We start from the raw sequence: 144,179 nt of genomic DNA, 5'->3' as shown, positions 1-144,179 counted from the left end.
TCTCTCCTATAGTTACTTGGCAGCTTAGCAGGACCCTGGTGGAGAATGGACTCTAAGCCTGTTTTCATGACATGCTCTCTGAGCTGCCAATAAATCCCAAAGCTCTCCGGTTCAACACAGTACAGGATCTTGCTTGTTTATATGGCTGCCTTCTAATTTAGGAAGCCATAAAGACACTGAAACCAAGGGATGCAGGACAAAATCCCCTTTAATTGAGAACACAGAAAGAACAAAGGGGAGTACTGCTTTTCAGTTATCTGACAACTTCTTTTGGAAAACATTCATCTTGGCAATCAGTACAGTGTTATTAACTACCATTTTCATTATTGTGAGATTAGTGGGTTTAGTAATTTAGGTCAGTGCCATGTGTAATAAAAGGAGTTCACCTATCTTAAAACTGCCTCCTCCTCAGCAGTTTCATTTTCAATTCTGGAAAAAGCTTTCATTTACTTCTCCCTCAACTCCCAGCAATTTTAAGCTCTCCTATTGTTTCTCCACACAGAAGCCCGTTGTGTTAAAATAGTACCAGAAACTTACCCTCCAAGTAGGATGCTAATTTCCCTGATTTGTACCTGTGTCCATCTCTGGCCTTTTAGTTTACAAATTTCCTGTAAAAAATGTGGAATTTTTGCTCCTGCTTGTTTAGCAAAGTGACCTACTTTCCCTTCAGAATAGTATTTCATGTGGGATGAGGTTCTTGTGGGCAAGATGTCCCCTGCCCCCAATTTCCAGTGTTTCAGGATCCCATTTCCACCTTTTATTGGTGTAACAAATGAGCTTTTTCATTATGGGCCTTTTTCTAAACTCTTGACAATTATGTTGGATTAAGTGGACTGTGTCATGTTGCTATATATAAAACCTTGGACTCAAATGGCTTCTTTCTAGACTTTGGGAATACCAGCACAACACAACTCCTGAGTCAAAGATACTTAAAATTAGATTAAAAACTCTTTTCAAACCACTGTCAAGTTATGTTTCTTGGCCATTTTTATTTTGCATTCAACAATAAGAAAACTGTCGTAAGAAATAAAGGATTATTAAGTAAAAATGCTTACACCGGATAATTAAATCAAAGGGCAGTTTATTAAAAAAGAATCAAAACAGAAACTCTAAATACCAGTGTGTACATTGTACACATTTAAATGACTCACAAGAATGAAGTTTTTTTCATAGACATTATCATACCACCTTGTTGTTTATCAAAAGATGTTCGAGAGAAACCTGACTCCAATTGGCATACAAGACTGTCATCGTAAAGAGACCTTATTTCAAACATGCAACAACGCCACTGGTAATAAAGCTTTGGAATAGGTGCTCATTCTATTATTCCACTACGAATAGGATAGAAAGCAAGATAAGTTGAGAATTTGTTCTAAAATAGAATGGAAGCTGTCATTGTCAATCTACACCAGCACTCCTCATTCCTCTGCTGCCATTTTTAGCAAGTACTCCTTGTCGATCTTGAAGAGTCTCCATCCCTCTTCGCTGGACAGATCAGAAGCACCTCTTCTTTTGTAGAAGTTGATAGATGGTTCATTCCACTCAGCTACCAAGAAGTGCATGCTGCTGCAGCGACATTTCATTGCAACCTGTTACAGAGAGAATAAAGCACAAACTCAGTGACATTCCACCTGCTTTCTACCCAATTGTGATTCGGTCATTAAAATAATCCAGGAATCCTTGCAAATTTGGAAACCAAATACCAAGACGTACAACGTACCTGGCTTAGATTCTTCAGGATTTCTGATCCTATGCCAAAGCCTAAGAGAAAGAAGTACCATTTAAAAAGGCACTGTAAGGACTTCAAACCCTGATTTCTCCTTAGAGCAGCCCTCCCGCCTGAACTCAATCATACCTCTATAATCACTCATCACGAAGAAGTCCTCAAGATACAACAGTTTGCCAATCCATGGGTCATAAGTAAAATAGTACATGGCAAAACCAACAATGCTGTGTCCTGTAATAAGAGTATCACATGAGTTATGGATGAAAAACAATCCATAAAAGTTGTAGCTGAAAAATCAGAAGCCTATCATAAGTTTTTAAAAAATATACATGCATGTATTATAGAAATAAGTAGCCAGTGGACCGGACTGTCTCCTGATTTTTATGCTAGTGCAATCCAGGCCATTGTTGGATGATCTCACTGTTCTGAGAACACGTATTCGCAAAAAGCACACATTAGAGCTAGCTGAAGCCAGGCTAAAACCGTGGACTGGCCACTCTGCAATCTGCTGGATCTCACACTCAGGAAGTGAGAATGCTTTCATTACGTGCCAGAGCGAAAGTGCCATGGTCTTAAACTAAAAACACACATTATTCACATCCTATTTATATACTGGTATGGTGACTTGGGAATAAGTCAGGTTTACACGGCAGTTCAGAATAGTATTTGTAGTTTAGAAACTCTGCTTCCTTAATGTCCGGACATCGGGCCAAAAGTGCAATGTTTAATTTCAGAACTTGCCTTCCAATTCACACATCTTCAATTTGCTCTCTCCAGTTGTTAAGCCGGAAGAAGCAGAGGTACCCAGGTATGATGTAACATCCACATACTTCTGGAAAGTACCTCATCCCTTTATGTTTTCTGCACGGTTTTTTTTCTAGCATGAGGAAATGGCCTCAGGGAAAAACTTAATCACCTCCCCCCAAAACAACTTCCCCCTTTAGCTCTGTCTTCTGACCAGTCAACCACGACCAGCAAGGAAAAAAAAAAAAAAGGCAAAAAAAAAAGCATCTGACTCCCTCTTAATGGGTGTCTGTAATTCCAATTGGAGACAAAGGTTTCAAATTAAACTTTCTAGCCATTCTATAGTCCTTTGCAAACAGGAAGCGAGTACAATGGAGCTTCTGATCTACCGTGTTTTAAGTGTGTGATAACAGGGCCTTACCTCATTTATCATGATCATCTACTTTATTGTGTAAAGGATCTTTTAGTTACCTCCCCGCCCATCCATGTACACGGAAGGGCCATGTACATGGCGAAGCTAGAGACTGTAACCTGAAGATTGGGACAAATTAAAGAAAAAAATGTAATTTAACACAAATACAAAAAAGGTTACGTTAGGGTCAAACAAGAACCATTTATGAAACTGAATTACAACAAATGACTTTATACCTAACTTTTCCGGGTTTCCACAGCACTCTGATACTTACTTAATCGGCTCAAACTCTTCGGGGCTCCACAGCACTGAACTTAAACAGCTCTTTTAACCCGCCCTATTATTAAGTGCAGCACACCTATTTTTTTTCCTCAGTAGTTTGAACACTGGCTGGCTATTATTTCTGGCCAACTTCTTAGTAGCTTAACTTCAGCCCGTGTTGTCAGTGCTTCTACAGAGCAGACACTACGTCTTACACAACACTCGGTCTCTCCGGCTTCTGGAAGGGGAGGGCGATTACCTTCCGGAGTTAGATGCTCCTTGGGCACTTCTGCAACCAGGCAGTGGTAGAAGGGGTGCTCTCCGAAACCATCTTCTAGCAGATCTGCAAGAAAGGGCAGCGGGGGACAATGTCGGCCGCCATCAAGGTGGCTGGCACCGGACGCTCATTCCCCGCCCTACCAACCACTGATGCGTTACCTTTTTCAGTTAATATTACTTGTTCTTCCATGTATTCGTATTTAGCCAATTCCTGGGAAAGAAACAGAAAATTAAGTGAGACCCCAGCAGGCCAGCTAGAGAGGAATGGGGTGGGCGGGGCGGCGATTTGTTCCCAAAGACTCGCCAGGAGCGACGCGGGCGGAGAAAGGGGAACCTGCCGGAGACAAAGACCCCACCCCCCGCCCCCCGCCCGGGAGGAGCCCGTGCTTCCCGCTACCTTGATCAGCCGCAGGATATCACTGCAGTCGGCAGCAGTGGCCGGGCGGATAACGAATTTAGCCATTTTCGTCTTTTGCTTTTCTTCCCTTTGCGGACCAGGCCCCTGTACTTGAACAGTAGTAGGAGGTGGTTCCTCATTCGTTTCCCGGGAGCGTCCTCTTCCCAGTCAGGATGGCACCATGACCCGGCGAACCTCAGCGAGCAACGTAACACAACCCGCTGACTGCGACGAAAGCCGCGCGCTCTCCAGCTGCGAGGCTCCGCTTTTTACCGAGAGGAGGCCCCGCCCCTGGCCGTGAGGCGGCGATGCATCGTCCAATGAGGCCGCGACCGCCCCCGCTTCCGGGCGCCTCCCTCTCTTCCGGGCGCCCTTGTGAACCCTACCCGCGAGGGCGGGGGCGCGGGTGGTAAGGCGCCCGGCGGGGCTCTGTAGCAGCGCCGTCTAGCGGTGGGTGGCGGAGCCTTCCCGAAAGCCCGACCTTGGAGGCTAAGCGTCCCCTTGGTAACCTTTGCAAAAGAAAGAGAGGGATTTCCTGTGGACCCTGGACCAGTGACTTGCTGTTTCTTCCTTGGAAAGACCTGGCCTTGGGCGATGGGGAAATAAGAGGATTAGAGTAGCGGTTCTCATAGGGTGGTCTGAGGGGGCCCCCGAGGGCCCCAGTATCCTTTCAAAACTAGTTTCCTGGTATTAGTAGTTGGTTGTTTGCCTTACTCTGACTGGAATTTTCCAGAGGGGACCCGACGTGTGATGACGTCATCACTCTCATGACTAAAGGAATGTGTGCTTGTCTGTTCTTGTGGTGTTTAGAATTTCCTCAGGTAAGCTATTTGGATTCCTCGATTTTTTTCCCCTCTACTTGTAATTTTTCTAATTAACAGAATGCTTTCTTCTTTTTTTTTGGAGATGCATATAGACGATAAGGCTGGTAATAGCTCCTGACCAAATATTTATTATTTTAAAAAATTTTTTTTCTAATGTACAGCATGGTGACCCAGTTACACATACATGTATACATTCTTTTTTCTCCCATTATCATGCTCCATCATAAGTTAACTAGACATAGTTCTTAGTGCTACACAGCAGGATCTTATTGTAAATCCATCCCAAGAGCAATAGTTTGCATCCAACCCCACCCTCCCAATCCCTCCCACTCCCTCCTTCTCCCCCTGGGGAAGCCACAGGTCTATTCTCCAAGTCCATGATTTTCTCTTCTGTGGAAAGGTTCATTTGTGCTGTGTATTAGATACCAGTTATAAGTGATATCATGTGGTATTTGTCTTTTTCTGACTTACTTCACTCAGTATGAGAGTCTCTAGTTCTGTCCATGTTGCTGCAAATGGCATTATTTTGTTCTTTTTATGACTGAGTAGTATTCCCTTGTGTGTACATACCACATCTTCCTAATCCAATCGTCTGTTGATAGGCATTTGCATTGTTTCCATGTCTTGGCTATTGTGAAAAGAGCTGCAATGAACATGGGGGTGCATGTGTCTTTTTCAAGGAAAGTTTTGTCCAGATATATGCCCAAGAGTGGGGTTGCTGGGTCATATGGTAGTTCTATGTATGGTTTTCTAAGGTACCTCCATACTGTTCTCCACAGTGGTTGTACCAGCCAGAATGTTTTCTTACTTTTTCCTTCTTAACCTTTCTTAAATCTCTGACCTTCCTTGTGGAAACACTTGCCTTCTGAGGTACACTCGTTCATACTTTCCTTTAAGTGAAGGTCTGCCTTTGTAACGTTTTCTGTTTTGCGTGTCTAAATATGTCTTTAATTCTTAAAATTCTGGAAGGATTTATTTTACTGTTTAGAGAATTTGAGGTTGGAAGTTCTTTTCTTTCAGCATATTGATGATATCTGACTGACTAGCTTCGGCTTCTATTGATGTTGGAAATTGTCTTAGTCCTTTCTTGCTCATTTCCTGTGCTTCTCTTCCCCACTTTAAAAACTTTTTAGATTGAACCAATTACAAGTACAGGATGTGTGATGACATCATTACTCTGGTGACTGAAGGAATGTGTGCTTATGTATTTTCTAGAATTTTCTAAGGCAGGCTTTTTGGATTCTTGTCATTTTTGTCCAGAGAGTAAACTGTTCAAGAGCAGTTGGGTTAGAGTATAGCTTTTCCTATACCCACTGGAGGATTATACCCCCTGGAACAAGTATTCAAACCTCTTGCAGATAAAGATTTTCTTTTCTTTTCTTTTTCTTTTTCTTTTTTTTTAGGTGGTGCCTATTGCATGTGGAAGTTCCCAGGCCAGGGGTGGATTGAACCTGTGCTACAGCAGTGACCCAGGCCACTGCACTGACAACACCAGATCCTTAACCCATTGCATCACAAGGGAACTCCATGTAGAAGTTTTCTTTCACAACCCACCTTTCCAGACAGACCCTCCCAGGGCCGTGCTGGGGCTGCCCTGCCTTGGATTCCTGAAGAGTCAAAGAGAAAACAAGGGGCCTTCAGCGTTTTCAGTCTGTAGGCTGGACTATCACCAAATGACACTCCCCCCTCACCTAACATTCGGCAAGTAATTCTCTGCCTTTGGTTGCAATATCCTGTATGTAGAAAAGAAAGCAAAAGTAGCTGCACTGTTAACCCTTCCCACCCTCTGGAGATGTCATACATAGCGAGTCACCGTGAGTGTTTATGAAATGTCTTTCTCGAAAATGTTTATAAATAGCACTGATTCTCATCTCTCTGAGCTAATAGTTCAGGTAATATCTTTCTTGACACCCTGACAAAAGGATGACCTTTCATAGGCCCTTACCTCTTCTGTGTTGGTCTAACTTGTGGGAAGACCTGGGAGAGCTACTAACATAACTTGGAACTCCATGACTAAGCACTAAAGATAGCTGCCTTCTTGAAGCAAATGCAAGGCCCTTTATCAGTGTGGGCTGCTTCACTTTTTAGCATAATGATTGTTTCATTAAAATGCATTAATTTTTTTCCTGTTTATTCTGTTTTTTCAGTTTAAGTTTATGTTCTTATGCTTCACTTTGCCTTTATGACAAGGAGAGCCTATTCTGAAAAACAGATGGCTAAAAAAAGCTCATTGTGATTGTGTTTATGTATGTGTGGAAGCTTAGAACCCTAAAAAAAGATGTGAATTTTCTTTATGGCAGTGAATCAAGTTAGGCTTTCCCTTTGTCAGGAATAGCTAGGTGCCAAGGATATTCGACATTACCCTCTCTTGATACTGAAATTTACATTTCAAAATTGCATAAAAAGAGTTTAACTGCCTAGCATTTGGAAAACTTTTATTAGGTTAATGAGTCAACAAATCAACAACTATTTATTGACTCTTGTACTGGTACTTGAGTGTTATAAAGGAGGACTAAGTGTTGAAACCATCCCTTAGGGCAAACAGTTTACTTTAGAGATTTGTTTGTAGTCTTTGCAGAAAGGAAATCGCTTTAACTCTAGAGGTCTGAGTAGGGGGTGAGTAGGAGGAAAGGAAATGGCCATGGCACATCTGTGGATGTTTTATGTTCATTATCTCTTAATATCAGTTGTCTTGTGAAAAAACTAATGTCAGCTCTGTCTTCGCAATTGAGAAAATTAGAGTCTCAGAAGGCTGCAAAATTGCCACAGCCAGGAAGCCTAGAGCTAGGAAAAAAGGAATTCTATTGATTTCTGTGCCAAAGTGGAGCTGCCCAATTTGCCTTATTAAACTGTTATGGAAGGTGTCAATTTTTCCCTGTTTATAAAAATAATATGTATTGATTATTGGAGAAGTGCAGAAATACAAAAAGTTAATAAAAATAATCTCTGTTAGTAGGTCGATTTCTTTCCAGTCTTTTTTTTTTATGTACATATACATGCAGGGCTGATAGTCAGTTGGCCTGTACAGTGTAGTGGATTAAAAATGGCCATAAATTGACTGCAACTCCTCCCATCAAGAGGTAGAGTCTCTTTCCCCCCTCCTTGAATTTGGACTGGCTTTGAGACTTGCCTTGACCAGTAGAATACAGTAAAAGTCATGGTGTACAACTTGTAAACAAGACCTCAAGAGACCTTAAAGCTTGTGCTCGTGCCCTCTTAGAACATTGCTGCTGCCATTTGAAGAAGCTTGAGCTTGCCTCCTTGAGGATGAAAGACCTCATGAAGAGAGGGGTCCAGGTGACAGCCAGCACCACCTGCCAGATGCATGAGGCCATCTTGGACCATTCATTCCAAATTGGGCTGTCAGATAATTGTAGCCATGCAAGTGACCTTAGGCAAGACCAGCAGAAGAACCCTCTTGCTGATCCCAGCCCGTGTTATCAACTCACAGAATCATGAGCCAATAGAATGGTTGTTTTAAGACCCTAAATTCTGGAGTTGTTTGTTACACAGCAAAGGCTAACTGAAACCAGATGGCCATTTGGGTTATTTACACCTGGCTTCCATTCTGCTTGGTTGTAGTGTCCATTCTGTCTGATCTGTGCTTTGCTGTACCTATTTAAAACTATTTTAAAAATCGCCTGTGTGGGGTGTGCATGTGTAATAACAAATTGGTATCTTATGTCTGTAATGTCCATTCTGCAGAAGAGTGTAATGGCTTCTCATCTATTTCGCCTTTGGACTTAGACACTCCCCATCTGTGTGATTGTATCATAAGTCACCATTTCTTCATCTGTAATAAGTAAATAATAGTATCCTTCATGTGATTAATTGTTGTGAGAATTAAACGATGTAATACATATAAAGTACCCAGCATAGCACCTGGCATAATTGTTAGCATTATTAATATTAATAGGGTAGAGTATTTTCCCATGTCACTTTTTTAAAAATATGTAACGGCTCTTTAGAGTTCCCTTGTGCGTAATTTATTTTACCATTCTGTTGTTGAAGATTCAGGGTTTTTTTTCAGTGATAAATAATGCTTTCTTTGATGAACATCTTTCTGGCCAAGTTTTGGCTCAGGTTTCTGATTGTTTCCTTAGGTAGATTTCTAGAAGTGAAATTACTAGATGATCAGAGATGTAGTTTTGTCATTCTGGAGCCAGATAAACACTAAAACTTCAGGTCCTCACTACATGAAAGTGAGATGACTCTCCAGATGTGCTCATTCTGGCTTGAATTGTCTAAATTTTGATGTCTGATAATATCTGAGTTTCACAGGTCATTATATTTGGGATGGACTAGAAGTTGAATCTTTTTCAGAGGATAGTTTTCTTTTCTTTTCTTTTCTTTTTTTTTTTTTTTTGTCTTTTGTCTTTTGTTGTTGTTGTTGTTGCTATTTCTTGGGCCACTCCCGCGGCATATGGAGGTTCCCAGGCTAGGGGTTGAATCGGAGCTGTAGCCACCGGCCTACGGCAGAGCCACAGCAACGCGGGATCCGAGCCGCGTCTGCAACCTACACCACAGCTCACGGCAACGCCGGATCGTTAACCCCCTGAGCAAGGGCAGGGACCGAACCCGCAACCTCATGGTTCCTAGTCGGATTCATTAACCACTGCGCCACGACGGGAACTCCCAGAGGGTAGTTTTCTTGTTACATATCACAGGTTGATAATAAACTGTGAGAACGATCAATAAATAAATACAGCCAGCCCCAAGAAGAGATGTTGTTTGGGGCCAATATTTTCTTTTCTTTTCCTTACCTTACCTTTCTTTTTGAGAAATTATAATTTAGGACATGGAAAGCTGTTTCATCTTTGGGGCAGACCATCAAAAATGTAAAGCTTGGAGTTCCTGTTGTGGCTCAGTGGTTAATGAACCTGACCAGTATTCATGAGGACATGGGTTCAGTCCCTGGCCTTGCTCAGTGGGTTAAGGATCCAGCCTTGCTGTGAGCTATGGTGTAGGTTGCAGACATGGCTCGGATCTGGCATTGCTGTGGCTGTGGTGTAGGCCAGGAGCTACAGCTCCAATTAGACCCCTAGCCTGGGAAACTCCATATGCCACAGGTACGGCCCTGGAAAAGACAAAAAGACCAAAAAAAAAAAAAAAGTGAGGTGTTCATCAGGCCTCTTGTTTGCAAGTGATGGTACCCCCTTTTAACTATCGTAGGCAGGAAGCACAGATTATGATACGAACCAAGACCTTGTGTTACCATCTGAAATATATATTGCATGAGAGAGAAGCTTGTACTGGACAGCTATTTATCTTCCAGAACAGTATTTTCTTATTTTGAAAATGATTTCCCCCCTACACCCAACTAGATGGTTTTCCTTGGTCAGGGGGCAGAGCATGCCACTGCCTTGGTTAATATTGTGACCTAAGTGATGCCAATCAGAGTCTTTTCTCATAGACATCAAGAAGGTCCTTTCTGCTGCCACATCTGGGAAGACGTGGTGATCTGAGACAATGACTTCGACTTGCCAGAAAAGACGATGACCTTTGGGTTTCTTGCTCTGCATTGCTACAGGTGGGATGGCCTGTATCCTCCCAACCATCATTGCTGCCTACTTTTGGCCATCTCACCTCCCCCTCTCCCCCAAACTACCACCACTACTACACACACTTGTAAGGAAAAAAGGAGCCAAATGGTCAGAAAGTCCCCATTCCACTCACCACAGAAAGAAGTGGGGATAAGATGTTCCTTGGCCAGAGATGGAGGTTGGAGGTGGTAAATGCTGTTTAGGAACAAGCAGAAATAGGGGTGTTCATATTTTAATTCCCAGGTCCATACCCAGCTGTGCTCGTTTCTGACCCTCACCTACCAGAAACCAAAGAATGAAAAGCTGTCTCAGTATACTGGAGCAGAGGCATTCTCCTGTTGTAAGGAGTCATTCCAAGGCAGCCCTATCTATCTGTAAGATGAAATCTATTTGCTAGCCTAGCCTGAATCTATCCCAGGCTGTTACTATTGCAACCCATGGGACTCTTACTGAGGATCATAAACATTGTGATGGAGAGAGACCATTGAGACCCTTTGGTTGAAGTTTAAGAGATATGATCATGCCTCCTTTCTTCTGGTCTAATGCTCCTTGTGAGGAGGCCAGAACATTCCCAGTTATAGTGAATCTGCCAAGATTGCCCCTGGAAACTAGACATAAATGCTGAGTGACTTTTGGGCAAAGATATGGACATATTCCAAGGCTAAGAGTGGTCTTGTTGGCCCAAGGGCCCTTCCTCTCTACCACAAACACTTTTTATTTCAAAGTTCTACAACAGAAAGGTAGTTATTTGAAAGCAAGTTGTATTATACCCTCCCTTTTGTATTAATTATCTCTTGCCACATAATAAATTACCAGAAACTTAGTGGCTTAAATTCCAAGCATTTATTATCACAGTTTCTGTGGTTTGGGATTTCAGGTATGGCTTAGCTGGGTCCTTTGCTCAAGGTGTCAGCCAGGCTGCATTCTTATGTGGAAGCTTGGCCAAGGCGGAATCCTTTTGCAAGCTCAAGTTGTTAGCCTTGGTAGAATTCACTTATTTGACTGAGGGCCTTTGCTTATTAATGGCTGTTGGTTGAGGTTGCCCATGATCTCTAGAAGCTGCCTGCAGTTCCTTTTCATGTGAACTTACTCAATATGGCTGTTTACTTCATCAAGCCAGCAAGGAGAGTGGCTAGAGTAGTCTGCTAGTAACAAAGATAGTCATCTCTTTATTGTGAAAAAAAAAAAAAATCCCGCACAATGTAAAATTTACTACCTTAGCCATTTTTAAGTGTATAGTACAGTAATGTTAACTATATGCATATCATTATGTAACAGATCTCTAGAACTTTTTCATCTTGCAAAACTGAAACTCTCTACACATTAAACAACTCCCTTTCCCCTTCCTCCCCTGCTGCCGCCAGTAACCACCATTCTACTTTCTGTCTCTATGAGTTTGATTACTTTAGATACCCCATATAAGTGGAATCCTACTGTATCACTTTGTGACTGACTTATTTCACTTAGATAATGTTCTCAAGGTTTATCCATGTGTGGCCTATGACAAAATTTCCTTCTTTTTCAAGGCCTAATAATATTCCATTTTATGTGTATACCACATTTCTGTATCTATCAATCTGTCCATTGTTGGACATTTATGTTTCTTCCACCTTTTGACAATTATGAATAATGTTGCAGTGAACATAGGTGTACAAATATCTCTTCAAGATTCTATTGTCAATTCTTTTGGTTATATACCCAGAAGTAGGATTGTTGGGTCAGATGGTATTTCTATATTTAATTTTTTGAGGGACTTCCATACTGCTTTCCATAGTGGCTACACCAATTTACATTCCTGTCAACAGTGCACAAAGATTCCCTTTTTTCCACATCTTTACCAGCACTTATTCTTTTATTCTTTTTTTTATAGTGATCATTGTAACAGGTGTGAGGTGATATCTTATTTTGATTTGGACTTGCAGTTCTCTAATGATTTGTGATATTGAGTATCTTTTCATATGCATGTTGGCCATTCATATATCTTCTTTGGCAAATTGTCTATTCAAGTCCTTTGCCCATTTTAAAATCAGGTTATTTGTCATTTTGTTGTTGCTGTTGTTGAGCTGTAGTTCTTTCTGTGTTCTGGATGTTAACCTCTTATCAGATATATGGTTTTCAAGTATTTTCTCCCATTCAGTAGGTTGCCCTTTTCATTCTGTTGATTGTTTACTTTGATGTGCATACATTTTTAAGTTTGATGTAGTCCCATTGTTTGTATTGCCTGGCAAGAGAGAGTTGGGAGTGACCCCTTATTACCCTTAACCATATTCTATCAGTTAAAAGCAAGTCACAGATCTGACCACAGTCAAGTAGAGAGGCTCACACAAAGGTGTAAACACCAGGAAGTTTTTCGTGGGTGCCACTTTGGAGTCTGTCTGCATTTAAAGGGCAGTAATAGCTGGCTTCTTGTCCAGCACTTGCCAAACATTTGTTAAAATCTGTTTCTTGCCAAGCATTGTCCTCGGGGAATGCTGAAATAAATATGGCATAGTCCCTGTCCTCCAGGGACTTACAGTTCAACATTATAGGCTCTTACGGTTCTAGTTATGGTTGGAAGGGATCCAGCCTTCTGGAGAAAAAGGATAGGAACAATCAGAAGTGAGGTGCAGGTACACATTTAGTCATCCATTCACTGTGAGCTACCTCCTGCAGGCAGCCCTCCTTCTCTCCCCTTGTGAAGTCATGTCCAAAAGGGAAGGCTGCTGTTCACCACTCAGCTTAGGGATCAAGGCTCTAACTCCTCATAAATGATTAGGAAATCTGAAAGGTGCAAGTAGCCATCTTTAGGCCTCCTAAAGTATCAGCTCTTTGAATCTGGGTGTGGCGGTTACTCTATAAGAAGATCATAGGAAATAATTGCTTGTTAGTGCACAAAGTATAAGACACCCCCTCTTTTCCCTATGCCCCCTGGGTACACACAGTGGATTTTGAAGTTCAGAATCCAGTTTACCAATCTTTGTACTATTCATAAACTGGCAATTAAGTGTTAATAGTGAATTCAGGAAAGTAGAGGGTACTTGAAAGAAGGAAACGCAAGGGAGTGAACTCCATCCAATCAGCCTCTGTTTGTCCTGAGGAATGAGGAACAGACCCATGTTCTGACACTGATGTGAGTGAATGTTGGGCATCTTTTGCTGGAGACAACAGAGGTTATTACTTGGAAACTCATCCAGGAGGTAGAGAATATGGGGAGGAGTCATTCCTTTTGGGGGGTATGATGGAGGTAGAAGAGTGCAAGAAGATCAAAAGGGGACCCAGGACAATGGAACTGGGAGAACTGCAATATTTTTAAAGTCTCTTTGAAAGATTAATTATAGGAGGGTGCTACAGGAGAGTAAAAAATGGGATAGATATGCAAGTAGCATTTCTTAGCACCTACTATGAGTGTATGCCTTGCTTGGCATTTTGCAGATGTGATTTCATTTAGTCTTTTTTTTTCTTTTTTGCTTTTTTAGGGCTACACCCGTGGCATATGGAGGTTCCCTGGCTAGGGGTTGAATCAGAGCTGTAGCCACCAGCCTACACCACAGCCACAGCAACGTGGGATCTGAGCCACCTCTGCGACCTACACCACACAGCTCATGGCAACGCCGGGTCCTTAACCCACTGAGCAAGGCCGGGGATCGAACCCGAAACCTCATGGTTACTAGTCAGATTTGTTTCTGCTGCACCACAATGGGAACTCCTCATTTAGTCTTAATTACCTTGTATTGTTACTTATTTTTTTACATATGTCTTGCTTTGCCATCTAAATCCTATTTAATTAAAAAAGATATTTGTTGGTATACTTTAAAAAAGGTTAGGAAGGTCCCATTGTGGCTCACTGACTATTATCCACGAGGATGTCTGTTCAATCCCTGGCCTTGCTCAGTGGGTTAAGGATCCCATGTTGCCGTGAGCTGTGCTGTAGGTCGCAGATGCAGCTTGGCTCCTGCGTTGCTGTGGCTGTGACATAGGCCAGCAGCTGCAGCTCCAATTCAACCCCTAGTCTGGGAACTTCCATATGCTGCAGGTGCAGCCCTAAAAATAAAAAAATAAATAAATAAATTTAAAAAATTAAAAAGGTTAATTATGCATTTCCACTCCAGAGTTTCAGGGAAAACTGGGACTGAAACCAGCAATTTAAATAAAGCTGGCCTGGATATATGTAATCTGTAAAAATAAGAGTTTGTTTTTTTTTTCTTCAGAGCCTTCCAATCTCTATTGTCTAAAATTCTGTCATCATAGAAGCATAGAATGTTAGTGATTCTCTTGTCCAAATTCCTTATCTAATAGCTAAGAAAACTGAAGCCCAGAGAGAGTAGAGTACTAGTCCAAGATCACACAGTTAGAAAGTGGCAGATTCTGAAATATAACTGGATTCTCCTGACCCCTAGTCAAGGGACCATTTACTATTCCACTGTGTAATTATAGCCATCGTAGATCTGGCAAAAATGGAAAATCAAAAAACAGACATTGGAGTTCCTGCTATGGCACAACAGGATCAATGGCACCTCTGCAATGCCAGGACACAGGGTTGATCCCCGACTTGGCACAGTGAATTAAAGGATCCTGAGTTGCCACAGCTGCAGCATAGATTGAAACTGTGGCTTGGATCTGATCCCTGGCCTGGAATGCCATATGCTGTGGGATGGCCAAAAAGTAAAATAGAATAGAATAAAATATTGTACAAAGGTGGAACTTGGGCAAAAAAAAAAAACCGTCAAAATTCAATACATTCGGTCCACTTTTCACAAATTAAATTTCACTAGCACATGACTTATTTTAATTACAAAAAAAAAAGAATGCTTGCTCTTGACAATTCCGGTCTCCCCAGTTTCTTCTTCTTCCTAAGCCTTCTTTGTCTGTCTCGCACCCCTGCCCCATCCTAAGAATGGGATTGATAAATAAGCCTCTGCAGTATGGATCAGGAAGGCCCACTGAGACAACTACAAACAATTAACTTGCTAGGAGGGCCCTGCTACCCTAAGAGCCTGCAGGAAGCTGCCTCTATCTAGACTCCTTCACAGAAGGAGAATTCCAGAAGCCATAGGACTTTCTGTTCATGGAAGATTCCTCTCTGAATATCTAGTTAGTGAATCTGAGACATCACAATATTATCATTCATTCTGAGATGGACACTGTCCCAGTACTTTGCAAGTGGTCTACATTTATGTTTTTCCCTCATAGGCAAAACACACACTCACCGTCTGACAGGAAGAGTGGGTTTTCCCATCCAAGCAAGTGATTTAGAGAATGCCAGCCTATTGACTTGCAGCCAAATGGTAGCTGACTCTGTAAGAGCTTTTTGGAAGGTAGAGGTGAGTGCACTTGTGTAGCAGAAATTTTTGAGGCCAGGGAGACTTAGATGCAAATCCCAGCACTGCCATTTACCAACTGTATGATTTTGGACAAGGTTCTTGTATCTCAGTGTGCTTATCTGTCAAATGGAGTTAACAATAATAGTTTCCTCTTCCTAGGGTTGTGAATATTTAATGCTACTGTAAAGCCCTTTGTAGAGTCCTTAGAATATACTAACATAAGAATAAAAGTATATTATGGGATTTAAAGCATTTGTAGAAGTAGAAATTATGACCACTACAGCACAAAGAATGGGTGGGGGAGATGGGATGGAAGTATATTGTTATAAGATTCTTTTTTTTTTTTTTGTCTTTTCTAGGCCTGCATCTGTGGCACATGCAGGTTCCCAGGCTAGGGGTCAAATCAGAACTGTAGCCACTAGCCTTTGCCAGAGCCACAGCAATGTGGGATCAGAGCCGTGCCTGTGACCTACACCACAGCTCATGGCAATGCCGGATCCTTAACCCACTGAGCGAGGCTAGGGATCAAACCCGCAACCTCATGGCTCCAAGTTGGATTCCTTAACCACTGAGCCACGACGGGAACTCTAGATTCTTACATTGTATTTTAAATGCTGTAACATTTAACGGTGGGCTCTGATAAGTTAAAGATGTAAAGCTTACATTCGGAGTTTCCGTCGTGGTGCAGTGGTTAATGAATCCGACCAGGAACCATGAGGTTGTGGGTTCGGTCCCTGCCCTTGCTCAGTGGGTTAGGGATCTGGCGTTGCCGTGAGCTGTGGTGTAGGTCGCAGACGCGGCTCGGATCCCACATTGCTGTGGCCCTGGTGTAGGCTGGTGGCTACGGCTCCGAAAAGACCCCTAGCCTGGGAAACTCCATATGCTGCGGGAGCGGCCCAAGAAATGGCAAAAAGACCAAAAAAAAAAAAAAAAAGATGTAAAGCTTACAACAACCACTAAAATTTTTTAAAGGTATAGCTAATAAGTCAATACAGGAGATAAAATAGATTCGTAAAATATAATCCAAGGGAAGACAGGAAAAAAGGAATAAAGAACAAACTAGACAAAGAGCAGTATAGAACTACTATTGTTTCTGATATTTTGTACCTATCAGGTAAGAAATCACCAAAGGAAACACCTAATCCATATTTACCTCTCACAATTGGAATAAGATAAAGAACAAGTAAGTGAACAATATATCCAGACTTCCACAAATGGATTAAATAGCTTTTGTTGATGATGACATCAACTACATTCTGATTCATTCAGCATTGAAATCAGATTTATCATGATAGAAGAGATTATTTTGCTTCAGAAATGCTGGCAACCTGGCATGACACGAAAAGATTTGAGAGAAGTCAAAAATCAGGCCAAGGAGTATTGGATAAGGAGACCTAAGAAGTGCTGTCCCAGTTGGGGTAGTCACATGTTTTGGGTAATGGCATTAGAAATGAGTGAAGTTAGGAGTTCTCACTGTGGCGCAGCAGAAACAAATCTGACTAGGAACCATGAGGTTGCGGGTTTGATCCCTGGCCTCGCTCAGTGGGTTAGGGACACGGCATTGCCGTGAGCTGTGGTGTAGGTCGCAGACACAGCTTGGATCTGGCATTGCTGTGACTGTGGTGTAGGCCAGCAGCTGCAGCTCCAATTCGACCCCTAGCCTGGGAACCTCCATATGCTGAGAGTGCAGCCCTAAAAAAGCCAAAAAAAAAAAAAAAAAAAAAGAAATGAATGAAATTAGGATAGCTTCCAAAATTGAAACTTAAAATCGAGCAGATATATTCACAGTATATCCCAGGTCAGTTAATATCTGACTCTAAACTGACTGTACTAAATGTATTAACATACCTGAACAGAAAAGGTCTCTTTTAACAAACTTCATCATTGTATCAGTTAGGAATGCTTTTGACTACAGCTAACAGACTAAGCTACTGTAAGTAGCTTAAGCCATAAAAATGTAAACAAACAAACAAACAAACAAAAAAAAAAACCCCAAACCTCAATTAGAAGCCTGGTATAGCCAGTTACAAGGTTAGTTCAGCAATTAATCATATTATAAAAGATCTGTGCTTTTAAAACTCTTCTACTCTGCCAATTATTCTCATCTCATGAACATCAAAAGGCTGCAATAGCTGCAAGCATCCTATTTTCACATCAGCATCCCAAGCAGTGAGGAAAGGTTAGGAGCAAAAACCTTTCTCCTACTGAGGTTCTGCCTTTTTCCTGGGAAACAACATCTTTCCCAGAATACTCCAGACATTTCCCCTTTATGTCTTTTTTGTTTTCTTGTTTTTGTCTTTTGTCTTTTTAGGGCCACACCTTTGGCATATGGAGGTTCCCAGGCTAGGGGTTGAATCGGAGCTGCAGCTGCTGGCTTACACCACAGCTCACAGCAACGCCAGATCCTTAACCCACTGAGCGAGGCCAGGGATCGAACCTTCAACCTAGTCGGATTCATTTCTGCTTCGCCACAGCAGGAACTCCTCCTTTTATGTCTTATTGACAATACTGGGCAATATAGCTATCCCTACCTGCAAGGGAGGCTGAGACAGTGAGTATTTGGCAAAGGGGAACTGAGATGCTATGTTTGGCCAGGATGAACTGTGATTTTTTTCATGGAGGTTGGGTGCATTGCTGCCCAGAACAAAATTGGGATTCTGTTAGCAAGAAATTAAAAGGGAATGGCTGTAGGGTAGGCTGCTAAAGGTGTCTGCTAGGACCAGTCCTGGAACTATAGGTAAAGAATCTCAGAGGTCCAAATTGGCACCACCCACTCTGGCACTGTACTGAAATAAGAATACCCTAATGCAATAACTCTAGTAGTTGCATCTTGAGATAGGTCTTTGCATATTGTGGGGATGGATACTATAATTTCTGCTTGTACATCCATTTATTTAACAGATTTTTATTGAATCAGGTGTTGTTATAGTTTCTGGAATTTTAGCAGGGGAAAAAGCAGACAAAAATTTTTGCCCTCATGGTGCTTACATTCTAGTGAATGTATTTTAGCTGAATGCAACTAATTCCATGCTCACCAGTAAGTTTTCTGATTATAACTAGATTTCTCATGGTCCCCAAGTAGTCACACACCTCATTATGAATTAAGAATTTTATAGGGAGTTCCCATTGTGGCACAGTGGAAACAAATCCAACTAGTATCCATGAGGATTCAGGTTTAATCCCTGGCCTTGCTCAGTGGGTTAAGGATCCAGCATTGCCGTGAGCTGTGGTGTAGATTGCAGATGTGACTCAGATCCTGCATTGCTGTGGCTGAGGTGTAGGCTGGTAGCTGTAGCTCCGATTCAGCCCTTAGCTTGGGAACTTCCATATGCTGCACATGTGGCCGTAAAAAGCAGAGCAAAAGAAAACAAAGAGCATTTTATATTCTTATTTCATGCATCAGTCTCTTGGGTGATATGAGTCCTCCTAGGGATATAGATTCACCTTTAGTAAAATGACATCAAGTTTCTGACCATATCTGAGAACCAGTACCTGAACCATAGTAAATTCGACAAGGCTTTCTTTCTTTTTTGTGTGTGTGTGTTGCAATTTCTTGGGCCGCTCCCACGGCATATGGAGGTTCCCAGGCTAGGGGTCCAATCGGAGCTGCAGCCACTGGCCTACACCAGAGCCACAGCAACGCGGGATCTGAGCCGAGTCTGCAACCTACACCACGGCTCACGGCAACACTGGATCCTTAACTCACTGAGCAAGGGCAGGGATCAAATCTGCAACCTCATGGTTCCTAGTCGGATTTGTTAACCACTGAGCCATGACGGCAACTCCTCAACAAGGCATTTCAACCCTGTGAACCATCATGGCAGTCAAGGACCCACAAAGCTCTCTCTGGTTAATACCCCGATAGTGTATGTTTCCCCTATTTAGAATGTTTAGAATTATTCATATCTGTATAGGGGTTGTATGAAGAAATATTAAATTATAAACATTTAAATCTATCATAAAAAGAATACTGGAATTTCCCTTGTGGTGCAGTGGGTTAAGGATCTGGCAGTCACTACAGCAGGTTGGGTCATTACTGTGGCGCTAGATCAATCCCTGGTCCAGGAACTTCCACAGGCCATGTATGCAGCCAAAAAAAAGTACTGATCTTGAAACTGTGATTTGTACAATGTATTATGAACTAATTGGATTCCGATTCATCTTCAGAGGATTCAAGGTTAAAAAAAATTTCCTATTGGTGGACTTTTAGATTATTTCTCCCCCTTCCCCATTTCAAACAATGCTATTATGGATATTCTTGTTTATGTCCTTGAATCCAGGAGCAGTAATTTATAAGGTATTTGCCTAGGACTGGAATGCTGGATGAAAGGATATATACAGGTTCAACTTAATGAAAAAGAGCCAAATTGTTCTCCAAAGTGATTCTGTCAATTCACAACTTCTACCAGGAGTGAATGAGAATTCTCAGCAGTCTCCTCCTTACCAACAGTTGGTAATTTCACTTCTTGATTTTTGCTTGTCTAATGGATATGAAATGGTGTCTTATTGTGGTTTGAATTTGATTACTGTGATATTGAACTTTTCATGTTTATTGGCCATATATATTTTTTCTTCTACTTGAATTGCCAATTCATGATGTTTAACCATTTTTATTGGCTTTTTTTAGCTTTTTCTTATTCATTTCTAGTATCAGTTTTATATAATTTGTTATTCTCCCCATCCCTATGTTTTATTATTTTTGTTGCAAACATGTACCAAATCTGCAGCTAGGTTATTTTTTTTTTTTCTGTTAATAGTGTCTTTGGTCTTATGTAAGTTTTCCCAGTTTTTTTTTTCTTTTTATTTTTAAGACCACACCTGTGGCATATAGACGTTCCTGAGCTAGGGGTGAATTGGAGCTGCAGCTGCTGGCCTACACCACAGCCACAGCCACACTGGATCCGAGCTGCATCTGCAGTCTGTGCTATAGCTTGTGGCAATGCCAGATCCTTAACCCACTGAGAGATGCCAGGGATTGAACCTGTATCCTCATGGACAGTGTGTTCATTTCTTAACCTGCTGAGCCATGACGGGAACTCCCAGTTTTTCCAATTTAAAGCAGTCAAATTTATCAATCCATTTTGAACTGACTGTGTTATTAAGTGCAAGCAAGTTCAGAATTTTTATATTTTCATAGTGAATTTTTCTTATTCTCATGTTTTTTGCCTCTTTATAGTGGTTTTTATTTAAAGTACATTTTTATGAAATTAATACAGCTTTTTTTTATATGTTTTATCTGATATGTCTTTTCTCCCAATCTTGACCTTTGGCCTTACTCTATCATTATGTTAGTGTCATACCAAGAACAGGCCAGTAGGAATGGTCCACCCTAGTTGCAGAAAATAAAGCCCCAGTGCCAGCGTGTATCTGGTTTGAATTTCATGTTTATTTCTGTCCCTTTACCATTTACTGCTTCCATGGTGGGCAGGACCAAGGGGTTGATAAGGATGATATGTATGTAGGAATCTAGCCAATGAATGAGAGAGACTCAGATCTACCTGAAAGGATCAAATGAAGTAGATATAAGTTATGAATCTGTTTTTGTCAAAACACAGTGGAAAGAAGTAGAAATAGAGTTTTCCTTATTCATTGGCTTGAGTTTGAAAAGAGTCTAGATTAGGAAAATAAATATTCATAATTTAAGGTTCTAAAATGACAAATTTCAAAACATTTTGTTTACCATATGTTGGGGAGTACTTTGATGATAACCTATTGATTAAGTTAGAACCATGTGTGATTACTTTATAATTTACAAAAGTAAAAATTAACTGTAGAATACATTTGTCCACATGAGGAAACAAACCAGAAAGGGAGAAATATTGGCTGAAGGCCTGGAAAATGCTGAATATGTACATGAGAGGGGAACTTGTGGATTATGACTTGAGGTCTTGTGATCATCTAGCTTTCTAGATGACTTCTCATTTCCCAGTTTGATTCCTCTGACTCTGCAGAATCCTGATTCCAGCAGCAATTGCTGTGAAATATGGCTGGGATCATGAGTCTGCTTCCCCAGATCTACTCGCATCATCAGTTTTTCAGGGCAAGTCTGGGGTATAAGACCATGCCCTCTGGTGGAAAAGGGCACCACTTACTTTGCGTATGGTAGTAGCTATTTGGGAAATGCTTGTTAGCCATTTCGATTTTGGGGAAAGTTACTTAATGTCTCTAAACCCCAATTTTCTTTTTCTATAAAATTGGAATACCAATCTCCTATGGTTATTGTGAGGATTAAATAAGATCATTGAACAGTAAGTTCTCAATGAATAATATTATTCCTGCTACTATTCCTTCTTTTTTTCAACAAATATTTATTATATATTTTCAACATGGTAGACACTGAGATAAATATTCAATACATGGTAGCTATCATACTACTATTTAGTCATTTTGTCAGTCCATATGTAATTACAGGGTATCAGGCATTCTGCCAAGTATAAGAGCAAGTAAGTAAGATAGAAACCATCAGGACTCTGGATAAGCTTTTCTGGTTCTACCAGTGAGAATCCTCTTCTTCATTATGAGTTCTTTGAAATTCTTTAATGATACCTTCTCTTCAGTGAAAGAGATCACTGTCAGATGCCTTCTACAATGTGTCAGGTTCTAGCTGACTGTAGGATCGAAGGGGAATATAAAGGACGTGAAAAGCCTTTGCCCCGTGTAAGCAGCTGGGAGATAAGCTGCTTGTGATGGAGGTTTTTGCTTTTCCCTTCTCCTTTCCCTTTCCTGGAACTCAGTGTCCTGGGGGAAAAGTGCTGCTGAAGTACCAGGGAAAAAATTCTAATGTAACAGGAGAAAAGAATACAAACACAAAGCAACACATACCAAAACGTCTACTTCAGCCTTCCCACAAGAGATTGGAAGAAAGTGGACTTGTCTTTTTCCAGCTCACCAGGAAAACCCAGCCCTTTGGACTTCTTCCATTCCTTCGCCTTCAGCAGAGTGACAGTTATCCAGTTCCTTCTGGATGACACACTCCAGGGGTTAGAAAAGGATTGAGGATTTTCTTGGGTTTGAATCCTGCAAGTAGGTAGGAGAGGGAAGAAAAGAAAGAGGCCCTTCCCGTGGTTACAAAAAAAAAAAAAAAAAAAAAAATCAGACCTTTCCCACTGTCAACATTCATGTGCTTTCATGCATTGTAATGCCACAGTGAGTTGCTGTCTCTTTCTCTACTGAATGCTTACTTGTGTTAATCAAGCTTTCATAGGAAGTGCCAGACTCCAGGAATAAGGATGGAGAGAAAGGAAAAAACAACCCTTTATGGCAATAAGAAAAAAAGTTATTTGTAATTTAGAAACATCTTGAAAGGTTTAGATTAATACATGGATAATAGATTTATTAAATTAAATTTAGGATACTGGAGATGCTAGCTTTTTTTTTTGGCCACGCCTGTGGCATGTAGAAGTTTCAGAGCCAGGGGTTGAATGTACACCATAGCAGTGACCCAAGCCACTGCGGTGACAATGCTGGATCTTTAACCCGCTGCACCACAAGAAACTCCAAGGCTAGTTTCTGAGGTTAACATTTACATTGTTCTCCCATACAATAAATCATCCTTTTTTCACTGTGATGGGCCCAATCTTTAGTTGGATGGATCATGAATATGATCTATAATGTGGATCCTTTTGTTTTTGTTATACTCTTATGGAAGGTTCTTTAAACCCAATCCAGCTGGTTTTGTTTTTAGCTGATTTTTGAAGGCTGGGTTAGGACCAAACCAGCCTTTGAAGGTGGGAGCATTGCTTACCATTCCTTTCCTTCCATTACTACTCAAGAGCTGATTTCAGTCATTCAGTCAATTAAGTCTTAGTTAGATACTGAGAATTAACTATGTGCTCAGACTTGAAATTTAAAAGATAACTCTTGCCATCAAGAAGCTTACAATATCAGGAGTTCCCACTGTGGTGCAGTGGGTTAAGGATCTAACTGCAGCAGCTCCCGGTGGCTGAGAAGTCGAGGGTTCAGTCTTTGGCCCTGCGCAGGGGGTTAAGGATCCAGCATTTCCCTAGCTGTGGTGTGGGTTGCAACTGCAGCTTGGATTCAGTCCCTGGCCCGGGAACTTCATGTGCCACAAGTTTGGCTGAAAAAGAAAAAAAGAAGCAGCTTTCAGTATCACTGGAGTACCATGACACTTCAGATAATTAAAGAAATAATACAGTGCAAAGTACAATTAAGTGATGAGTTGTCAGATATAGACTTAGTGAAATAGAAGTTTAGGGAAAGTAAAAGTTAACGATTATAGGAGTCGGAGATCCTCTTAGAAGAAGTAGGACTTCTGTAAGTCAGCTATAATGGAAAAAATAAAAATCATTATATAAGCAAAAACAAAAACAAGACAAAACAAAATAAGTAGGATTTCAGTTTGGCTCTATGAATCCTGGGAGGGAGGGGGGTACAGGCCGAACCAGCCAGAGAAAGAAACCAGCAAGTTGAGAGCCTCAGTTTCCTGATCTACAAAATGAGTCAAAAAGCCAGATAGGAGCCCCTCTGCAGCAGTGACTGTCGCTTTCAATGTCATGGCTCCAGCATCAAGCAGAGTTTCTTTCAATGAGTAGGCACTTGATAGGTGTGTCTAGACTTGAACAAACATGACATATGGAGGAGCTGGTTGGAGATTTGTCTACCCAGGGATAAAGTTCATGTTAGCAAGCAATGAATCTCCATCTGGGATCTGGGGCTCAGGTTAGAACCATCCTGAGAGAGGCACATTACTTTCCCCGGGGCATGGGACTCAGTCCTATGAGAATGCAGCAAAAGGGATGTCTTGCTTATGCAACTCACTTCCGCTGAGGCAACATAGCTCTAGTTGCCTCCAGCGTAAGTTTCATCTGGGTTGGTAGTGATGGCGACACTGCTAGGTCACTTAGGGAACTCTTTTTCCAGGAAATGAGCAACTGGCCCATTGGTGCATTGATACATTGATACCTGGCCACCTTCCATGGATGTGTTCCGTTAAAATGATGTATTATAATTGGCAAGTATGTATGAAATGTGAGGCAGCAGAACAAACAGGTTCCTATTTAATTCTTTGGGAAATGTTCTTAGCCTCTTTAAAAAAACTTTACTTATGAAATTGGAAATTTTAATTTGGGTAATTTTAGTCTTTTTCTCTAAGGGAAAGAATGCCCCTCTCAAATGTCTCCTCCTCTTATGGCTCTACAGGCCACTGTCCTGTCTCCTCACAAAGTCTCCTCAAACATGCTCCATCTCAGCAGCATGCATTATGATTTTTTTTTTGGCCGCATCCATGGTGTATGGAAATCCCTGGGCCAGGGATTGAACCCGAGCTGCTGCAGTGACAATGCCAGATCCTTAACCTGCTGCACCACAAGAGAACTCCCAGAATGCATTATTCATATTACTTCCTCTGAGATCTTACGGCACATTATTCATTGAAGCAGTTATTACAGTGCGTCCGATGACATTTCTGTTTTTTTTTTTTTCCTGGGTGGTAATTTCCTGGAGGTCAGGAACTCTGATCTTTGTTGTCTCAGCACTCAGCAAAGAACCTGGCATATAGTAGGTGCTTAATAAATGGATTAAATTAAACTAATATATTGGCTTTATTGATTAGTTTTAAATAATTTAAGATAGAATTCATCAATAATACTCCATATCCATTATCTTTAATTTGTCTAACCCAGACTGTAAGAGCCTCTTGGTGAAATAAAAGCCATCCCCAGAAGTGGTTTGCAGGTGATTCTGAGAAGAGGCTGAGAGAAGAGGGGTGAGGGAGGAAGCAAACTCCTTATGGGATAGAGTCAGAATTCAAAGAGAAAGCAAAGAATTAAAAACAAATTTGACTGAATTCCAATGAGAGTGAGTTTAGGTTTATAAACCTGAGGATAATTTAGCTATAAAAACCAAAGACACAATATTCTTTTCCTGAGTAACGACTTACTACAAACTTAGCAGCTTAAACAACACACATTTATTAGCTGGCAGTTTCTGTGATCACAAGTGTGAGTATGGCTTATCAGGGGTTTCTGTACAGGATGTCACAAGGCTGCAATCAAAGTGTCAGCCAGGGCTGGGTCTCATCTGAGGCTCTGAGTCCCCTTCTGAGCTCGTGGTTGTTGGTAGAATTCATTTTCCTGCAGCTATGGAACTCATGGTGGCTTGCTTCATGGCTAGGAAGAGAATCTATTTCTATCTCCAAGGACAGCCTGACCCCTCTTTTAAGAGCAAACCTGATTAGGTCAGGCCCACCCAGGATCTGCTTTCTCTCTTTCTCTTTAGCTTTTTAGGGCCGCACCCATGGCATATGGAAGTTCTCAGGCTGGGGGTCAAATTGGAGCTACAGCTGCTGGCCTATACCATGGCCACAGCAATAGCAACATAGGATCTGAGCCGCATCTCTGACCTACACCACAGCTCATGGCAACGCCGGATTCCTGAACCCCTGAGCAAGGCCAGGGATCGAACCTGCATCCTTATGGATACTAGTCAGATTTGTTTCCTCTGTGCCACAACGGGAACTCCTAGGATGTCCTCTCTTGATTAACTAAAAGTCATATTGATTAGGGGCCTTAATTACATCTGCAATTGGCTTCACGTTTGCTATATATCGTAACTCAATCATGTGAGTGATAGTCATCATACTCAGAGGTCCCACCCAGGCTGAAGAAAAGGAACATGGATACCAGGGAGTAGGAATCAAGGGAGTCTTAGAATTTTCCCCATCACAAGCACTGAATCAGAGACCTCCAAATAGCATTGTGTCTCCAATAAGAAAAATAGATGAGTCTGGGAACCAAGGGGTAGAAGCAGGCACAGCCTCATTTACCATCACCCCTAATGACCCACTGAGGCACTTTATGTTTCCTAAATCTGCAACTCTGGACTCTGTGGGTTTGAGGTTCTGTTCTGTGAAGGGTCACACTCTTGCCAATGGACAGCAAAGGTCCCATTGAGCTGCAAGTGTGGCTCCTGTGGACAAGGACTCACCATCTTGGTAGGGGTAATTGCCTTCAACTGGAAGGAGATATGGCTGCTGATGCACAATTGAGCAGGGGGGAATATGTATGGAACTCAGGATGGGATGTTTGTGTGTGTATTTACATATTTATATTTATAGAATTTTGGGGGTAGATGTGATAGGCAGAATAAAGGCCTCTCAAAGATGTCCCATCCTAATCCCAGGAACGTGTCAATATTTTAGGTTACATGGCAAAGGGGAATTAAGGTTGCTAATAAGCTGACCTTAAGATAGGGACATTATCCTAAGTTATGCTGATGGTCCCAGTGTAATCATAAGGGTCATTAAAAGTGGAAGAGAGAGGGTCAGAGAGCCAGGAAAATATGACTGTGGAAGAAAGGCACAGAGAGATGCAACATTGCTTGTTTCAAAGAGGGTAGAAGGGGTGCCAAGGTGTGCAGGTGAAATGGAGTTTTAACTAAAGAACAACCCCCCTTGGCTAAGAATGCAGCTGCAAGCCTTTCCAGCTGTGCTCATCACTATGCCACCCTTCTTGTAATAATGTAACAACTGTGTGCTCTCTGTCCAAGCCAGCAGCCCTGCTAATCAGGTACCCAGCATTGCTTATCAGTTCTGCTTCTGTAACCTTGCTTGCTCAGTTTCTTAGGGAGGAACACTGTCTGCTTGGGGATGGGGGAGGTCCGGGATGCTTACATGGGAAAATCAAGACCTTGTAGTGTATAAAAGTTACTGAGAACGAAGACCTGGTGCTCAGACTCTGGAGGTGACTCCTCTGAGCCCGCACCGGTGCTGAATAAAACCTTGCTTTTCCTTATCTCCGAGTGCTGTTTGTCTCCTTCCGTTGCCACGGTTTTTTCGGTTTGCGCAAAGCAGGAATGAACAAGGAAATGAATTCTTTCCTAGAGCCTCCAGGAAAGAAAACAGCTCTGCCAGCGCCTTGATTGTAGCCCATTGAGACCTGTGCCAGACATTTGACACCCAGAACTGTGAGATAATAAATCTCTTGTTTTAACCTACTAAATTTGTGGTAATTTGTTACAGCAGTGATAGGAAACTAACATAGTGGGTGAGGAAAATACTGTCCAAATCCCATTGTCCAGGAATAATCCACTCCTGCCATATCAGTAGTATTTTGCATATTCCTCCATTACAGTTAATGCGATATTATATTGATTGGTTTCAATGGTCCTCTCTCGGTTTGCTTTTCCTGATGTATGACTGTGCTTTATTCGTTTCTCTATTCTTAGTCTTTCAAATGTCATTGAATCTCTGTGTCTATTGTGACGAAGGAGGAAGTGGGGAGGCACGTGGGAAGGAGACCAAAGGCGGTGGCGTCAGCATTAGGGAGGGGAAGCCGGAGAACTGGTGGGGACTGAATCTGGCTGACGTTAGTTCTCTGCTCTGCGTTGTGGGCTGGCAGAGCTGGAATGCAGAAAATCTGCACATCCACTGCAGGCCTGGGATGGCAGTGCCAAAAGCAGCTTGGTTTCCCTAAGCAGACGGCACTATTGAAGATCAACTAAATCTAGCTTATTTCATGAACAAAAGTGAAACTTAACCCAGGTCATTTCCTGTAAATGCCTCTGACAATCAAAAAAAAAAAAAAAAACAAAAAACAAAAAAAAACAAAAACGGCCAAACTTAAGTCATCTTCTTCAAAATGATGTGAAATAATGACTTTTAACCAGTCCCTGGCCATTTTCACTTTATGAGTCATGCTGTAATTTAATACCCCTGAGGTTGATATCAATCTTTGAATTTGGAAGCTCCCAGTTCTGAACCTTTGGGTTTTTTAAAAAATCAGTTTGTTTCTGGCTTTATTGATTTATTTGGGCATTCCTGCATGGTGTGGGAGTTCCTGAGCTAGGGAATCAAACCTGCACCACAGCAGTGATCCGAGCCACTGCAGTAACAATGCCAGGTCCTTAACCCACTGAACCACCAGGGAACTCCCTGAACTGTTTTTATATGTACAACAAACTCTTAGTAAAACACTATTTACTGATTTGGTGGGTTTAATTGTACTATTTCTGGGTTTTTGACAGTTTTCTGTCATCGGAAATGGGATTCAAAGAAGACCCTCAACAACTCTGAGGCCAGTGAGCAACCAGGTGCTGGTACTCACAGGGCCCATTGAGCTCATTGCTTTCTCGCCAACCTTGCAGTCAACCTGAGCACTGCTCTCTTTGCATGTTTACCTCTTTGACTTTGTTGTGCATACTTGGAATCTGCTTGTTGAAGCTTCTTGGTAAGTCACCCTTCTGTCTGTAAGAGGAGAAACCCATGATTCCCTGGGTTTGAGGCAGCAGTAGGATTACTGAACTCCTCAGAGATTGTTTCGGGGAATCTGAAGGCAGAGATAGTTTCTACCTGGTCTAAATCTCATTCTCCTCCTCCCTTAAAGACTGCTTCTTATATATATACTCACTATGGACAAGGATCTTTGCTTTTATGGAAAAATGGGTGAACTTTAGAAAGGATAATTTGGAATTGTAATGTAGATAAGATAGTTCACCTTGGGAGTTCCCGTCGTGGCGCAGTGGTTAACGAATCCGACTAGGAACCATGAGGTTGCGGGTTCGATCCCTGCCCTTGCTCAGTGGGTCAAGGTTCCGGCGTTGCCGTGAGCTGTGGTGTAGGTCACAGACGCGGCTCGGATCCTGCGTTGCTGTGGCTCTGGCGTAGGCCGGCAGCTACAGCTCCGATTCGACCCCTAGCCTGGGAACCTCCATATGCCGCGGGAGCGGCCCAAGAAATGGCAAAAAGACAAAAAAAAAAAAAAAAGATAGTTCACCTTAAGGGTGCCCTTGAAAAGAGGATTGCAAACCTCTCAGAAAAAATAGAAGACATTCTCGGATTGGTATGGAGAAGTTTCTAAGGGACAAAATGACTGCAAAAATAGCTTCTTTGAAAGAATCTTTATAGTGTGCATTCGCACATGCAAACACACGTGCGTATACACACACACTCCTCAGTAAAAAACTCTTGCCATCTGAGTAGATAACCTTAACTTACTCTGTTGGCCAGAAACAATTTGGATTCAGATTCTTTTGAGTTTTGTATTGCTATACCTGGGACATGGCTAAAATTTAAAAATGAAAACTATGGAGTTCCCGTTGTGGCTCAGTGGTTAATGAATCCGACTAGGAACCATGAGGTTTCGGGTTCAATCCCTGGCCTTGCTCAGTGGGTTAAGGATCTGGCGTTGCCGTGAGCTGTGGTGTGGGTTGCAGACGTGGCTCAGATCCCGTGTTGCTGTGGCTCTGGTGTAGGCCAGTGGCTACAGCTCCAATTCGACCCCTAGCCTGGGAACCTCCATATGCTGCGGGAGCGGCTCAAGAAAAGGCAAAAAGACAAAAAGAAAAAAAAAAAAGAAAACTATAAGATCTCTGTCTCTATCTATCTATCTGTATATCCATATATGTCTGTATATATGATATTTTTAAAAGAGTTCTGTTTACTAGGCTTAAAGAGAAATAGCCCTTATATAAAGTATTCCTAAAGCTGTCAGAAATAGAAAATCTAGCTCAATTGTTTTCAAGGTCACTTGATCATGATAATCTTCAATAAATAAAAGCTAGCTAAAGTTTGTTGGTTTAATAAAAACAGGCATGTCTTTGGAATTGTCAATATTAAATGTAATGCAAACATATAACTTTTTCTACTTTGGTTTACTAGTCAAATAAGCTCAAGATAACTCTGTTACAAAATAACTTAGGATGGCTAGCTGTTTGATGTCTAATCTGAGCATAATTAGTAAAAACAAGTAATTTAGGAGTTCCTGCTGTGACACAGTGGGTTAAGGATCTGGCGTTGTCACCATTGTGGTGTAGGTTGCAGCTGTGGCTCAGATTCAGTCTCTGTCTCAGGAACCTACATATACCGCAGATGTGGCCTTAAAACAAACAAACAAAACTCAAGTAATTTAAATAAATGTAAATAAGATAAAAGTTAAACTAAATAATATTTATTGAGTATCTAGATTATTTCCAATTAAGATAATATACTGAGACATTGATAACTAAACATAAATTTAAGTTGATTTACTTTTTTTTTTTTTTTGTCTTTTTGCCATTTCTTGGGCCGCTCCTGAGGCATATGGAGGTTCCCAGGCTAGGGGTCGAATTGGAGCTGTAGCCGCTGGCCTACACCACAGCCAGAGCAACGCGGGATCCGAGCCGCATCTGCGACCTATACCACAGCTCACGGCAACGCCAGATCCTTAACCCGCTGAGCAAGGCCAGGGATCGAACCTGCAACCTCGTGGTTCCTAGTTGGATTCATTAACCACTGAGCCATGATAGGAACTCCTACTTTTGACTTCTTAATTTTTACAGAGACAAAGGATATTTGGGTCTATTAATAAATATGGCTTTTTCCACATTAAAAAAGTATTCTATGAAAAACATGTTTCTCAAAAGTATGTTTTTGTAATTGCGTATTTATAAATTTGCTAATTTATTATGAGATGCTATTATATGATATAGTTCACTATTGCTGCTTCCAAATTTTCACTAGAAAGTAGATTACTCACAGTTAAAATTTATCATCAATATGTAAAAAATAGAACTACTAGAAACAATAAAGAGTGACGGAAAACAACTTTGTATATAAAGGGAGGAAAATGGCATTTAAAAAATATAAGTACAGGATGAAACTAGAGATTCTCATACTAAGTGAAGCAAGTCAGAAAGAGAAAGACAAATATCATATGATATCACTTATATATGGAATCTAATATATGGCACAAATGAACTTCTCTACAGAAAAGAAGCAAACTCTTGGACATGGAGAACAGACTTGTGGCTGCCAAGAGGGAGGAGGAGGGAGTGGGATGGACTGGGAGTTTGGGGTTAGTAGGTACAAACTATTATATTTAGAATGGATAAACTTCAAGGTCCTATTGCATAGCACAGGGAACTATATCATAACACTGAACTAGGTAAGAATTTCTAAGACTACTGGAAAAATGATTGATTCATAAAGGTACTAACCCAAGATGAAGCAAAATAAAAATTAATTATAGGAGTTCCCGTTGTGCCTCAGTGGGTTAAGGACCCAGTGTTTTCTCTGTGAAGATGCATGTTTGATCCCTAGTTTCAGTGGGTTAAGGATCTGGTGTTGCCACAGGCTGTGGCATAGGTTGCAGATGCAGCTTGGATCCAGCATTGCTGTTGCTTTGGTGTAGGCCTGAAGCTGCAGCTCTGATTGCAACCCCTAGTCCAGGAATTTCCATATGCCACAGGTGCAGCTGTAAAAAGAAAAAAAATTAATTACAGGAGACCTAATGAACTGATGAAGATTATAATTTTTATGACTTTAAAATATTTCTGGTTGTTTAATGTTTTGTTTTCTAGATTTAAAGGACATCTTTTGCTCCTTTTAAGCTATTTATAATGTGATAGTAATTTGATAAAGCATACTTTTATAAACAAAAGTTGAAACATTTTTTTTTCTCCCCACCCAATCCCCCCAGAATTCAGAAACTCCTATTAAATAGTCTCCTTTTCATGACAATTCATATATTTATATAAACTCAATAATTATTTGTTCCTCTTGTAGCAGGACACAATTAGACAAGTCCTTAGCTTGGCTTCTTAGTTTGAAGGGACTTTAAAGGTCCAATGTGAACTTCCTTCTCACCAGACAGTTTTAAAGAACTGTGGTTGAGGAGTTCCCGTCGTGGCTCAGTGGTTAACGAATCCAATTAGGAACCATGAGGTTGTGGGTTCGATCCCTGGCCTTGCTCAGTGGGTTATGGATCTGGCGTTGTCGTGAGCTGTGGTGTAGGTTGCAGACGCCGCTCGGATCCCGTGTTGCTGTGGCTATGGTGTAGGCCAGCGGCTACAGCTCCAATTCGACCCCTAGCCTGGGAACCTCCATATGCTGCGGGAGTGGCCCAAGAAATGGCAAAAAAGACAAAAGAAAAAAGAACTGCGGTTGACTTTATGGAGTCATAAGGCCCTTTGGATATTGCCAAGGCTTTAACTAAAATGTTACCTTTGAGAATATGCGTAAAATGATTATTCTTACTACATTTATGTAAATAACCCAAGATTAGTAAGATTTTAGAAAAAAATCAGCTTCACTATAAATATCTTTGTTGAAATGGGATGACTACGGAAAAATTGTTTCACTAGAAAAACTATGGCATATTCATTATCGGATTCTAGTCCTGTTAATTGTCTTTGCGATTTTGTTATCTACTTGTAAACTTTAGAGAAATCACCACAATAGATCATGCTCTAGAATGTTCAACAGGGAGTTCCCGTCGTGGCTCAGCAGAAACGAAGCTGACTAGCATCCATGAGGATGAAGGTTCTATCCCTGGCCTTGCTCAGTGGGTTAAGGATCTAGCATTGCTGGGTGCTGTGGTTGTAGATAGGGCTTGGATCCCATGTTGCTGTGGCTGTGGTGTTGGCTGGCAGCTACAGCTCCCATTTGACCCCTAGCCTGGGAAACTCCATATGCCGTGGGTGCGGCCCTAAAAAGACAAAAGACCAAAAAAAAAAAAAAAAAAAAAAAGAGTAAATGAGGTTACAGGGATGCGCCTTAATCCCTGTTTAAAAAAAGAGAAAATTCAACAGAACACCTGATGACATCAAAGACAGTCAAGCTGCAAACTGGGAAAATCTACTGGATTGAAACTGCCATTCTTATTTTGCCTCCTAAAGATGCTTTGAATTCACATCTAGAAATTGTTTTAATTGGCTGCTCCCCAAATAGAAACTGAATTTATAATTTGTTTGTTTATTGCCACACCTATAGCATATGGAAGTTCCCGGTCTAGGGCTCAAGTTGGAGCTGCAGTTGCAGGCCTGTGCTGCAGCCACAGCCACGCCAGATCCGAGCCACATCTGTGACCTACACTGCAGCTTGCCGCAACACTGGATCCCTAACCGACTGAGTGAGGCCAAAAATCAAACCTGCATCCTCACAAAAACTGTTAGGTTCTTAACCTACTGAGCCAAAATGGAAACTCCCTGAATTTATAATTTGTTCAAATGGTTAACTTTTATTTTTATGTCCATTGAAATGCCTCTTATTAGATTACCTTATTGCTCACGTCATATAGAGATCTAATTTAGGTTGAATCTCACCTGTAATAATGTCACCTCCTGAAATAAAACATCCTCATATTCATCCCGTCCTAAGTAATCATGAGGATATATGATTGCTAATATATCATGTGCCTATGTAAAAAAATATACATATAGATTCTTTTTTTCATTTTTTTAAAGTTTTATTGAAGTATAGTTGATTTACAATGTTGTGATCATTTCTGCTGTACAACAAAGTGAGTTAGTTATACATGTACGAACATCCATTCTCTTTCAGATTCTTTTCCTCCATAGATTATCACAGAATGTTGAATAGAGTTCCCTGTGCTATATACATCAAAGTCCCTGTTGGCCAGTCATTCTGTATACCTCAGTGTGCACATGCCAATCCTAAACCCCTAGTCCACCTCTCCCCACACCACTTGTCCCTTTGATAACCATAAGTTTGTTTTCAAAGTCTGTGAGTCTGTTTCTCTTCTGCAATAAGTTCATATAAAATTGATAATAGGTCCAGTTCATAAAAGATCAATTACAAGGGAGTATTAGGGAAAAAGTGACTAATTCCTAGTTTTCACTCTCAGTAAGCTAATAGATTCAGAGTCTGGAGGAGATATATAAGCATAAAAATATACATGAAGTAAAACAGTAGTTGTGTAAGGAAAAATAAAGGTATGAGAGAATAAAAGCAGTGGGAGAATCAGAGAGAGGTATAGAGATAAGGGGAAAAAAGGAAGGAGAATTAAGAAACAGAAGAGTACATTTGCAACCAAGGATATCTAAATTAACAACTATAAACATATTAATAAGAGAAAGTAAAAGACAACCCACAATAGAAGGAAATACAGTTGACCCTTGAAAAATAGGAGCTTGAACTTCATGGGTGCACTTAAATTTGGATTTTTTTTCAATAAAAAACATACTAAAATACTATATGATCCACAATTGGTTGAATCTGTAGATACAGAGAGCCAACAACTATAAAGTTATACAAAGATTTTCAACTGTGCAAAAAGGGTTGGCATCCCTGACACCCATGTTTTTCAAGGTCAATTGTATTTGCATTCCGTATATGTGCAAATAATGTATCTGCTAAGAGGCTTGCATCTAGAAAATACAAAATACTGAAACATAACAACAAAAACCAACTTTAAAATGGGCAAAGAACTTGAATAGACACTTCTCTAAAAGGTAAATAGGCCAACAGCCAATAAACAATTAAAAATAGGATACAAATGAACTTATTTGCAGTAATGTTTTGTTAATTTTTTATTTCCTTTTTAGGGCCATACCTGTGGCACATGGAAGTTCCAGGACCATGGGCTACGCCACAGCCACAGCAACACCAGATCTGAGCCAAATCCGTGACCACAGTTCAAGGAAACGCTGGATTCCTAACCCACTGAGTGAAGCCAGGGATCAATCTGACTATCAACTGATAGTCAGATTCTTAATCGCTGAGCCACAATGGGAACTCCAGTAATGTTTTCTTGATAGGAAGTTATTTATTTGAGATTGTTTAAGGCATTGATTAGATCTGTAGAGAGGATGACAGATAAAGCTTAGAATGCATGGTGACCTAGAGTCTGTAATGGTTAGAAATGCTTTCCTCCCTTTGCATTGCAGCCGGTCACAACTAGCATTTTATCCTCATGGATGAAATTCTCAAAGAAACTACTATACCTCAGGTTGAGGGGACAAGTGGGATTCTTTTTGGCCCAAGGCTAAAGGTAACTATTCCACACCCTACAAGGCTCAAATATACAGGTATATGTTTTAATAGCAGAGTCATCTGGTTGAATAATTCTTGTCTGCCTTAAATGGGATTGGCTAGGCTTATTTGGAGAAAAATCTATTTACAAACCTTCCTATCTCTTTCTCACTCTCTGAAATCAAGGAAATTGAGGAAAAATCACTTCTAATTTTATTTATTTATTTTTGTCTTTTTTTCCCCCCTTTTTCTAGGGCCGCTCCTGCGGCATATGGAGATTCCAAGGCTAGGGGTCTAATCGGAGCTGTAGCCATTGGCCTACGCCAGAGCCACAGCAACACGGGATCCGAGCTGCGTCTGCAACCTACACCACAGCTCACGACAACGCCGGATGTTTAACCCACTGAGCAAGGCCAGGGATCAAACCCACAACCTCATGGTTCCTAGTTGGATTCGTTAACCACTGAGCCACGATGGAAACTCCTAAAAAATCACTTCTAATTTTACATTACACACTCAGTTATGTTTGATGGGGCTTTGTCAGAATTTAAATTGATCCATCTCCTAATCTTGCACTTTGGAATAAAGTACTCAGCCATTACTGGCTCCCAGTAGAGATATCAGAAATCCTTACTGGACCATAAGATTTTCCTCCGCATGTTGGCACAAACACCTCATTTACCAAAGTGGTTATAAGGGTAGAAGCAAAACCTGAAGCATCAGTTTGTAATGGGTGGAAGAAGGTGGGGAGCAGCTGGATTCAGCAGACTGATTGCTATTTGTATCTTGGGACATTTTCCAGAAAGGCCTTTCATATTTAATTTTTTTTAATTTTTAAATTTTTTCCTTTACTCAATGAATTTATTACATTTGTAGTTGTATAATGATCATCACAATGCAATTTTATAGGATTTCCATCCTACAACCCCAGCGCATCCCCCCACCCCCCAAACTGTCTCCTTTGGAGACCATAAGTTTTTCAAAATCTATGAGTCAGAATCTGTTCTGCAAAGAAGTTCATTCTGTCCTTTTTTCAGATCCCACATGTCAGTGAAAGCATTTTATCTTGGTGTCTTATTGTATGGCTGACTTCACTTAGCATGATAATTTCTAGGTCCATCCATGTTACTAAAAATGCCAGTATTTTCGTTCCTTTTAATGGCTGATTCATATTCCATTGTGTATATGTACCACATCTTCTTGATCCACTCCTCTGTTGATGGACATTTAGGTTGTTTCCATGTCTTGGCTATTGGAAATAGTGCTGCAATGAACGTCAGAGTACATGTGTCTTTGTGAGTCATGGTTTTCTCTGGATAGATGGCCAGGAGTGGGATTGCTGGATCAAATGGTAGTTCTGTTTTTAGTTTTCTGAGGAATCTCCGTACTGTTTTCCACAGGGGTTGCACCAATTGACAATCCCACCAGCAGTGTACTAGGGTTCCTTTTTCTCCACCCCCTCTCCAGCACTCATTGTTTGTAGACTTTTTGATGATGGCCATTCTGGCTGGTGTAAGGTGGTACCTCAGAGTGGTTTTGATTTGCATTTTTCTACTAATGAGTGATGTTGAACATCTTTTCATGTGTTTTAGGGCCATCTGTATGTCTTCCTAGGAGAACTGTCTGCTTAGATCTTCTGCCCATTTTTTGATGGGGTTGTTTGTTTTTTTTGGTATGGAGCTACAGAAGGTGTTTATAAATTTTGGAGATTAATCCCTTGTCAATCGATTCATTTGCAAATATTTTCTCCCATTCTGTGGGTTGTCTTTTCATATTGTTTAGGGTTTCCTTTGCTGTGCAGAAACTTGTAAGTTTGATTAGGTCCCATTTGTTTATTTTTGTTTTTACTGTCATTACTCTAAGAGGTGGATCTGAGAAGATGTTGCTGTCATTTATGTCAGAGAGTGTTTGGTCTGTGTTTTCCTCTAGGAGTTTGATAGTGTCTGGTTTTATATCTAGGCCTTTAATCCATTTGGAGTTGATTTTTGTGTATGGTGTTAAGGAGTGTTCTAGTTTCATTCTTTTCCCTGTGGCTGTCCAGTTTTCCCAGCACCACTTATTGAACAGGCTGTCCTTTCTCCATGTATGTTCTTGCCTCCTTTGTCATAGATTAGTTGGCTGTAGGTGCGTGGGTTGAATTCTGGGCTTTCTTTCCCATTCCACTGATCTATATTTCTGTCTTTGTGTCAGTACCATACTGTTTTGATGATTGTTGCTTTGTGGTATAGTCTGACATCCGGGAGCCTGATTCCTCCAGCTCCATTTTTCTTTTTCAGGATGTCTTTGGCTATTCTGGGTCTTTTGTGCTTCCAAACAAACTTTAAAAGAATTTGTTCCAGTTCTGTGAAACATGTCCTTGGTAATTTGATAGGGATTGCATTGAATCTGTAGATTGCCTTGGGTAGTATATCATTTTGATAATATTAACTCTTCCAATCCAAAACCATGGTACGTCTTTCCATCTGTGTCATCTTTGATTTCTTTCATCAGTGTCTTATAGTTTTCAGAGTACAGGTCTTTTGACTCTTTAGGTAGGTTTACTCCTAGGTATTTTATTCTTTTGGATGCAATGGTAAATGGGATTGCTTCCCTAATTTCTCTTTCTGATCTTTCATTGTTAGTATATAGAAATGCTGTCAATTTCTGTGTATTGATTTTGTATCCTGCAACTTTGCCAAATGCATGGATGAGCTCTAACAGTTTTCTGGTAGAGTCTTTAGGATTTTCTAGGTATAGTATCATGTCATCTGCAAATAGTGATAGTTTTATTTCTTCCTTTCCAATTTGGATTCCTTTTATCTCTTTTACTTCTCTGATTGCTGTGGCTAGGACTTCCAAAACTATGTTGAAGAGTAGTGGCGAGAGTGGACATCCTTGTCTTGTTCCTGATCTCAGCGGGAATTCTTTCAGCTTTTCACCATTGAGAATGTTGTTAGCTGTGGGTTTGTCATATATTGCCTTTATGATGTTGAGGTAAGTTCCCTCTATGCCCACTTTCTGAAGGGTTTTTATCAGCAATGGGTGTTGGATTTTGTCAAAGGCTTTTTCTGCATCTATTGAGAGGATCATATGGTTTTTATTCTTCAGTTTGTTCATGTGGTGTATCACACTGATGGATTTGCGGATACTGAAGAACTCTTGCATCCCTGGGATAAATCCCACTACATCATGATGTACAACCCTTTTAATGTATTGTTTAATGCAGTTTGCTAGTATTTTGTTGAGGATTTTTGCATTGATGTTCATCAGTGAAACTTGGCCTGTGGTTTTCTTTTGTTGTGGTATCTTTGTCTGGTTTTGGTATCAGGGTGATGGTAGCCTCATGGAATGAGTTTGGGAGTATCCCTTCCTCTGCAATTTTTTGGAATAGTTTCAGAAGGAGAGGTGTTAGCTCTTCTCTAAATGTTTGATAGAATTCACCTGTGAAGCCATCTGATCCTGGACTTCTGTTTGTTGGAATTTTTTTTTTTTTTGTCTTTTGTCTTTTGTTGTTGTTGTTGTTGTTGTTGTTGTTGCTATCTCTTGGGCCGCTTCCGCGGCATATGGAGGTTCCCAGGCTAGGGGTCGAATTGGAGCTGTAGCCACCGGCCTACGCCAAGCCACAGCAACGCAGGATCCGAGCCGCGTCTGCAACCTACACCACAGCTCACGGCAACACCGGATCGTTAACCCACTGAGCAAGGGCAGGGACCGAACCCGCAAACTCATGGTTCCTAGTTGGATTCGTTAACCACTGCGCCACGACGGAACTCCTGTTTGTTGGAATTTTTTTAATCACAGTTTCAGTTTCAGTTCTTGTGAGTAGCATGTTGTTGAGTCTCCACGTGTTTGTGTTTTTTGCAGTTTTTTTCTTGTTGTTATTTCTACTTGTACAGTGTTGTGGTCAGAAAAGATGCTTGATGTGATTTCAATTTTCTTAAAGTGACCGAGGTTGGATTTGTAGCCCAGGATGTGATGAATCTTAGAGAATGTTCCATGTGCACTTGAGAAGAATGTGTATTCTGTTGCTTTTGGATGGAATGTTCTGTAGATATCTATTAAGTCCATCTGGTTTAATGCTTCATTCAGGGCTTGTGTTTCCTTATTGAATTTCTGTCTGGATGATCTTTCCATTGCTGTAAGTGGGGTGTTAAAGTCCCCCACTATTATTGTGTGATTGTTGATTTGTCCTTTTGTTAGCAGTTGCCTTATTTATTGTGGTGAACCTATGTTGGGTGTGTAGATATTTAAAATTGTTATATCTTCTTCTTGGATTGATCCTTTGATCATTATGTAGTGACCTTCTTTTTCCTTTAAAATATTCTTCATTTTAAAGTCTATTTTGTCTGATATGAGTATTGCTACTCCAGCATTCTTTTTGTTGTTGTTGTTGTTGTTGTTGTTGTTGCTATTTCTTGGGCCGCGGCTCCCGCGGCATATGGAGGTTCCCAGGCTAGGGGTTGAATCAGAGCTGTAGCCACCGGCCTACAGCAGAGCCACAGCAACGCAGGATCTGAGCCGCGTCTGCAACCTACACCACAGCTCACGGCAACGCCGGATCCTTAACCCACTGAGCAAGGGCAGGGACCGAACCCGCAACCTCATGGTTCCTAGTCGGATTCGTTAACCACTGCGCCAAGACGGGAACTCCTACTCCAGCTTTCTTTTGATCCATGTTTGCATGAAATATTTTCTTCCATCCTCTCACTTTCAATTTGTATGTGTCCCTAGAAGTGAAGTGGGTCTCTTGAAGACAGCATATATATGGATCTTGTTTTTGTATCCATTCAGCCAGTCTATGTCTTTTGGTTGGGGCATTTAGTCCATTTTACGTTTAAGGTAATTACTGATATGTATGTTCTTATTGCCATTTTATCAGTTGCTTTGGATTTGTTTTTGTTGCTCTTTTTTCTTTCCTTCTTCTCTTGTTCTCTCCTCTTCTGGTTTGATGAGTGTCTTAGTGTTGTATTTGAGTTGATTTTTCTTATGTGTTTGTGTATCAATTGTAGATTTTTGGTTTGCAGTTATTCTGAAGTTTTGATATAGGAGTCTGTATATATATATGAGGTTGTTTTAAGTTGTTGGTCTCTTAATTGCAAGCTCATCTCCAATGTCCTGCATTTGCACCCACCTCTTCTCATGATTTCTGATTTTGGTGGCATAATTGTGCATGGGTAATTTCGTATCTTTACTGTATATATACCTTTACTGGTGAGCCTTGTCGTTTGTGGAATTTCTGTTTCCTGTTGCTGTCTTTTCTTTTCTGCCTAGAGAAGTTCCTGTAGTATTTGTTGTAAGGCTGGTTTAGTGTTGCTGAATTCTCTCAGCTTTTGCTTCTCTGTGAAGGTTTTGATTTCTCCTTCAAATCTGAATGAGAGCCTTACTGGGTAAAGTAATCTTGGCTGGAGGTTTTTTCCTTTCATCACTTTAAGTATATCATGCCACTCCCTTCTGGCCTGCAGAGGTTCTGCTGAAAAATCTGCTGATAACCTTATCAGGGTTCCCTCATATGTTATTTGCTTCTTTTCCCTAGCTGCTTTCAAGATTTTCTCTTTGTCTTTAATTTTGGTCAGTTTGATTAATATGTGTCTCAGTGTATTCCTCCTTGGGTTTATTTTACATGGTACTCTGTGCTTCCTGGATTTGGGTGAGTGGTTCCTTTCCCATGTTAGGGAAGTTTTCGGCTATTATCTCTGGAATATTTTTTCTGTCCCCTTCTCTCTCTCTTCTCCTTCTGGCACCCCTATAATACAGATGTTGGTGTGTTTAACGTTATCCCAGAGTTCTCTGAGATTCTCTTCATTTGTTTTCAATCTTTTTTCTCTTTTCTGTTCTGCATCCGTAATTTCTACTCATCTGTCCTACACTTTGCTTATTCATTCTTCTGCCTCTTGTATTCTGCTGTCAGCTGCTTCTAGTGAATTTTTTATTTCAGTTATTGTATTTTGCATCTCTTCTTGTTTCAGTTTTATATCTTGTATCTCTTTGCTCAGTGTTTCCTGTAAGTTATCCATCTTTGCCTCCAGTTTATTTCCAATGTCTTGCATCATCTTCAGCATCAACAGTCTAAAGTCTTTTTCCTGGAGGCTGAGAATCTCCTCATTGCTTAGCTGATTTTCTGGGGTTTTTCCTTTCTCCCTCATCTGAGTTATAGTTCTCTGTTTTTTCATTTTTATAGGTTTTTGGTGTGGTGATCTTTTTACAGATATTAGAATTGTAGCCTCACTTACTTCTGATGTCTGCCCCCCTGTGGCTCAAGTTGGTATGGGGGCATGCTGTAGGCTTCCTGATGGGAGGGGCTGATGCCTGCCCACTGGTAGGTGGAGCTGATTCTAATCCCTCTGTTGGGTGGGGCTTTGTCTCTGGATGGGATTAGAGGCAGCTGTGTGCCTGAGGGGTCTTTAGGCAGCCTGTTTACTGAGGGGTGGGGCTGTGATCCCACCTGGATTGTTGTTTGCCCTGGGGCTCCTCAGTGCTGACTGATGGGTGGGCCAGATTATCCCAAAATGGCCACCTCTAGAGAAAGGCAGCTGCTGAATATTCCTGAGAGCTTTGCCTTCAATGTCCCTCCCTCACAACAAGCCACATTGACCCCTATTTTCCCAGGATGTCCTCCAAGAACTGCAGTCAGGTTTGACCCAGATTCCTATGGAGACTTTGCTTTGCCCTGGGACCCAGTGCAGGTGAAAGTCTGTGTGCACCTTTTAAGAATGGGGTCTCTGTTTCCCCCAGTCTTGTGGAGCTCCTGCACACAAGCCCCACAGGCCTTCAATGCCAGATGCTCCAAGGGCTCTTTCTCCCAGTGCCAGATCCCTACGTGGTAGTTGATGTGTGGCTCAGAACTCTCACTTGTGTAGGTGAGTCTCTGTGAACCAGTTAGTTTCCAGTCTGTGGGGCTTCCCACCTGGGAGCTATGGGGTTGCTTATATCACGTAATCACCCCTCCTACCTCTTGATGTGGCCTCCTCTTTGTCCTCTGGAGTAGGATGTCTTTTTTAAGGTTTTCAGTCTCTTTGGTTGAAGATTGCTCAGCCTTTAGTTGTGAATTTTGTTGTTTTTGGAGAGAAGTTGGGCTCCAGTCCTTCTATTCTGCCATCTTCTCTCTCTCTCTTTTTTTTCTTTTAGGATTTTGCCTTTTCTAGGGCTGCTCCTGTGGCATATGGAGCTTCCCAGGCTAGGGGTCAAATCAGAGCTGTAGCTGCAAGCCTACACCACAGCCACAGCAATGCAGGATCCAAGCCACGTCTGCGACCTACACCACAGCTCAGGGCATCGCTGGACCCTTAATCCACTGATCAAGGCCAGGGATTGAACCCACAACCTCATGGTTCCTAGTCAGATTCATTAACCACTGAGCCATGATGGGAACTCCACATATATATTCTTATTTAGGTAAAGCCTGAATTTGGTTACAACCTATTTGGGTTATTTATTTATTTATTTATTTTTGTCTTTTTGCCATTTCTTGGGCCGCTCCTGCGGAATATGGAGGTTCCCAGGCTAGGGGTCGAATCGGAGCTGTAGCTGCCAGCCTATGCCAGAGCCACAGCAACGCAGGATCCGAGCCACGTCTGCGACCTATACCACAGCTCACGGCAACGCCGGATTGTTAATCCACTGAGCAAGGCCAGGGATCGAACCCACAACCTCATGGTTCCTAGTCAGATTCGTTAACCACTGCGCCATGACGGGAACTCCCCATTTGGGTTATTTAGTTGGCTAAATCTTGCCTTCTGGTAATCTCTGCCCTGGAGAATTTTTTAAATTCTTGCCTATTATTCTGATTATAATCATAATATTAACCTCTCTAATGCATTATATCCTCCAAGGGTTTTAAATGCCTTTTGGCAGCCACTCATAAGTAAATTATATCTATCAGGATTAGATAACTTGAATTACTCAGTGATCTAACTTCTTTGCCTGTGATGACAGTGCAGCTGTTGGTAAGAGCAATTACATGACCCTCCGTCCTGATGATTCAACTATTGGAAACAATGAACATGTGATTCTTTGGCCTGGCTACATCAACATTGGTCACTGAGAGTAATGCTAGACTAGTTGGTTACAATCTCAGCTTCCTGAGAGATTGACAACAAAGGGGGGAATTGCTAAATACAAATACAAAATGGAGACTGGAGTTGAGGATTACCTGAGCAGACAAAACCATCTGAGTCATGGAAGCAAAAGTAAGTCTGGCTTCGGTTATTTTTTTTCTAATTTTTTTCAGTTAATTGCATTTTATTTGTTTAAATTACTCAATGAATTTTATTACATTTATATTTGTACAGTAATCATCACAACCCAACTTTATAGCATTTCCATCCCAAACCCCCAGCCCAACCCACACCCCCTGGTCTGTCTCATTTGGAAACCATAAGTTTTTCGAAGTCTGAGGTTATTTCTTTCTTTCTTTCTTTTTTTTTTTTTTAGTCTTTTTGTCCTTTTAGGACCACACCTGTGGCATATGGAGATTCCCAGGCTAGGGGTCTAATCAGAGCTGTAGCCGCCAGCCTGTGCCAGAGCCACAGCAATGCAGGATCCAAGCTACATCTGTGACCTACACCACAGCTTATGGCAGCGCCGTATCCTTAACCCACTGAGCAAGACCAGGGATCGAACCCACAACCTCATGGTTCCTAGTCGGATTTGTTAAACACTGAGCCACGACGGGAACTCCTGAGGTTATTTCTTATATGCTTCTGACAATCATAAAAAAAACTTGTCATCTTCCTAAAAATAATATGAGCTAATCACTTTTAACTAATCCTCTGCCATCTGGAAACCCCCACTGAAATAACCAATCATTGTAAATGTGAATGACTTTCTCATTTTCACTTTATAAGTCATCCTATAATTTCATGCCCATGAGTTTTATATCAGTCTTTGAATTTGGAAGCTCCCAGTTTGAAAGCCGTTCTCACATGCACAATAAACTCTTACTAAATACTATTTATTGACTTGGTGGTTTATGCTATTTGACAGTATCTATGTATCTATATATCTATGTATTTATCTATATCTATACCTGTACATCCTCAGGGAGATATATAAATATCTCCTCAGGGAAGTTTTATGGGAACAGCCAGGACAAGGGTGAGGGAGATGGAGGAGCCTGAGTAATACATGGGGAGTGAGGAATTGTGGGTAATAGCAGGAATAGGAGTCAAGGAAGAAATGGAAACTTTGAAGAGCCTTTTTTGGAGTAGAATAAGGATCTCTTCAGACTTTTTTTTTTTGTCTTTTTGCCATTTCTTGGGCCGCTCCCGCAGCATATGGAGGTTCCCAGGCTAGGGGTCAAATCGGAGCTGTAGCCACCGGCCTACGCCAGAGCCACAGCAACGCGGGATCCGAGCCGCATCTGCAACCTACACCACAGCTCACGGCAACGCTGGATCGTTAACCCACTGAGCAAGGCCAGGGACCGAACCTGAAACCTCATGGTTCCTAGTCGGATTCGTTAACCACTGCGCCACGATGGGAACTCCCAGACTTTGTTTTTTTATCTCCACAGATGAGGCCAAACAGAAGCCATGCATGGTGTCCTATGAAATGTGCTAATGAGTTGCCTATATAAGTAGAATGTAGCAGTCTAACAATCCCATAAATATCCACCATAAAGATAAACCGGTTATAATAACGTCAGTGTTTCTGAAGATAAAGTCATCTAATACTAATGTAGGAGAAATGTCCTGATAAAAAAGTAGAAAGGTGAGACCCCAGCCATGATGACTAAGCAAAGTCCAGCCAACTGCCCCTAACCACCCCTCCCCCACACATCTGCTTCTGTAAACTTGTTTCCACACCTACTACCTTGCCTGACCTCACTCGGGTCCGACCAGCCAAGCATGGACCTGGAAGAGGTAGCCCATAAAAGCCTTGTGAAACCCTTCTTCGGGGCTCAGACTCCGGAGCGCGATCTCCTCTGAGCGCACCGGAGTAATAAACCTGAATTCTCCAACTCTCCCAGTGCTCGCTTGGTTTCTCGCCGGGTAGAAGAGCTGATCCACTGCAGCCACAGAGCTGCTGGAGCTGGTACACCACAGCCACAAGGCTGTCACTAGAACTGGTACACTACAGCCACAGGGCTGTCGCTAGAGCTGGTACACTGTGGCGTGGGGCTGCTGGGCAGCCGCGGTAACACTAATGACACCATTCCTTTGTGGGCTCATTTTCAAGTAGGACAACATACAAGTTTACACCTGAAAACATGTTATGTAAATTCAACCAACCAGCGTGATTTTAGTGTCTATGACAAACACAAATCCTCACTGTAAAGTCACTTTAAAAAGCTTGTGGGGAGTTCCCTTCGTGGCGCAGTGAGGAATCCGACTAGGAACCATGAGGTTGCGGGTTCGGTCCCTGCCCTTGCTCAGTGGGTTAACCATCCGGCGTTGCCGTGAGCTGTGGTGTAGGTTGCAGACGCGGCTCGGATCCCGCGTTGCTGTGGCTCTGGCGTAGGCCGGTGGCTACAGCTCCGATTCAACCCCTAGCCTGGGAACCTCCATATGCCGCGGGAGCGGCCCAAGAAATAGCAACAACAACAACAACAACAACAACAACAAAAAAAAAAGACAAAAAAAAAGCTTGCGGGCACTCTGAAGGATGAGTGTTTGCAGAGATAGTGAAGTGTCACGAGACATGTTTCTACAATATTTTCTTAGCCTCTTTGCTGAAAACTCCATCTTGTCCTGCTTTATTTTACCCCATATTCCTGCTTGAAAAATAGTTGCAGTGCTGGTAAATGACTTAAGCTTAAGAACAAAGACCTAAAGGTCTAAGTTATTCATTTGGTCAGCTGAATGAGGACTTAATGTATTGGTCTAGCACGCAGGATCTGTGCAGATTGGCACGCCGTCTGCACAGCATGATATGTCCTCTTAAGAATAAGAGAAAGAGGAACCTCCTGGCCCCAAGTGGTTTATGAGGGGTCGTTAGCAGAATATGCATTAGCAAGGAGAACCAAGGTGCAAACCTAGGTATGTCCGGGTTGCTTCAGGCATGCTGTTTGTGGGAGCACAGTGATGATTCTCTAGATGTTATGCAGAGACAGCTAGCATCAAGCTTCCTCAAATACTAATGATTGTTAAATGCCTAAAGTTCAGAGTAAAAGCTTAACCATCTAGCAGCTATGTGACTTTTAAAATAATAAAAAAAACCCTATATCCTGCACCTATAGCCCCCTCCTCACTTGATGTAATTCCAAAGAGCACAATAAAAGCAGTGTGGTTTCTTGAGGTGGCACTCTTGGTTCCTGAGACCTTGAGTCCCCCGGTTCCCACCTTATTTAAGACAAATGTCTCTGTGTCTTGTTTTATGTTAACTTGTTCCCTTAAGTTTCACAGCACCGGTTCTTCAGCCCCATCCTGCTGAGCTGGTCTCGGCAGTGAAGTATGTTGACAGTTTTATTCTCTCTACAGTTATGCATCCTGGTGCAGCTGTAATTGTATCGGAGGCACCTGTTGGTTTTCCTTGGGCTGAGGAATGGCAGGGTTGGCTCCTACGCTGGCCCAGCTGAATGGGCTGCCCTGGGGTCTTAAAAGAAATTGTTTCCCAGTTGGGATGGTAGCAGTTGGTGTGGTGTGAAAAAACTGATGCAAAGTGAGTGGGCCAGAGAATGGAGAGAAATAGGATGTAGATCAAGGAGTGACTGGAAGGGAACTGAGTTTGTTAGAGAAAAGTGGATTAAGTGGGAGGGCGGGTGGGTGTGACAAAGTGAGGAATGAGCAGAAGATTAGGCATAGGTAGGAGAGGTGTCCGCTGACATTTTACCTTTTCTTCCCCCCACTTCTTTTTACTGCTGCACCTGCAGCATATGGAAGTTCCCAGGGTCAAATTGGAGCTGCACAGCCACAGCAACACCAGATCTGAGCAGCATCTGTGACCTATGCTGCAGCTTGCAGTAGTGCCAGATCCTTAACACACTGAGGGAAGCCAGGTATCAAACCTCCTTCTTCACGGACACTACGTTGGGTTCTTAATCCACTAAGCCACAATGGGAACTCTGAAAATTTATCTTTTAAGCCCTATTTTATTGAAAGACTCATTTTTATTGAAGATGACACCCTGAAACTAAGATGTCCTATCATGAAGAGAGCCTCTGATCTCATGTCACTAATAGTATGTTGTTTTACAGGTTTGCCATTTTTAAGCAAGAGGAAATTGTTAGAGGAAAAAGAGCATTGCTAAAGACATAAACCTTTCAACACTTGGATTTGATGAGCAGCCATAAAAGTGGAGGTGAGGAAAGGTAGGGAAAGTGATAAAAATTACTGTTGTTTTGAAATCACCTAGTCTGGGTTTTACTTGTGTTGGAGCAAGAGGGTATATTAGGCACTTTTTTTCATTAGTCTTCCAATATTTTCTTTAAGATTTAAGGGGAAAATCGCCTTTCCATTGTTTTCTCTCTCCATCCCAACTTTATTCTAGATTCTTTTGTATAATCTCTATAATCTGGGAAATAAGCTATTTTTTTAAAAAACTGGTTTCTCTATCTTAATGAAATTATAGCATGAATCAGTTTTTTGGAAAGTTGATGGCATAGTTTTTCAAGAACAATTTCTACCTGAATTAAATATTCAAAAAGATCTATGGTTTAGTTGCCCAAGGAAAGATGGTTACTAGATACTTTTCACTCATAATAAATACTAGGTTGAACTGATAATGTATTGTTAGGTTTTGTTATTTGATGTTATTCTTCTACTCATAATTATGACCTTGATAATGCCTTATGTATCTGCTAATGTATGATGAGGTTCCTTTTATTTATTTTTTTTCTTTTTGGCCACCCCCTCAGCACATGGAGGTTCCTGGGCTAGGGACTGAATTGGAGCCAGAGTCAACTTATGCTGCAGCCGTGGCAACTATGGATCCTTAACCCACTGCACCACATCAAGAACTCCTATTTGGCTTTAATGATACATTTGATACCATCTGTTACCCTGAGACCATGTCAGAGTAGAATTCATAGGAAGTATCAGGAAACAATAAGGCGAGGTGGAGAATCTGTTACTTTAAGGACAGTGATAAGGTAACAGGGTGGTATTTTGAGAGTTAATGCCATCAACCTTCTAGTTCCAACTGGTCTCTGGTCCAAGTGCTTGTCAAATTCTTCCACCTGATGAGGGTTTTATTTATTTTTTTACTTTATTTATTTTTTATTTTTGTCTTTTCTAGGGCTGCACCCATGGCACATGGAAGTTCCCAGGCTAGGGGTCGAATCAGAGCTGTAGCCGCTGGCCTATGCCAGAGCCACAGCAATGCCAGATCCGAGCTGCATCTGCAACATACACTACAGCTCACAGCAACGACGGATCCTTAACCCACTGAGCAAGGGCAGGGATCGAACCCACAACCTCATGTTTCCTAGTGGGATTCATTAACCACTGAGCCACGACAGGAACTCCAGATGAGGGTTTTAGTATCTGCAAAACAAATCAAGGACATGGTTCAGGATAGTATCTATAGCTCTTTTTATTACCCCCTCGGGCGCACCTGTAGCATATGGAAGTTCCTGGGCCAAGGTCAAATCTGAGCCGGAGCTGCCACCTATGCCACAGCTGAAGCAAACACGGAATCAGTAACCCACCGCACCAGGCCAGGTATCGAACCTGTGCTGCCACAGAGAAAAGCCGGATCATTAACCCATTTTGCCCCAGCAGGAACTCCTATTTATATCTCTTGAGGAGGAACTAAAGATCCTTGCCTTTGCTTTATGGCTAAACTATTATTATTTGGTCTTGCTTGCTCGTCTTCCTTTGTTTCTGCATTTTCTCACTTCTATGATTAAATTTGCTCCTTGGTATTGGGGAAAGTCTAGGATGCTAAAGCTTTTCTATAAACCAGAGGCAGGGGAAACCGTGTGGGGTGGGGTAGGAACTGTCCCTGGTAAGGCACTATAGGGTCCTGCTCGGTTTCAGTATAGCTGCCACAAAGCAAAACAAAGTCATCACTGAAAAAGGTACAGACAGTATGAACAAAAAGCAAAGTGAGATTCCTGCAGGCCAAAAGGAGAGTCTTCTGGATGTGGGACTGATAAAAGAAGGGAAAGTTAGGTGAAGAGGAAAGAGGAAGCCAAAGATCATGTTTCATTTGTAATTCATGAAGTAATTTTTTTTAAAGCCAGCTTAATTAAAATTCACAATTTTTTTGTAAGCACGGTGTTATCAGAAAAAGCATATAATATCGACCCTGCCTTTTAGGAAATTACCATCTTCCAAGACGTGCATACATACTCTGGAAAGATCCCCTCTCATTACATTATTTTATTTCCTCTTTAGATGGCTTTATCACATTTGAAATTATAATTTGCTAAGGTAAGCCCCCTAACGGTAGAGAGTTTGTCAAATTTGTTGCATGTCCAGAATCTTCAGACAGCGTCCTGCGCACTGCAAACAGCTATTTGAATAAGAATTCGTTGAATGAAATGGAGAATCAGATCATAGGGTAAAATCATCTTAACTCTCTGGCCTTGAATCTCTCCGGGCGGCCCAAGATCTCCAGCTGTCAAACACTAGGGGGCAGACCGAGATTAGAAGAGGAACGTTTTTTCCTTTTCCGTCAGAAATTCTCAGCTTTTGCTTAGGGTAGCATCACCGAGGGCGCCTTTAGACATCCTGAAGACCAGGCCGCACCCCTGACTAAATCAGAATCTCCAGAGGGTGGGGCCCAGGCATTGGTATTTTGGAAAGCTGCCCATTAGATTCCTACGTGCAGCTAAGGGCGGACCTGAGGCCGAGGGGTGGGGGTTAAGGTCTTGTGACCTTCAGCGAAGCCGGAAAACGGTGACAAGCTTTTAAGGACGCGGTCGCACTTCGCCCCTACGTCACGGCCTGGCGGTGCTGCCCGGTGTATTTCATCAACCATGGAGGAGATGGGCCAGTCCCCGAGGTAGCAACATGCCCCGCGATGCTGACCACGGCGGGGAAGCAACAAAGATAAACTCAAGCTTCACGCTCTTGAGCCGGGAGGCAGGCGCAGCGTGGCCCCGCCCCCGAACGAGACCCCGCCCCGGGCAGCGTGGCCGTCCCTCCTCGCCCCCCCATCCCGCGGCCGGGCTGTAAGGGTGCGGTCCTGGGGAGCGAGGTCCGGTCTGGCGCGCGTGCTCTCTCTGTCTCTCCATCTCGAGCTCTCCATTGCCTCAGTTTCCCTCCACCGGCGCGCGGGGCCCAGGTCTCTCTGGCAGAGCGCAATGAGGCGGGCGGCGCTGCGGTAGGTCGCCGGGGGGGCTGGCGGGGAATGGACCGAGAGGCGCCCACGGCAGCCCTCCACGCTGCTAGCTGGCACCGACGGAAGGAGTGGGCCGCGGCGGGCGGGGCTCATGCTTGGGGCTTTGGGGCAGAAAATGGGGCCGGGTGGGGAAGGGCGCCAGCCCACCGCCTACCGGGACCCCGCTGGCTTGGGGAGGGCTACTGCGCTCCTCCCCTTGGCGCTTTGTAGCCCTGAGTTTGATATTAAAAGTGAAGCGGCGCTATAAGGGAGAAAGTTGGTGGTGTTCCCTGACATTTCTTTCTCCTTGCTCTTCGGGGTGTGGTTTAGGGTTAGCGCCTTGTCAGAAAGCTGGTATTTAGAGTTCCACATTACTTTTCCAGCCATCAACCCTCCTCTGGAGAACATTAAAGACTCTTGACCCACGCGGACTCTGACTAAAATGTGTTGTAATGTGGGCAGAGATTGTAGGGCACCTTTTGTGCTCTCAGGGCCTCAGGATTGTGTGCCCTTGGCGCTGACTTTACCCTTGATGAACAGAAAGGACCCTTAAGGCTAGGTGCGGGGAGTGGCTTTGTTTGGGCCCCTTGGACAAAAGAGGATGCTTTTTTCTTTTAAGTCTTTGCCCCAGCTTGCCAGGTGAAGGCCTAGGACTTTGAACTCGGGGCACGTCTTGCTCCCCCTCCCAAGGCCCCTTCATCTGATCACTCCAGCTGTTCCAAATTCTTTCTGTCTGGTTGAGTCCCAGGGGGCTCACCCCTGTTTCAGCTTCTGAATTCATCCCCGTACAGGTAAGCCAGCCCTCTTGGTGTGGCCCACAGTGGTTCCAACCAACAATGTCCCCCATCAGTTCTTTTGGGGGCCCTGGAGCTCTGAGCTCTCTAATTGTCCCTGTGCACCTAGCTGTCAGTTGAAAAAGGCTCCTCCTCCTCTCTCTCACTTACTTTGTTATACTTTTTTTTTTGTGTGTGTTTTAGGGCCGCACCCACAGCATATGGAAGTTCCCAGGCTAGGGGTCAAATTGGAGCTACAGCTGCGGGCCTCCGCCAAAGACAGAGCAATGCAGGATCTGAGCTGAGTCTGCGACCTACACCACAGCTCACAGCAAAGGTGGATACTTAAACCACTGAGCAAGGCCAGGGATGGAACCCGTGTCCTCATGGATTCTAGTCGGGTTGGTTACCGCTGAGCCACTATGGGAACTCCTACTTTGTTACACTATTTGAAGACAGGTTGAAGGTCATTGCAAGAAGGGCCACAGTTGGCTTCAGCTTGCATTGGACATGGCATGACAGGCTTCCACAAGCTCCAGGGGTTTTGACCATGTGCCTTCTCCCAGGAAACCTGTCTTGATTTCCTCTCCCTCAATTTGGAAGTCCTCTGTCTTTGCACTGAACTCCTGTCAGCCTGCCATTCCTTTTTTTGTGAGAACTGTTGAACCTTAAGAAGGTATTCCTTTAGTGTCTAGTGAGAGAAAGAGTACATAAATTAATACAGGCTAAGATGATTAGGTCATTCGACTGGTGGGCAGTCTTTGTAACTTTTTTCCCCCGGCTCACAAAAGAGTTACCTGAATTTTTTTAGTCTCTAAATTGAGGCATTTTCCCAGAGTGGTGGTCATATGAGTGGCATTGCCTGTTGTACTGAAAATTCTTCCCAGACACTCATTGTAAGCTTGGAATCTAGAACAGCTAAGACGCTTTTGTTCATATCTTCAGGTGACTTTTGTGACTCCGTTGGCTAGCCATGGAGAGGTTGGGCTCCTTGGTCTCCTTTTGAAATTGGAAAGGTTCAGTCATGGGGTCCTAGGACCTGACTGTCCTAAAGGCCTCTGGACAGTTTCTTCTAAACATCCAGAGGATTTGTTGTTGGTAAAACTCCTGAGGGCTTTTCAGGGAATAAGCCAGTAACCTTAAGGTCCTGAGGTGTTGGGCAGTGATTAAACCACTCTGCTCCCTCCACTTCAGTGTTTCCTAAATAAAGGGAAGTAGCCTGAGACTGAAAAGAGCAGCTACCCTGCACCTGTGTGCTTGTGTGTGCGTGTGTGTAAGTGTAAGGAGTGGGGGTTGGGGTCACAAGAACTGGGCTCTATCCATTGTGCCAGTTGACTGACAGTGGGAAAGTCATCTAATTCCTTTGGGCCTCAGTTTTTTCAGGAGTTTGGTCTGCCTCAGAATTTTTTAAATCTAGAGGCACATGGGGGTGTCAAAGGGGGTGATCTGTGAATCATCTGAAATAGTATATGCTGTTGGGTGTGTCAATAAAAAAAAATGTATCTATCTCCCACCAAACTACTGGCCATAAGGATCCACCATTTTCATCACATTTTCAGTAGGGACGATACCAAATTGTAGTGAAAAGTTACAATAAGCCGAATGTTCATAGAATAGAAATTTATTATACCCATATAATTAGTATAATCAACAGTTTCTTTTAAAGCATTCAGATTAGGCCTTTGTTTTGCTATAGGGATGTATTCCACTGCTGCAGTTGGATTCATAACCTGCTGCAGCACAGTGGGAACTCCTTTTTTTTATTTTTTGGCATATGGAGTTCCTGTCCCAGGGATCAGATCTGAGCCATAGTTGCAACCTAAGCTGAAGCTGCAGTAACACGGGATCCTTAACCCAGTGTGCCAGGCCAGGGATCGAACCTGTGTCTCAGGGCTCCCAAGATGCTGCCAATTCTCTTGTGGTATGGTGGGAACTCCATCAACTTTTTTTGTTAAGTGAAGATTTTTTTTTTCTTTTTGGCCACACCTGTGACATTCTGAAATTCCCAGGCCACAGATCGAACCTGTGCCACAGTAGTGCCAGTGCTGGATCCTTAACCACTAGGCCACCAGGGAACTCCTTATTTCTAAATTTCTTTTTCTCTTTTTTTTTTCTTTTTGTACTACCCAGTTATGTGGAGGATTTTTTGCCCTTTTTGGAGATTTAAGTTCTGCCAGCATTCAGTAGATGTTCTGTGTGAATCGTTCCACATGTAGATGTGTTTTTTTTTTTTTTTTTTTTATGTTTCTGTGGGACAGTGTAAGTGCCACGTCTTACTCCTCTGCCATCTTGGTCTCCTTTCTTTCAATTTTATTAAGGTAGTAAGTGAAGCACAGGGCTGTAGGACCACACTTTTCCATATAATTTGGCCCAAGTGTTTCTTTGTATTTGTCAACTTGCTTTTTTACTATCCCATTTGATTCTCTTTTCAGAGATGGTCTATTATAGTGCCTGGCTTGTGCTTTCCAAATTTCTGGTCCTTACTCTTTGACTTTTAGGGGAGACTTTGGAGAAACATGATCTTCCGGAATAGTAATAGTTATTATTTTTAGAGGGCTTGTCAGTGTACTAGGCATGCTCTCAAAAGTTAAACATGTGCTACTTTCTTTATCCTTATGAAAATCCTATGAGGTAAGTACTATTATCCCCATTCTACACATGAGGAAACTGAAGCTCAGAGAAGTTAGGTAACTTGCCCAATGCCACTCAGCTAACAAGCAGCATCATCAGGCTCTTTACGTCTGCATACTATACTGCTTTTCACTCAGGCAGGATGGGATGGTTTTCGTCACTCTTCAGAAAATGCTGCTTCTTAGGGAATAAAACAAAGATTCTTATATATATGTGTATTTATTTAAATATGTGAGATCAGTTGTATAGATCTTGTCAGTTTGTGGCGAGTATTCGAAGAGTTTAGCCACTGAGTCAGATCTCATTTTTTACATGGAGATCATCTATTGCATCTATTATTGTTGCTAACTAATGCATTGAGTGCATGATTTTTTTGCTCTCTCAGCCAGTAGTGGCATTGAAAAATACTAGCTTTTTTAGTGGGCTTTTAAAAACCTAATATATTCAGTTGCAGAATGCTATTTTCTGAGATGGCAGAATGAAGGACCACATACTGTATTTCCTTCATGGAGTGATTTGAACATACAGAAAATACATGAAATGAAATAGTGAAAAAGAAAAAGTTCAACTCAGGTTCTGAAGAAATGCAAATTAGAAAGTCAAAAACAAGATTGAAAAATTAATCCACATATAAAAGTACAGAAATGGAAAATTCTTGTGAAAAAGTAACCCCCAAATATGTAATAAACCCCAAATAGAGGCTTGTTAGCTGTTTGAAGAATAAACACAAACCCAAAATCCCAAACACTTTAGGAAACCTTCTGGTCTTAGTGGACCAGGGGGCATTCTCTCATAGCTGATGTGATGACTGGCTCACTAAGGGGTTAAATTAGCCATTGAGCATGGGCTCCTACTTACTTGTTCTTTGCAATTAGAATAGTTGGCTTAGTGAAAGGACCAGGATTTGTTCTAGCAGCACAAGGATCAAAACTGCACGTAGGAGTTCCCGTTGTGGCGTAGCGGAAATGAATCCGACTAGGAACCATGAGGTTGTGGGTTTGATCCCTGGCCTCACTCAGTGAGTTAAGGATCTGGCATTGCTGTGAGCTGTGGTGTAGGTTGCAGACATGGCTTGGATCTGGTGTTGCTGTGGCTCTGGCGTAGGCTGGCAGCTACAGCTCCGGTTAGACCGTAGCCTGGGAACCTCCATAGGCCTCGGGTGCAGCCCTAAAATGACAAAAGATAAAAAACCAAAAAACAAAAAAAACCCCACTACATGTAGACTTTACTAAATATTTTTACACAGATACTCTTCTTTATGCTATAATTTAGAAAAGAAATCTATAGAAAATTTGGGCTTTGAAGGAAATTTAAAATATACCTTTCTTCTTTTTTTTGGTTAGTCACCACTGGACCTGGCATTAGGAAGTAAGAATTTACTAGTCACTTGAAGTAGAATGAGAAGCGGTATCTGGGATTCTTGACCTCATCAATGCCTTTCCTTTTTCACCTGGGCTCTCAACAGATCACTTTGTCAGTCCCTTATCCCTGATGTGATTTGTGGTTAGGACTTAATGCTTAAACAAGAGTGAACCAAAATCAACTTATTTTGGGAGAACAGGTTAGGCACAGTTGGGTAAATAACTTTTATTCTATTGAGGAATAGGAAATTTCTGCTAAGTCCAATAAATACTCTCTTTGTGTCTGGAAAGGGTTAATTCTATTTTCAAAGTTTGATTGATGTGTAATTGGGTCTAACTTACTGAGGAAATATCATATGATAATAGCAAAATAAATTGTTCATAATTAGTTTACTCGGCTGTTTACCAAATCGATTCTGGGCTTCTGAAGCTAATAAATTAGAGCAAGAATAAATCCATTAAACCGGTTGATATCTTTTATTTGTTTCGTAAATAGTTACCTAATTGGTCTTTGCTCTCAAGAAATGTTTACTCTCATTGGAAAGATGATTATGGAGCAGCCTCATATGCAAATATACACACACTTGAGAAACAAGTACAGATCCCTACAAGATAATATTTACTAAGGGTGTGGGGTGGCTGGGTGCTCTGGAGGAGACACAGGTGTTTGGGGGTGCCAAGGAAGAAGCCATGGAACCTTCTCTAAGTGTTTCTTCTTGTTTTGTAGGCTTTGTACCTTAAGCAAGGGACTGCTTGCTCCCAGCAGAGGACTGACTCAAGGATCTCAGAATCCCGAGGAGAGAATTTTCCACATTAATGAAGGCAAGCATGGATGTTTACCTTTTCAGCCCATGTGGGGACAAACCCTGTTTTATTTGAGAGGTGTATAGGCAGTTTAGGGGAAATGAGGTATAAATAAAGGTAGATGTTTCATACACTTCTCATTTATAAAATGACCAGGATAGCTTTGGGTAGAAATCACATTCCAGGTTTGATCTTTGGTTCCTTTAGAGCCTTGGGGACTGAGCTCTCTTCAGTTAAATGATTTCTGCTTCCCTTGTGTAGGTAGTAAAGGGGAGGGCATGGAAAAAAGATCCAATTTATAAGCAAGGAACAAGCCCTTGAGTTGTACCAAGTAAATGCTCCCACTCTGGAGTTTTGTTAGAGGGACCCTGTTAATCCATAGTTAATTGAAGTTAATTTCAATTACTAATCTGATAGGCAATCAACGAATGTCTTTGTCATTGCAGAAATATTCATTATAATGAAAATTGTGGCTTATTTAAAGAATCCAAATAAATACGTGTGTGTGTGTGTGTGTGTGTGTGTGTGTGTGTGTGTGTGTGTATGAAATTTGAAATTCTACTCTCTTTCTTGGCCCTCAGCACCCACCTCTCTTCTTATACTGATTACATACTAGTGATGATCATTTTATGTCACCCAGTACCAATTGTCCATGTACTATTTGGATTCAGTCCATTCTTTTATTCAAGGAACTCAGGAGGAAAAGAATCAGCAATAAGACTAATTTACTAATGAAATTTTTGCAGTACTGTATGATTTAATTGTAATTAGAGTTTTCACCTAATTTATGGTATATAACAATTGTTGGATAGAAAAATAAACCACATTTTCATGAAAATTAAAACGCATGTTCATCTAACCATATTCAGTTTTGATAAAATATTTAATTGTTGAAGGACCAAGGATTGCTATGGTTAATTTCCTGCAACTGGAATATAGATTTTAAATGCTAGGAAAAAAACACATGAAGTCAACACATTATTTAAAATCTTATAGATTTACTTTTTAGTATTAACTTACTGCTGCTTATCTGATTTATTTTCCCTTTATCCATGTTCACCTATCCATGTGAATCACGGTATGTGGTAATTAGTATCAACGTTTTTTTAAAAGTGCTTAATTTTTTTTCCTGCACTAATTCAGTCTTGCGCTTTTGGGCAATGAACATTAACTAAAATTAAATTGCTTTCTTTGTCTTTCCTGAATTGCTTCATTTTTGTGGCCTAAACTTTTCTAACAATTAGGGTAGTATAAACATATGAGAAATCAATTAGACTGAGACTCAGATTTTGATATTAGTCTTAGTCCCACTACCTATAAGAAATTAGGTGAGGATTCTGACACTGCTATAGCCCTACCCGATGTATCCAGTGGTTGACACAAAGATATTCGTTTCTGCATTGAGACAATAGTTGTTTTAAGTCTTTGAGAATCAGAGACCTGATCCCTTCCCTGGGCTGTTTGTTTGTGGCATTAAATGGAAATCCAGGAGTTCCCTGGTGGCTCATCGGGTTAAAGATTAAGCATTGTCACTACTGTGACTTGGGTTCAGTCCCTGGCTTGGGAACTTCTGCATGCCATGGACATGACCAAAAAAAAGAAATAAAATTATTTTTTTTTAAAAAGGAAATTTGTGGATCTTTAAAGCTTTTGAGTGCATGAATTGCTTGAGCTCATTGCCATAATCCAGTTCTCATATTCTTTGTTTCCTGGAATGACCTCTTTATTTTTCTTTCAGTTCGAGCTAAGTTGCTGGAAATAGTAGGAGTGTCCACAAACTGGAGGTATGCACTCTGCTCATTAGTTCTTCCATCCCTGAAGTGGTGTGCTAGGCTATATTTAGGCTCAGTTGATGGTGCCATTGTGTGGAATTCAGGGAACCCTTTGTTCAGAAATGGGTTGAGAGGTTTTTACTTGGAGGAAAAAATCAGCACTCCAACATATTCATCAACCAATGCATTTCTGTCATAAAATCATGTGATTTACAAGAACCTAACATTTTTCAAAGTGTGTTCAGGTGTATCACCTCACTGATTCTTGGTGAAGCTTTTGACATGTTTATGGCATATGTTCCTACTCCTTTTTTGAATATGATGAGATTGAAATTCAGACCTTGAGCAATTAAGTACCAGGGTTTGAGACTTGAACCCGAGTTTCCTGGTTTTTCCATTTCATGCAGCCTGACTACTTTATTGCTTTTTGTCAGTTCACAGTTAACCAGATCTCCCATACAGTCTCTCTCTTTCTCTCAGTTATTTCCTTCTTGTAAAATAGAAGAATATCCCTCTTGGTGCAGAGAATTTTGAGGCTAAAATGAGATAAAAGAAAAAGCACAATAACAACAATAATCTATTATTGACATAAAAATTATCTAACTTCTTTTTATCTCTTTATGTGAAAAATTTCAATTTATTGGAAAGTCAAAAAAAATGAATATGTATGTTCCCACTCTGAATTAGATGCTTTTGAACAGTTTTCCAGATTTGCCGGTATACATATACTGGCAGAACTATATAGGTATCATGACACTTCAGCTCCACTTATATTCCAGTACATCTCTAATTAATAAATATATTTTCCTCTGCAACAAATTCAGCTGCTATGTGCCTCCAAGAAGATGTTCTTTTACATACTGAAATTGGCAGTAATTCCCTAATAATACATTATTCATCCACATTCAGAATTCCTCACCTGTTCCCCAAATAGCTTTTATAGCTTTTTTTAAAAAATAAAGATCCAATAAAAGATTGCATATTCCATTTGGTATTTATGATTCTTTTGTCTCTCCTAATCTAGAATAATAGATACTTCTAATTCCTTTTTTTTCCCCATGAGCCTGATTTTTAAAGAGGCCATGCCAAATGTCTTTTTGAATGTTCCACATTCCAGATTTACCTGGTGCCATTTATTTGGTCTTTGTCTTTTTTTTTTAGGGCCACATCCGTGGCATATGGAGGTTCCCAGGCTAGGGGTTCAATTGGAGCTGCAGCTGCCGGCCTACACACCACAGTCACAGCAACACGGGATCCAAGCCACATCTGCGACCTACACCACAGCTCATGGCAACACTGGATCCTTAACCCACTGAGCAAGGCCAGGGATCGAACCTGCATCCTTATGGATACTAGTTGATTCATTTCTGCTGAGCCACAATGGGAACTCCTACCTGGTACCATTTACCTTGATCCTCTCTTCCCTATATTTTGGTAGGCTACAGCTTTCTGGCAATACTTCATAAGTAAAGCTCACAGAGACGGCTTAATTAATGATGCTGTCAACATTTTAGTTTGCTCTTCTCCTGTCTCTCTCTTCTCTTCTGTCTTAATCATCTCTTCTTTTTCTTTCCTTTCTGTCTTCCTCTCATGTTCTTTTCCTTTTTATCTTTTGCTCTGCCCTCCATAGTTCTTTTGGATACACCCCATTTTTCCTCCTCTGTCTCTCTTTCCTAAAATTGAAGGCAGAGAGAGAGAGAGAGAGAGCGCTGGGGCACAGAGAATATGAGACTTGTCAAGGTGAGAAATGGGACTCTTGAGTTCAGTGGCCATGTTGTTCTTTATATACACTATTATATCCATTTCTGTATTTTTAACTTGATTTCAAAGATTCTATTCTTTGAATACACTTTTTTTTTTTTTTTTTTTTTTTTTTGCTTTTTAGGGCCCCACCCATGGCATATCGAGGTTCCCAGGCTAGGGGTCAAATCAGAGCTGTAGCAGCAGGCCTATGCCAGAGCCACAGCAACACCAGATCCTTAACCTCATGGTTCCTAGTCAGATTCATTTCTGCTGTGCCACAATGGGAACTCCTGAATACATATTTTGATGAGGGTAGATATATAGTTCTTTTGGGTATATCTCTATCATTTATGAGTATGTTTTTCTTATCTCCTAGCCTAAGAAATTTTAATTGAAATTTTTAATTTCACCAAGTGGCATGTGGGAAGGGAGGGAAGGAAAGGGAGACAAGGTAGGTCCAGACCTGCTCTTTCCTCCTTTGATGGCGTCTCACTGGCCTTTTGTCACTGGAGTCATGGGACAGCACTGTCCTCAGTTTCATGAAGCTTGTATCCTTTCTTCTCAGAGACCATGTGAAAGCAATGGAGGAACGAAAATTACTGAGTAGTTTTCTGGCTGAGTCACAAAAAGCACTGCCATCTAGGAGAATGAAAGACAGTTATACCGAAGTTCTCTTGCCTTTGGGCAGTCAGCCTGAATTGCGAGAGAAATATTTGACTGTTCAAAACACCGTAAGGTAACAGCACCATTTTTGTTTGTGTCATTTTAAAAAATTTTATTTCTTTTCTTTATTATAACTTTGGGATATAATTCACACATCATACTGTTCACTTATTTAAAGCGTGTGATGTTTTGGTTTTTAGTATATTCAGAGTTGTGCAGCCATCACCATAATCACTTTTTAGTAAGTGTTATTTATCACCCCACAGTGTGTTATTTTTTAAAATGATATCATCATGATTTTCATTTCATCACAGTTTTCTTTAATTCACAGGTTTGGCAGGATTCTTGAGGATCTTGACAGCTTAGGAGGTACTGATACTATTTTAGTATTTTTAAATACGTACTTACAGCAATATTTTGAATCCTTGGGCTAGAAGTGATCTTTTTATTCTTTAACTTGCACAAATGAAGATATTCTTTATTATTACTATTATTGTTATTTTTTGTATTTCCCTAATACAATTGTATTTCCCTAATACAATTTTTTTTCTATTGTACAGCATGGTGACCCAGTTACACATACATGTACACATTCTGTTTTCACACATTATTGTGCTCCATCAGAAGTGACCAGACATAGTTCCCAGTGCTACACAGCAGGATCTCATTGCTGATCCATTCCAAAGGCAATAGTTTGTATCTATTAACCCCAAGCTCCCCAACCACCCCACTCCCTCCCCCTCCCCCTCCCCCTTGGCAACCACAAGTCTATTCTCCAAGTCCATGATTTTCTTTTCTGTGGAGATGTTCATTTGTGCTTTCTATTAGATTCCAGATATAAGTGATATCATATGGTATTTGTCTTTCTCTTTCTAACTTGCCAAATGAAGATATTCTAAAAGTAGAAAAAGAAGGACATCTATTACTTCTGAATTATCATTACTATTTAATTAAATTTACCAGAGTTGGAGAGTATAAAGAATTGTTCTTCCCTGGATCATGTGAGAGGATGTTGCTGATATGGTGCACATCACCCCCAAATATTTTCCCATGTACTTCCTACAAACAAGGACAGTGTCCTCATAGCCAAAATACAGCCTTCAAAATCAAGAAATTAACTTAGACAGTCTAGTCTTCAGACTCCATTCAGCTTTGTCAGAAGTCTTTTATAGCAGAATTTTCCAGTTCTGAATCACATACTGCATTTAGTTGTGTCAGGGATAGTTCCTCAGTCTTTCCCTGACTTTCATGACCTTGACACTTTGGAAGGTTATGGGCCCATTCTTTGGTGGAATTTCTCTCAGTTTGGGTTTTTTTTAATGTTTTATTGGAAAAGAGTTGACTTACAAAGTTGTTTTAATTTCAGTTGTATAGCAAAGTTAATAAGGTATACATATATCCATTCATTTCTAGATTCTTCTCCCAAATAGATTATTACACAGTATTGAGAAAATCTCCCTGTGCTAGGCAGTAGGTCCTTGTTACCCATCTGTTTTATATATAGTAGTGTGTATATATCTATCCCAACCCCCTAATTTATTCCCCCCATGTTTCCCCTTTGATGACCATAAATTTGGTTTCTAAGTCTTTGAGTCTGTTTTTGTTTTATAAATTCTGTTGTTTCATTTCTATTAGATTACATGTATTAGTGATCTCATATGATATTTTTCTTTTTTTTTTAATATTTTTTAATTTTCCCACTGTACAGCAAGGAGGTCAGGTTATCCTTACATATATACATTACAATTACATTTTTTCCCCCACCCTTTCTTCTGTTGCAACATGATCATATGATATTTTTCTTTCTCTTTCTGACTTCATTTAGTATGATAATTTCTAGATCCATCCATGTTGCTGCAAATGGCATTATTTCATGTTTTTTTATGGCTGAGTAATATTCCATTGTGTATGTGTACCACATCTTTGTCCAGTCCTCTGTTGATGGGCATTTAGTTTGCTCCCATGTCTTGGCTATTGGAAATAGTGCTGCAGTGAACACTGGGATGCATGTATCCTTTTGAATTATGTTTTTCTCCAGATATATGCCCAGGAGTGGGATTCCTAGATCATGTGGTAGTTCTATATTTAGTTTTCTGAGGAACTCCATACTGTTTTCCATAGTGGTTGTACTAATTTACATTCCTACCAACAGTGTAGGAGGGTTCCTTTTTCTCCACACCCTCTCCAGCATTTATTGTTTGTGAACTTTTTGATGAGGGCCTTTCTGACTGGTGTGAGGTGTTTGGGTTTGTTTGATGCTTCCCCAGTATTAGTTTCAGGACTTGCATCTTTGGCAGGAGTGTCACAGAAGGGATGCTGTGTTTTTGTTGCATATTATCAAGTGCTGCATAATTCTAATTTGTCCCATCACCGTGATGTTAACTTTGATTCCTTGATGGTGGTGGTGTCTGCCAGGCCTCTTTGCTGTAAAGTTATTCTTTTCCTCATTGTAATTGATAAATACCTTGTAGGGAGGTACCTTGAGGCTTTGTAGATATCCCATTCCTCATCAGACTTTTATCAATTGTTTTAAAATCAGTATGGACTCAGGGATTCCTCTTTTACTCAATGGATTATAATACATTTCTATCATCTATTTTTATGCTCAAACTGTCCCAGAACTGTTTCAATTCTTTCATTCTGGCTTCTGCATTTGTTTTTTTGGATATGTCCCCATCATTCTTTGAGCACTTCCTCACTTTCTAGCACATTCTAAGGTCAATGGTAATTTCCCTGCTCTAGTCCTGGAATCAGCCAAATCTCTAAGGAACCCTGGTACTTTTTTTTTTTCTTTGGTCTTTTGGCCTTTTCTAGGGCCACTTCCCACGGCATATGGAGGTTCCCAGGCTAGGGGTCTAATCGGAGCTGTAGCTGCTGGCCTACACCACAGCCACCGCAACGCCAGATCCGAGCCACGTCTGCAACGTACACCACAGCTCACGGCAATGCCGGATCCTTACCCCACTGAGCAAGGCCAGGGATCGAACCCGCAACCTCATGGTTCCTAGTCGGATTTGTTAACCACTGAGCCACGATGGGAGCTCCCCCTGGTACTTTTTAATGGATATTTAGAAAGTGGACGGACTGGGGAATATATGCACATAAATGTACATTTACATCTATGCCTGCCTGCCTTTCTCTCTTTTTTTCTTTCTACCTACCTACCTACCTATCAGAATCCTGGGTTCATGCTGATAGTTCCAATTCTAATTCAACCACGGATTCACTCTTGTTTCTTTTTTTGGGGGGGGGGGCACACCCACAGCATTTGGAAGTCCCCAGGCTGCTAGGAGTCGAATCGGAGTTGCAGCTGATGGCCTATACCACAGCAACATCAGATCTGAGCTGCATCTGCCACTTACACCACAGCTTGTGACAATGCCAGATCCTTAACCCACTGATCGAGGCCAGAAACCAAACCCACATCCTCACGGACACATTGTTGGGTTCTTAATCCAGTGAACCACCATGGGAATGCCCATTTATTTATTTATTTATTTATTTATTTTTTTGCTTTTTGGGGCTGTACCTGTGGCCTATGGAGGTTCCCAGGCTAGGGATCAAATCGGAGGTACAGCTGCCGGCCTACGCCACAGCCATAACAATGCCAGATTTTGAGCCACGTCTGCAACCTATAGCACAGCTCATGGCAACACTGGATCCTTAACCCAGTGAGCAAGGCCAGGGATTGAACCTGCAACCTCATGGTTTCTAGTCTGATTTGTTTCCACTGTGCCACAACAGGAACTCTGCTCATTGCCTCTGTCTCCTGCTCTCCTGTTATTTCCCAGTCTGCCATGTTCCAGCTTTGCCTCTGTGTTGTTGAGCCACTCGTACCAAGCTCTCCATGACCCCCTTTCTGCATGATATCACGGGGACTTCTCAGGGTTTACCTGATCCCCTTTGAGGCTCCTAATAATGTTGAACTCATTCTAGGGTCTTGGTGACATTTCCCCTCCTCTTGGGCCTCTCCTTCCTGGGCTCCTTTGTAGGCTTCTCTTTCTCTTTTGATCTCTTGAATGTCTCTCATCTCCAGAGTTTTGTCTTCTGCTCTTTTTTGTTGTTATCTGCACTTTCTCTCCTTTGCTCCCAGTTCTTCCGTTGCTTTCAGTGTGTGGAATACCTAGGAGGCTACATTTCCTGGCTTGCTTTGGTGAGTTGCAGGCCAGTTTGTCTTCCTGCTTACTGGATATATTCATTTGGATGTGCCCCGGGCTTCTTGAATTCAACGTGTTGAAGATAGCCCATTCTGCTCTCCCTGTATTGTATTCTCTTTCTCTGTGAGTGGTACACTATCTTCATTCATGCAAGTTAGAAACCTGAGTTTATTCAAGTCTTGTCAAGCCTGCCTTCTTAGTTCTTTTCTCTTCATTTCCACCAATGGATCTTTTCTTCTCATTTCCACTAATGTTGCCTTAGGTCAGACACATATAATTTCTGGGCACCACAAAGGTTTTTAAATGGAGTTACTTGCTTTTTGCCCCTTATATCCCCCATATACCCTTTAGCAGGTGCACGGGTGGAAGGATTTATTGTTTTTTTTTTTTTTTTTTGTCTTTTTCAGCGCCGTACCTGCCGCATATGGAGGTTCCCAGGCTAAGGGTCCAGTTGGAACTGTGGCTGCCAGCCTATGCCAGAGCCACAGCAACACAGGATCTAAGCCGCGTCTGCAGCCTGCACCACAGCTCATGGCAATGCCAGATCCTTGACCCACTGAGCGAGGCCAGGGATCGAACCCACATCCTCATGGATGCTAGTCAGGTTCATTAACCACTGAGCCATGACAGGAACTCAGGAAGGATTTATTGTTACTCAGCAAATGTATTTGGAGCACAGAACCTGTCTTGAGGATTGATAATACAAATTTGAATGAATCATAGGGAAAGTAGGGAGGCCACTAAAGAAATGCAGTACAGTTTTATTTTTTATTTTTTATTTTTTTGTCTTTTTGCCTTCTCTAGGGCCACTCCTGTGGCATATGGAGATTCCCAGGCTAGGGGTCTAATTGGAGCTGTAGCCACCGGCCTATACCAGAGCCACAGCAACAAGGGATCCGAGCCACATCTGTGACCTACACCACAGCTCACAGCAACGCCAGATCCTGAACCCACTGAGCAAGGCCAGGGATCGAACCCGCAACCTCATGGTTCCTAGTTGGATTCGTTAACCACTGCTCCACGATGGGAACTCCAAGAAATGCAGTACAGTTTTGAATGAGTTGGTATTTGTAAGGTACATAGAACCATGCTTGGTACATGTAAATGCTCGCTGAAATATGGAAAGTGTGCAGGTAACCACAAGGTGGTGTAGGAACTTAGGGTGTAATGGGAAAGGAGGGATAACTCTGAGTGAAGTAATGCGTCATGATTAGGAAAGAGTTAGGAGGAAAGTGGTAGCTGAGTCCTTGTGATTTATTTCTCTTTTTTCAAGATGGTTGGTGCTCTGAGACTTATGTGCTGGACGCTTTTTCCGATTTAGGCACTGTGTCTCTTTTGAGTGGTAGTGGTAGCCCTCGTGGGTCTGGGCTTTGGGCTTCTGTTTCTTCACCAAATCTAAACTGGAGCACACAGTCAGATTAGAGGATCCCCAGGTCTCTTCCCTGTCTTTGATTCTAGGATAGGACCACTACTGGAATATGGGGGGTTTAGGTCTTCAGAACCAGGTAAGACTTTTTATGGATTTCAGGGAATAAGTTGTGAATGTTAAAAAATTAATTTGCTTTTCCTTGATTTGGTTCTCTTCTGTTTTTCTACAGTTCTTATTTGCTACAAGCACACCAAAATTCACTCAGCTAAGATGTCTCCTTTATCAATAGTTACAGCCCTGGTGGACAAGATTGGTAAGTAATATTGTTCTCTATGCATATTTAGAATTTTTAGTAGTTACAAAATATTACTTAGAGTAAATATTTTCCTTTATGGGGAGTTTTTATGTATATATATCTACATATGAAAATGTCTAGAATGCTGTATACCAAGATATTTATTCTAATTATCTTTGGGTGGAAGGGTTTTGCATGATTCTACTTGTAGTTTTTACATTCTTTGCATTGTCTAACTTTTCAAAAAGACATACAGATTTCTTTTGTATGTTAAAAGAGTTATTTTTAGTTCTTAAGACAAAAAAGAAATATAGTGGAATTTGCCAAAAGTTCAAATGAAGTTGTCCACTTACAGTACAGAAAATTTGGAGTATGGTTTGGGCTCACATTGATTTTCTATTTTTGTAGATATGTGTAAGAAGAGCTTAAGCCCAGAACAGGACATCAAGTTCAGTGGCCACGTTAGTTGGGTTGGGAAGACATCCATGGAAGTGAAGATGCAAATGTTCCAGGTGTGTCTGTGCCAGAAGATTGCCCCCTTATTCCAAAACAACCAGCTGGTCTCAGTGAAAGAAAAGTTTATTACCTGTCTATCCGTATATAGCTCACTCACTTACACAGAAAAACAGTTGAGGAGTTCCTCTTGTGGCTCAGTGGAAATGAAGCCGACTAGGATCCATGAGGATGTGGGTTCGATCCCTGGCCTCATTCTGTGAGTTAAGGATCCGGCGTTGCTGTGGCTGTGGTGTAGGCCAGTGGCTACAGCTCCGATTCGACCCCTAGCCTGGGAACCTCCACATGCCGTGGGAGCGGCCCAAAGAAATAGCAAAAAGACAAAAAAAAACATTATTTGGGTTTATGTTTGCTGTTTATAACTTTCAAAACATATATACTCCATGTTAAGGTTCTTGTTCCTGGTTTCGCCCCAGAAAATTTCACAACAGTCTGGGTTATGTTAAGCATGAATGAGATTGGTCACTGTTAGGTTTCCCAGGCCTGCTCTAACAAGTACCACAAACCAGGTGGCTTAAAACAACAGAAATCCAAAATCATGGTCTCCGCAGGGCCATGGTCCCTCTAAACCTGCAGGGAAGATGCCTTCCTTGTGTGCGGTGGTTTGCTGGCTCTTTGGCGTTCTTTGCATTGTAGCCAACACTTTGCTCTCTTCCTCCTTCCTCACATAGCATTTGTGTCTTGTGCGTCTGTGTCTCTTCTTTTTTTTCTTTTTTCTTTTTAGGGCCGCACCCACGGCGTACCGAGGTCCCCAGGCTAGGAGTTGAATTGGAGCCATAGCCACCGGCCTTTGCCACAACCACAGCAACACCAGATCTGTGCCAAGTCTGCGACCTGCAGCACAGATCACAGCAATGCTGGATCCTGAACCCACTGAGCGAGGCCCGGGATCAAACCTGCATCCTCATGGATACTAGTTGGGTTCCTAACCCACTGAGCCATAATGGGAACTCCTTGAGTGATCTTTTATATTCCAGAGAGGAAGCTTGGCAATAGATGCTCTGCCTCTGGTTTGGCTCAGATATAGGTTCACATCCAGCTTTATTGTTTGTGGGTAAATTACTTGCCTTCTCTAGCTTCTGTTTTGTCACCACAGTGACCACTAATCAAATGTTGGTAATACTAATTTATTATGATTACTATGGAGATGGTCCCAAGTCTCTCTTCTGGGCCTGACTTCATACCCGCCTTTTGGGGTGCCTGTTAGAGCTCTCTCCAACGTGTGCTCTTGCTACCTACCCTCAAGTCCAGTGTAGTCCAAACTGAGTGCGTCCTAATCCTCCTCTGGTTTCCCCTTTGCCACCCTCCTGTTTCTCCTACCTTTAATTTTCCCCTTTTCCATGTAGCCTTTTGTGAAGTCTTGAACATTCATCACCCACAGCTTCTTTCCGGAGTCCTTTTTCCCTCTTCCCCTTGGCCTCTGTGTTTCATTCAAGCCCTCACTACCTTAGCTGTCTTTTAATTACTCTGCCTGCCTCTAGTCTGTTCTCTCTGTTAATTTTACACGTTTCTACCAGATAGATCTTCCATAGCTCATCTTCATTCACATGGCTTCCCTTCTCAAAAATCTTCATGGACCATCATCTGCAGATCGAACTAGTTAGGACAAGTTAGGATCTGAGGTGCTCTGTAAACTAGTACCAGTCTACCTTTGCAACTGTATTCCCTCCAACTTACCATTTACACCCCTTCTCAGAGCTCACCACTGGAGACTTGGAGTGTCCTAAGAGTAGGGAGTTGATCATCTTGAATTGCCGATGCTTGGCACTAGTAGGTGTTCATGATAAAAAACCAGAATGTAAACAGTAGGTGAGCGAGTGAGTATCCTGGCTTATACTTTTCCCTTGGCGGGGATTCTGTGGGCTCTGGCTCCATGGCTTCTGAGTCCCTTCATGCTTGACTCCTTCCCTGATCCTTTGCACTCATAGTACCTATTCTTCCTCTGCCGTCTTCCTCAGTTCCTTCCTCTGACCCTCTCTCCTGGCACCTGCTGTTCTCTGCCCTACAGAGCTGTGCACCATCATGTCTTTTTTCTTCCACTAGGCTGTGTGTGCCTCAACAACGGGATCTGGCTGTGAGTCACCTAGCCCGCTGCCTGAGACACGTTCTTTTAATGTTCACTTAGCAGTGATTTATTGAGTGCCTAGTGTGTGGTCCATATGTAGCAATGAGTCAGACAGAAAGTTCCGTTCTCTTGGAGTTCACATTCTAGTAGTGCTCAGTAGTTTACCTGACTGAGTTTGTTTGTCGGCAGTCATTGATGAGGTATCTACTACATGCCAGGCTTTGTGCCAAGTGCCGGGGTAGAAATGTCAGTAAAAATGCTCTTTGTCCTCAAGGAGCTCTTGGTGCAGTAGGAAGACAGACAAATAAATGACTATGATAGTGTGTAATAAGTATCACACATTATTTCTCAACAGGGACACTATTGGCATTGTGTGTGGGAATATTGTGTGTTCTGCAGGACCATCTCCTGCATTATGAGGTGTTTAGCTCTTTGGTTACCCTTGCTGCACTGCTAATGTCCCCCAACTTATGTGACAACCATAACCAGCGTGCATGTTTCCACATGCCCCTAGGGGGTGACATCCTTCTCTCTTATGTTGAGAACCACTGTCAAGGAGAGGACTTTGTTTCCACTTAGGTGGCAAACAAAGGAGGGAATGATGAGCTCTGCTTGGGAAGGCGGGCTGATGGGGAAGGGGAAGCATCTTGAGAAACATGGCCCTGGCCTTGAGGAGGGCATCAGGCACAGGCATGGAGGTAAGGCCTTCAGGTGACAACAGGGGATATTCCAGGACCTCCAGGCTGTTAGCTGTGGCTAGAGAAAAAGGTGCAGTCCTGAGGGGAGTGTTTGGTGAACCACTAGAGAGGAATCTGGGCCCTGTTGTGGAGGTTTTATCTACAGTGCCAGCAGGCTTAGACCAGATGCTGAGAGGGAGGAGCAACTCTTGAAAGGTTTGAGCCCGAGAGGGACGTGGGAAGATTGGCGGCACTCTTCCCATGGTCCAGGGGGAAGGTGAGAAGGGCCTGAACAGGCAGTGGTGATGAGGACTAGTGATGGGCTTGTTGAGAATGAAACCAGCGGTACCCTCAGGTTATGATCTGACTTTGTGTTAAGACTTTCCTGGAAGGACAGACTTCTAGGGAATAAAAAATAGCCAAAAAAATTTCAATGGCCTGTGCATTGTAAATATTTAGCTTAATCCACAGAATTCTCACTGATCTTACCCCTTCTTGGGAGCCCCTGTGCTAGGCTAAGGAAACACTTCGTGGTGGATGGCCCCCTCAAATTCCCTGAGAATGAGAGTATCTGGGAGGGTGGTGGGAGGGCCATTGGGTAGTGTGTGCCATTGTAAGGACAGGTTGGCCTAAAGAAAGCCAGAGTTCTGCAAGATGCAGGACATCTGACTGATGGCGACACACAGGTCCCTCTGTGACCTTTGCCCTTGGGTCCCAGTCACGACCAGCTCCAAGGCCCAGAGTTTGTTCCCTTTCCAGCACTTCTCACACTGTGCACGGTTTGGGTTTTGGAGTGTCTCTCCTCAGTAAGGCCACAGGCTCCTTGGTCTTGCTGCCATCACCACCGACCCCCCGAGCCTAGTTGTGTGCCTGGCTTCTCAGCTGATGGTGGTCAGTGAATCGACCTCTGTTTCTAATGGCTGCCTTTCCCAAAGCACGCATGATGCCTGTTAGAATTGCAGTAGGTCTTCCCACAATAAATGCATTTCTTACATCTGCATTTTCTTTCCTTCTCTAGTTACATGACAATGAATTTTTTCCTGTTTTGAGTGCGACGTTTGTCATGGTGGCTCGTGATTCTGAAAATAAACGGTAATTGCTGTTTTTTCCTAATTTTTTATTTTGAAAAATATCAGCTGGAGAGAAGACATTAATGAATTCTTAGATAGTCACCTAGACTTAAGACTTTTAACATTTTCCCCATATTTGCTTCTTCTGTTTTTTGAAAGTATATTATTTTCTTTATAATATTTTAAAGCAAATCTTAGACATAATGACATTTTACCCCTGAATACTTTAGTATAGACATCACTTTAAAAATGAGGATATTATCTTAAATAACTATATTACCATTAGCACATCTAACAAAAATAATAGTAAGTCCTTAATATATTTTAATAGCCGGTTAATATTCAGTTTTCTCCAAATATCTTTTTTAACGATTTGTTCAAATTGAGAGCCAAACAAGGTTTACAAATTACACTTGATTTTTGTGTCTTTTAAGTCTGGGTTTTTTTTTTTTTTTTGGTTAACAACTTTATTGAGATAATTCACATACCATACAATTCCCCCATTGAAAGTGTACAATTTAATGGCTCTTAGTATATTCATAGAGTTGTTCAATCTCTTCAGTCTGTTTTAATCCAGAATAGTTGTGTGTCCACACTGTCTTACCCTCTCATATCATTAACTTGTTGAAAGGCCCAGTTTGATTGTTCTACACAGTGTCCCACTGTCTGGATACGTCTCATTGCTTCCTCGTGGTGTTTTTTTTTGTTTTGTTTTGTTTTTTTTTTTTACTTTACTATCCCTAGTATTTTCTATAAATTGAAGTTGGATCTAAAGCCTTGATTAGGTTCGAGTTTCACATGTTTGGTGAGAACACTGTAGGTGCTGCTATCTCTGTATCTCAACACAGATTGCATCCTGTCAGGAGGTACAGATTGTCCCACTCACAGTACTGCCAAGATTGAAGTGCGGGTTCAAGTAGCAACAGAATGATCTTTCCGGTGTGTTGTTCACTTTATCCTCTTCCGATCAGCAGTAATATACAGGTGCAATACGGAACAAGGTGTATCCAGAATACATTTTGTCATCCTTTGAACAGCTAATTCCACATCAGTCTTTCTCCAGTGCTTTTAATGTCATTGCTTTAATCATTTTCATTGGGAGGTGTGAAAGAATACTCAAATCCTGTCATTCTTTCTATATTTACTAGCTGGAGATCTATAACGAAGAGTTTTCCCTTATCAACTAGGGCAGTTTGGTTTGTAAAGGAAAGTCGGGATCATTGTTTCATTGTTGCCTTTATTTCCACATTTATTAGTTGTGATGACATAGTTTTTCTACTTTTTTGGTTTTTTAAAAAATTAATCATTATAAGTTCATGGATTTTTAATACACTAAATATATTTCAATAAATTGTAAACATTATTCTCCTCTTGCTCAGTGTGTATACATTTTTGGTCAGTGGGAGCTCCTTCCTTTAAGCTGACCCCTGTGATAAGCCCTTCTGACATTTCCCAGTTAGTCTTTGATAACTTGCTGCTCTTTGGTGCAATGAGGTATCTTGGGCTCATCCTGTACATTTCCTGTCCCAAGGCCTAGAATCAGCCAGTTTCTCTCCCAGCTGTTGCTTTCTAATTTTCCAAGCTGCCATTTTGTTTGCATTTTTGTTTCATCAAACCTTTAGATTCTACCAGTGAAGTACTATCTTTTTTCCTCAGGGTTTTATTTTGAAAAATTTGGCACCTACAGAAAGGTAGAAAGAACAAGGCAATGAGTACCCATATACCCTGCACCTAAATTCACCAAGTAACATTTTATCACGTTTGCCTTTCTCTTGCCCTTTCTCAATAAATACAGACATACACACTGCACTCCCCCCAGAATTGTTTCAAAGTAAGTTTGTGACTACTTCACTCATAAATAGTTCAGCATTTTCTCCTAAGAATAAGGTGATTCTCCTACATAACTTCTGTGTTTTTACTATATCCAAGAAATTTAACATGATACATTTATATTATCTAATTTATATGATCCATAGTCAGACTTTGCCACTTGTCCCTTAAATATTCTTTATAGCCTTTTCCTCTGAGTCAGGATCTGATTAAGGACCATGTATTCTGTATGGTTATCATGTTTCTTTAAAATAAATCCCTTGCCAAACAAATCTGACTAGCATCCATGAGGACACAGGTTCGATCCCTGACCTCATTCAGTGGGTTAAGGATCCGGTGTCGCTGTGAGCTATGGTGTAGGTCGCAGACGTGGCTCGGATCTGGCGTTGCTGTGGCATAGGCCATCTGCTACAGCTCCGATTGGACCTCTAGCCTGGGAACCTCCATGTGCTGTGGGTGCAGCCCTAAAAAGACAAATAAATAAAATAAATCCCTTGCCACTTTCTGTCTTTTTAAAAGAGATTTTTATTTTTTCCATTATAGTTGATTTACAGTGTTTTGTCAATTTCTATTGTATAGCAAAGTGTCCCAGTCACACACACATATACATTCTTTTTCTCACGTTATCATCCATCATGTTCCATCACAAGTGACTAGATATAGTACTACTTTCTGTCTTTTAAGAAGTTGACTTAGAATCCAGGCCAGTGGTCTTACAGAATGACCTGCAACCTATTTTTGACTGTTACCTCATAATTTGAATCAGGTGAAACATTTTGTCACGTGGCTCCATCCTTTTTACAATGTGAACTTTCTAGAGTACAGTTATAGACCTATAGAGTGTAGGTCTATAACCAGAAGACTCCCCTAATTGTTCCGGGGTTCTTATGTGAAGCAGTCAGTGAGCGTACCTAAAACAAACATCTTCAGTTTTTACTACAGGTAGTGGCATGTCAAACTTTTTCTTTTCTTTTCTTCTCTTTAGGCCAGCATTTGTAAATCCACTCATCCTTGAAAGCCCAGAGGAAGAAGAGCTCTTCAGACAAGGAGAATGTATATTAGTTTGTTCATAATAAGATACAATTTAAAATCACAGTAACTGGAGTTCCCGTCGTGGCGCAGTGGTTAACGAATCCGACTAGGAACCATGAGGTTGCGGGTTCGGTCTCTGCCCTTGCTCAATGGGTTAACGATCTGGTATTGCCATGATCTGTGGTGTAGGTCGCAGATGTGGCTCGGATCCCGCGTTGCCGTGGCTCTGGCGTAGGCTGGCAGCTGTAGCTCATATTAGACCCCTAGCCTGGGAATCTCCATGTGCCACGGGAGCAGCCCAAGAAATGGCAAAAAGACAAAAAAAAAAAAATCACATTAACTGTACTGTAGAGGAGATTATTTAAGAGTATGTGTGGGGAGTTCCCATTGTGGCGCAGCAGAAACGAATCTGACTGGGAACCGTGAGGTTGCGGGTTTGATCCCTGGCCTCGCTCAGTGGGTTAAGGATCCGGTGTTGCCGTGGGCTGTGGTGTAGGTTGAAGATGCGGCTCGGATTCGGCTTTGCTGTGGCGCTGGCGTAGGCCAGCAGCTGTAGCTCATATTAGACCCCTAGCCTGGGAACCTCCACATGCCGCGGATGTGGCCGTAAAAAGATGAAAGACCAAAAACAAACAAAAAAAGAGGATGTATGGACTCCTCATACCAGTCCAGGGTATTTTTTTGTTCCACAGTGTCCATACTTTGAAGAGTTTTATTGATCATACAATATTAAGTGAAATAATTTTTCTCATTTTTAATGAAGTGGGAAATATATCTTAATGAAATAACTGCTGGTTGGGGCTCTCAGCATGATATTAAGTGGTCTCATACTGAGCAGATATGATTTCCATCGGAAAGCAAAGAGTGGCTGCAAGTTTTATGTAGTCTCAGCAGCCTTCTCTGAAACATCGTTACAATTTCCAGTGGGCTGTTTGAAAATCAGGAAATAATGAATAGGTTTATAGGCTCCCAGGCAGCCCAGGTCAGGAACCCAGTGCTGTAGTGTGGCCCTCCTGATCATAACTCCTTATTGTCCTCTGGTCCAGTGAACAAAGGGAGAAGGGTTGCCTTCAGCTCCGCATCGTTACTGAAAATGGCTCCTACTGCTGAGGAGAGGACAACCATACATGACATGTTTCTTAGCACGCTGGATCCAAAGTAAGTTAGGATGGCGAGATTCCAGGTTGGGAAAGCATCTAAACCTTGGCCTTCTCCAGAGCTCCACTTACTTGAACAAATTGGGAATTGGTTGTAAATAAATTACTTTTCAACAGCAAAACCATGTCACTGACAGGGTTTATTCAATCTCCATTTGTACAGGACTATAAGCTTTCGAAGTCGAGTTTTGCCTCCTAATGGGGTGTGGATGGAGAGTTCAAAACTGAAGAGCTTGGATATTTGCCACCCTCAGGTATTGGAATGTAGCGAAAAGTCTTCTAAACAGGATCACTTGGACTCATGACGCTGACCTGATCTTTGACACACCTTTCAACTGGCCTCTGTTCTCTCTTTTTTCTGTAGATTTGGGTGGTCATAAGTTTGTATTTATTAATATTTTATGTCCTATAGGAACGGAACATTTTCAATCGGATCTTTGGTGGCTTCCTTATGAGAAGAGCGTATGAACTTGGATGGGCTACTGCTTGTAACTTTGGGTGAGTTAGGTTAGAGGTAGTCTTAACTTCTGAGAAGTCAGTTACACTATCCCACTCAGCGAAACATTTTGGACCAGTCTGGATGTGTTTGGGAATATATCGTATTTTTAAATAAGTGCCACACTGGTACCAGGTGGGTTTGATCTTCATTTTAAAAGGATCTTGCTCTGACTTTGTCAGTTGGTGCTGGGAAAAGGGAGTGTTGATGTGCAGAAGAGAGAAGATAGAGTCATTTTGGCACTGATCTGGTCACAGGGGCATGTCTTACCATTTATTCCTCACTGGTATTATTTCCTCCTTATCGAGGTTTATTCTTCGATCACATAAAGTTTGCTTCAGCTGATTGTTAGGGAAAACCCAGAGATCATGTGAATTTTGCAGTTGACCCCAAGCACTGTCTTTCCCTCATAGTGGTTCCCGACCGTTTATAGTAGCCGTGGATGATATCATGTTTCAGAAACCTGTTGAGGTTGGATCATTGCTGTTTCTTTCTTCACAGGTAGGTGTGTGATGAGAGATAAAATACATTTTTAAAAATTATTTGGCCCTAGAGGTTTTGAGACTCCAAAGCCACCATTGCTCTTCTGGCTGCTTTCTTTCCCCTTGTGAATGTAGTTGACTGACTAGCATGTCTATCATCTTTTAGGTTTGCTTTACTCAGGAGAATTACATTCAAGTCAGAGTACACAGTGAGGTGGCCTCTCTTCAGGATAAAGAGCATATGACTACCAATGTTTTTCATTTCACCTTCATGTCGGAAAAAGAAGTGCCCTTGGTTTTCCCCAGAACATATGGAGGTAAGCAGCGATGACTGCTTGTCCCTAATGAGGGGAACTTTTAAAGACATTTTTCTCCTTTTAAATTCTTGGAAGAAGTACTCTGATGCCTGCCGGCCTGAGAGCATGTCCTTAGGGGATTGTGCTTTTGAAGGCCAGGTTGCCTTGTGGCCCTCAGGTGGCCATTGCTGCTCCAGCCACCTGGTCGTCGTCTGAAAGGCTGGTGCCAGCAGAAAGCAGTCACTGGTCGTCAGGACCAGTCCAGTCAAAGGCTGGGGAACGTTGTCCACTCCCTGGCTCAGCAGTGCACACCTGGCACTGAATTGGCTTTCTTGCTGCTTGTCCCCCTATTCCCAAGTGGTCTTGGTTTGTACAGTGATTTGCTTAGGTACTGCAGTTTTCTCCAGGGCCCCCTCTCTTGTGTTCCAGAGTCCATGCTGTATTTAGATGGACAGCGCCATTTCAGCTCCATGCACTCACTGGAGACCTTGAAATAAGACTACCACGTGGAGCCCTAGGAAGACCCTGCTTGTTGAAGACCAGTGCCGGGCAGTAACACAGTGCCTGATGAAGGCCTGAGCAAGTGTATTGGTTTCAGTGTTTATTCTTATCCTCCCTAGAGAAGAAGAATGTATTCAGCTTTTAGGATGATCAGAAGAGTGGAACGAGAGAATGGCTGGGTGGGGGCAGAAGGAAAAAGATTTATTAAATAATAAATACTTTAAAGACTTTTTTTGGGGGATGTTTGTGGGTCCATTTCTGCGGCATAAGGACGTTCCAGGCTAGGGGTCAAATCAGAATAGCTATAGGCCTACGGCACAGCCACAGCAGTGTGGGGTCTGAGCTGCCTCTGATATATACCATAGCTTGCAGCAACACCGGATCCTTAACCCGCTGAGCGGAGGCCAAGGATTCAACCCACATCCTCATGGATACTAGTCAGGTTCATTACCACTGAGCCATGATGGAAACTCTTCAAGATGTTTTGTTTATTTATTTATTTATTTATTTTGCTTTTTTAGAGTTGCCCCCGCAGCATATGGAGGTTCCCAGGCTAGGGGTCAAATCGGAGCTGTAACCGCCGGCCTACACCACAGCTCATGGCATCGCCAGATCCTTAACTCACTGAACAAGGCCAGGGATCGAACCCGAGTCCTCATGGATGCTAGTTAGGTTCATTAACTGCTGAGCCACGATGGAAACTCCCTCTTCAAGACATTTTAAATTGTGAACCTACTGTGTTGCCTCCTTTCTGCTCAGGAAACTAAGGCTGAGTGCCTTTATGTGACTGAACACATTCTTTTCTTACACATAATACACCCTTCAATCAACACATTTTCCCCCCAAGGCATTTGGAGGGCGTTCTTTAAACCTGACCTTTGCTGCAGTTCCCCTGTGTTGTTTAAATCCCATCCACCCTACATGATTCCTTTATATTTTTGCCTCTTCTATTTCCTAGCTTCTATTACTAACAGAGGCTAGAAAAGTTAGAGTGAAAGGATTCAGCAACAAATAAGGCTCTTGTAAAGATTTGTGGGAAGCTTTAGATCTAAAACCATACCAAAAGGAGGTGTTCGCAGATGGTCTAGGTGAGGCAACACAGGCCCAAGTGTTCATTCCATTCTCGTGACAGCTCTTCAGCACCCTCTGCTAGGGCCTGGGCAGCATATATATGGTTAAAGAACATGAACAGTAATAATAATAACAACTGCTGGAGTTCCCGTTGTGGCGCAGTGGTTAATGAATCCGACTAGGAACCATGAAGTTGCGGGTTCGGTCCCTGGCCTTGCTCAGTGGGTTGACGATCCGGCATTGCCATGAGCTGTGGTGTAGGTCACAGACTCGGCTCGGATCCCGAGTTGCTGTGAGTCTGCTGTAGGCCGGAGGCTACAGTTCTGATTTGACCCCTAGCCTGGGAACCTCCATATGCCGCGGGAGCGGCCCAAGAAATAGCAAAAAAAGACAAAAAATAAAATAACAACTGCTTATGCTTATGGAGCACATGTGGTGTGCTAGGTACTCCCTTAAGCACTTGGTGTGTATTAGCCCATTTTCTTCTTCTACCAGCAGCATGAGGTAGGTGCTATAACCCACTCGTAGGGTTTGGTTACTCAGGAATCTGAAGCAGAGTGGTTAAGTCACTTGCTCAAGCTCCTAGCTAGTAGGTCATGGTGCTGGGATTCAGAACCAGGTGGTGTGGGGCCAGAGTGCTGTTTTCTGGGACTATAGCCAGGAAGGCCATGCCCAGTATCACTGTGACACCTAGCAACCCAAAGGGAGGGTTCCGATGAGTCTGCAGCCAAGACCCAGTTTCTTTGACAGGATGGGAAATTGATCAAGTTCAGAAGAGAGAAAAACCAGGCTGCAAGAGGAAAAAAGTCATCTCTGCAAAGGTGTTTCCAGAAAGGAAGCTATCCTGAGTGTGGGTTCTTGGTCAGTGGTCACAAACTTGGCTTTGTCTCAGAATTGCCTGGAGTGCTTTTAAATGTTCTTGTATTGATTTAATGTTTATTGAAACCATAGTTAATATGAAAGAGCCTTTTTGGCGTAAATAGCCACAAGACCACAACTCTGGAGGCGTGCAGTCTGACTCATGGAATCCAGTGTGTCCTACGCTCTAAGCTGGCTAGCAGTGGTCCTCACCTCCCTGCACTGTGTTCACTACCATCCTGAGCATCACCTGGCCCTGGAGCACAGCACTTGGCAGAGCTACCTGTAACCCTCTGGGGACCCTGAGGTGGTTCACAGGAAGGGACAGCCCCTGGGGCATTGTGTGAATGTGTTAAGCAGAGTTCAGTTAAGTGACCTACTACATGCTGACATAGAGATTGTACATTATGTATTTAACCACTTATTGCTGGACATGGAAGCTTTTGCAAGAGCTTTTGTTGCTGCTCTAAGAAATGTTGCAGTAAATATCCTAATGCTAGAATATTTAATCCTTAAACCATTTCCTTTGGAAAACAGTTAATTAAGTGATCTGTAGGTCAGAAAAGTATGCACACATTCAAAGCTTTGAATATGTATTTCACATAACCCTCCAGAACAGTTATACACATTCACTTAAGTCATTAGCAATTTCCCTGAACTTGGTCAAATTTTACCCTTTTTTAATTTTTTTTTTTTTTGTCTTTTGTCTTTTTAGGGCTATACCCGCGGCATATGGAGGTTCCCAGGCTAGGGGTCTATTTGGAGCTGTAGCCTCTGGCCTACACCACAGCCACAGCCACAGCCATAGCCACGCTAGATCCAAGCCTCGTCTACAACCTACACCACAGCTTATGGCAACGCCGGATCCTTAACCCACTGAGCAAGGCAAGGGATCGAACCCACAACCTCATGGTTCCTAGTCGATTTGTTAACCATTGAGCCATGTCGGGAAGTCCCCCTTTACTTTTTTAAAAAATTGAAGTATACTTGATTTACAATGTTGGGTTAATTTTAGGCATACAGCAAAGTGATATACACATACACACATTATATATGTGTATATATATATACATACACATATATACTTTTTCATATTTTCTGTTATGGTTAATTACAAGATAACTGCATATAGTTTCCCGTTTTATATAGTATATATATCTTTTGCTTTTAAAAACATGTTTGCCATTTCAATAGATCAAAAATGGCATTTGTTTTTTATTTTTTAAATTTATTTCTTTGTTATTATTGTTTTTTTAATAGTTATTTCCCAATACAATTTTTTTTCTACCGTACAGCATGGTGACCCAGTTACACATACATGTATACATTCTATTTCCACACATTATCATGCTCTATCAGAAGTGACCAGACATAGTTCCCAGTGCTACACAGAAGGATCTCATTGCTAATACATTCCAAAAGCAATAGTTTCTATCTATTAACCCCAAGCTCCCCAACTACCCCACTCTCTCCCTCGCCCCCTTGGCAACCATGCGTCTCTTCTCCAAGTCCATGATTTTCTTTTCTGTGGAAAGGTTCCTTTGTGCCATATATTAGATTCCAGATATAAAGTGGTATCTTATGGTAATTTGTCTTTCTCTTTCTGACTTACTTCACTCAGTATGAGAGTCTCTAGTTCTAACCATGTTGCTGCAGATGGCATTATTTCATTCTTTTTTATGGCTGAGTAGTAAAAATGGCATTTGTTAATTGCCTTTCTTTGAATTCTACTGAGATGGAACTTTAGAAAATTGCTTATTGTCTTTTTGCTCAAATTGATTGTTCAAGTAATTTTGGATATCAGATTTTTAACTAAAAAATCTGTTGTCTACCAGTAAAAGTTTTTATAATATAAAAACTAGAGATTTTTATTTTATTTGATTTTGCTTTTTAGGGCCACACCTGCAGTATGTGGATGCTCCCAGGCTAGGGGTTGAATTGGAGCTGCAGCTGCTGGCCTATGACATAGCACAGCAATGCCAGATCTGAGCCGCATCTGTGACTTACACCACTCATGGAAATGCTGGATCCTTAACCCACTGAGCGAGGTCAGGGATCGAACCTGCATCTCCATGGATGTCAGTCAGCTTCTTATCCTGGTGAGCTACAATGGGAACTTGAGATTTTTATTTTTTAATGCAGGACTTTAAGAAGATGAGATGAAGCAAACTCCAAAGGATATACAGTAGGTTATAAATGTTGAGTATTCTGTTCTTCTTCTTTAAGGCATAGTAGACTTGTAACCAGTACCTGCACTACTACTTGTCTAGCACAGAACTTCCTAATGTGGGTTTGACATGGTTTTATATTGAATAGTTCACGTTGAGATAGCCTTATTTTAAGTCAGGCATTTATTACCGAGTTCATAGTTTTTGCTTAGGTAGTTCTTCACTGGGCAGCCTTTGAGGATGGTATCATCAGTTTCTTTAGAAGAGCTCACTTTATGCCATTATACTTTACACTGGGTTGTGTGTGCCCTTGTGATGCTGTGGCTCCATTTGTCATGGTAACCCCCACGTGCTACATGTCTACACATTCGCTTTGCTACCTGCAATCTCTATGCGATCTGCTTTCTCTCCTCTTTTTGAACAGAACCAGTCACTTTGATTCCTGAAGAACTCAAGTTCACCCTCCACCCCACTCCAGGGAATTCAACATTTTATTTTTCTTTTCAATGAGTTCCTGCAGAGAAGGCTGGACTCATCTGGGAGGTTCTTCTGCTCTGTGTGGTATTGGCTGGGGCCCCTCAAGCAGCTGTGCTCAGCTGGAAGCTTGTCTGGGGCTGGAGCATCTGACACCTGTGCAGAGGCTGGGCTGGGTGGGGGCCAACCAGGGCTCTTTTAATAGTCTGGTTTCTTAAATGGTGGCCTGTGGGCTCCACAAGCAGCCAGCCAGATGCCACCTCCTCACTTTGTCATCATCCTGCCTTTCAAAAGCCATTGTTGTGAAGAGTGAGCCTTGGTGTCATGGAAGTTCACAAAGATGAGCACTGGGAGGGAGTGTGCACTAGGTCACAAGCACAGCACTGGGAAAAGGCCACCATGTTGGATGATTTCAAGGTCGCTGAGAAGGGAACACAGGTTCTAAAAGCAGTGATGTCTAGGGCTGGAAGGTAAGGGCCTGAGTAATTCTAAGCATCCATCTGTCTTTCCTGGGTGAATCCTCTGGACACTGGTGAGATGCTCTTTTGTAAACATTTTGTATGTTTATATCATAATTTAATAGAATTTATAAAATTTTATAAAATGTCTTATAAACAGGAGTACCCGTTGTGGCTCAGTGGTTAACGAATCCGACTAGGAACCATGAGGTTGCAGGTTTGATCCCTGCCCTTGCTCAGTGGGTTAAGGATCCGGCGTTGCCGTGAGCTGTGGTGTAGGTCGCAGATGCGGCTCGAATCCTGCGTTGCTGTGGCTCTGGCGTAGGCCGGTGGCTACAGCTCCGATTAGACCCCTAGCCTGGGAACCTCCATATGCTGCGGGAGCGGTCCTAGAAAAGGCAAAAAGACCAAAAAAGAAAAAAAACTGTCTTATAAACATTTTGACAAGTAACATTGGGAAACCGTGCATAAGATACCCTCCTCTGGTATTTTATAATGCATATTAGCTTACAAAAGACTGAAAAGTAAGACCATTAGGGCACCTGTTTAACTTTGTAATGAAACTTATTAGAGCATGGACTTTTTTTGTTGTTCTTAATACCTATGAATAAGTGGAACACACCAGGAGTTTTTATAACTTTTACAAAGCTGGGATTATACCCTGTATTCTATTTTGTAACATTGAAAGGCAGTATGTATATTGTCGAAGAATAATATGCTCTGTCTTACTGTGGAGAATGAAGTACTAGTATTATGTTAACAGCAAAGTTAGGACAGCATTTTAGATCTGAGTGACTTTCCAGGGTTGGCAGTCTTGCTTTTTTTTTTTTTTTTAGGGCCGCACCCGTGGCATATGGAGGTTCCTAGGCTAGGGGTCAAATCGGAGCTGTAGCCGCCAGCCTACACCACAGCCATAGCAACGTCAGATCCAAGCCACATATGCGACCTGCACCACAGCCCATGGCAATGCCAGATCCTTAACCCACTGAGCAAAGCCAGGGATGAAACCTGAGTCCTCACGGATCCTAGTCAGATTCGTTTCTGCTGCGCCACAACGGGAACTCCTTTTTTTTTCCTTTTTTAATGTGGAAGTTCCCAGTTCAGGGTTCAAACCCATGCCCCAGTTACGACCTTTGACACAGCTGTGATAACACCAGATACTTAACCCACTGGTCCACAAGGGAACTTCCAGCAGCCTTGTTTTTGAACAGTATAATTGCTTGCTGTCACTGCTGATGTTTTATAAAATGTTACCTTGTAATAATGTATTTTACTTTACAACAAATTCTGAATAATAACCTTTTAGCATTATACTCCTTTAGAATATCATGTAGATTAGAAAAGGGAGGCGGAAGGAAGTGTATCAGGAGGATGGTGAAAGTTTATATTTGTCTTCATTTTAATATAGAGAATACACGTTTGTGTTATTCTTTCTGTGCCTCAAGGTCAAATTCAGTGCTTTATACTTTAACATGAAAACATTTGGAAGTAATTAGGGATTCTTTTATTTGGTTATATAGAACCCCATGGCAACTTATATATTAGTGTGGTATGGCAAAAAATCAGTTACAAGATACAATCATCATAAAACAGGAATTTTTATGTACAGCTGGCACATAAGGGATACTTAGCACTGTGCTAATGACCCCAAAATGTATTTTCTCATTTAATCCTTACACTCACCCTTTGAGGTCAATACCATTATTACCCACTTTTGCAGATGGCGAAAGTGAGGCTTAGGATGAATAACTTCTGCAGCCTACCTTGTAACTGTACGTGGGTGGGGATAGGTGGGGTAGGCCTAGACAAAGTCTAGAATCTTGGCCCTTTGACACATTTCATACATATTTTTCTCAGCTACTATGATAAAGGATTAGCTTGTGTGTGTGTGTGTGTGTGTGTGTGTGTGTGTGTATAGATGTGTCAGAATACAATTGAATCAAACATAAGAGAGGAGGATGGTTCACATATTTTTGGCATTTGTTTTGATTTCCTCTTAGAGAAAAACTTCTGCTATAGTTGTAATTGACTCTCTGAATTGATTCGTGAATGTTTTCTCTCCTTCCCTTGACAACAAATAATGAGTTGCTTTAAAATTGGTAACAGGAAAAAGGAATTAAAAATAGGGATTTGACAAATTCAGAAATATTTAAGGGCCCGTGACCAGTTACCTTGCTCCTAGGTGAAAATGTTGTGTCATGGGGTTGTTTTGATGTAAGGGGATCAACCTGAGGTGGACTTGGGGTCCTTTGGTCCAGTGAGTGGGTTTTGGGCAGGCAGCATGACACGGGAGGAGCAGTGCTGGCCCGGATGTCCACCCCTGTGAAGTCTTACCTGCGGCTGCAACTGGCTAGTTCAGGGGATGGGGTGGGAGACTCATCATTGCTTTAGGTTCTGTTTCCTTCTTCACTGAAGGAGAGGTAGTGTTCTCATTGCAGTTTCCTGATTTAGGTCTGTTTTCCTTCAGTTGACTTAGTTGTTTGGTTAGTGAAATATTTTGCACATAATTAAATCAAATTCCGTTTGAGATGTGTATGATAAAAAAAAAATGGAGCTTCCAAATAAAATAAGACCTTCTGAAAACCACTCAGTAAGCCAGAAGAATTGATAAATTAATACCTCAGAGAAAAAGTTCCTGTGCAGCTAGGTGAATTAAGGATCCAGTGTTGTCACTGCAGTGGCTTGGGGCACTGCTGTGGTGCAGGTTTGATATCTGGCTCGTGAACTTCCTCATGCTGTGAGCATGGCATATATAATCAGAGAAAGAATTATACTAATAAAAGCAAAGGTAGGATATTTTGGTTTTTGTGTCACAGAAATTGTGCACCTTTGATAGCGGGAATAGTATGGCTAAAATAGGTGAACCAAACATAATGGAAGGAAAATGAAAACTACACAAGATAAGCTATTTATACCAGGTATTTATGGCATCTATCTATCTATATATAATATATGTATATTTTTAACAGATATTTTAGGATTTCTCCTGTGGTGCAGTGGATTAAGAATCCAGCATTGTTCTTTCTGTAGCATGGGTTTGATCCCTGACCTGGTAACTTACATATATGTATGTGTTTGTTTAAAAAAAGAAACACCTAGGAGTTCCTGTTCTGGCTCAGCAGAAACAAATCCAACTAGGAACCATGACGTTGCATGTTCGATCCCTGGCCTCACTCAGTGGGTTAAGGATCCGGAGTTGCTATGAGCTATGGTGTAGGTTGCAGACGCGGCTTGAATCTGGCATGGCTGTGGCTGTGGCTTAGGCCAGTGGCTACAGCTCCGATTTGACCCCTAGCCTGGGAACCTCCATGTGCTGCGAGTGTGGCCCTAAAAAGCAAAAAAAAAACCAAAAAACAAAAACATATTAGTGGGTCATGAAATTTTGTGCGGTGTAGCCAACATTACAAAAACAAAAGAGTGCATCACGTGTAGTAACAGTTAAGTATTGTGTGAAAGCTGTGCATGTGTGTGATGCACACACATTTACAGAGTGCTAGGTCACAGTGTAGAATGTACTTCTGTGTCATGGTCATTGATGGAAGGAGTATTCTCAGTACAGATTAAGATGCTTACTTGAGTTGTACTTAGTCCTGTTTTTCTGTTTTTATTTTCTGTGTGTGGGTTTTTTTTTTTTTTTTTTTTTTGGCTTTTTAGGGCCGCACTCCTGGCACATGGAGGTTCGCAGGCTAGGGTTCAAATTGGAGCTGTAGCCACTGGCCTACGCCACAGCCACAGCCACGCCAGATCCGAGCCGCATCTGCGACGTACACCACAGCTCACAGCAACGCCGGATCCTTAACCCACTGAGCGAGGCCAGGGATTGAACCTGCAACCTCATGGATACTAGTTGGGTTTGTTTACACTGTGCCACAATGGGAACTCTTGAGTTGTACTTAGTTTTGAATTGATCTTAATCTTAAAGGTTATTTTTTTCCCTAAATTTGATTTGTTAAAAAACAAAAAATAATCTTTTGAGTTAGTTGCTCTTTTAGTTTATCCTGAAATCCCGGAGTGGGGGGTGGGGTGGGGGCTTAGGACAAGAGGATTTTGGTGTGCTGGGCGCCATCTTGTGGCCTTTGGGTTACAGTGCAGCGTAACTTCCTTTCATAGAGAACTTACAAATCCTTTTTTGGATGTCCTGGCTTGGCTGTACAAATGGCCAGGGCTTCAAATGAATAAATCTGGGCTTGCAGATTCAATTCTTAACCTTCATTCTATCCTTGACTATACGCTGGTCCTCAAATTCTAGCCAGTTACCTTAAAGTATGTACCATCTCCCACTAGATGATCATGAAGAGAGGAAGACCAGTTAGCTCTTTGTTTCTTGAGGTTAGGTCACAAATACTGCCTTTTTGTTTTCTGTCTGCATCCCCGGCATGTGGAAGTTCCTGGCCCAGGGATCAAACAGCTGCGGCAATGCTGGATCCTTTACCCGCTGTGCCACATGGGAACTTCCAGTACTGCCTTTTTACATAAGAATAGTATACTTACTGGCAGACCCTACGGCCTTCAGTGGAGGAATAGGAAATGGGCTTACACGTCCCCTCTTCCGTGACATCTTCCCTCCTTGCTTATGTTGGTTGGCCTTGGAACCAACACAGGTTGGTTTCAGCATTTATTACATTTATTCACTGTATTGCTCTTTGTACATGCTGATTTCACTTGGGAGACTGTGGGCTTCTGGAGGGAATGGATCGTGTCCTAGTTTTTATCTGTATTGTCTAGCAAAGTACCTTTCACATGCACAGGTCATAAATAATTTCTGTATAAATGAATGCATGATTTAGGTGAATTGGGGTATTTTTGACTTGGCTTTTTAATTTGTTAATTTAAAAAATTATAAGCGGAGTTCCTGCTGTGGTGCAGTGGGTTAATGATCTGGCTTGTCTCTGTGGCATTACTGTTTCAATCCCCAGCCTGGCCAAGTGTGTTAAGGATCTGGTATTGCTCCTGCTGTGGCGTATGTCGCAGATGCAGCTTGGATTTGATCCCTGGCCTGGGAACTTCCATATGCTGTGGATGCAGGTATGGCTGAAAATGGAAAAAAAAAACTTATAAGCTTAAGTCTCAAGATGGTGGATCTTTAAAAAAAAATATTTTTTAGGATTTTTACTTAAGTGTGATTTTCAGGATTTTTACTTAAATGCTCAAATTGTGTTATTACAGAAGTAATGGAATTGGTAAAAGTTGCTTTGATATGTAAGACTAAATACATAGTAAATGTGATAAACATTTTACTTCCTTTTAAAATTTAATGATTTTGGATGTTCCCTTGTGGCACAGTGGGTTAAGGATCTGGCATTGCTGCAGTTGTGATGCAGGTTGCAACTACAGTGTGGGTTTGATCCCTGGCCTGGAAACTTCCACGTGGCCAAAAAAAATTTAATGATTTTTTTTAGAAATGTATATGTATGTGTACACACAAACATATTAATATTTATACATCCACACCCCACCACAAACTGGCATGGAGACTTTTATGGACTATTTACCTTAAATACATACTTCTTCATATTCATATGTTAATAACTCTATCTGAGGATACTTCAATGACATGTCAGAATTCATGGGTGACAAGATAAAGGGATGCATTCCATGCTAACATATGGGGGGCTTAGTGTATAAAATATCATTAACTAATAAAATAGTGGTTAATGTATTTGAGAACAAAATATAAAACCTGGAAGTCTACTGACAGATGGAAAGTTTAGGATGTAGAATTAGATGTAGAAGAGATAATGAGAGTGGGGAGAGGCTCCTTGTATGAGATAGGTCCTGGGGATTACGAAATCCCTGAAAGAGCACTCTGCAATGACCACTGTAACGGTCAGGGCAAAGACAAGGCTTAACTGGGGAATATTCAACAGAAGATCAGAAATTTGAGGGGGAAGCAGGGAATTATAGATGTTATGTAAGTGTTAGTGCAGACGAAACGAGTCCGACTAGCATCCATGAGGACTCAGGTTTGATCCCTGGCCTCACTCAGTGGGTTAAGGATCCTGTGTTGCTGTGAGCTGTGATGTAGGCCATGGATGCAGCTCAGATCCCACATTACTGTGGCTGTGGCCTAGGCCAGCAGCTACGGCTCCAATTCGACCCCTAGCCTGGGAACCTCCATATGCTGCAGGTACAGCCCCAAAAAACAACAAAAAAGTGCTAGTGCACTGAAAAGACATTGCCTAGTGTGTTTCATAGAAACTTGAGGCCACCTCTTGACCTATTATTATTATTATGATTTTTAACATTATGCCACATTTGCTTTATTATAATAGCAATGTTAGTTACTATTATTGTTATCATTTTGCTGAACTTTTTTTTTGGCTATGACCCCAGTGTGCAGAAGTTCCTGGGCCAGGGATTGAACCCGCACCACAGCAGTGACCCGAGCTACAGCAGTGTCAGTGCTGGGTTCTCAACCCCCTAAGCCCCCAGGCAACTCCTGCTGAACCTTTTCTTAAAATTTAATTTTTACTTTGTCTTGCAATACAGTTGATTTATAATGTATTAGTTTCAGGTATACAGCAAAGTGATTCAGATTCATTTATACATATGCATATATCTCTTCTTTTTCAGATTCTTTTCTGAAAGTAAAGGTTATCACAGAATATTGAGTAGAGTTCCTTGTGCTATACAGTAGGTCCTTGATTATCTATTTTATATATAGTAGTGTGTATATGTCAATCCCTAACTTCTATGTTTCCCCTTCAGAAATCATAAGTTTGTTTGCCATGTCTGTGAGTCTGTTTCTGTCTTGTAAATAAGTTCATTTGAATCATTTTAAAAATGAGATTCTGCATATAATTGATATCATATATTTGACTTAGTATGATAATCTCTAGTTCCATCCATGTTGGTGCAAATGGCAGTAGTTTATCTTTTTATGGCTGAGTAATATTCCATTATATATATATATATATATATATATATATCACATCTTCTTTATCCATTCTTCTGTCGATGGACATTTAGGTTGCTTCCATGTCTTGGCTATTTTGAATAGTGCTGCACTGAATATTGGGGTGCATGTATCTTTTCAAATTATGTGTTTTTACTGTATAGACGCCCAGGAGTGGGATTGCTGGATCACATTTAGTTTTTTAAAGTAACTTCTATACTGTTCACTGAAGTAATTATACCAATTTACAGTCCCACCAACAATGTATGAGGGTTCTCTTTTCTGTACACCCTGTCTAGCATTTTTTGTAGGTTTTTTTTTTCCCCATGCCTGTGGTATGTGAAAGTTCCTGGGCCAGGCAGCTAACCCATGCCATAGCAGTGACCCCCAGCCACTGCAGTGACAATGCTCGATCCTTAACCTGCTGTGCCACAACAGAACTCCCCATTTATAGACTTTTTGATGATGGCTATTTTGACTGGTGTGAGGTGATACCTCATTGCAGTTTTGATTTGCATTTCTCTAATAACTAGTGATGTTGAGCATCTTTTCATGAGCATTTTGGCCATCTATGTGTCTTCTTGGAAAGTCTATTAGATCTCCAGCCCACTTTTTGATTGGGTTTTCTTTTTTTGATACAGAGCTGCATGAGCTGTTTGTATATTTTGGAGATAAATCCCTCGTCGATTGCTTCCTTTGCAAATATGTTCTCTCATTCTGTGGGTTGTCTTTGTTTTGCTTATGGTTTACTTTGCTGTGCAAAAAGATTTTACGTTTAATTAGGTCTTATTTATTTATTTTTGGCTGCACCTGTGGCATGGGGAAGTTCTTGGACCAGGGATCGAACCTGCACCAAAGCAGTGAGCCTAGCCATAGCAGCAACAACACTGGATCCCCAACCCATGGAGCCACCAGGGAACTACTGTTTATTTTTTGCTTTTGTTTTTATTACTCTAGGAGGTACATCTGAGAAGATAATGCTGCAGTTTATCAGAGAGTGTTCTGCCTATGTTTTCTTCTAAGAGTTTTATAGTATCTGGTCTCGCATTTTGGTTTTTAATCCATTTTGAATTTATTTTTGTGTATGGTGTTAGAGAATGTTCTAATTTCATTCTTTTACATCTAACTCCATTTTTTCCCCAGCACCACTTAGTGAAGAGATTGTCTTCTCCGTTGTTTATTCTTGCCTCTTTGTCGTACATTAATTGACCACAGGTGCATGGGTTTATTTCTGGGCTTTCTATCCTGTTTCACTGATCTATATTTCTGTTTTTGTGCCAGTACCATACTGTTTTGAGGACTGTAACTTTATAGCATAGTCTAAAGTCAGGAAGCCTGATTCTTCCAGCTCTGTTTTTCTTTCTCAAGACTGCTTTGGCTAAGAGTTCCCGTTGTGGCTCAGTGGTTAACGAATCTGACTAGGAACCATGAGGTTGTGGGTTCGATCCCTGGCCTTGCTCAGTGGGTTGGGGATCTGGCATTGCCATGAGCTGTGGTGTAGGTTGCAGACGCAGCTTGGATCCCGTGTTTCTGTGACTTTGGCGTAGGCCAGCGGCTACATCTCTGATTCAACCCTTGGCCTGGGAACCTCCATGTGCTGCGAGAGGCCCAAGAAATGGCAAAAAGACAAAAACAAACAAACAAAAACATTGCTTTGGCTATTTGGGGGGTCTTTTGTGTTTCTATACAAATTAAAAAAATTTGTTTGTTGTTCTAGTTCTGTGAAAAATGCCATTGGTAATTTGACGAGGATTGCATTGAATCTATAGATTGCATTGAATCTATAGACTGCCTTGGGTGGTAGAGTCCTTTCGAAAATACCATTCCAATCCAAGAACATGGTTTGTCTTTCCGTTTCTTTGTGTTGACCTATTATTTTTGATAAGCGTCTACTGTCATGTCTTTCCTGCTGCACAGGTAGCTACTACTCAACTATACTGGTCTCCTTTCTTTAATCTGTTGGCAACTCTCTCTAGAGAAGGGTTTCTTAGCCTTGCTGCTATTGATACCTTGGACCAGATAATTGTTATATTGTATTTCCTGAGCATTATAGGACATTTAACAGCATCCTTGGCGTCTAGATGCCAGTAGCACTTCCATAGTTGTGACGACCAAAAATACCTCCAGATATGACCATGTCCCCTGGGAATTTTGTCCCCAGTTGAGAACCACTGTTCAAGATTAAGGTAGGTCCACATGCTTAAGAATAGGTCTCCTGTAGCTGTGTCCTGGTCCATCCTGGGGCCCATCCTCTCCAACAGGGCAAGGGAATATTCTTTCAGAACACTCTTGCTTGTCTTCTGTAAATGGACACATGAGATCATCTTTAGATACACTTTTGGGCTTGTGCACCTTCAGAAGTCAGCTGTTTGAAGGGTTAGCTATAAAAGACACTGAGGAGTGCACTTAATGCTGTTTTATTCATAGGCAATTAACATTACTGAGTTAATGTGAAAAGTGGTGAGTCAGGATGTATTTTCACTTATTTGTAGGTACCTGGAAATTACTACACTACTAGCACCTGCCTTAAATACAAAGCTCCTTGAGGACAGAAATTTGTTTTTGGTCACCGATATATGCGATGTGTTTATAGAGTAGGTGATCAGTAGTTTTTGAAAGGTGAATGAAAACAGTAACTGGGAGTTCCCATCATGGTGCAGCAGAAACAAATCCCACTAGGAACCATGAGGTTGTGGGTTTGATCCCTGGCCTTTTTTGGTGGGTTAAGGATCTGGCGTTGCCATGAGCTGTGGTGTAGATTGAAGACGTGGCTCAGATCCTATGTTGCTGTGGCTATGGTGTAGGCCAGCAGCTGTAGCTGATTCGACCCCTAAACTGGGTATTTCCATATGCTGTGGGTACGGCCCTAAAAAAATACCGGCTTTTTTGAATGGATCTAAAGATAGCTGTCCTCCTTAGAAATGTATCTGAAAACATGAGGCTAAAAAAGCTCCCAAACTTATTCCATGAGTAAAAAATCTGTACTTTTCAGACTAGAAGGAGGAAACCTGAGAATAGGATTCCAGTTGTATTGCAAGTATTGATATACAAGGTTATCACAAACCTTTGTGAATGCTAAAGTATTAGTAGTCAACTTATAAAATTGACTGTAAGCTAGCACTTAGAACATACTTTGCTGTAGCAAAGGGTTATGAACAGCAGATTCCCGTGTCCATGTCCAAATGCTTGTCATTTATGACACATGAGAGGGGATTAGTGTGGAAGACAGGATGAGGCAAATTCTCTTGGGTCCCAGTTCCCTTAACTACCTGGCATGTCTGTAAATAATTATAGTGGGAGTTCCCGTCGTGGCTCAGTGGTTTACAAATCCAACTAGGAACCATGAGGTTGCAGGTTTGATCCCTGGCCTTGCTCAGTGGGTTAAGGATCTGGCGTTGCCATGAGCTGTGGTGTAGGTTGCAGATGCTATGGCATAGGCCAGTGGCTACAGCTCTGATTAGACCCCTAGCCTGGGAACCTTCATTTGCCGTGGATGCGGCCCTAGAAAAAAAGACAAAATTATAGTAAAGCCATTTCCATATTGGGATGATGAAATAGCCCTAGAGCTCAGCTTTGTATGTGGTCATTTGTGACTAGCTGGCTACCTATATTAAGGGATTCAACTTGTATCTGTTAAACTAAATATAAACAACATGTAAGTTGTTACTTATAAATTTGGTACAAGCTAAAAATGTGAATTTAGAAAAAAGGAGGATCCCAGATACTATGGAAGGTGATTGTGCTCTCTACCTGTTATTTCCTGCCACCCTCAAAGGAACAGAGGTGAGCTACAGTGGAGTGTTAAGAGTACAGAAACTAAAATTACCCATCAAGGTTCAAAAGCTGAGTCTACCTTTGCTAGCTAGCTGTAAAATAAAGAATGTAAACAGCTGCTGTGAAAATTAAGTAAAATAATGCATCTAACTCCTACCACAGTGCCTAGCATGTGGCATGTACTCCATACATGTTATAGTTGTTAAGAGTTGATATTAGTTTGAGTCAATCTAACATCTCGTATTGTGGAAAGATAGAGAATAACTGCCTACCTTTTGGCATGAGTGTCTAACTTGAACACTAAGTCTCTTTGGATTCTAACATGGATTTTTATATTATCCAAGAAATTACTACTGTCAGAGTTCTTGTTGTGGCACAGCAGAAATGAATCTGACTAGGAATCATGAGGTTGTGGGTTCAATCCCTGGCCTTGCTCAGTGGGTTAAGGATCTGGCATTGCTGTGAGCTGTGGTGTAGGTTGTAGATGTGGCTCGGATCCTGCGTTGCAGTGGCTGTGGCGTAGGCCAGCAGCTGTAGCTCTGATTAGACATCTAACCTAGGAACCTCCATATGCCTCGAGTGTGAAGCAAAACAAACAAACAAAACAAACAAAAAAACAAAACAGAGAAGTTACTACTGTCACATAAAACGGTGAACTTTATTGAAAAGTTTCAAGCATCTTGACCTGAGGAAGTATTTTTCAGTTCAGTTTATCAAAATACTTCAGTTTTCCAGCTGGATCTGGGATTATCTGTTAAAGAAAAAGCAAGTTATTCATTTTAAAAGCCAAAGTACATTATCAGTAGTCTGAGGCTAGTTGTCCATCTCTTAACTAAAGAAGATAAAGATGATTGCTATTTACCAAATTATATGTTTAGGAAAAGCTGGATTTGTCCTACCTGCTAATCTTAGCTATCCCATTAGGCAGATAATTTTCTAGTAAATTAACATCTGTACTCAAGCACCCACAAATTTACTACTTACAGCTCTTCTCTTGGCCACCAGGCTTTCATGGCATCTTCAGGTTTGATCTAATTAAATCAAACACATTTAGAGAGCATGGCTACAGATGTTAATGTATTTTTAAAATCACCTCTGATGAAGCAATGGTACTGTACAACCTGAAAAGGGGGCAGTGTGTTCAGATTTTTTGGAGGTCCAGAATGTAAGTTTCTAATCTTAAAACTGCAAATACTCTAACAATAACGTGAGGGAGTTCCTTTGTAGCTCAGCAGGTTAAGGATCCAGTATTGTCACTGCTGTGGCACGTTTGGTCCCTGGCCTGTGAACTTCTGCATGCCATGGGTGTGGCCAAAAAAATTTATAAAAACATGAATAACCATTTAGTGTATGGACAAATACTTTGAAAGAAGTACTCCTTTCTACAGTGTTATAGCCTTAGAAACCTCCTAGTCCTAAAAATTTCTCACATCAACTGTTACTTGCTAGTTGTAGGTAAAGACATTTATCCTTATGTTAAAAAAATTACTGTAGTCAGCTTATGATAGTTCTGTATGTGCTTTCTTCAGCATAAAATAAATGTTTTCAGGCATCACTCCAGGAGTGTTCTGTCTTTGCCAATTTATGATCTCTCTGCACTAGAGTTCAATACCAGAGTACTTATGGACTAAGCACCATGTGCCAAGAGTGTGCTGCGCAGATAATGACTGAGGTCCCCGACTTTGAGGCTCATACAAGCACGTGGGGAAGATGTATGTGTCTGTAACTGGTTTTGATGTAACACACAAACTGACTATGCAGGACACAGGCTGTGTGACCCAGTAGAGGCTGAGATGGCATCAGGGAAGGCCTCAAGAGAGTTGAAACAGCATTTGAGTTGGTCTTGAAAGGTGAGAATTTAGGGAAGGGTGGCTACAGAAAGAAAGAACTGAGCAAAGAAAGGCACAAAGATGCGACAAAGCTGGGCTTATCTGGGGAGGGGGGAAGAGTCATGTGATGTGGCAGGAGCAGAGCATGCGAGTGTATCTATGTGAATCACGGGATGATGACCCGGGACAGGCAATGGAAACAAAGCATGCAGAAGCTTGCAGGCTGTGCCTGTGTGTCTGGACTTTGTAATGGAGCACCGCTAGGAGGCTCTAGTTTGCAGAATGACAACATTGGAGAGGAGAGAAACTGGGGTCAGGGAGACAATCAGGAGGCCTGTGCAATATCCACAAGAGAATTGAGGGAGATGGAGGGGGAGAATTCATCTCTCTTCAAAGGAGCACCACCACCAAACCTTTCTTGATCCTACACCCTTCTCCAGCTACTTTCTTTTCCTTCTTCCCTTCACAGATGTACTTCTCGAACTAGTTCATACTTTATCTCCTTTCCTCATCCTACCCTTGCTGCCCTCACTGTGGTCACCAGGGACTCCACAGCACTCAGCCAACTCATGGTGCCCAACTCCATACCCTTTTGCACTGGCATTCCTGCCCCCTTCCTTGCAGCTCGGTGTTCCCGCCACGCAGGCCTCCTTTCTGTTCCTCTGAGCCCCTGCCTCTGCTGCTCTTTCTGCATGGCTACAGGCATGACTGGCTCCCTCTTGCCACTCATGTTTCAGTTCAAATATCGTCTTTCCTGACCATGCTAACCCCACCCCAGGCGCTTGTTTCTAAAAGCATTTGCCCTTTAGAACTAAAATTAGAATTAGAAGGTAACTCCGAGACTTTGGCTGTGCTGGTCACTAATAAGTACCATCATCAAAGTTTGAACAGGTGCCACAGAGAGGGTGCTCAAGGAATGTCTGTTGAATGAACACCCATAGAAACAGAGTAGGATGGTGGTTGCCAGGGGCAGGGATGGGGGAAATGGGGAGATGCTGGTCAAAGGGTATAAGCCTTCGGTGTGAAGATGAGTAAGTTCTGGGGCCCTGATGCACAGCACGGTGACTACGGTTACTAATCCTGTTGGTAGATTTGGAATTTGTTTAAAGAGTAGATAGGTCTTAGGCCTTCTCACCCCACACAAAAAAGGGTAACTATGGGAGATTAACCTGTTTGTGGTAATCGTTTCACAATGTCTACCAAACCATCACACTGTATACTTGATATACAATTCTGTTGGTCAGTTGTACCTCAGTTTTTACTCACAGGGGCTTGTAGCTCCCTTACCCTCAAAGTTAATCAAGTAGACAGTCAACATGTTTTCTGAAATGGAAACTACTCATCCTTCGATACCCGTCCTAGTTGATTTGTACTTCCTGGGAACTCCTGCTCATCCCTTAGCTGTGCCTGTGATGGATGGTGGAGTCACTCATCAGTCATTGTTGGTTTTGCTGCAGCTCCAGGGGGAAGAAGCACTTTTTAAGGCTTTTTAGTCAATGCCTGCAGCTTCCATTCACATTTCTATCTGTAAGCCTCATAACCAATAATTGTAAGCTAACGTAATGACTAATTTTAAAGTACCTAGTGCTCAATATATCTTTAATACCTAACTTCAAATCCCCTTTGAGATCCATCAGATCTATGAGGAGGTGAATGAGTTTGTATCATAACATCATTTTGACCATCAAAGGCAAAGCCATTTTGCAAACCCATCAAAAACTAGCTTAGAATCAGGGAAATGTTACTTTACTTAATCAGAGTGAGGTTACAGAGTAAAATTCTACCTCTCATTTTCTCTGCCTAATGATACTTTCTTTGGTTTCCTAAGGACGAGTTTTAGGATTCTTCATTTTTCTTTAGGATTAAGATTATTTCGGGTTCCCATTGTGGCTCAGTGGTAACGAACCCAACTAGTTTCCATGAGGATGTGGGTTCAATCCCTGGGCTCGCTCAGTGGGTTAAGGATCTGGTGTTGCTGTGAGCTGTGGTGTAGGTCACAGACGCAGCTCAGATCTGGCGTGGCTGTGGCTGTGGTGTGGCCCAGTGTCTACAGTTCCAATCTGCTCCCCTAGCCTGGGAACTTCCATATGCAGCACCTGCAGCCCTAAAAAGACAAAAAAAAAAAAAAAAAAGATTATTTCTTCTTCCAATGCTCTAGTATTTTTCAATTTCCTACTTACTACAAGTTGTGTAAAACTCTTAATTTTTAGAAGAGTTTTAATTAAATATGTTATTTTAAAAAGTTAGAGGTGGGTTTCCAAACTGTACTTTGGCCAGAAACTACTTTAGAGATTGTCTATATGGCCTCCATAAATGAAGGAATGCACCTGTTTCAAACTTTTCTTCCTTCAAATGACAAGGACAGAATCATTAGCTTCACTGTTAATTAAGCCAATTTTTTTCAAAATCTTTTCACTATACATGGAAAGGTTTTGGTTGTGACTGTTTTCTTTGCTCTAAATTTATTTTACCAAGTTTCCACTCTTCCCCCCACTTTTTTAAATGGTTTATTTCTTTGGATACTTGGCTTTAAAATTCACAGCATCAAGTCTCCCTATTTTGCTTTCTACAGTTTCAGCAACTCTCCCTGTGGTCCAAAGAATGCCTGGTACTCCTAACTCATTTACAAAATCAAGACAATTCTATTACGAGGAAAGATTATCCTAGGGTTGGCACTTTTTTGGGGGGCCCCAGCCACCCCCTTAATAGAAAAATCAACTTGACTTACAGTTTCACTACCAGGTTTCCAACCAGCAGGACAGACTGAAAGGAAGAAAAATTGTCAAAAAAACAGTTTAAAAACACAGTTTGGTTCTTTTCAGCAACTCTTGGCTTTTCTTTTTTTCAAATGAAACTGAAAATAGAGCCTATATTAATGAGAACATTTCTAGGTCACACAGCACTTGACTTCTCTTAGCTTACCTGCTCCCACAGGAATTTTAGTCATGAAGCTTACACTGGGCAGCTAAGCTATTTTCATTTTTGTCAATTATTTTTGGTTATATTTATTATAGAAGAAATCAAATTGAGTGTTCTAATCAAGCTAGAAAACTGGGGAATCTGGAGAATTAAAAGGTCTGGGCACAATAGAAATTCCTCGTATGTACATTCTCTTAAGCTTATCTGCTGTATCCTACAGTATTTTATACCGATGCCATGGTTCACTGTTTGTCAGAAGAGACTTTAAAATTATTTGGAAGGCAGAATTTCCCCTTGATTTAGGATGCACCCTGACCAAGGCACCGAGTTACACTTTTGAAAGGAATATATAACATAGGTTCTATTTTCAGAAGAATCTGACCTTTTCCATTTGGCTACTGCAAAGAGTTGGCGTGAAAGAATGGACTGAGAGATTACTAGTGTGGTAGTGAAAACCTTAAGGACATCTGAGCTACTCTGAGAAAAAACCGCTAAATCAAATAAGGTAAACATGCAAATAAAACCTACATTATTAAATACTACCAGATTTGCTGGTGCATTTTAAGTTTATGGAAACATGGTCTGAAAAGTTACAGTAGCAGAAACTTCTCTGAGCTTATCCAAAAGGAGTATGAAAATAAGATTTTTCCATCTTATTCAGAAGTAGAATGTATTACTGGTATTTTGTTAAAAGCAATTTAAATTATAATTTGACCTGCTTAAAAGAATCTAATTATTTGAAAACTATCAAATGACTTCAGAACCATCCAAATTACTTTTAAGATAAGAAACAAACTAATTATGTGACTAACAAACTAAAACATCAAAAGGCTATGATGGGTAGAAGGCAAGGTACCTTCTCCATGTTTGTCAGTGTACTGGAATGCTTGAACCAAACGTAGTGTCTCATCCACAGATCTACCCACAGGGAGGTCATTCAGAGTAATCTGTCTTAGGATTCCTTTGTCATCGATAATGAAGAGACCTCTGTAAAACATAAGGATGGTAAGATGAGGACATGTGATCTCAGTTAGGACAAATATTAGTTAATGTGAATCCCTGTACCATCCACACAGACGAATGTTATATGGAACCAGAAACACACTACTTGCCTACCTGATTGGTAAGTACATGTACATACCCCCCTGCCCATACTTAAAACCTACTGTGTTTTGGGACTACCGCTGTTAAATGGTAGCTTTAAAATTTTGTTTTCTTTGGAGTTCCTGTAGTGGCTGAGTGGGTAGCAAACCTGACTAGTGTGACGACTCAGGTTTGATCCCTGGCCTCACTCATTGGGTTAAGGATCCGGTGTTGCTGTGAGCTGTGGTGTAGGTTGCAGATGGGGCTAGGATCTGGCATTGCTGTGACTGTGGCATAGGCTGGCAGCTGCAGCTCTGATTCGACCCCTAGCCTGGGAATTTCCACATTTTAGGGTGGCTGCGGCCCTAAAAAAAAAAAAAACAATAAAAAAAATTTTTTTTTTCTATGAAATGTACTATATTATTTACAGCTGAATTTTCATGTGTATTAGGTTTGGGATTGTGATGTAAATGAAATGATGAAAAACAAAGGGTGAAGGAGTGATCCTTCTTTCTTATCATTTGCTATTTAGGATGTCTTCGTATTTTCTTTTTCAATGGTAGACAAAGACAAGGTCACCAATACGGGAGTCGCTTTTCCTCCTGACTCTCTCTGCATGTGATTCACTACTATGGCCTGGGGAATAATGAAACAGTTTGACTTCAAAGACCTGCTATTGAGATGGGGTGGCATTGCAAAGTTTAAAGTATACTAGAGAAAAAAAAATTTCAATGCATTTTACCGTCTCTTTATTTAAGTCAATATGGATTTCAACCCAATACTCAGCTTGGATTAGAAAAAGATCTTGGGGAGTTCCCGTCGTGGCGCAGTAGTTAACGAATCCGACTAGGAACCATGAGGTTGCGGGTTTGATCCCTGCCCTTGCTCAGTGGGTTAAAGATCCTGCATTGCCGTGAGCTGTGGTGTAGGTTGCAGACGCAGCTTGGATCCTGCGTTGCTGTGGCTCTGGCGTAGGCCAGTGGCTACAGCTCTGATTCGACCCCTAGTCTGGGAACCTCCATATGCCGCGGGAGCGGCCCAAAAAAATAGCAAAAAGACAAAAAAAAAAAAAAAAAAAAAAATCTACTCTTGGGAGTTCCCGTCGTGGCGCAGTGGTTAACAAATCCGACTAGGAACCATGAGGTTGCGGGTTCGGTCCCTGCCCTTGCTCAGTGGGTTAACGATCCGGTGTTGCCGTGAGCTGTGGTGTAGGTTGCAGACGCGGCTCGGATCCCGCGTTGCTGTGGCTCTGGCGTAGGCCGGTGGCTACAGCTCCGATTCAACCCCTAGCCTGGGAACCTCCATATGCAGAGGGAGCGGCCCAAGAAATAGCAACAACAACAACAACAACAACAACAACAACAAAAGACAAAAAAAAAAAAAAAAGAAAAAGATCTTGGGTACCAGGGCTAATTGCGTGTGTAGAAGTATTAAAATAATGATATATATATTTAGTAGAAATACATGGAATTATGTATCTATTACATGAAATCTTACTCTATAATCACAAACATCACTAAATCTTGCTTACCCTACAGTACTTTTTTTTTCTTTTTTTTTAATGTCTTTTGTTTTAAAGTCTATTTTGTCTGATATGAGTATTACAACTCCTGCTTTCCTGTCATGTCTATTGGCATGAAATATTTTTCCCACCCCTTCACTTTCAATCTATATGTATCCTTTGTCCTAAGGTGAGTTTCTTGTTGGCAGCATATTGAAGGTTTCTTTTTTTTTCTTTTTTGACTGCACCTGCAGCATATGGAAGTTCCCAGGCCAAGGATCAAATCCAAACTGAGCTGTGACCTATGCCACAGCTGCAGCAACGCCAGATCCTTAACCCACAGAGCCACAAAAGAACTCCCATATGGGTGTTCTTTCATGCACTACTTTTTTTTTTTTTTTTTTTGTCTTTTTGCCTTTTCTTGAACTGCTCCTGCGGCATATGGAGGTTCCCAAGATAGGGGTCGAATCAGCTGTAGCTGCCGGCCGACGCCAGAGACACAGCAATGCAGGATCCGAGCTGTGTCTGTGACCCACACCACAGTTCAAGGCAACAGCGGTTCCTTAACCCACTGAGCAAGGCCAGGGATTGAACCTGCAACCTCATGGTTCCTAGTCAGATTCGTTAACCACTGCGCCACGACGGGAACTCCTCATGCACTGGTTTTACAGTTGAAAATTTTCATCAAAGGTGATCAAGTCTGTTCTGAAGTGAGCCTGATCTGAAATTTTGACCTTGGCTCCATAAGGCACACCAAACCAACACATACCACACAAAAACAAATCTGCCTTTTCTTTGGTAGCAAATTGTACCTTCTGTTTTCTGGTTTGATTTTGTGAACTGTTTCTCTGGTAGACTTTGAGACTAAGATGACTGCCATACTTGGTGTAATGTGTACGTATGTCTCTTCCACAGAGCAGAGTCAGGTCACTCTTATAAAAATATGAAATTAAAGTGGCAACAGACATCTCAGTAACAACTGCAGATACTAGAGATAGCAGGGTAATGCTTTCAAATGTACACAGGAAAATGCCTTTCAATCTAGAATTCTATACCCAGCCAAATTACTAACCAAGCATGAGAGCTGAATAAAAACATTTTCAGATATGGATGGCCCTCAAGCATTTTACTTTCCCATGATCTTTTATTAGGAAGCTATGAGGATGTGCTTCACCAAAACAAGGCATAACATAAAGAAGGCCGGTAGGCATGGGTGCCAGAAAATTGGGCATCTAAATTGAGAAAAGGTGAGGGAAGTCCCAGGATGCTGGTGCATAAAGTGCTAGGACATCAGTTATACAGTAGGCTTAGAGAGCCCTCAGTCTGATTTGAAACAGAATGGAGGCAAAAAAGAACTGACAGAGGAAAAATGCAGTACTTAAGAGGGGTTAGAATTCAGCTGGGGAGTTTAGGAAGAATTAGTGATGGATATATAGAAAACTAAGGGAATGAAAAAATATGAAGTAGTTTATTAAGTTCAAGAAAATAAAAAAGCTTGCCAGAGGGGAATGTAATCCTTAGCACACTACATTTGAGAGCTTAGCAGTGAACAGCATTTATATAATGTAAACATGAATATTGACTTAGTCCCATATTGTGACATATTATACTGGGAAAATATATTTGGGAATGATATAAGAAAAGATAAAATCCTATTTACCATCATAAATAACATCAAAATCGGTATTTTCAGGAGAAGTATAATATATTACTAGAAATATGGAGACAAATAATGAAAACCGTAGCTAAAAAGCTTAAAGTAGCTTCCTCCACGAAGCAGGGCTAGGAGTAAAGAGTGGATTGTTGCTTAAGAAAATCTGACTTTTAAAAACTATGTGCATGTATTACTTTGAATTTTAAAAGTACTTCAATCTTTCTAGTGGCATATTTACTCTGGGAATTAACTTAGTAATAAACTCTATGGAAGCAGAAAATATTACAAACTTGGCAAGTACAAAAAAAGAAACTATTCTAAGTGTTACATGATGCAGTACGGATGAAGCTTGAGAACCTTATGCTGAGTGAAAGAGGTTAGTCATAAAAGAGCACATATTATAGGATTCCATTTATACAAAATGCCCAGAATAGGCAACTATAAAGACATGAAGTAGATTAATGGTTGTGCAGGGCTTGGGGAGGGGATTGGGGGAAATCATGAGTAAATTCTAATGTGTATGGTATTTCTTTTTGGAACAATGAAAATGTTCTAAAATTGATTGTGGTGATGGTTATGGAACTCTGTGAATATACTAAAACCCACTGAATTGTATGCTTTAAATAGGCGAGTAATACAGTATGTGAATTATGTCTCAATAAAGCTGACAGAAAAAAAACCGAAGGATTATAAAATACCGACACCTTCACAAGTAACATTAAGTGCTTAAAAAACTATTAGCACTGCAAAGCAAATCAACAATATAATTATAAAAAAATTACAACTGTTTCTAGCTGAAGTGGCCCTTTTTTCAAATAATTCTATTAACATTTACTAGCTCAAGTAACCCAATGAGAGCTGTTGGGTAAAACATTTCCTTAATTTTTTCCTACTGCAAAGACATAAGTTTGCTAAATAATATGATACTTGTATTTAGAAAAACCATTACTAGAGTTAGTTTGTTTTTGCCTTTTTTAGGGCCGCAGATGCAGGTTCCCAGGCTAGGGGTTGAATTGGAGCTATAGCTGCCAGCCTACGCCACAGCCATAGCAACGCCAGATCCCCGACCCAGTGAGTGAGGCCAGGGATCGAACCCGCATCCTCATGGATACTAGTCAGATTCCTTTCTACTGAGCCATGACAGGAATTCCACTAGTTAGTTTGGAAGAGAGGAGAAAGAAATGGACAAGGAGTTTGGGGTCCTGGTCTCATGTTTGGGCTCTGCAATTAATTATGTTAACTTTGGCTAAGTTCATGGAACTCTATGCATCTTTCTATATGACTAGGTTGGTCAGAGAACTCAAATATCTTCCAGCTCTCACAGTCTATGACACTCACATAGTTTAAGTAGGACACTATTTTTAACAGTATCTACAATACTTTTGCAAACAGAGCAAATATTTCTTGATCGAACCTTGTATCTTCTAATTCCATTTCAAGGAGAATTACAAATATATTTGCATTTATCATAATGTAAAATCACTGAAAGGTACCTAAGAGTGTGGCCTGAGTCTTCCAGGTATACACCATAGTCCTTTGAGATCTGATGGTTCAAATCTGAAAGAAGTGGAATCCTTATTGGACCAAGTCCTCCTTGTCTTCGAGGGGTATTAATCCTGTAACAAACAGAACATTTACTTTTCAGGGTTAAGTAAATGGCGTATATTAAAACAGTCAGTACTATTTCTTTGCATATGCACACAAACACACAACGTGCACATTCCTTCTCTAACCATGACAGGCTAATATACATCCTATGTTCTTGCCTTAACAACCCAGTTATATCCTTCAAACACTAAATGGAGATATACACCACATTTTTAATGTATAGCTATTATATGTTACTTATCTCCGCTGACGGACATTTTTTTGGTCTTTTTAGGGCAGCCTACCAGGGGATGTGAGCTGGGCCCTCATGGTAGGTCACTGACATAGCAGCTAGAAAACAGGGACATACTGCTTCAGATGTCTGCAGCCCCAGTTAAGACATCCAAGTAGAAACCTATCCAGCTGAGAATGTATCTCCAAAAATTCCTTGGGAAAGCAACCCCAAATTTGGGATGATATAATTAGATTTTCTTGTAAGAATTACTTAGGTTCCTGGGTAGGTTTGTCTGAAAATTGAGGAGATACTTAAATATGTTAAATATATAACTGCATTTTAAAAATAAGAGAATCAATTGCTTAAGGGAATGTAAATTAAATTCAAATTGTAGCTCCTGAACCAATTAAAATTTTACTTATACACACACACACGTATCTATGTATATACATAATTTACATTTATAATTAGAATTTAAATACATTTAGTTATATATATACACAAAAGTATTTATTTATACACACAATTGTAAATGGAAGAAACCCGTTTTGAATTTGTTACCTTAATGAATTGAATGTTAAGTTTTAAAACTAAAATAATTCTGGACAATCTTCACTGTGCATAAAATTTTGTAAATAAAATTGAGGATGCTATTAAAAACTCACATTAACAGCCACAATTCAACTTTTCAAATGTCCTGCCTAACTGCTCTCCAAAAAATAATGAATCAGTTGAGTGCGTGAGAATATCATTTCTCCACACCTTTGTTAACACTGGATGAAATTTTTAAATATCTGAATTCTTGGCCAATCAGGAAGAGAAAAAAATGGCATCTCTTGTCATTTTAATTTTCAATTCTTTGCAATTAACTAGGTGGAAAATCTTTTCATATTTAATAAATTTAGAAAATTATTTAAAGAATTTAAAAATAATCATAAAAGCTATTTTGAGTTTGAACTAATACTAGACAACTGTGTAACAGAGAGAAATGGTATTTTAAAAATGTTATTTCTCCAGATTAAGGTCATTAATTTGTTGTAATTAAGTAATCATATAAATCAGTGGTTTTTGCTATGGATATTACAATTTTTGAATCTACCCCCTTCTCCATTTGCAATATCCTATAAAATCCTTAAGCATCTTTATTGCACCTTCGATGAACTAGCAGCTCTCAGATAAATTCATTCCCAAACTGTCTGATAAACAACTATATTCCTGTCATGTTAAGAGTTGTCTGCCCGTAATTTAAGAGTATATCCATTCTTTTCCCTATAAATGTTAAGTGTAAGATACTGACCAGGCCAGATGGGTAAACTGTGAATCGACAGAGCATGCTACCACTTCAGTATTTATTGATCTGAATTCCTCAATTCTATCACCAAAGGCGATAATTTCAGTTGGACACACAAAAGTGCTGAAAGTTAAAAAAAAAAATCATCATTCTCAAAATATACACATACCTAGCTTCAAATGATTTTGTTTTTATAAGCACCTTTAGTATATAAAAATACACATTAAGAACATTTTATATATGAACTGTCTCAAGATATAATCCAAAAAATGGTCATTTGATCAAATATCAGTTAATTTTAAAAGTATATTTGGAGTTCCCGTCGTGGCACAGTGGTTAATGAATCCAACTAGGAACCATGAGGTTTCGGGTTCGATCCCTGCCCTTGCTCAGTGGGTTAACGATCCAGTGTTGCCGTGAGCTGTGGTGTAGGTTGCAGATGCGGCTCAGATCCCGTGATGCTGTGGCTCTGGTGTAGGCCGGCAGCTGCAGCTCTGATTGGACCCCTAGCCTGGGAACCTCCATATGCTGCAGGTGCGGCCCTAAAAAAAGCAAAAAAAAAAAAAAAAAAAAGAAAGTATATTAGAGTTCCCAATTACATGTTGAGAAACTATTTTTATAACTTAATGGATCAGTGGTCAACTAATGTTCTCTTCTCCCCTATGGTAGCATCCTCCATTTCATTAGCTTTCATTGAGTAATGCTTTATACAGTGCTTTACAGCTTTTAAAGGCTCTATACATATTTTACATCATTTCACTGTTTTTTAAAACTTGCTTGAACCAACTCTAGGAGCTAGATGCATTTATCTCTATTTTGGGGATGAGGAAATACTCTCCCATTCCCCTCCTTTTCTTGATAAGGTCCTCTTGTCAGATGGGCACATTCAGAGAATATTAGCTTCAGGTAGTATTTTTCAAACAGTGGTATGGACTCCTTAAGCCAACTTACTGGGTTCCAACCAGCATTTTATTTTTAGGGCCGCACTCGTGGCATATGGAGGTTCCCAGGCTAGGGGTCGAATTGGAGCTGTAGCTGCCGGCCTACACCACAGCCACAGCAAAGGAGATTCCGAGCTGTGTCTGCGACCTATGTTGAGCTCACAGCAATGCTGGATCCTTAACCCATTAAGCACGGCCAGGGATCAAACCCGAAACCTCATGGTTCCTTGTCTGATTTGTTTCCGCTGCATCGTGACGGGAACTCCTATTTTATTTTTTGTTTTTTTAGGGCTGTGCCCACAGCACATGAAGGTTCCCAGGCTAGAGGTCGAATCAGAGCTGTAGCTGCCAGTCTACACTGGAGCCACAGCAACAGAGGATCTGAGCCATGTCTGTGACCTATACCACAGCTCATGGCAATGCCAGATCCTTAACCCACTGACTGCGTGAGGCCAGGGATCGAACCTGCATCCTCATGGATACTAGTCAGATTCGTTTCCATTGAGCCACGCTGAGAACTCCCCAACCAGCATTTTAAGAAAGTAAAATAGAAAATATGAAAATATATCACACATAGTAAGGGTAAGTTATGAAACAAACACGTCTGTACAAGTGCATATATATGTGTGTGTTCAGGAATATTAGTAAAACTATTTAACCACCTTAACTCAAGATTGGCTTTAGCTCTAGAGCTTTCTGAAAGGGATCTGGGAGGAGAAGCAACTTGAGGAGGAGGTTGGTATGAAAGTTTTTTAGTATTTTAAGGAGCACAGCTATACTGGTGTCTACAGACTCAATGTTACCCTGTATGTAACAAGTGTATTGGGCAGTAATGAAAGATTTCCTACTGTGTGTCATGGTCAAGATAGTTTGAAAAACATAGACTTAGACGACAAGTTCCTAACACAAACCAGTGTAGGCTTTTCAAATATATCAATTGTTGAGTGGAGGACTGCCGTATGTAAGCAGACAGTTCTAATCCAGATTATGTCCCCGGAAACCTAGCTTATGACATATTAATTTATTTTGTCTTTTTGCCTTTTCTAGGGCCGCCCCCACAGTATATGGAGATTCCCAGGCTGGGGTCCAAATTTGGAGCTGTAGCCGCCGCCTACGCCACAGCAACGCGGATCCGAGCCATGTCTGTGACCTACACCACAGCTCACGGCAATGCCGGATCCTTAACCCACTGAGGGAGGCCAAGGATCAAACCCACATCCTCATGGATGCTAGTCGGGTTTGCTAATCACTGAGCCACAATGGGAACTCCATGACCTGTTATTTTTAACATTTTTCAAAAGGTAGGCATGATAGGCCCTTGCCTTCCTTCCTATTATTCCAAGAAATTCTCCCTAGAGTCATATTTGTCCAACTTCAAGTTTTGGCAGAAAACTGAAGGGTTACACTTCTGACTTTCTTCTTCACAGACTGTGGTAAATGCCCTAGGATTCCTCCTTCTCTAACCAGACCCAGTCTGGCAGGCATTACACACAAACAGCAGAGAGGAGATCTCTTAGCTCCTTGCCCCAGAAGACCATTGCTAATATTGTGCTTTAATTAGATATGTCTTAATCATTATGGAGTTTTAAGTTAACACTGGAGAAACGGCCTATCTGCTGTGCTAGACTAACTTCAAAATTCAGTTTAACATCACATATAGTTGATATTATGTGTTGCTTTTTGGTTTTACAAGCAACGTGAATTTAGAAGGCTTATCAGGAGTTCCTGTTTATGAGCATTCTATTTGGATTAGAGTAGGGGTCAGCAAACTTTAGTCCAAGGGCCAAATCCAGCCTATCTTATTTTTTATAAAACAACTTTCTATTTTTTTTTTTAATGGCTGTACCCATGGCATATGGAAGTTCTCAGTCGAAGGGTCAAATCTTAGCTGCAGCTGCCAGCCTACACCACAGCCACATCAGATCTCAGCCACATCTGTGACCTAGGCTGGAACTTGTGGCATTGCTGGACCCTTAACCCACTGAGTGAGGCCCAAAACTGAATCTGCATCCTATGTCAAGTTCTTTTTAGGGCATAACTACAACTGTCTGCCTACACCACAGCCATAGCAATGCAGGATCTGAGCTGCATCTGAGACCTATATCACAGCTCATGGCAATGCCAGATCCTTAACCTACTGAGACAGAAGCTTAGAGACAGCCTAAAAATATGACGTGAAGTATATCCTCTCTGCAAGTTTATGTTTACACAGTTCTAGATAACCCCTAATGGAAAAAAGACCTTAATATACAGTGGCAAAGACAGAGGCATCTTCCACTTACTTTTTGTAACCAAAAAAATATATTTAAACAAAGATATAAAAGTTTGGATAACTCTTTTTGGTATCTTCACTTTTATGGAATTTGAAAAACACTCAAAATTAAATCTTCAAGAGTATTTACTTTGAGTGGATTTTCTATCTACAAAAGTGCTCACTGACAAAGAGTTAAAGAGAATACCCCCAATTATGTTTTATATTAATAGGTATTATTCCTTAAGCATATCCAGTATCTTTAGGAAAATGTTCAAATCACAGGAAGGCAACAGATGCAGCAAAGAGTAAAAATAGTAAAACCACAGTTAAATGTATTACCAGAGAAAAAGGCTTATAAATATTCAAGTTAACAGAGAAAAATAGATTTGTGACCTAAGTCTTCGTATTAAATACTTCCTGAAGTATTCTTAGTCCATTTTCTTGCCTTAGTAAGTATAGCTTAATGAATATAATTGTGGTTTTTCTGTAATGATTACATTATGATAGCACAATCATGTAGATATAAGTATAGCGCATTGGGGTCAATGGGTTATTCTGAAATATATGGTAGATTACCATCTTGAAAAAATTCATCTCAGTTTGCCCTTTAAGAACAAGTACTAAATAAAATAATTTCTAACTATTTGATGTTCTTGAATAATGACTGATAAAGAGTGAGGTTTTACTAGCTGCTATGTACATGTATTACTTACAAATCAAGTGGATAGAAGAAAAAAACCAGGTATTTTCCACGATAGTCAGTTAACTTGAGCTCCTTAAATTCTCCGTTTATCACAGCTGTTCCTTCCCAATAAGGTGCTGGCTTGGAAACTAAGAAAGAAATATATGATATTCTGTGACAATGAGAAGGTTGGTGAGATGACAAAAGGACATTTTTCGGAAATCACTAAAAAAATCAAGGCTTCTGAGTCTGGACCTCTTCAGCAGTCTGGTGATGCTAAGGGACTTCTCAGAATAGTGTTACTGAAAGCATAAAATATTTAGAATTACAAAGGAAACCAATTATATTGAAATGCAATTATCAAAGTCATCAAAAACCAAATTACATTGTAAGCCAACTATAATGGAAAAAATAAAAATCATTATAAAAAATTAAAATAATAAAAAACCCAAATTGGTGATATATTAATATTTGTGCCCTTTTATTATCAACACTTTAAAACTGCAAGATCTAGCAGTCATCTAATAACTACCCAAGATTGTGATGAGTGTAAATGATGTTTCAGGATACTTGTAACAACAATAATGTGGCATGAAAATATCTGTGATTCTACTACAGACAGGGACAACAGCAAGTACTGCTTAAGCTAATGTGGTTTGTTGCTGATGTTCATAATAAAGGAAAGAAATCTAAATTTCAGTTGGAGGTTAGTGAAAATAAAGACTTTTTTTTTCCTATTCATGCTCACAGACCCCCTACACACCATCTCTGTACTAAACCCTACTGGATACTTCATTAAAGCCCCTCCAAGTTAATCAACTTCCTACATTTCAAATCATTAGATCTTCGGTTGTCTGGTCTTCCAGATGTACTAATTTAAATGTTTGTCCAGTTTCTCACATACACACACAGGACCTGCTGCTACACTCAAGGAATGGGAAATCTGCAAATATGTCAGGCCAGAAGTGTAAAATCCCAGACCATGGGATTATTTTCCAGGGCTTTGAAAGAGGAGACCCCCCACTGAACAAGTTTCAAGTGACCTAATGGAAATTGAATTGTTCATGCTGCTCTCTTGTAAGGGCATGCTGTAATTCTAGCCAACAGCTTTGGTGATAATGTACCTTGATCTTCTGTTAACATTCAAATAGCACTTAAACTTTCATAACCATTACATAATTAAAGTCAATACTTGCTTCCAAGCTTGACAAAGGTTCCTAGAAAGTAAGGCTTATAATAGCTTGCATTTTTGGTCTTTCTGAAAATAGAGACAAACTTAAAATGAATTTCTCTGTGAAGTTAATATATAACATATGATTACTTGAGTCAGCAGCCTACCTCATAGAAATATCTTGATCTTAGTAGGTAAAGGCCAAGAAGGAGAATTAGATAGCAGAATAATAATGAACTATATGTGCATTATATACATTACTTAAAATGCTGCTCAAGTGTGAAGTCCTAATTGTAATGATGTGTTACAATGATGGTCCTTAGTGATTTTAGCATATTGGGAAAACCAATAAAACTAAAAAATTTTGTTCTGAAAACCTTGATTTTGTAAATTTGGGCTTCTTATTTTAAGAACTCCAGTGTTAATTAAAAAAAACCTGTCATCAATTTACAGACCAAAAAGAATGTAGTTTGCTAAGATCTATAAATGGAATTCCCAAAGCAACTTCCTGCATCTATTAAAAGACAAACAAAAATTGTCCTGAATATAAATCATATGATTAACAAAGCAAATGCAGAGCAATATAAAGAATATTTAAATCCCTTCTCCACATAACCCCCATCAATTTAACTACTGTTAAGTTTGCTATCTTTCCTTCCAGTCTTTAAACACAAATTTGGATCATGTTGCACCCCACTTTTAAAAAAAGGAGATCATGAATAGTTTTTCATGTTAGTAAAAATTATCTGAAAGTATGATTTAGTAGTTTCATAATGTTCCATTTTATGAATCAAAGTCCTTGTATCTTTAATTCTAGAGGAGCCTACACATGACAGAAATGTAGCAAATATCTAAAATTTGAAAAGATTTGTTAGTAGAGGGAAATCTATTATTACTACTATTTTTTGCTTCCATAAGCAGACTTGGATGGGATTTGTTATAGGCAATATATGAATGCCAGTAAACACTCGACTGACTGACATATTTCATACTTTCTTCCCAGGCAAGTAAAACCAATGGGACTTGGGAATATTATGATTTTAAAAGTGCAAGACTAGCTTTTTAAAAAAACAAAAATCTAGGAGTTCCCGTCGTTGCTTAGTGGTTAGCGAACCGACTAGGAACCATGAGGTTGCGGGTTCAATCCCTGGCCTTGCTCAGTGGGTTAAGGATCCGGCATTGCCGTGAGCTGTGGTGTAGGTCACAGACGTGGCTCGGATCTGGCATTGCTGTGGCTCTGGCGTAGGCTGGTGGCTACATCTCCGATTCGACCCCTAGCCTGGGAACCTCCATATGCCGCAGGAGCCGCCCTAGAAAAGGCAAAAAGACAAAAAACAAAAAAATGAAAATCTAAAAATAACTTTCAGTAGGAAAGAACCACAAATGTTTAAGGTGGCAGAACAGTTTTGCTCATTTATCACTCCCACTCCACATCCTAACACATAACAACACCCCATTTAATACTGGGGATTCATAATTGTGAAACATTACTTTTTTCACTGAACATGGGCATGGAACATGTTGTAACTGGACCACAAAGGCCACACACACAACTTCAGAATGCCAAATGGTCTGTAGGAAAAGCAGGTTACTTAAAGTGAGCAAGGGACAGTCTTCCGTTCTTTAGGCCCGAGCCACTTCTTTTTGGCTAATCTTAACCTCCAGATGCAGCAGGCCACAACTTTCTCAGTATCTACTTAGTCTGACGTGTCCTTCCTGAAAGTGGCCATTAGTTATGTACACTGGACAGAAATGCAAATAATCAAAAGCCAAACTGGCAGGACACAAATTTGCCACGAGGTTTATCATCAACCAAAATGCATTACTTCTACCTCTTTTTTCCCATTTCCCTAAGAGCCTCCGAAGTTCACCCTGTAAGAAGTTCTTACTTTCCAAGAAATACAAAGGATACCCATTAACTATTTAGTTCTTGGGGAAGGTGGCTTTTAAATACAATCTTCTTTACCACATACAATACCACCAAAAAAAAAAAAAATTGCCCTCCTGAGCATATTTAATCACTTTTCCGCTTAACCAAACTTTCTGTCACTCATCATTCAACTTATCAATGCATTCTTCCCCGAAACAGTACTTGAAAACAGACCCAACGTGCTGCAAGCACTTTCCGATGTTTGAGGAAGTGTTTCAGTTTGCACAACATCCTCGATGCCTCCAAGCCTGGGACCAGGGCCACCCTCTTTCCCTCATCTGCGGCTTTTGGGGTAACCACGAATTTTCTTTCAAAATCTGATTAGTAGAACCCATCCCTTTCTTCACACTTGGAACCCCCTTCCATCCCCCAACCCTGCAAGAGAGAGCCAGGCTCCCCCCTGGGAGCAGAGGCAGCCCAAGGGGTGACGCCCAAGCCAGGCCCCCGGGAAGCCACCACCAGGGTACACGTGTCTCCTAGCCCTCCCCACCTCCCTCTACCACCGGTCACCTCGCCTTGGCAGGGCATCACCTACTCTTGGCTTTGCTGAGGTGCAAGGAGTGATCGGCGACCGAAAGCCGGGATGCCTCCCCGGGGTACACTTGTCCACCCGCGTAGAAGTGGCACTCCTCCTCGCGGGTTCGGGGCCTCTCCTCCGCCTCCAAGCCCCACAGCGCTTCAGCCCGCAGCAGGAACAGCAGCAGCGGCAGCAGCAGTAGCTTTCGGCCCCGGCCAGAGGCCAGAGTCGTCGCGGGCGGCGGCGGCGGCGGCGCCTCCATGACCACGCGAGTGCAGCAGCACGTCCTTTGGCTCAAGCGCTACTTCTCCCGCCGCCAGGCAGCTACAACTGCGCGCTCAACACCCGCGCGAGCCGAAGCGCGGCCTCGCGAGACCTGCCCCACCTCCTCCACTCTCCGCCCATTCCCAGCCGCCCGGGCTCCCCCACCCCCAGCCCCGCCACGTGGGCGTTAGCCCCGCCTGCTCGCCCCCTGCTGGCGTTTGCGCCTGCGCCCTGGGGCGGGCCAGGGCGGGGGAGTTCGGCCCTGCTCTGCCAGGTTGCGTCGCCCGCGCCTGGTCTCACGCAATCCTGCCCGCGTACTGTTTACGCATCCTTCCGCACCCATCTCTTCCACAAAACGTCACCACCGCCCGCCATCCCCTCCCAAGTGGAACTAACGTCCGCCTCTGAACGGCTTGTATCTTATACTTCTAACAGTGAACTTGTTTTTTCCTTTAAGTGATCTGTGTGAAGAGCTCCCAGACTTGCCCCCCGACCCCCCATCCCTGCCCTCTGTTGCAACCCTTTTAAATCCTGAGGGAAAAACTTGGAGAAGAAAGGCTTAACTATTTACTTTCCTTCAGCAGGAAAGGCAAACAGGTAGTTTGGTGAGTTCAACCTATCCCATATATGTCTTTTTTTTTTTTTTTAAAGACTTGAAAAGTTGCCAGAAAACCAAACTTTGTCCCAGTACAGTGCAGTTATTCTGACAATTACCCAGTCACTTCACAGGAGCCTTCTGGACCTTTTATGCCCCTAGAGTCCCTCCTAGGTTTCTGTGAGCTCTTGATCTTTTTGAACCCCACAGAAGCCCTCCAACATTTTGTCTTTCCTCTGTTAGACTGTCAGCTCCCTAGGGTCAAAATCAAAGTCATTCATCTTTGTTTCCCAAGGCACCTGGCCCAAGGTGAGCATCTGCTAGCGTAAGCACTGGATTTTGCAAAAAACACTTAATGTTCCTGACAGCCATAGTCTCCAGTGGCTTTCACATATTACATGCTTACTGCCTGTGACAACCCTTTGAGGCGGATAGAAATCTGCCCATTTCAACCTCACCTCTCACTCTCGTCCTGCCCATTATAGGACTCAGAAGAGTTTGCTGAAACCTCTTGGCCCTTCTCCATCGACCCTTCCCGCGACTCCCCACCCCCACCCGGCTGGTGTTTGCGCCTGCGCCCTGGGGGCAGGCCCAGGCCGCCCAGCGGCGCCCAATTCAGTGGGCCCTTCTGTGGCGTCATCGACTGCGGCTGCTCTCCTGCCCTTCCGTCTTCCCTTTCTCCCCCTTCCCCCACCTCCTTTTCGCCTTCAGCACTGTTTTAGGTCCTGCTCACCCTTCCAGGCCCATCTGTGGCACAAAGCTTCGCCAGAGACTGGGCTCCTACCATTGCTGTGATTGGCCTCCTGTCATTGCCGGTGACTGGTCAATCGCTCTCAGCTCTGTTTCAGACCCTTTCATGCTCTCGCACCCCTCGCTCCCGCACACCACCCCACCTCGACCTCCGAAGCTGAAACTAGTCCTTTTGCCCCTGAATGGTTTTTTTACACCTTTATCAGGTGCTTAGTCTGTCTTTTTTGCATCGAGCTGGATGACCCGCGCCATGGCGCTCCTCTCCGGTTGTAGCCCTTTTAAGTCCCGGGGAAACTTGGGGAAGAAAAGTCTAACCTGAAGAGCAGGTACCTTGAGACCATTTGTTGGCTTCCAGCGGGAAACTCTTTCAAGAGGGAAAGTCACAGTTTGGGGACTTAACATTGCCTCAAGGTATGCGTTATTATTTTTTTAAACCGAGATTTGATAAGTTCCCACAAGACCCTTTATCCCTGTGCAGTGTTATTCTGTCTTCTGACAGTTACTCTGTCACTCAGCCATTTGTTAGGATGGCAGGTGAGAACTAGAGGGAGAAACGCAAGGCCTGCCAGAAGGATGGGAGCCCTCGGCAGCCTGTATGCCCACAGGGTCCCGTCTATATTCCTGTGAGCTCTTGTCACTTTCTGATCCCACAGAAGCCATCCTAACAGTGTCTTTCCTCTATTAGATTGTCAGCAACCTGGGATCACAATTGATGTCGAATTCATCTTTGTTTCCCAAGGCACCTGGTGCAAGGTGAGCACTTGCTATTGAAAGCACTCGATTTTGTAAATAGCACCTACTGATTCTGACAGCCTGTCATAGTTTCAAGTTCCTTTCACATGTTAGAACCTTACTCCTTGTGACAACACTTTGAGGAAGATATGTAACTTGGCCTTTCCAAACTCACCCCTCACCCTGGTTCCACCCATTATGTCCTCTGCTTTTTGTTTCCTGCCCTCTGTTTCCTGTGGGCAAAGGAGGAAGCCACCTCCCTTTTGCTGGGAAAGGTGGAGGGAGGCAGCTGGTGTGTGTCTCTGGGCCCAGGAAGCTTGTCCTTACCCATAGCATTGTCTTTCGTTTCTTCACTTTCCATGGGGCTCGAGATAGGTGTCCTTGGACGAGGTAGCTCTCGTATCTCCCATTCTTCTCCTTCTCTGGCCTCCTGTTCCACTTGGAAGGGGAGTGGGGCCCGGGGGGTTCGGGCCTGAGTCCCAGGGATGCGGCTCAGGCCTATGTTTCGAGGTCGGCTTCGGTGATCCATGTTGACCTTTGGACAAACAACCACAAAGCTTCAGTGAATTCTACTAGGCGGTGAGCTGGGGCTCTAGGAACTGGGATAGGAAGCTTGGGGAGAGTGTTATTTCCTGACACCTCTGCTCTGAGCTGAGCTGAGCTGAGGTGCCCCAGTTGGTGGCAGGGGCTGCCCACCAGGTGGGCTCCAGTGAATCTGCCGCCCACTGGAGAGAGTGGCCAGGTAGGCCAGCTCCCAGGCACAAACTGCACCCCTCAGTTCCACCAGAACTCCTGGGCAGCTAACATTCTGGGTGGCAGTTGCTCTGAATCCTTCTGTCCAATGATGTTTCCCATGTACCTGCCTCCTGCAGGTAGACATTATGTTGTCACCATGACAGTCACAAGGAGGCTTGGGGTGTGGCCCTGCCCCCAAGACACTCACCATCCACTTGGAGTCAGCTACCCATATTAATAATACAAAACTATCAGACACAGGGAGGTGGTTCTGTATATGTAGAAATACCTAGGAGCTTGAAAACATTCAAGTGTATGGACAAGCCCCAGAAATGATGATTTAAGTCGTGTTTGTTGAGAGGGGGTGTCCTAAGAGCCTATGGTTTCACAAATGGTTTGTCTGGTTAAGAACCACCACTGATGGAGGTTAAGAGCACAGGTTGTGGACTCAGCTGTTTCTAGGTTCCAATCTGAGCTCTGCCACTTATTAGCCTTGTGGCCTTGGGAAATGACCTTAACCTCTCTGAGCCTGAGTTTCATCTGAAGATGCGAGTCATTAATACCTTCCCCTTTCTGTGAAACTGAAATGATATGAGTTTCATGATATAAGTGTAAAACCTAACTTGGAGTGTGGGTCAGACTTCAGAACTCTCTTCTAATGCATAGGACAGGAGGAATGCGTTTTGTGACTTCTGAGTCAAGGTCATAAAAAGGGTAGTTTCTGTCTCTCTTACACTTACATCACTCGTTCTGGGGGAAGACTTGTCCAAAAAAGTTTTTTTGAGTTGAAATTCACAGAACACATGTAACTTATCATTTTAAAATATATCCTAAATTCAGTGGTTGTTAGTAGTGTTGTACTTTGTGCTTACTACTATCTAATTCCAAAACATTTCCATCATCCCCCACAAGAAACTTCAATTCCTATTAGCAATGAATTCCTTTCCCCTAACCCCTGGCAGTGACTCATCTGTTTTCTCTCTGTATAGATTTGTCTGTTCTGGACATTTCATATAAATAGAATCATACGACATGCATCCCTTTGTGTCCGGTTTCTTTTACATAAGTGTTTTCAAGGTTCATCTCTGTTGTAGCATGTGTTAGTACTTCATTCCTTTTTTATTGTGGTAAAATACACATAGCACAGTACTTACATTTTAGCCATTTTTTTTTCTACTTAGGACTGCACCTGCAGCATATGGAGGTTCCAAAGCTAGGGGTCACAGACACAGCAACACCAGATCCGAGCCGCCTCTGCGACATACGCCACAGCTCACGGCAATGCCAGGTCCTTAATCCACTGAGCAGGGCCAGGGATGGAACCTGCGTCCTGGAGGATGCTAGTCAGATTCATTTCCACTGAGCCACGACGGGAACTCCACCATTTTAACCATTTTTAAGTGTATCATTCAGTGGCATTAAGTACATTTACATTGGTATGCACTCGTCACCACCAGAATTTTTCATCTTCCTAAACTCAAACTATACCCATTGAGCAGCAACTTCTCATTCACTCCTCCCCCCAGCTCCTGGAAACCACCATTCTACTTTTTGTCTCTGAGTGTGACTACTCTAAGTACCTCATGTAAGTAGAATCATACGATATTTGTCCTTTGTATCTGGCTTTTTTCACTTAAGCTTAATGGTTTCAAGGTTCATCTGTGTCATAGCATGTATGTCCCTTTGTGTGGTATGCTAATTCTGTTTGCCCATTCATCAATTGATAGATATTCAGGTTGTTTATACTTTTAAACTGTTACAAATAATGGTGCTATGAACATTCATGCACAAGTTTTTATGTGAACAGATGTTTTCAATTCTCTTGGGTATATATTTAAGACTATAAGTGCTGATATATATACCCACACATATTTCATATCTTACTTTTTCAGGTCCTTCCAAAGTGTTTTCCACAGCAGCTGTACTATTTTACGTTCACACCAGCAATATATGAGGACTCCAATTTTCCATATACTCTTTAACACTTGCTGTTGCCCATTTTTTTTGGGTCGTAGTCATCTTAGTGGGTATGATAATGGTGTCTCATCATATTTTTTGTTTGTGTGTTTTTTTGGCCACATGAGGAAGTTCCCAGGCCAGGGATTGATCCCTCACCATAGCAGTCACCCAACCTATAGCATTAGCAGCACCAGATCCTTAACCCGCTGAGCCAGCAGGTAACTTGCTCATTGTGGTTTTGATTGGCATTTACCAAATGACTAGTGATATTGAGCATCTTTTCATGTGTATCATTTTTGGAGGAAAACCCTATCTGGCACTGCCATGGGGAAATTCGCAGATTCCTTAAGGGACCTCAGAGTGCAAGGTCTGCCACATCTGGTGTCTTTCCTCTGAATAGCCAATTGGAGTTCCCCTCAGTCCCTAGGACTTTGGTGACCCACCTCTGTGCTGGGGTCCTTCTGCTTCCCCAGGTGCCCCACTTGGTTGCTTTTTCTTTTTTTTTTTTTGTCCTTTGTCTTTTTAGGGCCGCACCTGCGGCATATGGAGGTTTCCAGGCTAGAGGTTGAATCAGAGCTCTAAGTGCTGGCCTATGCCACAGCCACAGGAACATGTTGTCTGTGCCCCATCTGCCACCCACACCCACACCACAGCTCACAGCAATGCTGGGTCCTTAACTCACTGAGCGAGGCCAGAGATCAAACCTTTGTCCTCATGGATGCTAGTCAGATTCATTTCCACTGAATCATTCCAGGAACTGCCTCTCCTTTTCCTTTTATGACAATCTCAGGCCACTGTCTTTTGTGGGGTCCACACTTGTTCCCTGGAAACAGATTTTTCTGCATTTGTGGGCAGTTCAGTTTACATACAAGGATGGCATTTTCTTTTTTTTTTTTACATTTTATAATGATTTTTCTTTTTTCCCTTATAGCTGATTTACAGTGTTCTGTCAGTTTTCTACTGCACAGTAAGGTGACCCAGTCACACGTACATGTCTTCATTCTTTTTTCTCACATCATCATGCTCCATCATAAGTGACTAGATATAGTTCCCAGTGCTACACAGCACGTTCCCATTGCTTATCCATTCCAAAGGCAATAGTTTGCATTTATTACTCCCAAAGTCCCAGTCCCTCCCCCTCCCTCTTGGCAACCACAAGTCTGTTCTCCATGCCCATGATTTTCTTTTTTGTGGAAAGGTTCATTTGTGCCGTATGTTAAATTCCAGATATTAGTGAAATCATATGGTATTTGTCTTTCTCTTTCTTACTTCATTTAGGATGAGAGTTTCTAGTTCCATCTATGTTGCTGCAAATGGCATTATTTTGTTCTTTTTTATGGCTGAGTAGTATTCCATTGCATATATATATATATATACACACCACATCTTCTTAATCCAATCATCTGTTGTTGGACATTTAGGTTGTTTCCATGTCCTGGCTATTGTGAGTAGTGCTGCTATGAACATGTGTCTTTTTCAAGGAAAGTTTGGTCTGGATATATGCCCAAGAGTGGGATTGCTGGGTCATATGGTAGTTCTATATATAGTTTTCTAAGGTACCTCCATTACTGTTCTCCATAGTGATTGTACCAATGTACATTCCCACCAACAGGGCAGAAGGGTTCCTTTTTCTCCACACCCCCTCCAGCATGTGTTATCTGTGGACTTATGAATGATGGCCATTCTGACTGGGGTGAGGTGGTATCTCTCTCATGGTAGTTTTGATTTGCATTTCTCTAATAATCAGGGATGTTGAGCATTGTTTCATGTGCTTGTTGGCCATCTGTATATAAGGATGGCATTTTATTGTGCTTTCTGCCACAGACAGTTCCAGTCCCAGCCCCTAGAGTTTAGTTGTGTGAGCCAGACACTGGTTTCTGTGATCCTCAACCTAGAGGAGACACAAGCTTTGTGAAACTTTTTGTCATTTGCTTGAGGTGGCAACATTTGTCCCTCTCTCATTCTAGGAGAAGTTAGCCACTTAGTCATGAGGACACTGGAAGTCTCTGGAGATGCCCATGTGGGAAGAAACTCAGGTCTCCTATGAGCTACCAATACCACCTTGCCAGATTTGTGACTGCACCTCTTTGGAAGCAGATCTTGCAACTCCATTCTCTTATGATGACTGCAGCCCTGGCGACATCTTGGCTGCAGCCTCATGGGATGACCTGGGTCCGAACCATCCATTCAGCAGTTCCTGGATTCAAGACGCCACACAGTGAGTGTGATAAATTTTCGTTACTGTTTACTTGTTCGCAGTCTTTTTTGAAATAAAATTCACATACATAATCTTCACCGTCTTAAAGTGTACAGTTCAGTGGTTTTTAGTATATTCATTGTTATGCAACCATTTTCACTATCTCATTCCAGAAGATCTCCATGACCTTAAAATGATGCCCTCTTGGCCATCACTCTTAGTTCCCCTTACTCCCCATCACCTGATGACTGCTAATCTACTATTTGACTCTACAGATTTGTCTATTGTGGACATTATTGTCTTTTCACTTTATTGATACTGTCCTTTGATGCAAAATTTTAAAAAATTTTGATGATTCACAGACTAGTTACTTTTGCTTTGTTTGCTTGTGCTGTTGTTGTCACACTAAAGAAACTGATGAGTATCACAAGGTTGTAAATACTTTTTTTCCTTCTAAGAGATTTATGGTTTATAAAAGGGAGAAATTGATTGTGAAAAGGGAGGGAGGAAAACCTAATTGAAGCCCAGGGTTTTTCATAGGTATATATGCACATAAGGAAAATATACACATGAAAGAGAATATTGGGGAAAAGGGTTCCATCAGGACTCTTCATACTCATGTATGCCTAAGAAAGTCTCTTTGTAGGATTTGGGCTCTGACCTGAGCCAGAGAAGTGCTGCCTTCTTATGCATATTATGAGTGGGATGAGTGGGAATAGGGTGGGAGTAGGAGTGGGAATAGGAGAATGAGGGAGAATAGGAGAAAAGTGTTGGGGGGGGGAAGTAATGAAAAAAGAACATAGCAGAGAAGGGGAGAACGGGGGCCCAGGAGAATACTGGGGAGTCATGCTCAGGTAAAGTGAGGTGAGCCAGTGTCCCTTTATTCCATCCTTGTAGGAGTTGTCAGGGTGCATGGAAACCCCCATTATAGACTGCCTTCAGATGTCTCTGGACCAGAAGGCTCCTGGGTTATCTCAGAAAATTTCCATATTAGATTACCTCTAGTGTGATGTTGTCTCTGCATTTTCAAGCCTGGATGTTTAACCTTCTGGGTTCTCTTGGGGAGCCTTTTTTTTTTTTGGTTAATTTAAAGGACCCATAAAAAGCTTTATTGTTTGTTGATTGTAGATTTCACTGCAGCTTCATGCATCAATCTGGCTGGCCCGTGTAGGTAGCGCTTCATTCTGATGAGCTCTGGTTTCTTGCATTTCTATTCCTTCTCCTATTCTTATAGCAACAGGTCAGTTCTCTAGGTACTGGGGGCTCCTGGCTAGGCCAGGAAGCCTGAGTCCAAGTTTGGGCCCATGGGTAGTGGAGACACCTTGAAGTGGCCTGTCTTTATAAATAAATAAATAAACCCCACGGGATTTATTTATTTATTTATTTTTTGTCTTTTTGCCTTTTTCTAGGACCGCTTCCGCAGCATATGGAGGTTCCCAGGCTAGGGGTCGAGTTGGAGCTGTAGCCACTGGCCTACGCCAGAGCCACAGCAACGCGGGATCCGAGCCACATCTGCGACCTACACCACAGCTCACGGCAACGCCGGATCCGTAACCCACTGAGCAAGGCCAGGGATCGAACCCACAACCTCATGGTTCCTATTGGATTCGTTAACCACTGAGCCACAAAGGAAACTCCCCCACGGGATTTTTAATTTCTTCCTTTGGGAGGCTATTAAGGTCACAATGTTCTATTGGAAAAATACAGGTGATATCCTGCAGGCTGAAAGGGGACGCTCTCACTTGCGCGTCATAGCTGTGCAGTGAGATGTTAGCGTCTCCTGTTTCATAGGTGAGGCAGCCTTTTCAAAGTTAGCTTCGCTTTGCACAGCCCTTTCCAAGAATACATACTTTTTTGGTCTTGTTGTCCTGCAGTTGTTGGAAGGGAAGCAGAAACTTTTCCAAAAGACCAAAGATGGACTGTCTTCCAGGATAGGTCTTCATCACCATTTCGCTGAGCATCCTTTGATGACTGTAAAGAGAAAGTAACTTTCTTCTCTTTTTGCTTATGCATGAAAAACTGCCTTGAGGATCTCTTTTTCCCTAGTCTGAGAGGAGATCTCCAGAGGATCCCCTTCCTGGCCAACTGTTCAGTCTTAAATGACAGACCATCTTGTGGTCGCTTGCAAGCAGTTAGAAGCCCAGTGTACTGTAACAGTCAAAACCCTGTGCTCCTGAATCCTGGGACATTTCTGTCTACACCAAACTGGTGCCTTCATGGATTTAGTCATCTTGCCAGTGATGTGTGTGTATGTGTATATATGATGGGTCTAGTACTTCTTCTTGCCTTTCCTCTCTTCATCTCCCTCTATTCCTTGACCTTGCTCCCGATGTGGTCCCCGAGAGAGAGCTGCTGGGAAGAAGAGCATGTCCGGGCTGGCATAGTCAATAAAGTTGTAATGTGGCTTTGGGCTTGTGAACAGAGGAAATCCTGAGTTCCTGCTCTCATGGGCACTTTTTTTTCTTTCTTTCTTTCTTTTTTTTTTTTTGTCTTTTTGCCGTTTCTTGGGCCGCTCCTGCGGCCTATGGAGGTTCCTGGGCTAGGGGTCAAATCGGAGCTGTAGCTGCCAGCCTACGCCAGAGCCACAGCAACGCAGGATCCGAGCCGCGTCTGCGATCTACACCACAGCTCACGGAAACGCCGGAACCTTGACCCACTGAGCAATGGCAGGGATCGAACCCGCAACCTCATGGTTCCTAGTCGGATTCGTTAACCACTGCACCATGACGGGAACTCGGGCACGTTTTGCATTTCCTGAAGGAACCTCAGATTGTTGGCTCCTGCCTCCTGGGTGCCTTTCCACTGACTGGCCGCTGAGGTCCCCCTCAGAGCCTGGTCTCTTGTGACCCACAGTTCTGTTGGAGTCATTGTGTTTCTGGGCGCTCTGCCTTGGTACTTACTTTGCTTTGAAGACAGCCTGCTCTATTCACTTTTACAGGGTTCTCATGTCGACTGTGGAAATCACAGCCCTTCTCTGCGTTTGGTAGAATGTTCAGTCCAGCATGTTCAATCCGGCCCTCTTACTGTATGTTCTGGCCAGGTGTTTTTCAGCCTTCCATTCCTGACTTCATTTGCGTGAGTCAGGCAAATGGAAAACACCGACCTTTCTTCTGCAGGTCGTTTCCACCTGAAGCTTCTCTTCTTATGGTTAGGGTTAGGGTTAGGCCATTAGGGTTAGGTTAGAGGACCAGTGGGACTGGAGTGTGACTCACGGAAGTGAAGCTGAGGACAGCTTCTGTTTTTCCAGGCAGCAGAGCTCCAGCTCTTCTTTCTACATCAGTCCTGGCAACACGAGTTATGTTTTCTGAAATGTTGCATTGGGGTCTGTCATTCCAACCCTCATCCTTGTGAGGCAGTTTTCTCAACGCCCCCCCACCCCCGCCCCACCCCGGCTCTGTTGAGACGCAGGCGTTTCTGCCCTGCCTCACTTGAGTCCAGAGCGGCAGGATGGAAAACGCTTAGCTGCGGTCTAGAGTGCCTTCTCCACAAGCGGGTGTCCTACAACCTGCCTTGAGGTCGTTCGTCTCTGTTGGTTACCCTGTCATGATTTTGGTGTGTGGGACAAGGATTGCAGGGAGCTGGCACTTGGGCTTCATTCTTCATTTTACTCTCTTTTTCAGTATTAGAGTGTCAAAATGTAAAGGCTTTTGTGTGTTTTTAGTGGAATGATAATTTGGGCTGTGGCTATTCATGTCTCTGTGCATGAGATGACAAATCCGGTCTGGAATGTGTGGCCAAAGTAGTTACGATGCGCTTTTATTAGACAAGAGGCCACTCTGGCCAGGTGGTGCCTAGAACGGATCCCCCAGCTTCCTTGAGTCTAGGTGGGCCAGAGGGTTAATAGGATCCTCCGACTAGGGGATTGTGCGTTCAATGTTAGAATGGATAAGGTGCCAGCGGTCTGTGGCATCTGGGTTGACCCTGGGCGAAGCAGTGGATGAGAGGAGACTCAATCTGGTAGCACATGAAGGGCAGGTCAGAAGGGATCAAGGCTCCCCCACATCAGTAGAGAGGTATGGCTCCCGGGGATCTGGCAGTGTGCCCTTGTCTCCATGGTTGGTGAGGAGGGGGAGCATCGGGTTTTCCCACTGTCCAGCCTCTTTCAAGGTATGTGGGCCAGTCGAGGAGTAAGATAGGTTCTCTGGGAGTGGTTAGTGTATGCTACCTGTTGAAAAAAGTTTGGAGGGTTAGGCAGCTAGAGGTAGGATGGAAACATCCTGACCAGCTGGTGCCTTCCATTGTAATTGTTGTTAAAAGTACTTTTGTTTGTGGCCCAGAGAATGGCTGAGAGTGCGTGCAGGTTGAGGCTTACTACTGCCAGTCGCTCCCCCCTGCACGTCCCCCTCACCCCATTTCCTGGGCTCTCAACTGAGAATAGCTGGCCTCCAGGAAGTTGGTGCTGCAGTGTCTGTGTAAAAATAACCGTGATCTCTGTTTCTGCAAAAAGTGTCTGAATGCAGCTGATAGAAGTCGTTGTGAAAAGATAAAAAGTTAAGTGATATTTAAATCAGATACTTGATTATGAGGTTGGGGAAGGTGGGAGGAGGCCCAGATTCAGGACAGTGGAGAAAATGCTTTCAGCACTGATAACTCCCTCCGGCATCTCTTTCCTCCTCCTTCCACCTTCCCTTGGGGGGCTCATGCCATCAGACCCAGTTTTGGTCAAAGTTTTGTCTGGTTAGTATAGTACCTCACCTCCGAATATAGAGTTCTAGGCCTTTATTGTTGTGGTATTTGGAGTCTCTGCCAAAATGCTTCTATCAGAGGATGAGTTGCTTTCAACATCTAGTTCAAGACAGACTTTCAGAGATGTGTCTGACCCACAGCTCCTTCTCTCCCTGCACCATTAATTGTAGGCGCAGTGAGTATATTACCTTGTTGGCCTCACATATTTCAGAAGTGGGGGGGCGCCATTCTGTGGATGTCAGGTCACGCAGACTCTGCCACATATCAACTCCTTTCTGTTCTCTCTGGACCTAAAGCCTTCTGGTTTTTCTTAGAATTTTTGCATCAGGTTGTCTCCTTTCCATACTGTTCCCTCAGTGTTCAAGTGGGGTGTTTAAACTAATGGATATTCTCTAAAGAGCCTCTTTGACATTTCTTATGCCCCCTGAAAAGACTGGTATTTGTTGCCTTTTGAATTCACTATAGCTTCTCGTGCCTAGTCATTCCATATGGTCCTGGAATTTTGCAAAAACCATTTCCCCCAATTTGTACTCCTACTGCCATTTGAATCATGACATGTTAGGTGTCCAGTTGGGAGGTAGGAAGTGAGATCCCACATTAGCAGTGATGTGGTGGTGGCCTCTTGGATGGTTCTATATCTGTGTTGGGCTCTGGCGTGAGCTCCTGCATAGAGTGGGCGTTCAAGGCCCTAGCTGCTTTTTTTTTTTTTTTCTTTGCTTCTTCAGGCTGCACCCATGGCATATGGAAGTTCCCAGGCTAGGGGTCGAATTGGAGCTGTAGCTGCTGCCCTACACCACAGCCACAGCAATGTGGGATCCGAGCCACGTTTGCGACCTACACCACAGCTCACAGCAACGCCAGATCCTTAAGCCACTGAGCAAGGCCAGGGATCGAACTCACATCCTCATGGATACTAGCTGGATTCGTTTCTGCTGCGTCACAATAGGAAGTCCTGACCCTAGCTGCTTTGACGCATTTACGTGACGGAATTTTTAGCCTTTTAATCCCAGAGGCTGCTAGGCTAGAATGCACTTTTGGAAAAATAGAATTGGTCCTGTAGTCTAACATGGGACAAGTTGATAGAGAAAAGGGCGGAAGGAGAACCTGGGTGTGCTCCATGGTCATTTGAGGGCAGATCTAATTTAGAAAATCACATGTATGGATGAGTGTGTGGAAATGGGGTCCATTAGGATTTTCCCAGCCAAGTCACTGCTAGAAAAGTGACCTTGAATGATTGGGACCCAGTTGTTATTGTGAGATCCACTGCATTTTTTTGTAAATATTACTTAGCATAATGAGTGATAAAATGGGTCACATGAGAAAAAATAGGCAGTGAGCAAAAAGGGGAAAGCGAGGAGAAACAGGGGTTGAAATGGAGGAAATCCAGAAAGACAAAGCGGGTATGATGTAGGTGTCACCCAGTATCCTTTCATCCCATCCTTCTCTGGATTGTCAGGGTGCATGCAGACCCTGACACCTGTGTGAGGGCATCCAGCTCTTTTCTGGGTTAGTATCCCCCTTGAAGTAAAAAGATTCCTGGAGGATCATCTCCAGTGTGAAATTTTCCTCCCGATGTCAAGCAGGGAAATTTGTCCTAGTGTATTTTCTCAGAGGGCCTCTTTATTTTTCGTATTTCCTTCTCTCTCTCTCTCTCTTTGTTTTTGCTTTTCAGGGCCGCACCTGCAGCATATGGAAGTTCCCATGCTAGGGTTTGAATCGGAGCTACAGCTGCCAGCCTGCACCACAGCCACAGCCAGAGCAATGTGCGATCTGAGCCTTGTCTGCCACCAACACTGCAGCTCATCACAATACCGGACACCTGACCCACTAAGCAAGGACAGGGATCAAACCCGAATCCTCATGGATACTAGTCGGGTTTGTTTCCACTGAACCACAGAGGGAACTCCTATTTTTCATATTTTCAATGTCCAGTTAAAAAATACTAGAACGTTAGACTTATAGCTGATAAGTCATCATGTGTCATAATGTCCTGCTTTGGGCTATCAGAGAGTCCAGAGTGGAGTGCTCTTCTGCTGTCCTCACTGTGATGGCCTGGCTGTCCAGTTCCTTTAGAGTGTATTCAGGTGGGAATTTGTTCCCTGTGCCTGCAGTTGTATTGTTGTTGAGCTTGCCTTCATGGACACAAAGACAAAATGACTTTCTTCTCTTTAAGCATGAAAACTGGCTTAGGAATCTGTTCTTATGTATGGGAAGAAACCTCAGGAATTTCCCAGAGTTATCTCGTTACTCTTAAATAACCTATCCTATGGTTACTTGAAGCAGTTAGAAACCCAATCTGGAACAATAATCATAACCCCTACCTCCTGAATACTGAAAGACTTCTTCCTGCCTCCAGTTGGCATTTGCTGTTTGGCTGTGTGTCAGTGGGAGAGGTAGTTAATCTCTCGGGGGCTCACTTTCTTCTGGTGTAGGTAGGAGATATTGCATGACCCTCATTCTGTGTGAACCTGAAATGAGATGACAAATAGAAAGTTTTAGTACAGCTCCTGATACTAAATATCTTAGCCACCTTGTAGGCGTGGGGTCCTGACCCACTGCATACTTCACAGATATGACCAGACAGAATGAGTGAAAACAGGAGAGAAATAGTGAAAAGTAGAGAAAAGAGGAATTGGGGGATGAAGTGGAGAAAAGAGGAGATGGGGCAGAATACAGGGAGTCATGGTCAGGTAAAGTGGGGGAGAGCCAGTATCCCCATCTCATCCTCACAGGAGTTGCCAGGGAGAATGCAGAGTTTCCACCTCTATGACTCTTCATTTCTCTCCAGACCAGAGTCCTCCTGGTTGTTCTTAGAATTTATACTTTGGAATATCTCTGGTGTGATGTCCCTGCTTGCAAGTCTGGGTGTTTAGACTTGATTTTCTGAGACAGCCTGTGTTTTCTATTTAAAGGCCTTTTGAATTAAGAGACTTGGTATTTATTGGCTATTGATTTCATTGCAACTTCAGGCACCTAGTCAAACTGGGCCCGCCATTTTGGGGAGCCCTTCATTTTGTTGTATACCAGTTTCCACATCTGTACTCTGCTTTCCTATTTTTTTTGGCTTTTTGCCTTTTCTAGGGCTGCTCCCTTGGCATATGGAGGTTCCCAGGCTAGAGGTCTAATCAGAGCTGTAGCCACCAGCCTACACCAGAGCCACAGCAACACAGGATCCGAGCCGCATCTGCGACCTACACCACAGCTCACAGCAACGCCGGATCCTTGACCCACTGAGCAAGGCCAGGGATCAAACCCACAACCTCATGGTTCCTAGTGGGATTCATTAACCACTGAGCCACGAAGGGAACTCCCCCTTCTTTTCTTTTTGTTTTGTTTTTCTATTTTAAAGAGACATGTCGGGGTTCTAGGTGGTGACTTTTGGCATTTCAAAGGGCCCCTTAGAAAATACTTGAAAAATACGTTTGTGGAGAGCTGGCAAGTTACAGTGTGTCATTTTCTCCAGCAAGGCGGTATCAGGTATTGCAGTGTGGATGGCTTTATAGCTCTCCTGCCATCCTTACTATGACTTCTAAGATGTTGTGTAATTTTGGAGCATCATCAGATTGGAATTTGATCACTGTTTCTTCTTTCTGGTTTCTGGTCTGCTGTAATGAGCTCTGAAAGAAAGCAACTTCATTCTTTTTCTTTTCCAGTGGAAACTGTATTGGGGACTTCTTCTTTCCATGTCTGGGAGGAAAACGCCCCCCATGATAGTCCCATAGCTTTTCTGGTTATTATTACATAGCCAAATGTCTTGGTGCTACTTCTGTTATATAAGAAGCCTGTTCCAGTGTCATATCAAAGCCCCCATTCCTGACTCTTGTGGAGTATCTTCCAGTCCCAGCCAGGTCCCGCTTGAAGATTGGAATCCAGCAAGTGGCCTGGGAGTGGAGGTAGGTAACCAGTTTTTTGCCTTTTTCCCATCTACCCTCCTGTTGAACAATAGCTCATTCTCACCCCCTTGTGATCTCCAGAGAGAGTAGGGCTTGAGGAGAAGAGCCCACTCTGGCATGGTTGGCTGAGTTGTAATGTGGGTCTGAGGCTCTGAGAGATGGGGGAAGTCTGACTGGATGCTCTTGTGGGGACATTTCTTTCTCTTCAGGGACTTCAGGCTTCATACCACTGCCACTTGCAGGGCCATCCTTCTGACTGGTTACCTAGATTCCCTCTCAGTCCCTAGGCCTTTTGTGGCCACCATCTCTCTTGGGCTCCTTCTGTCTCTCCACATGGTTCCCCTAGTCAGTATTCCTTTTAAATATTTCTCGGGCTACTCTTTTTCTCAGGTTCACATCTTGACCCTATAAAGCAAAGCCTTTTCTTCTGTAAAGAGTGGAAATGCTGTTTGCTCAATGGGTGCGCTCTTACTGTCCCTTCTCCAGGGACACCTTTACTTATGGCTTCTTGATTTTCCTTATGTGAGTCAGATTTTAGTTCCTGTGTCTTTCAGCCTTCATGGATATTAGTCAGCTTTTCTCAAGTTCTTTGTCAGTGGTTTGTGCTAAGGGGGAAATGGTCCTTGTCTCCTTCATGAGTTTGGAGAAAATGTCTACCTCACCAGTAGACTCCGTCTCTCAGAACTTTTTCCTCCTTCCTCCACCTCAGCTCTTGTGTGTCTTTGTGGTGGGTGACGGACTAGTGCCAGTGGATACCATTTATTTCCATTTCAGGATGTTGTGGCATCTTAGTTTATTTTTTTATGTTTTTACGGCCATACCCATGGTATATGGAGGTTCCCAGGCTAGGGGTCGAATCAAAGCTGCAGCTGCCAGCCTACACCACAGCCACAGCAACACGGGATCTGAGCTGTGTCTGTGACCTACACCACAGCTCATGGCAATGCTGGTTCCTTAACTCACTGAACAAGGCCAGGGATTGAACCTGTGTCCTCATGGATACTGGTTGGGTTTGGTTACTACTGAGCCACAGGGGGAACTCCGAGTATTTGATGTATATTGTTTGGCCTTTGGACCCTGTATTAGCTTGATAAGGTGGACAAAACAAAGTATTACAAACTGGGTGGTTTGAATAACAGAAATTTATTGTCTGACAGTTTTGGAGGCAAGAAGTCACAAATCAAGGTATTGGCAGGGTTAATTCATTCGGAGGGCTGTGAGGGCAGGATCTGTTCCCGTCTCCTCTCCTTGGCTTATAGATGGCTGTCTTCTTGATTACATGATGCTCTCCCTGTATATGTGTCTGTGTCCTGGTTTACTCTCCTTATAAGGACACCAGTCATACTAGAATAGGGCAACCCTGATGTCCTGATTTTAACTCACTTGTCTCTGTTAACTTTCTATGTATAAAATAAAGTTACATTCTGAGATACTGAGTGTTAGGACTTCTCGTGAATTTTGGGAAGGACACAATTCAACCTATAAGGGGACCTCTTACCTGAGAGGGCATGTGTTCAGTCCTCTGTTCAATGAGTCTTTCCTCTAACTTGACACTAGATGCACCTTAGTCCTCTGTCATGCTCCCCCATTTTTTTTTCTAAAGGCTCCTCTAGGATCCTTTTATTTTACCACAGTCTCAGGCCACTTACTCTCCTGGCCCCCGCATGTGGACATAGGAAAGTGCAAGCCTTTCTCGTGTATATGGTGCACGTGCAGTTCACTCCCAAGTCAGTTGCTTATTGTCTTCTGGCAGAGGCAGCTCCCGGCCCCCAGGTTGTGGCCTTCATTTGTGTGAACCTGATAACAATCCCCAAGTTTTGCTAATTTCAGGGAATATGAGATAAACTTTTTGAAATTCTGTCGCATTTGCTTGAAGCAAGGGGGAAATACTCTTTGTCTTCTCTCTTCTGGATGGAGAAAAAGCCCATCACTCTGTTTCTCAGGGTTCTGTGTCCACATGGGGAGCACAAAGCTTTCTTCTGCAGGAGACGGAGGTGCAAGTCTCTCCCAGCCAAGACCCTTTCTTTTTTTTTTTTTTATTTTCCCACTGTACAGCAAGGGGGTCAGGTTATCCTTACATGTATACATTACAATTACAGTTTTTCCCCCACCCTTTCTTCTGTTGCAACATGAGTATCTAGACATAGTTCTCAATGCTATTCAGCAGGATCTCCTTGTAAATCTATTCTAAGTTGTGTCTGATAAGCCCAAGCTCCCGATCCCTCCCACTCCCTCCCCCTCCCATCAGGCAACCATAAGTCTCTTCTCCAAGTCCATGATTTTCTTTTCTGAGGAGATGTTCATTTGTGCTGGATATTAGATTCCAGTTATAAGTGATATCATATGGTATTTGTCTTTGTCTTTCTGGCTCATTTCACTCAGGATGCGATTCTCTAGTTCCATCCATGTTGCTGCAAATGGCATGATGTCATCCTTTTTTATGGCTGAGTAGTATTCCATTGTGTATATATACCACTTCTTCCGAATCCAATCATCTGTCGATGGACATTTGGATTGTTTCCTTGTCCTGGCTATTGTGAATAGTGCTGCAATGAACATGCGGGTGCATGTGTCTCTTTTAAGTAGAGTTTTGTCCGGATAGATGCCCAAGAGTGGGATTGCAGGGTCATATGGAAGTTCTATGTATAGATTTCTAAGGTATCTCCAAACTGTTCTCCATAGTGGCTGTACCAGTTGACATTCCCACCAGCAGTGCAGGAGGGTTCCCTTTTCTCCACACCCCCTCCAGCACTTGTTATTTGTGGATTTATTAATGATGGCCATTCTGACTGGTGTGAGGTGGTATCTCATGGTAGTTTTGATTTGCATTTCTCTTATAATCAGCGACGTTGAGCATTTTTTCATGTGTTTGCTGACCATCTGTATATCTTCTTTGGAGAAATGTCTGTTCAGGTCTTTTGCCCATTTTTCCATTGATTGATTGGTTTTTTTGCTGTTGAGTTGTATAAGTTGCTTATATATTCTAGAGATTAAGCCCTTGTCAGTTGCATCATTTGAAACTATTTTCTCCCATTCTGTAAGTTGTCTTTTTGTTTTCTTTTTTTTTTTTCACTTTGTTAGGCGAAAATTTTATTTTATTTTTTTTCCTTTTTTTTCTTTTTTCTTTTTTTTTTTTTATTTTCCCACTGTACAGCAAGGGGGTCAGGTTATCCTTACATGTATACATTGTTATTGTTTTCTTTTTGGTTTCCTTTGCTGTGCAAAAGCTTCAGTTTGATGAGGTCCCATGGGTTTATTTTTGCTCTAATTTCTATTGCTTTGGGAGACTGACCTGAGAAAATATTCATGATGTTGATGTCAGAGAGTGTTTTGCCTATGTTCTCTTCTAGGAGTTTGATGGTGTCCTGTCGTATATTTAAGTCTTTCAGCCATTTGGAGTTTATTTTTGTGCATGGTGTGAGGGTGTGTTCTAGTTTCACTGCTTTGCATGCAGCTGTCCAGGTTTCCCAGCAATGCTTGCTGAATAGACTTTCCTTTTCCCATTTTATGTTCTTGCCTCCCTTGTCAAAGATTAATTGACCATAGGTGTCAGGGTTTATTTCTGGATTCTCTATTCTGTTCCATTGGTCTGTCTGTCTGTTTTGGTACCAATACCACACTGTTTTGATGACTGTGGCTTTGTAGTATTTCTTGAAGTCTGGGAGAGTTATGCCTCCTGCTTGGTTTTTGTTTCTCAGGATTGCTTTGGCGATTCTGGGTCTTTTGTGGTTCCATATAAATGTTTGGATTGTTTGTTCTAGTTCCATGAAAAATGTCCTGGGTAATTTGATAGGGATTGCATTGAATCTATAGATTGCTTTGGGTAGTATGGCCATTTTTACAATATTGATTTTCCCAATCCAGGAACATGGAATATCTTTCCATTTCTTTACATCTTCTTTGATTTCTTTGATTAAAGTTTTATAGTTCTCGGCATATAGGTCCTTTACCTCCTTGATCAGGTGTATTCCGAGGTATTTGATTTTGTGAGGTACAATTTTAAAAGGTATCGTATTTTTGTATTCCTTTTCTAATGTTTCATTGCTGGTATACAGAAATGCAACTGACTTCTGAATGTTAATCTTATATCCTGCTACTTTGCTGAATTTGTTAATCAGTTCAAGGAGTTTTGGGGTTGAGTCCTTAGGGTTTTCTATGTATAGTATCATGTCATCTGCATACAGTGACAGTTTGATCTCTTCTCTTCCTATATGGATGCCTTTGATTTCTTTTGTTTGTCTAATTGCTGTGGCTAAGACTTCCAAAACGATGTTGAAGAGCAGTGGTGAGAGTGGGCATCCCTGTCTTGTTCCAGATTTGAGTGAGAAGGCTTTCAGTTTTTCCCCATTGAGGATTATATTTGCTGTGGGTTTATCATGAATGGCTTTGATTATATTCAGGAATGTTCCCTCTATACCCACTTTGGCGAGGGTCCAAGACCCTTTCTGTACCTCCTGGCTGGGGAAGCTCCAGCCACAGATTTTCTTAATATGTATGAGTCAGTCACTAATCATTGTGTCCCTTTAAATTAAGGCAATGAGTGCAGCTTATTGGAGCTTTTGCCTTACATCCATCACGTCTCTCCACGCAATTCATCGTGACTCTCCAGGGTGGAGTTATATGCAGAAACACATGGTGGGTTATGGATGGCACCAGCTTTGTCCAGCAGTGGGGGTTTTGACTTACACGTGTCCCAGGAGGAGGAAGTCTTGGTGTTATCCATGTGCAGGACATTCCCTGGACATTTTGTCCTGGTGACGTTGTGCCATGTAGGCCATGCAGGGAAAAGCTTGAGCACAGCTCACCTGAGTGTTGCAGAATACCTTGCAGTCTTCCTAGAATGTGAGAAGATGGCAGGCCTGTGAGGAATTCCCCTGAGACCATCTTCCACTCGCCTCTCTAGCCCCTATGAAGGGTTGTCATGAGGCACTTTCACAGTCTGTGGTCTCTTGAGATGAGGGCCTTTTCCCACCCATACATGGCCAAATTAGAGCTGCAGAATAGAAAACACTACAGAGTTCACAAAACTGGCACATATGAGCAGACCACATTGCTAAATTCTTTGGTGACAGGGGCCATGTGATCCTTTACGTTTGTCCCTGAGACCCTACTGATTTGCTAAGGTCTGTTCTATTTGGAATGTTGTTGATCTAACACCTTCTGTACCACATTTCTAACCAGATCTTTCTTCTTTAAAGAACAAATAAGTTTAGGATAAAGGTCAAGGGTCATCCTTCTGTAATAACAACTAGAGACTTTATCTACTGGTCAAGGTGTATTGGAGGCTTGACAACACTCATATTTTCTAATATTTTTCAGCCCTTATGGACACTGGGGCACAAGTCACCGTGCTGCCTTGAAATGGGAAACATTTCATGGGCATGGTAAAAATTTTATTTGGATGTGGAAATAAGTCTCAGATTGGTCTATGGACTGATGTGAGTTTACGGGTGGATGCTTGAGGACCAATATATGCAGTATGTTGCAAACGGTCCTGCTGTATATATTGTGGGGAGAGTTACATTAGATATGTATAATTCTCTTGTTTGTAAGGGGTGTTCCCAATGGAGAAATACTGTAGTTAGAATAATGGTAGTGGGATGAGTGGACAACTGGGAGCTCACTAGGTGTCCCCAGTCCAGCCGTGAGATATTAGTAAAGCAGGGTACTAATTAGTAAAGCAGGGGTAGTTGGTAAAATGAGGTCCCTACAATGATCATGGAATTACCAGAGGCCGGTATGCTTAAAGAAACTATGCCACCCTATACTGGCCCTACGTGGCCAATGAAAAAAAGCCAGTGGTTCTTGATACCTCACTGTGCTGTACTGTAAGCTCAAAGTGGCACAGTGAGGTATCACCAGAGCTTCTAGATATTGCAGCAGTCTAGAAGTCTATTGTGCAGACTGAAGGGCATGTGTGCAGTAGTAGACATGCTAATGCTTTTTTCATATTCCTCTCAATCCACATGATCAGGGTCTATTTGCTTTCATGAGGTAGACTCCATGACATGTTAACATGGTTACCCGATGTGACCGTTTCTCCCAGTGGACAGGCCAAGACGTGGAGAAGACCAAAATCTCTCAGAGTTGTTCGGTACTGTTATATGGGTGATATTATTCTGATTTGAAGGGCCAAGGACAGTGTACCCTTTGACTTAGAGAGATGATCCAGTTTCTGAGTAATTGGCATTGGAAGATGAACGCTGTCATACATCAGGGAAGAGCCATCTACATGAAGAAATGACAAAGATGGTGTTTTGTCTTCCCTTCACAGTGCTTAATTTTCATCCATTATTTCTGAAACAATGGCTTATAGTTTGTTACCACTGGGGCCACTCAAAAGTATCTTGAAATTAAGTTGTTAATATGACATCCATTAGAAGCAGCTCAATCTCTTTGAATGTATTGAGGTATTGTTGCCATTTGTGCTTTTGTTATTGGTGCTTGTCTGCCATTGCTATTGCGGCCTGTGTACTATATTTGAGAGACAGTTGCTGTCTTGTTAGTGGGTGCTGTTGAATATCAAGAGATCAACAAAGCAGGAGCAGTGGTTTTTGTGCTTTGCCTTCCCAACCGAGTGATTGGTAAAGTGAGAATCTCCTGAAGTGGTGATTGCCCAGCGTATCCATGTTGAAATTGAAGTGGTATGTCAAGGAGAGAAGTAAACTTGGCGTTAATGATGTCTCAGAGCTATAGGAACGCATACCCAGTTGCTCTCCCGGTATGGCCATCTTAGATGCAGGAACTGGGATATCAACTTGGGCTTCTTGGTGGCTTTGGTACACCAGGTTTTTTGTGGATGCCTGATGTGGCTTGTGGACTTAACAAACTAAGTTAATGGCCATTTGAGTATATGAGACAGTGCGGTTGAGCAACCCCAAAGAAAACCATTTAGAATTGTGCCTGGAATGGGAATTCTGCTTAGTGGGTGGAGTTCTGGGCTGTGGTGCTTGTCTTGGATAAAAAGCTCCAAATTGGGAGTTCCTGTTGTGGTACAATGGAAATGAATTGAACTAGGAACCATGAGGTTGTGGGTTCAATCCCTGGCCTAACTCAGTGGGTTAAGGATCCAGCATTGCCGTGAGCTGTGGTGTGGGTCACAGATGGGGCTCAGATCTAGCATTGCTGTGGCTGTGGTATAGGCCGGCAGCTGTAGCTCCGATTTGACCCCTAGCATGGGAACCTCCATATACTGTGGGCGTGGCCCTAAAAACCAAAAAAAAAAGGCTCCAAAATGCACCTCCTTGCATTTTTCCACCAACCTCCTGAAAGTGGGCATGGTGAAAGACCAGATAATGAATTCTTTTTATTTTTAAATTTCATTGAAGTATAGTCGATTTACAATGTGTTAATTTCTTCTGGACAGCAAAGTGATTCACTTATACATACATATATATTCTTATTCATATTCTTTTCCACTGTGGTTTGTCACAGGATATTGAATATAGTTACTTATGCTATACAGTAGGACCTATTGTTTATCCACCCTATATGTACTAGTTTCCATGTACTAATCCCAAACTCCCAATCGTTCTCTCCTCTACCCTCCCCCCCTCCTTGGGCAGCTACAAGTCTGTTCTCTATATAGATGATGAATTCTTAGCTTCTGTTGGAACAAATGTTATTAGGCAAATGCCAAAGATGTACACCTCCTGTTTGCATGCTGTGTGATTGCCCATGGATAAGGACCCTTGAGTGAAAATTAGTGAAATCAGCAAGCTCATCAGACATGGCCTTCCCAGGTTAGGGAAGAGCATGTCTGATGAGCAGCAGTATAGTCCTGCAACAAGGCATGGTAATCCAACTACAAGTTGGGACCTGGGCCCAAATTGAGACCTAGTGATTTTAGCCCGTGAGACCATGGAAGCCTGAATGTGCAGGGTGCCACCTGAGCAGTTGGATAGAGAGGGATCTTTGGAACCCATAGGCAAAATACTAGATCTGTTGCTCTGCCCTCCTTTTAAAGGTACTGCTGGCCATGGACTGCAGTGATGCCTTTCATGAGCATGCTGCTGCCAAACTTGTTCCCCCGGAAGTTCCTGGAATTTTCTACAGGGACTTTGTTTCATGTTTTGGTTCATTGACTGCATCCAGTCACACAATGGTGCCTGATTTTATAGGAAGAAGTAACCAGCATTTTGAACTACTTGGGATGTTTGCTAGATCATTGATGTTCTGTAGAGTAGCCAGGTAGCCAGTAGCACTGAAGGATGGCTTGGATTTTCAGAGAAGAAACTGAAAAAGAGAAAGGGATGACTGCTGCTCAGTTTTTAGTGGAACACATGCTCAAGAAAGTCAGTTTTAGTTGTAAATGTGGCGCTTCCCCAGGAAGGAACCTCCAATTTACATAGAATATTTAATTATGTCTTATTTTTTGGGCCATGCCCAGGCAAGCTGAAGTTCCCAGGCCAGGGATTGAACCCAAACCACAGCAGTGACAATGCCAAATCCTTAGCCACTAGGCCACCAGGGAACTCCCTAATTATGTCATTTATTTATTTATTTATTTATTTATTTATCTTTCTAGGGCCGCACCCACGGCATATGGAGGTTCCCAGGCTAGGGGTTGAATTGGAGCTGTAGCCGTTGGCCTACACCAGAGCCACGGCAATGCGGGATTCAAGCCACATCTGCGACCTATACCACAGCTCACAGCAACACTGGATCCTTAACCCACTGAGCGAGGCGAGAGATCAAACCCACGTCCTCATGGATGCTAGTCGGGTTCATTAATTGCTGAGCCACGATGGGAACTCCCCTAATTATGTCTTTCAGAAGCAAACTAAGAAGTCCTAGGGTCATGATGGTGAAAAATATGCCTGCCACAAGAACTCTCAGTGAAAATTCTATGTTCCTTCAAACTAACATTGGGCTACGCCATGGGATAATGCCAACAGAACAAGTTTTGTTCCATTTTGCAGCATGGCTCAGCACCTCACTTGAGAATATGGTTGTATTAGACATTTATTTTTTTAGCCTTTGAGTCTCTGCCATATTTCTTATAAGACAGAATGTGTAGCTTTCAACATCCTGTTCAATATAAACTTTTGGGGACGTGTCTAAGAAAGTCCTCACTCGCTACACTCTTAATTGTACACTCTGTGGGTGTACTTACTTGTGTACTTTGCATATTTCAAACACTCTCTGGTTCTAGGACACAGCCTGATGGTCCCATCAAGTGGTAATGCTTGAGTACTGTTTTGTCCTCAGAATAACCATAGAAGAGGAGGAGGGCTGGGGATGCCACTCGGCTTGATGTGAAACCTCCTCTTCCTCTTTCTTAGGGGCACATGTTTTGTCGTGAGGAGCTTTAGAGTCTTCTAATCTGATCTCTGCCTCTTTCTGGCCCTGTAAGCTTTGGAGAGGCATTGAAACTCCCAGAACATTACTTTGTTCCAGTGTAGATAGGAGATATTTTATGACCCTCCTTATGTGGTGAAGTTTAACTGAGATGATAACTACAAAGTCTTATTGTATCTCCTGATATTTAATACTCTAAAATACATGGTGGCTGATGGATGGCTCCAGCTTCTCAAGAGTGGGTTATCTTCTGGCTTATATGTGTACCAGGAGGAAGAACTCCTGCCGCTATTCATGCACAGGTTTTGCTATAGCATTTTGCCCTGATGATCTTGCACATATCCATATGGGACATACATGGGGAAGCTGAAACACAACTCATGTGAATATGGCAGAACACCTAGAGATCATCCTGAAATGTGGCAAGATGGAAAGCCTGTGAGGAATTCCTCTGAAGCCACGTACCACTCTCCTTTCTATCTCCCTTGAAAGGTCGTCATGAGGCTGTTTTTCTTCTACTCCACGGTCTTTTGAAACATGAGGCTTTCTGCTGCACCCCACCTCCAGCCCAGAGTAGGTCTGCAGAAGAGAAAACACCTTAGTATCTACAGTACTGAGGTGTAGTTGCGGACTATATTACTTAATTCTTTGGTGATGACGATGTGTTTTTGACCTTTGCCCATGAGACCTCTGATAATTTATGTAGGTGTTTCAAAGGGAGGGAAGAGCATTCCTTGGTTCTTGCCCACTCTTCTGTATCACTGGGATATTGTATCCTCTTATTATTTTTTTTTGAATCCTCTTACTTCGATTGGTGGCCATGACCACAGATAAAATACTCCCTTCTGATCAAAGGCAGTCAGTTACACAGAGATGTATTGAGATCTAGTCCCGTAAGGAGCAGAAAGTAAGGGTCATTAAAGTATAGGTTTGAATGCCAAAAAAGGGAGTTCCCTGGTGGCTCAGCGGGTTAAGAATCTGGCATTGTCACTGCCGTGGTGCAGGTTTGACTCCTGGCCTGGGAACTTCAGGGTGCGGCCACAAAAGGCATAAGTTTGATTGAAATCACAGTAAGACTACTGAGGCTTGTATCCTCAGCTAGCAAATGAGAGGTTCTTACTAGTTTGGCTGGAGGTGCAGGTGCAGTGATCACCCAGTTGCCTAACAACTGACCCATATTGCAAGCCAGTCTGGTCAAGACTACTTTCTAATGACAGTAGGAGTACCCAAAGGCCTAGAAGCCCTAGCTGAGATCTGTGCTGTTCATACTGCTGTTTATCTAACACATTCCTACCGCCTTCCCACCTCATCCTTCCTTTTTTCAAAAACAAGGAGGTCTAGGGTGGAAGTTGAGGGCCATCCTTTTGAAAATGAAACCAGAGGCTTTGTTCACTGGTCAGGGTATGTTGAAGACATGGTTGCACTTAAAGATTCTACCGTTTGAGCCCTTATGGATACAGGGGCAGAAGTCGCTGTGGTTCCTAGACTCTCCCATGGGCACAGTCAAAAATTTACTTTGGATATGGATATAACTTTCAGATTGGACTATGGACTAATGTGATTTTATGAATAGGCCTCTTCTGCCAATATACATACAAAATGTTGTAACTGTTACTGCTGAGTGTACTGTGGGAAGAGTTTTGTTAAGTATGTGTGATTTTTTTATAATGATTTTAATTTTTTCCATTATAGCTGGTTAACAGTGTTCTGTCAGTTTTCTACTGTACAGCAAGCAAGGTAACCCAGTTACACATACATGTATACATTCTTTTTTCTCCCATTATCATGCTCTATCATAAGTGACTAGACATAGTTCCCAGTGCTATACAGCAGGATCTCATTGGTTATCCATTCCAAAGGCAATAGTTTGCATTTATTACCCCCAAATTCCCAGTCTATCCCACTCCCTCCCCCTCCTCTTTGGCAACCACAAGTCTGTTTTCCATGTCTATGATTTTCTTTTCTGTGGAAAGGTTCATTTGTGCCGTATATTAGATTCTAGAAATAAGTGAAATCATATGGTATTTGTCTTTCTCTTTCTTACTTCACTCGTGAGAGTCTCGAGTTCCATCCATGTTGCTGCAAATGGCATTATTTTGTTTTTTTTTTATGGCTGAGTAGTATTCTATTGTGTATATATACACACCACATCTTCTTAATCCAATCATCTGTTGTTGGACATTTAGGTTGTTTCCATGTCTTGGCTATTGTGAATAGTTCTGCAATGAACATGTGGGTGCATGTGTCTTTTTCAAGGAAAGTTTTGTCTGAATATATGCCCAAGAGTGGGATTACTGGGTCATATCGTAGTTCTCTGTATAGTTTTCTAAGGTACCTCCATACTGTTTTCCATAGTGGGTGTACCAGTTTACATTCCCAACAACAGTGCAGAAGGGTTCCCTTTTCTCCAGTATGTGTGATTCTTATCTTGCTTGTAAGGAATGTCCTCGGTGGGGAAGTGCCATGATTAGAGAAGTGGTAGTGGGATGAGTGGTGAGCCCAGAGTCCTGTCCAGTTTCTCCAGTCTAGTCATGAGGAATCATTGAAGCAGTGTAGGATACCAGGTTGCGGGAGTTGGGGTGGGTGTAAGGAGGTCCCTACACTGAAGAAGGAATTAATGAGTGCAGCGATGCATAAAAAACTATGTGTTACTATAAGTGCCCTGTGTGGCCAATGAGAAAATGCTATGGTACTTCATGCTTCGCTGTGCCACATGGCAAGCACAGTGTGGCAGTATTACTCCTTGTCCCTCCATTCTGCAACGCAGAGTACTCACCACTATATGGTCATGGCTGTTCGTCCATTCCAGATAGAATGATGGTTATGGAGTTTCTTGTACATAAAAATGACCTGGCAAAGGGGTCATTGTTAATGCTTTCTTAACAGGATAATTGCCTATGTCTGTGTCATCAGAGCCTATTTGCCATCATGGGGCCAGATTGTATATATGTTGTCCATGTTGCCACAAAGCAGCCTAAGCTTTCCATGAGTTCTTACCAGTTTTTGGCCAAGACCTACAACAGAATGAAAATGCACTAGAGGTTTCCTAGTATCATTACATGATGACATTATTCTGATTGGAAGGGCTAAGGATAGTGTATTACCTGTCTTTGTTAGACGGTCCAGTATCTGAGCATCAAACATTGGAAGTTTAACTTTGAGAATTAGTGACCAGCAACCTATGTATAGTTTTGGTGAACCATACATTGCTGATGCCCATATAGCATTTCCAGAGCTTGTTTAAGAAAAACCATTGTTGGAGTTCTCACTGTGGTGTAGCAGGTTAAGGATCTGGCGTTGCCTCTGGTGGTAATGGTTTGATCCCCAACCCAGTGCAGTGGGTTAAGGATCCAGCATTGCTGCAGCTGTGGTGTAGGCTGCAATTGCAGTTCGGATTTGCTCCCTGGCCCAGGAACTTCCCATATGCTGTGAGTACAGCCATTAAAAAACTAAACAAATAAAAATGTTGCCCTAAAACCCTCCAGGAAACCAGATTTGGTATAGCATATGATAAGTTTGTTCGGTATTGGATAATTTTTTATTTTTTGTCTTTTTGCTATTTCTTGGGCCGCTCCCGCGGCATATGGAGGTTCCCAGGCTAGGGGTCGAATCAGAGCTGTAGCCACCGGCCTACGCCAGACTCACAGCAATGCGGGATCCGAGCCGCGTCTGTGACCTATACCACAGCTCATGGCAACGCTGGATCGTTAACCCACTGAGCGAGGCCAGGGACCGAACCCGCAACCTCATGGTTCCTAGTCGGATTCGTTAACCACTGCGCCACGACGGGAACTCCTGGATAAATTTCATATTTCACATAGGGATCCAACCCAGACCATTACATAAGATTATTGGAAAAGCATTGAGTTTAACAACAGTCTGCCTTAGAAAATAGCCAACAAGGCGTACAGATCATCATTCCATAAGGGCCAGTCCCCTATGTAGAATGTTTTGAGAGAAAGTGTCAGTGACATCTATGTAGACTGGAACCAGTGACAGAAAGATGAGGCTATCAGGCAGTGACACTGTTTGAGATTTGTTTGTGGCACTTGCTTGATGTTGCTGCCTGACATACCCCACTTGAGGGACTATTGCTGCCCGTTAGTGGGTGGTGATGAAAAGCGAAAAATGACAAGCGAGAGCAGGGGTTGTTATAACCAGACTTCCTTATTGTGAGATGGCTCAAAAATAAGAATAGCAACAAAGTGGTTATTGCCCAAGAAACATACATTTTAAAAAGTGAAAGTGGAAGGTACAGAGAAGAACTAAACCAGGTATTAAGGATGTCTCAAAGGTACAGGAAAAAGTGCCTCACGTACCCAGATTACTGAGGATGTCTCAGTCTGGCTCATGGTTCTCATCCATTTGGAATCTGTTGATATATGGAATTTTCCTCTCTATCCATCTCTCATGATAGAGCTGTAGTATAGAAAATCACTTAGCTGGACTCTAGAATTAATTGGCTCTTTCACTAAAGAGTATCCTATGACTCATAGTGAGAACATCCAACCACTTTTGTTTCCCTGATGTTCTTTGTGATGTGTGGCTCAAGGTTCACGGGGATGTAGTGTTTGACTTATTCCTCGTTTTAAAGTTATCTTGGTATTTATTAAAATGTCTTAATGTAAAAGTGGCAGGTTTTTGTGTCTTTACAGGAAGAATAAAACTTAGCCTTGTCCTCAGCTGTGTGTTTGACAAGTAAGTTACCCATTGAGGAGATCAATAAGTATAATGCCTTTTTCTTGGACAAGGGGCCCCTGTGCCCAGGTTAGAGGCTGTATTGATTCCCCGGCAGTGGTAATGCAGTAGTAGCCCTCACCTAGGTAGTGTGTATGAGAGGCAACAAGACCTAGCACTGAGGGATTGAGAGTTTCACATTAGGTTGCATAAGACACCTGGGATCCAATAGCTAACCGGATTTTGCCTGCCTGGTAAGCAGATGAGATGACTCTTTCTTAGACGTGGTAGCACAGCAGGGGCGGGGAGGAGGTTACAAGAGATAAAAGCTCCCAGGATCTGATAGAGCATTATGAGCCAGACTGTAAGAGATAAGAAATCCTGAGTTTTGTTAGTAGATCACATGTATGAATGGTTGGCCAGGTCTGAGGTGTGAAATTCTTTCAGTGTTTGACTTGTTCCTATGGGCTAGGTTAGTGGTAAGATAATTTTTCTTGACCTGATGGTATATGCTACCTGTTTAAAAAACATCTTTTGGTTAGGCACCAGGAGATGTAATTGGAATCACCTGAAATCTGTGCTGTTCAGACATTCTTTGATCTAAAGCTTTCAACACCATTGTTCTAGGCAGATCTTACTTCTTTCAAGAACATGGTAGAGGTCGAGGCCCCTTCATCTCTAACAGGAAACAATGGCTTTAGATGTTGGCTAAAGTGTGTTGGAGACTTGACACTCAGGCTGCCAAAATAATACTTAGTGATTCCAGCACATGAGGCCAAGGAAGCCTGGCACACATGCCCAGAGTTTCAGCAGGACAGTCGAGTAGAACACCATAGCTAGAGGTGTTACATCTGACACCTCACCCTCCTCTCAGAGGTACTGCTAGGTATTGACTACTATAGATCCCGTTTCAGAGTATGGCACTGCCTAGCCCGTTCTCACAGAAAATGATGGAATTCTATGCAAAGACTGTTAGTTGGACTGTGTTTTATGTTACATTCACTAACCACATTGAATCAAATAATGGGGCCACCCTTATAGTAAAACTCCCCAGTGGTAGGCAGTTTCCTGGGACATTCACTGGACTGTTCATGCCACCCCAGACAGAAGGTTCCACTGAAAGAGGACACAGATTCTTAAAGAAGAAACTGAAAAGGAGAAGTGGACATCAGTGCTCAGGACCCAGTGAAGGAGACACTTAAGAAAGTCAATTTTTCAGCTCTAAATATTACATTTCCCTGGAAGGGTACCTCCCATTTAAATGCAGTACTTCAGAGTTCCCTTGTGGAGCAGTGGGTTAAGGATCCAGCATTGTCACTGCAGTGGCTTTGGCCAAAAAAGGCAGTTTCATTGAAGCTGCAGTTGGGGAGGAGATTCAGGCTAAGTACCCATACCAGAGAATTGTTTTTCATGCTGCTTTTTTCCTCTGTGTCTGCATTTGGGTCAGCAAGGAAGGGTATAGAGTTTGCACATTAAAACAAGAAGTTGGGTTATGTGAGACTCTAATTGGATGCTTTTTTTTTTTGCTACACCCATGGCACATGGAAGTTCCCAGGCCAGGGATCGAATCTGAGCTGCAGCTGCGACCTATGTCACATCTGTAGCAACGCTGGATCCTAAACCCACGGTGCTAGGTGGAAACTCCTAATTGGATGCTTCTTCTTCTACCTGGCCATACTTGCTGGCTGTGGGAAATGATAGATGATGAATATGGTCCTGAATGTGAGGTGACAGTAATGTGCTTCTTGTATGGCCAACAGGTCTGAGAGTGTGAGGTGTTCTAGTGTGGTGCAGGGTGTAAGGAAGGAATTGGTAGGCCATGTAAGGATGATCTGGGCATATTTATGGGCGGGACAATGAAAGTGCAAAGTCATGGCTGCAGGGAGTGGTCATAGCAACAACCCACAGTTGGACATCCATGGGTCCATTCTTAGGCCTTTTCTTCTTCTTTATGGTTTATAGTCTTGTCCTATGATTTTTTTCAGGTGTCCTATTTTTCACCCTATTCCTCTGATTGTTCTTTCTCAGTCTTGTGTTTTTCTCCCATTCTTTAAGATTTCATGTTATCCAGTTAGCTATTTTTGAACTCCTTCTCATCTCTAGTACTTCTTTGTCAAATCTCAGCAGTGTGAAGATGATGTCTCAATCCATATTTCCTCTCCTAACTTCCTACTCATCTCTGTCTTATACAAAGTTCTGAGCTGGTTGTCAGGATGCTATCTTGTTACCCTGCCATTTTAGAGTGTTTCTTTCCTTCACATGGTCAGAGATTGCTCACTACCACATCCAGCCCCTAGCAGGAGGGGCAAGGTGAAGGAGCTAAGGTCCAAGCAGGGGGCTTGGCCATTTGCTCAGGTAAAACTTCCAATTCTGTATGAGAAGGGTAGGCAGTGTGAATCTTGATGGATCACTAGCCTTCTCTCACACAGGTCGCTTTTCTGTTCATCATGTAGGAGCTTAGTGCATCTGTCATGGATTAGAATAGAGAGTTTTTGGAGCTGCCCCCTCTCCCTTAGCTGACATCAGGCCTCAGGATAGACAAATCTGGAGGGTCATCATGTTACCGTATTGGCTTTCTTGTGGTTCCTTTTGTTCTTTCTATTGTCTTCAGCTGGTAACTTTAAACATCCCACTTATTTTAATGGACATATAAACTTTATGCTACTTGAGACATCATAAGTTCAGTTCCAAGCTATTTGGAGTTGGTGTACATTGTAGAGCATCAAAGCGGATAGGGCTCAGGTCAGGATGGCCCTAGGGACATCTCTCGCTGTTTGTGTTAGGGGTATTTCTTGGCAATGGGGGATGGTAACAGAGTAGTAGAATGACAGAGAAAAACCATTTTCTGTGCAAAGCTTAGTAGTTCCATTAGATGGTAGTAAAAGGTTACATTTTGTACCTTTGTAGTGACTGGCTTATTTATAACATGTCTACTTTTCTAAAGTTAGAAAAATAATTTTGGAAAGGTGAAAATTATGACTACTTTCTTTGGAGAGGAGAAAGCACAAGTGAGTTCAAATCTATAAAAGAAAGTGCCA

General features: G+C 42.1%; 3 protein-coding genes and 1 long non-coding RNA gene across 10 annotated transcripts; 2 read left to right on the top strand and 2 right to left on the bottom strand.

Moving 5' to 3' along the window:
* Positions 1–1,064: 1,064 nt before the first annotated feature.
* SAT1 (spermidine/spermine N1-acetyltransferase 1) lies at positions 1,065–3,925 on the bottom strand. Of its 2 annotated transcripts, NM_214358.1 has the most exon segments (6): positions 1,407–1,589; positions 1,721–1,761; positions 1,856–1,957; positions 3,403–3,486; positions 3,582–3,633; positions 3,820–3,925. In NM_214358.1, coding segments are annotated over 6 exon segments (516 nt in total). In that variant the 5' UTR covers positions 3,886–3,925; the 3' UTR covers positions 1,407–1,418.
* Positions 3,926–4,265: 340 nt separating this feature from the next.
* Positions 4,266–47,417, top strand: LOC146394506 (uncharacterized). Of its 2 annotated transcripts, XR_014835825.1 has the most exons (4): positions 4,266–4,640; positions 28,468–28,670; positions 43,108–43,356; positions 47,304–47,417. It is a non-coding gene; the product is annotated as an uncharacterized LOC146394506 (long non-coding RNA). The 2 variants fall into 2 exon arrangements; XR_014835826.1 differs by lacking the exon at positions 28,468–28,670 and having other exon boundaries at positions 4,298–4,640; positions 43,103–43,356.
* A 2,311-nt stretch (positions 47,418–49,728) lies between these two features.
* ACOT9 (acyl-CoA thioesterase 9) lies at positions 49,729–76,293 on the top strand. 3 transcript variants are annotated; one of them, XM_013986011.3, is made up of 15 exons: positions 49,729–50,056; positions 55,867–55,961; positions 57,682–57,727; positions 60,024–60,194; positions 60,453–60,490; positions 65,877–65,960; positions 66,351–66,454; positions 70,216–70,289; positions 73,083–73,150; positions 74,176–74,287; positions 74,450–74,540; positions 74,699–74,784; positions 75,196–75,283; positions 75,431–75,581; positions 75,990–76,293. In XM_013986011.3, the coding sequence occupies exons 1-15, from the start codon at positions 50,031–50,033 to the stop codon at positions 76,055–76,057; spliced, it is 1,302 nt and encodes a 433-aa protein (XP_013841465.1). In that variant the 5' UTR covers positions 49,729–50,030; the 3' UTR covers positions 76,058–76,293. The 3 variants fall into 3 exon arrangements, 2 of the variants coding, with proteins under 2 accessions (XP_013841465.1, XP_005673555.2); XR_014835819.1 differs by lacking the exon at positions 49,729–50,056 and adding an exon at positions 50,226–50,377 and having other exon boundaries at positions 73,083–73,249; XM_005673498.4 differs by lacking the exon at positions 49,729–50,056 and adding an exon at positions 50,226–50,377.
* Positions 76,294–92,393: 16,100 nt separating this feature from the next.
* On the bottom strand, positions 92,394–111,685 carry PRDX4 (peroxiredoxin 4). 3 transcript variants are annotated; one of them, XM_005673496.2, is made up of 8 exons: positions 111,372–111,685; positions 107,767–107,884; positions 103,865–103,981; positions 102,239–102,361; positions 97,364–97,494; positions 96,317–96,351; positions 92,744–92,790; positions 92,394–92,510 (listed from the first exon to the last, which is right to left on the bottom strand). In XM_005673496.2, the coding sequence occupies exons 1-8, from the start codon at positions 111,613–111,615 to the stop codon at positions 92,507–92,509; spliced, it is 819 nt and encodes a 272-aa protein (XP_005673553.1). In that variant the 5' UTR covers positions 111,616–111,685; the 3' UTR covers positions 92,394–92,506. The 3 variants fall into 3 exon arrangements, with proteins under 3 accessions (XP_005673553.1, XP_001927404.1, XP_084864881.1); XM_001927369.4 differs by lacking the exon at positions 92,744–92,790; XM_085008755.1 differs by lacking the exons at positions 92,394–92,510; positions 92,744–92,790 and having other exon boundaries at positions 95,438–96,351.
* Between the last annotated feature and the right edge of the window lie 32,494 nt (positions 111,686–144,179).

Source organism: Sus scrofa, chromosome X (assembly GCF_054392235.1).
Source record: "Sus scrofa isolate SSC_HxYL_T2T_F1_AM1 chromosome X, Sscrofa_HxYL_maternal_Yorkshire_Landrace_v2.0, whole genome shotgun sequence".
Lineage (NCBI taxonomy): Eukaryota > Metazoa > Chordata > Mammalia > Artiodactyla > Suidae > Sus > Sus scrofa.
This window is presented reverse-complemented; position numbering and strand designations above follow the sequence as displayed.

Coding starts and splice junctions, on each gene's coding strand:
- PRDX4 (XM_085008755.1), bottom strand. CDS start 111,615: ATGGAGGCGCCGCCGCCGCCGCCGCCCGCGACGACTCTGGCCTCTGGC. Junction 97,495..102,238: donor GACTCAGGCCACACTCTTAG/GTACCTTTCAGT, acceptor TATGTTTTACAG/AGGTCTCTTCATTATCGATG. Junction 96,352..97,363: donor CACTGACAAACATGGAGAAG/GTACCTTGCCTT, acceptor TCTTCCTTTCAG/TCTGTCCTGCTGGTTGGAAA.
- SAT1 (XM_085006360.1), bottom strand. CDS start 1,934: ATGTACTATTTTACTTATGACCCATGGATTGGCAAACTGTTGTATCTT. Junction 1,762..1,855: donor CGTGATGAGTGATTATAGAG/GTATGATTGAGT, acceptor TCTTTCTCTTAG/GCTTTGGCATAGGATCAGAA. Junction 1,590..1,720: donor TCCTGAAGAATCTAAGCCAG/GTACGTTGTACG, acceptor TCTCTGTAACAG/GTTGCAATGAAATGTCGCTG.
- ACOT9 (XM_013986011.3), top strand. CDS start 50,031: ATGGAGGAGATGGGCCAGTCCCCGAG. Junction 74,785..75,195: donor GCTACTGCTTGTAACTTTGG/GTGAGTTAGGTT, acceptor TTTCCCTCATAG/TGGTTCCCGACCGTTTATAG. Junction 75,284..75,430: donor TGCTGTTTCTTTCTTCACAG/GTAGGTGTGTGA, acceptor ATCATCTTTTAG/GTTTGCTTTACTCAGGAGAA.